This window comes from Dipteris shenzhenensis, chromosome 11, assembly GCF_047967505.1.
Source record: "Dipteris shenzhenensis isolate YYH24624 ecotype China chromosome 11, Dip_SZ_1.0, whole genome shotgun sequence".
Taxonomy (NCBI): Eukaryota; Viridiplantae; Streptophyta; class Polypodiopsida; order Gleicheniales; family Dipteridaceae; genus Dipteris; species Dipteris shenzhenensis.
The window spans coordinates 19127788-19271966 of NC_141606.1; the positions used below are offsets into that span (position 1 = coordinate 19127788).

General features: G+C 42.7%; 4 protein-coding genes and 1 pseudogene across 6 annotated transcripts; 1 reads left to right on the forward strand and 4 right to left on the reverse strand.

The window, feature by feature from the left end:
- Positions 1-10399: 10399 nt before the first annotated feature.
- On the forward strand, positions 10400-14544 carry LOC147896722 (uncharacterized). Its single transcript, XM_087381140.1, has 12 exons — positions 10400-10510; positions 10614-10937; positions 11169-11267; positions 11364-11444; positions 11683-11733; positions 12354-12367; positions 12859-13120; positions 13373-13483; positions 13643-13801; positions 13944-13998; positions 14126-14283; positions 14407-14544. Exons 1-12 carry the CDS (start codon positions 10400-10402, stop codon positions 14542-14544), a joined length of 1563 nt encoding a protein of 520 aa, XP_087237266.1.
- Positions 14545-33481: 18937 nt separating this feature from the next.
- Positions 33482-88660, reverse strand: LOC147896723 (uncharacterized). Its single transcript, XM_087381357.1, has 9 exons — positions 88367-88660; positions 79139-79382; positions 78850-78999; positions 77689-77746; positions 77504-77596; positions 77161-77259; positions 76680-76771; positions 74531-74590; positions 33482-34247 (listed from the first exon to the last, which is right to left on the reverse strand). The coding sequence occupies exons 1-9, from the start codon at positions 88528-88530 to the stop codon at positions 33945-33947; spliced, it is 1263 nt and encodes a 420-aa protein (XP_087237483.1). The 5' UTR covers positions 88531-88660; the 3' UTR covers positions 33482-33944.
- Positions 62308-63577, reverse strand: LOC147896724 (uncharacterized). Its single transcript, XM_087381869.1, has 3 exons — positions 63221-63577; positions 62910-63071; positions 62308-62769 (listed from the first exon to the last, which is right to left on the reverse strand). The coding sequence occupies exons 1-3, from the start codon at positions 63575-63577 to the stop codon at positions 62308-62310; spliced, it is 981 nt and encodes a 326-aa protein (XP_087237995.1).
- LOC147896725 (uncharacterized) lies at positions 63615-65091 on the reverse strand (annotated as a pseudogene).
- Positions 88661-122471: 33811 nt separating the features above from the next.
- Positions 122472-125859, reverse strand: LOC147896726 (thioredoxin reductase NTRB-like). Of its 3 annotated transcripts, none has more exons than XM_087381676.1 (4): positions 125699-125859; positions 125242-125316; positions 124051-125093; positions 122472-122821 (listed from the first exon to the last, which is right to left on the reverse strand). In XM_087381676.1, the coding sequence occupies exons 3-4, from the start codon at positions 125084-125086 to the stop codon at positions 122751-122753; spliced, it is 1107 nt and encodes a 368-aa protein (XP_087237802.1). In that variant the 5' UTR covers positions 125087-125093; positions 125242-125316; positions 125699-125859; the 3' UTR covers positions 122472-122750. The 3 variants fall into 3 exon arrangements, with proteins under 3 accessions (XP_087237802.1, XP_087237801.1, XP_087237800.1); XM_087381675.1 differs by having other exon boundaries at positions 125189-125316; XM_087381674.1 differs by lacking the exon at positions 125242-125316.
- Between the last annotated feature and the right edge of the window lie 18320 nt (positions 125860-144179).

Below are 144179 nucleotides of genomic sequence, written 5' to 3' on the forward strand. Positions count from 1 at the left end.
AAGCTTTGATTAATGAAATCATTAGTATGCACTTGCTCACAATGCTCGAGAAGAATAAAAGTATCACTTTCATCGGTCCAAAGTTTGGTGGAGTCTATTGCAAAGAAACCGCTACTGTCTTTTCTCACTGTCACATGGGGACCGCTGTGAATAGTTCTAAACCATTTTACATCAAGAATGAAAATACTAAATCTTCTGAAACCAATTTCATAGATTTTGCATATGGTCCCACAATAATCCAACTGCGAGGAGAGAAGATTGGTATCCGAAGCACTTGCTCGGCCATCTTGTGTGAAGTTAGCCATGATTCCACAATCAAACGCAACTCTCTTTGAATCGATGTGTTCCACATGAAAATGTCGTCCATATGACCATAATGCACTGTACTTTTTGTACCACAAAAGAGCATCATTAAAACAATGAAGATGCATTTATTTTATAGCGTATATTGCCACAAATAATGACTTAATTACGTCTAGAGGTAAGAAACTTTCATGCATCATACATCCAGATGATAACTCTCGCTCACGCTTGTTTATTTTCTCTCCATCGCATTCGGCTTTACGTAGAGCCAGTTGTAGCCAATCAAGTGACATGTGAGGGAGAAGGGTGAGATCTTGTGGATATGGTTGCAAGCACCTGTAAATTACTCTGAATCTCTTCCTTGCAACTATTATTTTTGCTTTGGCCGCTTCATATCTCTCAATCCACTTCTGCATCTCCTTGCTATTGAGGATACAAAACTTATTGAATTTCTCCATTTTCTCTTTGCTCATCTTTCTTTCAATCCCTTTTCCTTGGGGAACCTCACAATGATGCGATCATCATCCTTGTTATTCCAAGCCTACGGCATATCGAGATCCATGGATGCAAGAAACTCTGTGATATATACTAATGACTCTTACACAAGCCATCCCTCTGCCATGCTTGCTTCTGGTCTTGCTCTTTGCCTTACAAATCCCTTCAAAGTTTTCATAAACCGCTCGAGAAAAAACATCCACCGACTATGAACGGTACCTGCAATGGCCACCTCATCAACTATGTGCACAAGCAAGTGCACTGGAGTGGTCATAATGCTTGGGGGAAAGTGCTTCTCAAGCAAGCATACGGCTTCAATGGAGTCCACCCTAGCCTTCTCGATGCTCGATATGGAGATCTCTTTTTGAGATATCCACCTATTTCACATGCCCATGTGAGATATATTCATAATCAGTCTACATATTATTTAGCTTAAATGGAAGAAAATGCAATCAATGCGATTTGATAGTAAGTATACCTCACAATACCACTGATCTTGAATATAGTATTTCTAACATCTTCTTGTAAGCACCCTTTTACTATAATTGGGAGGATGAACTATCAAAGCAACAAAGAAGTCATGTCAATAATATAACATAATCATAATTACACTAACGCATCACGATTATCAGTACACTAATCCTACAGCTTAGAATACCTGTAATACCTTGTGCCAATCATGGGACTTGAGCCCACTAAGCTTATTGTCCTTTGAAATGCTCCTTTCAAGCAACGCATGTACCTTGTGGGTGTTCGAAAAGAGGCAATGTCCACCTTGACTACTACCTCCTCTCTCTTGGAGAGAATCCATGTTGCTTTCGGGAGGATAACTTTTCGTGAAGCATGCACTTGCGGCCACAAATGAGACATCCTATTCATAGCATGCAAGTCTTCTCGCACTCCTCTCGAGTCTTTGGAACCGACCAAGTGTGCCCAAATAGTAGCCCTCACATTCTTGAAGATATGCTTGGGATCCAAGAGATGATTGATTTGTAGCTAACCCCAATAAGGAAGCTCATGAAAGATGGATAGCCTCTTCATACCACGCGAAGGTTCCTCTCCATTTGCCCTCCAACCCTGAATCTAGTCACTTGCCTTCAAATATGGTGGTGTGGATCAAGCTGACCTCCACGCGCGAGATGGTCCACCGAAAGGTATCGAGCATGACCTTCACAAACATTTTTTCTCATATGTTTGGAGTATCGTGCAAGCGGTTTCAAACCTAGTTCACAAACTGGACAAGCATAGTACCCACTTGTAACAAGTCCTGCACGTGTGCATGAATGTGTTAGTATAAGGCATGCATGCAAAAGAGAGTTATAAAAGCATAACCCTATATTATACATGTAAAGACACAACCACGTACTCGTGTACTCTCCATATCCTGGGTAGTCATGCATGGTCCACATCAAGATACCCCTGACCAAAATATCATTGGTATGTCTAGGAGCTCTGGAAATATCAAAGACCCGCACTCCTCTCAATAAGATCTGTAACTCCTCTATCAAAGATGCCATGTACACGTCCATATTTTCGGTCTTGTACTTCCTTGGCACAAGTAGTGCAAGCATGAGGTGTCCCTTCTTTATTGTTAGCCATGGTGGGATATTGTAATTCACCAAGACTATGGGCCATGTCGACCAAGATGTCGAGCGGAATCCGAAAGGATTCATGCCATCCATGGCAAGCCCAAGAGGTAAGTTGCATGGCTCCCTCGTAAAGTCCGGCCACTGATTGTCTATGTGCTTCCAAGCTACACAATCTACAGGAATCCACAATGTGTCATCAATGGACCGAAGAGATGCATGCCAAGTCATCAACTTTGCTATGGATTTACATCAGAACATGTGTTGTATTCTTGCAAGGATGGGAAAGTGTCTTAAGGCCTTTACCGGTGTCTGCTCACCTTGCAAGTCATCTCTATATCGTTGTTCCCCACACTTTGGACAACTAGCCAAATCTCCATGCTCATGACGAAAGAGAATACAGTCATTACGGCAAGCATGGATGGTATCATAATCCATACCCACCGTTGTTCGCATCTTCTTCACTTCATCTCTTAACGCGAACATGGTATTTGGTGCAGGCAACATCTTTTGGAGCAACCTCATTAAGGCCGAGACACTTGTATCTGACCACCCAGACTTTGCTTGCAGATTCAAGATTGAGAGACAAGCCCGTAGTTTAAACATCCTAGCACCCTTGTACGACTGTGTTGATTGCAACTCTCGCATATTGACCTCAGACTCAAACATCATGTGTACATGTGATGTAGTGCCCCTAAAAATAGAATCCATCATGTCCACCATACCCTTGTCATCATCTGGCACATCCGAGAGACTATAGTCTTGCTCAAAGTGTGAAGGTATATGCACACCCTCGCTATCCTCCTCATCTTGTCTCAAGATTTCGTGTAAATATAAGATCTATCTCAAGGTTTTGTGTCATAATGGTATGCAATATTAATCACGAACTCAAATAGCATTGACTTACTGATGATCCATCACCATGGGCAACACCAACGGTGGGTATTGGTTCGAGCTCCTCCCCATACATCCGCAAGTGGCACATGACAATATGACGTTGATGTCATACTTCTCGCTTGCAATGAGTGCAATGACAATACAACCTCTCTATAAGCCACTCTACACTCCCGAGCATTGGTGCATCATCTGACAAGCTTCCACTCGTCCCTTCCATCTACACACCTCCAAAATCACAACATGAGGTGCAAAGAAATCTATTAAGATCCAAAAAATAGCCACCCATGAGCTCCTTTCCTCTCTTCTAACAATAAGTGCCCTGAACCGTCGCTATATTGCAACACTTTGTCATATTCCGTCGCTATATAGCGATTCTTAGGATATAAATGTTGCTATATCGCGTCGGTTTAGCGTCGCTATATAGCGACATTGGGGGGCTAAATTTTCAAACCCCGCACGATGCCGTCTTTCACATCTCTATTGTGGGAAAAGCAAAAATCTCTGCTCCCACCTTATATTTGATGACCTCATTTTCTTCCTCTCTATTCCCCACACTCCTCACCCCTACCCAGCCCCTCTCCCAACATTGTGCTCCCTCTCCTCCCTTCTCCCTCTTTGCTTGTGTGAAAGGAAGTTTTTCAAGAAGGTGTGTCTCTTTAAGCAATGTAGGTTCATTTTTTGTGAGATTTTGTTTTCTGGCTGTTGAAGCATGTTTCTCCTTGTATTGCTAAGCCTATGTGCTAATCTTCATGCTTGATTTTCAGAGGTTAAGGACAAAAAATGAGATTTGGTAAAAGAAAAAAGACTCACCTCTTCTCTTTTTGCTATTTATCTTCCTCCTCTTTCTCCTTGTTTGTTGGCTTATGCTTTCTCCTTATTTGTAGGCTTATGCTTGTCTCCTCAATCCAATCCCTTTGAAAAGTTGCTTCTCCAAACTCCTCCTTCCTCTAACTAGTTACCTAAAAAAATGGTATGTTTCATCTTTTTTGTAGGGCCAGTCCACGAAACACCGAGTGGGACTTTTTCAGGTAAGAATATGCTTCGTCTTTTTCCCTTTTGTTGTTTCCATTATTTGCATTGGCCTGCAGCTAATGCCTTAAGCGCTAGCTGTAGTGATGGGCGTAGGAACCCTCTCTTTCCCTCTCTTCTCTTATTCCCTCTTCTTCCCCTCTTTTCCTCTTTCCTTCTCTTATGCTTATGCTTATGGTTTCCTTCTCTTATTCTTATGCTCTTTTCCCCTCTTCTTTTTCTTCCCTCTCTTCTCTTTTCCCCTCTTCCTTATCTTCTTTTCATAAGCATATGCCTATGCCTATGCTTATGCTTATGCTTATGCATGAGCATATGCTCATATGGTCATGCATAAGCATAAGCATATGTCTCCTTCTCCTTTCCTTCTCTTCTTTTCCCCTCTCCTTCAATCTCTTTTTCTCCTCTTTTCATAAGCATATGTATTTTCCTATGCTTATGCTTATGCTTATGCATGAGCATATGCTCATATGCTCATGCATAAGCACAAGCATATGCTTTCTCTCTTTTTCTCTTATGCTCATATGCTCATGCATAAGCATAAGCATATGCTTTTTTTCTTTTTCTCTTATGCTCTTTTCCCCTCTTCTTTTTCCCCTCTTTCAATCTCTTTTCCCCTCTTCCTTCTCTTATGCTTATGCTATTTTTCCCTCTTCCTTATCTTCTTTTCATAAGCATATGCCTATGCCTATGCTTATGCTTATGCATGAGCATATGCTCATATGCTCATGCATAACCATAAGCATATGTCTCCTCCTTATCCTTCTCCTTCTCCTTTCCTTCTCTTCTTTTCCCCTCTCCTTCAATCTCTTTTTCTCCTCTTTTTCTCCTCTTATGCTCTTTTTCCCTCTTCTTTTTCTCCTCTAAAGTTCAATCTCCTTTTTCCCTCTTCTGTCCCCTCTACTTTTTCCCCTCTTTTCAATCTCTTTTTCCCCTCTTCCTTCTCTTATGCTTATGCTCTTTTTCCCTCTTCCTTCTCTTTTGCTTATGCTCTTTTCCTCTCATATTGTTCCCCTCTTTCTCCTTCTCCTTCTCCTTCTCCTTCTCCTTTCTTTCTCTTCTTTTCCCCTCTTTTCAATCTCTTTTTTCCCTCTTTCAATCTCTTTTCCCCTCTTCCTTCTCTTATGCTTATGCTCTTTTCCTCTCGTATTGTTCCCCTCTTTCTCCTTCTCCTTCTCCTTCTCCTTTCTTTCTCTTCTTTTTCCCTCTCCTTCAATCTCTTTTTCTCCTCTTTTCATAAGCATATGTATTTGCCTATGCTTACGCTTATGCTTATGCATGATCATATGCTCATGTGCTCATGCATAAGCACAAGCATATGCTTTCTCTCTTTTTCTCTCATGCTCATATGCTCATGCATAAGCATAAGCATATGCTTTCTTTCTTTCTTCTCTTATGCTCTTTTCCCCTCTTCCTTCTCTTATGCTTATGTTTTTCCTTCTCTTATGCTTGTGCTTATGCTTATGCTTCTCTTTTCTCTTATGCTTCTCTTATGCTTATGCTTCTTTTCTTTTCACCTCTTCTTAGTCGTATTCGGTTCTTTTTTCACATGCTCCTTAGCCGTATTTGGTTTTTTTTATAAACAGATTCTAAATGGAACAACCATGCCCTCACCCATGGGTGTCCTCCCTAAACCCCAATCGGGTTCCCCACTTTGCAGGGATTATAGACATAGCTTCTCTGCTAGCTCATGTAAAAGAGAAGATTGTGCAAGAGAATGACTGGGTGAAGTACAACGTGGGGGTGTGTGCTTCTGGGTGGGGTCCAAGCTGAAGGGTAGTGGAGCAAGGGCGACCGAGGAACGCACCACACAACCTACGAGATCTCCGTAGGTTGTGGAGAGACCACCACGACTGGTGGAGCCTCAAATATGATTGTGTAAAGCACATAATGGATTGTGTGGAGGTATTTGTGCATTGCAAGTACATAATCGCTGAAGAGCATGACCGCATATTAGAAGGGGTGGAGGATGAGGTCCCCAGTGACCCGCTAGTAGTGCGGAGGAGGAAAGTACCTCAGACAGTAATGCAAAGCAATAAACCTATATTGGAGATAAATTTTTTTTAAGTATACTTTTGGAGACATATATTTTTTATATACATAATTTTGGAGACATACTTTTGGTCTCTAGTTTTTATATATATATGAAAATCTTATTGGATTCCACTTGTCTTTCATAAATATTTTTCATTTCAAAACTGGATTTTAATAATTTTCTTAAGTAAATAATTATCCTTTCATATTTATCCTTTATGCATTGATGTCATTTCATAATTTTCACAAGTGATTAATTGCCTTTTCATAATTTCTTAAGTTTAAATTTCATAATTGTCTTAAAGTAATTAATTGTCTATCTGCTTCTTACCTGCCCTTGTTTTTTGTTTTTTATTTTTTGTCTTCGTGTTTGTATCTATGTTTGTCCAATCCCCCCAAATTAGACATGGGATCACGTCGCACGTCTGACGAGTATAGAAACCCCTCATAGGAGGGAATGTCTCTACTCTCCAGATGACTTTGAATCCACTCAATCGACACCTCAAGAGTCTACCCCTAGACTCCGACTACTCTCGAACGTAGCACTGTGACTACCCCTCGGGGAACTCCTTTGCTAGCAGCCCATGGTTTGTCGCACAGATGACCGATGCGGAGGCAGTGAGATTCTTCTCTTTGCTATCACAGGAACAAAGCCATGGTTTATTGAGCAGTAGGCGCTGAGAGCGATGGCCGATTGGGCTGAGGTGGCTGCTCGCACGGTATAAGTCTACTCCTAGCTGTAATCTCACTTTTTAAACTGTTTTATTCTTTAAGTTTTAATCTAATTTCCAATTAATATGGTTTCACTCTTAAAATCAAAGCTCGAACGTCCCATCAGCGGAGGTGAGCCGTGATGACAAGGAATTAGGCTTACACGGCTTCAACAGGGATCAGGCGCAGCTCACGAGGGCCAAGGATTAGGTGCAGCTCACGAGGGCCAAGCATGTATATGCTTTTGTCTGTCGGCTCGTTTGAGCGATTTTGTGTCACCCTTTTCAAAAGGGTAATTTTATAACAAACAATGTTGTATATCTTCAACATGTATATGCCTCTGTCGCTCAGCTCGTTTGAGCCATTTTGTATCACCCTTTTCACAAGGGAAATTTTGTAACAAAAAACATTCTTTTGTAATCACTATAAAAAAACATAAGTGGGGCAAAACAGGGCTTGCTATGGCCCTGTTTAGCCCCACTAATGTTTTTTTAAAGCTTCTATTAATCGTTGGTATATAGCGGCGTTTACCAGTGTCGGTATATAGCAACATTAATATAGCGACCGTTCTTTTCTGACGCTAATAGCGATGTAAATACCGACCTTTATGCCCATCAAAAAAAAACCTTTTAGTGTAAAAAAGGTTGGTATTTCCATCGGAAAAGGGCATGTGCCTGTAGTGATTATAGCCCAACGTGTAGGTTTGAGGAAGCTGGAGGGAGTAAGAAAATATGATAGTAAAGAATAATAAAACTTGTTAATTTGTAGGCTAAAAAGAGTTGCTAGGTAGATCAAATGTGAAGCATTGATGGAGATCTAGGGCAATGGTGGCGGGTGGCAAATGAGCAGTATGGACATATGGTATGTTGTAAGGGAAGGAAAAGTGAAAGGATGGGGAAAACCAAGTTTAAGATCCCATCTAACACTTGTAGCAGACCCATTTTTTGGTAAGAAGTATTTACCTTTTTATAAGAAAACAAAAGGGGTTTGGGGGAGGGGGGAAGTAAAAGGAGAGGAGGGTAGAAATGGATGGGGAAACAAGCCATGTTAACATAGGATGAGATATAATGGTATTAATTAGAGAAGATAGAATCAATATGGTATAGAAGTCAATCCATCCTCCTCTTCTTGTGAACATTCATAAAAACATAGAGCAATTGATGAATGCATGAATGGGATAACTTCTCGAATCTCAAGGGTGGAAGGACCAAATAAATTGCATAGTAAAGATTGTGTTAACTAGGGGTGGCTGAAAAGAGGTGACAATTGTGACTTGTTGATGGAGATTGTTAAAGATTTAGCTAGGTGACCAATGAATAGTATGGTCCTCTGGTGTTTTGTAAGGAAGAGTAAGACCTGGTTTAAGCTTTCAAAGTGCGTGTGCAACCCTAATGGTGAGGTAATTGTTTGGGGAAAAAATAATTCTCCATGTGAATTATCATAATGTTTGGTGAAAATCTGGATTTCATGTAGTTTTTAACCTTCAAATGCCTCACAAAGTCTATTTTCCCACAAAACTATTGAACTCGGGAGCTCACTCATTCTGGTTTTGTGGGAAAAAAAGGTGGAGGGCCACATGCAAGTGTTGGCATTTCCCACAAAACTAACCTTGTTTGGTTTAATAAATACTCCCGAAAAAAGGGGAGGGGAAAAGGAGGCCGTGAAGGCGTAATAAATAGTTCCTCAAATAAAAAGAGGTGAAAAAGGAAAAGGGCCGGGGCCGAAATGAATGGGGAGAAAGGCCATGCAAGACGTTAAGGTAGTTATAAGGGAAAGGGGGCGAATGGGAGCCGTTGGATGGAAGATCCAACGGTAGGAATGAGACAATGCTATATAGAATGACAACTGTTGGATGAGATCTAACGGTATATGGGAAGGGCGGAATGGGGGTCGTTGGATGAGATCGAACGGTATGAAAGAGAGAATCTGGTGTGGACGTAAAATCCATGCATCTTCTTCTTCTTCGTCGTCGTCATGCAAACAATCAAACAACGTAACGCCATCAACAACAACATGTTCTCCTTCCTCCTCTTCCTCCTCCCCCTCTGCTCCCTCCTCCCAGGCACGTTTCCTCTCCCTCCCCTCCATTCCCTCCCTCCCTCCCTTTATCTACCACCCCTGCATGCTGCAACTCCGTTTAATTCCTGTCTCACCTGCTTTTCGTCGATTGTTTTGTGTTTTTTTTTGTTGCATGTTCACTGCAGCAGTACTCTGCATTCCTACCTCGCCTTCCAAGCACGCTCGGCAGCCCAGCACTTTGGCGTTTGAGCCTCGTGATTTGCCCACTGCCGCATCCTTCGCCGCAAATGAGGTAGACCATACGCCTGCCTCATTGTGCAGCTCATCTCTCACCGACATTGTCCGTCGCAGCATTAACCATCTCAGGATGACATCAAGGGGAGTACTAGTGGGTTCTTCACAGAACTAATCGTAGTCTCTAATGTAAACCAACTGGCACTCTTCAGGATCTTATAGACGTCAACAGGCACGATAGGCGATTTCTAGCTTCAATGGGTGACAAGAAACATTCGAACGATTTGAACCGACACTATAATCGTCGTGGGCAGAAAGGTTTTCTACAGCCGATGTCTCCCCTGGACATAGAATTTAGTTCACTGCAAGTCGTTGTGTGATTGTATCTATAACAAATAACAATCTCTTGGGTCCCGTCTGTTCTTGCAAATGCAACAGGCACTGGGAGTTTGCGGCCAAGCGCATTTCGTAGTACATTACGTAGTCCTAGGCTTGCGATGCACATGGCTACATTTGTGGACGAAGAAGCCCCTCAGTGTTCCGATGTGTTGTGCCTGGTTCAAGGTCTGCTCAACCGCAGACCCCAAATATATCTAACGGAAGACCTAGACCTTCAAGGTAATCGGTGAAAATCCATACACGCGGAAGCTGTGACGGGGAAGAGATCAGACTATCGCATTCGCGTGCACACGCAATATGGTCTATTTTGAATGAGAGAGAGACAGACAGAAGGTTGAATTTTATGCAATCGTTTTGCAGGCATCGGCGTTCTTCCTACGGTGAATAGTGCGATAACAATAACGGGCGTTTGTGACAAGGGAAAATGTACGTTAGATGGAAAAGGAGAATCGGGAATCTTCGTGGTAGGATTGAGCGGTTATCTAACACTACGAGATCTAGAGATCACCGGCGGATCATGCAATAAGGGGTCTGCGGTCATGGTTGCTGGTCTAGGAGCGACTTCCGGCAACGTTGGTGGCAAACTTGCAGCGTTCAATGTCAAGTTTTCGAACAATGTGGCAAAGGTTATACGCCCAGTTCTATTATCAGCGTTGTGATTTTTGTTTAGCTCAAATTGGCGTGGTATTGTTTCCATGGCTAAAAGCCTAGATGCTCGAAACGAAATTCAGGATGAAGGCGGCGCGGTGTCCATTGAAGGAGGTGGATCAGCATTCATAAGCGACTCCGTGTTCTACAATAACAAGGTATGCAATGAATAGTCGGTGTAATGCAGAATGCAATATGTATGACTTGCGGGGACTAATCGACGCGTTCTAAGTTCCATCCCTTCTGAAACAACATTCACAGGCACCCAAGGGAGGCGCCGTATACATCGGCGGGAGCGTACGTTCGAATTTCGGGGAGCCATCCGATCAGTGCGGTTTCAGAAGCTGCACAAGCTTTCTTAACACCGAATTCTCAAAAAATAATGCCGTTACAGGAGGTGCCGTCTTTGTGGATGATTCAAGCAAAGATTGCCTGAAAATTGGAGGCGCTGAGCTCGACTGCACAACATGCACCTTCGCGAACAACACAGCGGCAGAAGACGGAGCGGCTATCCTGGTGGCGTTTGTGTCGAGTGGAGCCACTGCTAATGCTAAGCAGAGCGCGTTCGTTGGCAACGCTGCAGGGGTACGAAGTTACGCTGAATGCCGTGCATGAAAATCAATACTTGCAAATAGAAATATGCCTAGAAGCTTACTGATCCGCGCGAATACGAGCAGAAACATGCGGGTTATGTCGTCTTGTTGGTCTTGTTACTAAATCAATACATTGTGGGAAGGCTTGTGTGATGGAGGAGGTAGAAAAGCTGATACCTCATTCAAGCATTCATCTAACCTTCAGATTTGTTTCTCCCATCAGGGCAATGGTGGCGATGTTTCTGTTCAGGCAAGTCGGAAAGGCGGAAGGGGGGCTCAATTCAATGCCTACAGCACCATCTTTTCTAGCAGCAATGCGCCGGTAAAACATTGTGATAGCATCCTCATGAGTAGATAGCTGCATTCTTCTCCACATTAATTAACCTGTTGTTGACCCCGAATTATATCGTGCCTACAGCATGGTCTTTCTGTAGCCGTTGGCGAGCTGTCTGCTGCTACTTTCACCAAATGCGATTTTTCTTTCTATGTAAGTGCAGCGGTCTGCAAGACACTTTCTGCTCGCCACTTCGTCAAATAGAATTCATGGGATCAGGCATTCGTACGCAGCCTATGGCTAATCTACGCTCTGTATACAGAGATAGTGACAATCAATATTTAGTTTAATTCGCTACAGTTTGCGCTTGTACATCTAGCCAAGCCTGAGCTTATATCTTTCTAGCTTTTCTTTACTTCTCTGTATATCCTGAAACTTCCGAAACGGTATTTCCAATATGTAGGTAACTCCAGACTCCACGTTGTGCAAAGGTTATTGCAACACCACCTGTGCGGTGAGTTGTCTACATACTGCTTTCTTTTAAAAGGAACTCTGAGGAGAAAGAACCGTTGATGTTTTGATATGGCTGCCTCCCTGAAATACAGAAGAAAAATTGTAAAGGTTTCTGTAATACAAATTTAAATTGTCTAACTGGTGTTGTTGTGCGATCCTCTTTGATATCTTTCTTCGAACATTAACGACGGTCATCTCCACAACTGTAATAGATGAACAAAATGACCCGACATATGCAAGGTAAGTATTTATTTTATAACCATCAAAAGCAACATAACATGGCTTTATAAATCTCGCGTTATTTCCCTAATGTCTTCAAGCACCTAATACACGTAGTTCCCAATACGCAACTTGAAATGATGTGAGAAGTGGCAATAAAGAATGAACGCTGCATGTCTTAGAGTTAATATTTCTGGGAGCGACAAAGCAAAATTTTGTGTCTTTGAACATGCATTACCCTGATAACTCATATACATGTGCGTAGTTGTGAGCTCTTCAACACACATACTGCATTGCACTGGTAACACATATATCAGACATGGTATGGGGTATTTTTATAGTAGTGACCTTGGAGATTGACCCCCTCGTGAGATAAACTGGCATTGATGCTTAACCGTGCAGGTTCTTGTGGTGAGGTATTACAACCGGCTCCTTTGTGCTCATGGATACCCAAGGATTGTCCATCTCCAAGCATGCCTGCAACGCCGCCAACTCCACCACCATTCCCTGCACAGATCATGTCTCCGCCTCCTCGTATGTCCCATCACTCTAGTCCTCCACCTTTGATATCTTCTCCTCCAATTGTGGCCCCATCGCCTCCGGTTCAAAGCCCAACTCCCCAAGTTCTAAACCCATCATCCCCTCCCCTTCTAGCTCCATCCCCCCCTCCCCTCCCAGCTCCATCCCCCCCTCCTTTAATAACTTCAACACCTCCCTTGAGCAACCCACCCGCAACACCATCTATTGCTCCTCTCCCTGTGACCCCATCTCCTCCTCCAAACCACCCCACTCCTCCACAGAATGCACCCCTCCCAGCACCATCTCAGAATACTCCACTCCCAGTATCCTCTCTCCCTCCACCTCCTCCCAGGCATAGAAGGCATAGACATCGACAGGGCCATGCAAGACCTCCACCTCCTCCTCCCAAGAAGAATAGGTCCCCCCCTAGTGATGGTGGCCAAGGCACAATAGAGAGCGCCCCTCCTGCTCCTCCTCCTCCATCCTATCAGAACTCCTCCGGTAGCGTTACAGGGGATCCTCACTTTGTTGGCAAGCATGGTGAGCGTTTCGATTTTCACGGAAAAGATGGCACAGATTACTGTGTGATCGCTGACAGGAATCTTCATGTGAACATGCATGTCTTCCATGGCAAGCAAAAGAAAGCCACAGTAAGCTCTCGCCTCAAACAGTTCCCACTCTTCCTGTTTTCACAGCATCTGATTTACACCCTTTGCTTGATCACAGACATCTTAAAGATCAGTGAGAACTTAAAATGTAAACTTTACACTCTTTGTTTCACAAACATATAAGGATCGGTGAGAACTTAAATTTCAAACTGGGACACAGCAGCCTCTTAAGTCTTGCCTGCTTGTATATGATTGACGGGCGTACCGATCTGACTCTGTCGTTTGCATTCACAGTTCATCTCAAAATTAGGAATACTATACAAAGACGCCAAAATACTCATAGATTCACAAAGCAGCGATGAAGTAGCAAGACCAAAGCACTCGTGGAAGCTACTTCTTAACAATGTAAGAATCCTACAAATTGTCCAAGCTTACAAGCTCTAATAAGCTCGGGGAAAAGTTAGAATTATTTTTGAAAGGTAAGTCGATCTAATGCTAGAAGCTGAAACGTACAGGGCTACCTTTGCAAATGTTCTTACTGACGCTCATAATCTTTTGTTGCAGGTTGAATTAGATGACGACAACGTCACGACTTTGAGGCAGGGTGGTCTTACAGTTACACGTAATCCACACTCTGCACAAATATACATACCAGGGCAATTGAATCTCACTGCAACGATCGTACCCGCCACAGTGGGAAAGAGAGGATCGTTGAAAGACTACGTATGCTGCAACTTTCACGGACCAAAAAAAGAATCGAAGAGTCGTTAGAATAATCTGTGCTGTTATTGTAAATCCTTTTGTGACATAGAAAAGGTGGTAGCTGTGAGTTCCCAACTTTAAGACCTTATTGCTTTGATTCCAGGTCAATCTCAAATTTGAACGGTTGCTGGTGTCCCCATACGTGCACGGACTGTTAGGTGAGTATTAGAGACAACGCTTGATCTCATCATCGATTTTTATATACCCTCTGCCTCTCCGTTAAAGGTAGTTCCCTTTCCGAGTTCCCTTGGGTATTCAATTATTGTTACGTCTTTTTCTTCTCAGGTCAAACGTACAAGGAAACGAAACGAACCTACCAGAAGCTACACGAAGCAAAGGCAAAAAGACGAGGCAGGGCAGCTGAAGCGCTGGTTGATGGTACTGAAGTAGACTATCGCACCAGCGGTATTCTCTCAGCTGATTGCAAATTCGCGACTTTTGAGGTATCTTGATAGTTCTCCAAGCGATCTCGACTAAGTGTACAAGTTACAAAGTGACAAGGGAACAGAAACATTTTTTTTTTTTCCAACATATGGAGATCCTCATCTTTTAATTATACTTTGCAGGCAAGAAAGGATTGGTCCAAGAAAGTTCAGAGGATGTTGCTCGGCGCGATACAGAAGTTGCTGTCTACACACTCACATGATCAACTTGTGGATGCATGCATTGGATTTGGGGACCAATCTCTTTGCCCGAGACAGTAGATCGCGTGATGGTCTCTTACGTTTTCTGCCTTCTGGTCGACGGAGAGTTCTACCATTGCTGATGCTTGCAGTCTGCTGTGTAAATAATTAGCAGCATCAAACAGTAGACCAGCCGTCACGACTGGAATCAAGAATTGTGCTATTGAAAATGATCCCATTACATAGGTTGTGATTACAGGTTGAATATAAAAAGGCTATCGTCGCATTTGAGAGTTTGTCTCAAAAAGGTTTGATAGCCTTCACGAAAATGATTTATTGCTTTCAACTCTTACACTGGCAGTTTGTAATTGTGGTACTTCTAATGTAGCGGCTAGCCCTCTCGTTTCTCCAAATTCCCTTTCCCTTAGTGACATCCAAGTTATCCCCCTTCTTTTGGAAAAATTTGTTTCAAAGATTCCCCCTAACTGCACATCTTTTCCGTTTGCATTCAAAGTTTGTCATGCTTTTGAATAGTATATGCTTTTCAGAGCATGGGGTTTGGTAAAAAGTCTTAAGAAGTGACATCTCTCTCTCTCTCTCTCTCTCTCTCTCACACCCCCCCTACATTATTTTGAAAATTGAGTGTGCAGTTTATCAAATTTTACTCCTCTTTGATGACTCTTTTGTGCCAATTTAAACCCATAGTATGTGTTTTGAAACTAGATATCATTACGTTGAATTTTGCTTCGTCTTAAACATCTCTTTTGTGCCCATTTAACACCACTAATGTAAATTAGATGTGCATTGCATCAAATTATGCTCCTCTTTTACTGCTCTTTTGTGCCACTCTAAACCCATAGAACTCTTTCAAAAGAGTGGTTATGTCATATGACCTAAAAAATTAAAGATAGGGTCATGTGTTCAAATCCCTACCTTGGATTGTTGCAGTGAGATGTAATCTTTATGTTGTAAAATTAAAGATAGGGTAATGGGTTCAAATCCCTACCTTGGATTGTTGCAGTGAGATGTAATCTTTATGTTGTAAAATCATTGGAAATTTGCCTCTTCCATTGTCTCTAGGATTAAATTTAAGGAAGGAAACATTATTTATTAACTAGGCTAAGGTTATGTAACAAACTTTTATTCCCTGTGGCCCATGGGAGACACAGGTAGTGATAACATTTCTAAGCAAGACAATGATAGGTAACATTATTTAGCACTATTTACCAGCAACATAATGTTTTAGAAAAAGAGTTAAGGTCATACATAGGAAAGAATGGCAGTGGTTGGTTAATATAATAGGATTTTTTGTGAGCATGGTGGAAGAAGTAGAGAATGCGGATCCATGGGACTAGCTCTTATACGCTTTTAGGTCCACTTGGGATCACTCTCAACCATTCCATGAATGGATCAAATTAGGAGGGAAGGAAATAATAAAATCTTGCATCGAAAGCTCACCAATAGCTGTTTAAGGCTAGGTTAGACACTTGTGCTTTTGTGGCCTTTGGATGGCCACTATATGCAAACCAGTCTCCAATCACCCTTGCTCTTCTCTTCATCTTGGATCCATCTCAATCTCCTTGGCCTCCCTGTCAGCCCTCTCAACCTCCTGGTATCAAGTGTAGCTGACCTCCAAGGCTTCCAATCCATCAAATTACTTGTTGGCATTTCCACCCTTGTCTCGATTCCCATCTCTGCTAGGTAGCTGTCACGATCGTGTTGATCAATGCTATGGATATTTTGCTTTTTTATGACAATGAGTTGAAACATTTTTATGTATTTTTATTTGTCTTATTGCTTTGTGTTTTTGAGAGCATGAGAAAAGCCAAGGCATGGATATCATGCTCATTCTAAAGCTAGCTCAGGTAAGTAAGCACTGAGGAAGAAGGAGGAGGCTACTTGAGAGACAAAGCAAAGGAGGTTGTCTGAGAGAGGAAGTTGAGCATGGACATATACCATTTTTTCCCCCTCTTTGGTCACACTTACTAAGATCATGGTCGTTTTTAAGCTTTTATGTCACGCTAATGCATTGCCAGCAATAACTAGTCGAGTAAAGTTTTTTTTAGGAGTTTGTTCTTCAAGATGCTAGATCTCACCATTTCTTCACAAGCTTGATTTGTTGCAGCGACTCTTGAAAGGAGTGATACTAGAAGCAATTGGTTCCCAAAATAAGTTGGTTAATGCTAATGTTGCAGTTCTTTTCAAAGGTTTCCTTCACCATATGGTATTTTGATGCACCTATGAGCTCAGGCACCTACAGTTGATGTTATTCTTTGTTGCTAGAGTTTTTTGTGAAGGATGTTGCTAGAGTTTTTGTCTATGGGTCTACTAGATTTTTTGTTGTAGTTCCATTTCATAGCTTTGTATTAATGAGGTATTGATTGCTTATGAGAACACAACTCTCTAAGAGCCAAGCTTCTCAGCTCACCACCCACAACTCATGAGCTACCTAGCCTCCTTGGCTATTTCTGGTTGCTTCTTTTGTAAGCGTGGGAGCCTGCTTAGCTACTAGATTTTCCCTACATCATGGACTCCCTATTCCTAAGCTTGAGTGTCATGGAGAGATATATCCAAGCCGAGTGTTGTGGGCATGGGAAAGTTTGTACAGAGGTGCCCCATGAGCTGAAAAAGTATCTTGCCATGTACCACTTTTTCACCTCTAATTTCCATCTATGGCATTGGGTTTGGATTCAACCTTGGGAGTGCCATCCTATGCAAGCTTGCTACAGATGGGGCCTTGTATTCTAGCCACAATAGAAGGGCTAGCTATTTTTGCACTATGTAGGTGTAAAAATCTAGCAACTTAGGGGCAGATGTTCGTCTAGTGTGTTGCTTTCTACCGAATTAATGCAAACGTTTGAGAGCATCCAGAATGGAAGGGGTAATGCTTGTGTACGAGACTCATGCAGCATGAGACATGCTGCTAGGAATCTCTTAAATGAATGAAGAATGGAAGGGATGCATTCCCTTAAATACAAAGAGAGTTGTCAACAACCAAAAACCTAGTTTCAACACTTATTTTATTAAATTTCTACATTTGGACTAATTCTAAAAATCCTTCCCAAATCGAAAGTTTACTTTTTGAAATGTCATTCGAGAATCAAGGTTTACTATCTAGCACTGGCATTTCCACATAATAAATTTCATAATATCTCTCTACAATGTTGCAAAAACTACTATTAAATCCTAATTTTGTATTTCTTGTTTTTAAAAATCCTATTAATGTTTTAAAAACTCTTTGATTTATTATTTTAAATCCATGAAAAATCATTACAAAATAAAAAATTATTAAATTAATTTAATCCATGTAAATGCACTTTAAAATTCAATGCAAAAAACTATAACACTCTTGAAGATTCAAGAGATTAAAAGGTTTATATAGGCAAGAGACATGGAAGACTCTTTTCTACTCTAAAAAATAGCAATAGCTATGCTTGCAATTTTACATTATCATAATTTTACAAGAAATATTGCTATGGATAAGTCTTTGTACAAAGGATTCTATCCCAGCCTTTTCAATAATTTAATTCTACCTTTAAAATGAGTTAGGTACAAATGGGTGATCCTAACATTTGCTTGTTTGAATGTCTGATTCGTCATCACTTATTGCTTGGGTGCTATCGTCATTCACTCTCATCTGACCACCATCACCTTTAGTCTTTATTGATGCTTGAATGGTGTTATCTTGGGCATTCTTCATTTTCGCTATCTCCTTCTACTTCCTCCTTAGTGACCATCTTTAAGAACTCTGTAATGTGTGAAATGATTGGTTGCGGTATTTTTATTTTTTCTTCTACATCATACCCCATGTGCTTCTTTGTTTTCTTCGAACTCCTTGATACTATGATTTGAAATTGCTTCATGGTTTCAGACCCAGTCCTTTTTTAGATAGCTAGTATACAATGTATTGCTATCCTCATTCTCCTTCCTACCCCCTGGCTCATACCATACCGCTATAAATGTTGTAGCTCTCCCCTAGTCATCCATGCTCATGTCCACTACTTTTGCAAAACGTTTTATATAGGCCCATCATCTTTTTAGATCCCTTTTAATTATGTTTAGGGTTTCATCTTGCCCCCCCTTGCACCCTAACCCATCCAACCCCCCCCCCTCCTTCCATTCCCCCTCCCTCCCCCCAGCCTTGCCCCCCCCACCCCTCCCTTCTCTTCCCCCTCCCTCATCCTACCCCCACCTTCTCCTATCTCCTTTAAACCTCACACAAATACTAAACTCCAAGAGTGAGTACACAAATTTTGGTCAATATAAGCAAGATATTCATTTCATAACTGTATACAACTACACCATAGCTTATATTTCTGGTTGGACCCATCTGCTCCCTTCCCTCGCTTTAGCTTGCAACCAATGTGTGACTCCTTGACTCCCTATGGATGCTTTCCAAACACTATGCCTTCTATTATATGATACAATTTGAATTGCTTTTGCAAGTTCTGATGCCTTTGCCTTTTCAGATTGCAAAGTCCTACCTAGTAAACATCTAAAAAACCAGTCGAACATCTCATGCAATGCATTGCTACGAGTGACACCGCTTTGAGTTCTTGAAGTAGGCTGCCTTGGCTCTATAATGTTACTTCTCCATGCCTTGTGTATTTCAAATGGACAACGGGCCCCAATTCTATACAAACCATGGTCCGTGTGCATAGAGAATATGTTGTAAACATGACGAGCATCATTTCAGCAACAAACAACTTTAATAAAGCGTGCTAAATATTATGATGGTGACAAGATTACACTAAAGTGCGTAAGGTGCCACTCCCCCCATGCTTTCACCATTAATTGCATAAACTCTTTCACAGCCATCCTAAACCTTTCATGATACATCTCATCGATTTGAACCTGGCGAAGCAATTTTATAAATGTATCTACATTTGTCCATACTTTAGCTCTCAAAGTTGCTACTTGAGGATGAGACACCTTCTTGGTCGTGCATTCACACAATGCTTTCCAATATTCCCAGTTCCCAAGCTGCTTTGAGACAATGTGTGTTTATCTTTGTCGAGATTGTGGTTAGATAGGAATCTCCTTACCTTCACTCCACCCATGGACACTTTGGCAAGACGATTCTATGTTGCTCCATACATTTTCTTGTCCTCCTTAAGTTTGACATGTCCTCCATGGAATCCCATCTCTGATAACAACTTCTCAGCTTCTGCAATGCACCATGTGGATACTTCTTGCGGAATTAAATTCCAAGCATAAACAAGATGCAAATACAACAACTTATCAAGTATGCGCAATTTTGCATGTAAAGTACATATGTGTACTCTCTCTAGCAGCATGGGCAAGATGGGATCCCACTTTGGATCCTTCTTGTTCACGATTGGGAGCTTGTGTTTGGTTATAAGAGAGGATGCCATTCTCCCATTGTAATCTAGCCTCTTGCTTATGTTGAGAACACATGCAATAAAGGCATGTAAACATTGCATTTTGGCCCTATATTTTTTAAATCACCAACAAGATGCCATTCAACTCGAAATGTTCCATGCCATCTACTGTTAGTTTTTTCCCTTTCTTTTGTGTTTGAATCATTAATTAGATTCCTGTTCTATCTAGAACCCACTTCAATGTCTTGTGGCACTCTTTCGGAGTCTCAAATGCTACAAGCCACAGCCCACCATATATCTTTCTCTGATTGAACAAGCTTCATCCGTTTTGAGGACAAATTTGAGCTTTCTATTGCATTCTGTACAACAAAAGAGAGAAATAGTTAGGATAAACATGATATAGGAAATGAACTAAATAAAGTGCAATGTTGTAATGGATTTCCTGTTACCATCTCCTGTTATGCCATAGAATTTGCAGTTTCTCAACATCTAAGTAGACATTGTTTAAAGCATTCATCTCAAAGGTTTGCAAACCAGATTTCTTTTTACTCTTTGAAGTCATTGTGCCCCTTACACAATGGTACCCTCCAATTATTTCTCTTGTGTTTTGGTTTGTTTCTTTTCATGCATGCCTCATGGACCAAGGTGTGGGTAGTGGCATCATAGACCTCTTACACTTTCCCAGAATAGAAAACTTGAAAATTTTCAAAATATATGTATAAGCTTCACGACTTACACCGGCAGTATCACAAGTTTTCATTCACAATGTCATTGAAGTCCTTCATCACCTCTTCAACAACTTGCACATGTAGGCGCTTGTGTCATGGGTCCCTTAGTATTGCAATGACATTGCTTGACTTTAATAAACTAGCTAGATCATATGAATAGCCAATATCATCCCCGTCCATTCTTCCCATCACATCTTCCATGAAGTTCCTAAAGAAGAACACAAGAAAAACTTAGTCACAAACATTGTAGCACAAAAGAGTGTAATTTCATTGGAACATTTGATAACCAACCGTGTAGCATGGATTCTCCTCTTTCTAGCACCAATAGTGGTGGGTGCCAATGCATCCATGTTATGTAAGTACCTTATCTTACTATCCTTCAATCCCGAAGGTGTTTCTTTCATCTTTTGCACTCGTTCTTTTACCTTCTATCATTCCTTCTCTATGGCTCATTGAACTTGGTTGTATATAGATCTTTCCAAGCCTTTTCAGCTAGCTTACAAAGTGATTTTTGCAATTTTGGTTGTTCCAAGTCCAATGCTTTGGCTTTATCATGAAGATCCTTGTTTTGCCTTTGAAGCTCCTACATAGCGTTATGCATTGCAACAATGGTGCTATTTCCTAAATGTGCTAGTTGCTCTGGTTGGGCTCTATGCATCTCGCTTGCTTGCATAGCCTGTTTAAGCATTGTTCAACCGATTGCAATAAATAAGCAACCCCATATGACCATTTCCAACAAACCAAACTAGGTCATGCATTGTATGAAAAGAAAGGCTCCTTTGGTTGGCAGAATCTAAAGGATATAAGGATACTTCTACCCAAAGGTTAAGATGCTTCTTTCCTTGTAAATGAGGATGGTGGATGTTGGAAGCTCCCCTTAATCCCAAACTACGTGTGCTTGTATATATATCCTTCGACTCTAAGTGAATCTGGTACTTATTGGAGACGTCCTCAAATGGTGCCATGACTAATGGAGTGTATAGGAGACGTAGAGAAAGAGAAGGTATGAAGAATAAGGCTTAAAGGAGTAGCACATAGGAAGGGGGAGGGCAAGGAGGAGGGATGGAGGAGGGAGGATTGAAGAGGAGGGATGGAGGTGGAGGACCAGCAGGCATGGAGGATGAGGGAAGGGGGAGGGGGAGGGGGAGGGGGAGGAGGACCAGGTGTGGTGGAGGAGGGAGGAGCAAGAAGGCATGGAGAAGGAGGGAGGAGCAAGAGGGCATGGAGGAGGGGGGGGGGGGGAGGGAGTGAGGAGGGGGAGGGGGAGGGAGGGAGGGGGGAGGGGGAGGGAGGGAGGAGAGAGAAGGAGGGAGGGAATACAAAATTTGAATTTTGAATTTGTTGGCTCTCCTACCTAGGATTAAGAGTTGTGTAAGAGGTGTAAGAGGTGGGGTCACTTGTGGGCTTAACCCACCTAGGTGGGGGGGGTTAGGAATTTTCGGGACCTACCATGGCCCTTTCATTAGGACTAATCCATTCCTTATGAGGCCCTTTTGAGACCAATTTCTCCCCTAACGATGTTCTCTTTTATCACGGATGATTCGCAGCTAGCCATATGTTCCTCATCAGATCATTCAAGGTGAGTTTAGGGCATCTCCATTGTAGTTAGATGTGACATTCCAGACTATCACTTATCTATATTGCATGAAAAGTTGTCTCTTGTACTACAGGGCAACGTAGGGTACCTTGGTTGGCATGAGCATCTTCTACAGCATTAGCAGATCAGAGATGCTGATACGTGCACACATGCAGATGGTTTGAGAGACTAGGTTTCCATATTGATGCTTTATTTGTCCCATTTTGGGGCAACAAGTTCAACCCGATCATCCGGGAGGATCTCTTACAATTACACACATTCAAGATCTAGTTGGCATAGACAGAGCTTCCTGTGAAGCTCAGTTTCTATCACAAGACCACCATGTGTAGATCTCTGAGGAGGGTTTCATTATCCCACCAAGGTACACCCAGATCCACTTACCACACTCACTCGGGATTACCATTGGACAACTCCGTGTGTCATCACACTGACTCCGTATCGAGAGCGAGAAAGTAGATGCGACCCCTAGAGAGATTCATATCTACACATTATGTGAGTGGCATGAGGTGTTGACCAGTCGATTATGAGATCCATGCATGATACCACTTCCTTTTTGGAGACAGATTCGAGGGCCTCTCCAGACTCCTTTCATACCCAAATTAGATATCCCTGGCTGCTTTTATCCATGATTAAGCGGTCTGACATAGAGAGTGTCTTATTAAATCATGAAGACGGAGGCAGGGGCCACCTAGTCCATCCTAGAGTATGATCACAAAGTTCTTACAATCAAAGCATCTTGCCTCCCCTGACCATAGATAGCAAATCGAGGTCTAGTACACTCAATAGAGGTCAGATGCACAGATCGCACTGATCAAAATTTCCACTATTTTTAGACTTGGGGTACAGCTAACCGGGGCTATTGTGCTACTCGTCAGGCATCGAGTAGTTGCCAAGAGGGCACAATGGACTACTCATCTAGATAGCGGATAGCAATCTATAATGGTCTTCTTGCCTACACTGCCTTCATCGGGTCTATCTTGACCTTTTTTTAAATGCACTGTATCGTATTGTACTGTATCAGACTGCATCTTCCATGGGGATGATGATGCCAGGGATGTATATGACTATGGTGACATGTATGATGGTATCATTGACTATGTCTATATAGTTTTCTCTAGCATTGCTCCTGTTTGATGACTCTTTTGTGGTAATTTAAACCCATAGTGTGTGTTTTGAAATTAGATATGCATTGCATCAAATTTTCTCCTTCTTGACATCTCTTGTGTGTCCATTTAATAGCCTTTGTGTGTGTGTGTGTGTGTGTGTGTGTGTAAATAATTCAGTATCCCATCATATAAATGAACCATATATTTGTCTCCAAGTAATATTACCAATAATTGAAAAATGAATGTAGTTTAGAACAGATAGATATAATATAAACAATATATTGATCCTTGCTGAATTGCATAATAGAAAATTTTATTTGAAATTTGAGGAAATACAAAGGAGATAACAATGTATACTGGAGGGGTAGTAGTCGTGCATTTGATAACAATTATTAGAGGATGGAAGAACTATACCTGCCAACCAAGCAGACAATAACGAAAGTTAGAACTTTACTAGTTATTGAATGGGTGCCACGTATCCAAACATTCTTCCCTCGCTTGCCATTGCTTTCATGAATAGTATACATCAAATATACAAGAACCACGGCTAGTACATGTCATAGATCATGAGTAATAAATATAGAGGAAAGGGTAGGAACATATTAGGTGCCAAAAAAAACAAAGTTGACTTATATGGAAAAGACATTTCTTAGCCCTCCATAAAGGAGGCATGATAAATGATAGAGGCAAGAAGCCTACCATGTAGGAGCTAGTACATTACATTAGAGGTTAGTGAAACAACTTCCTAGCCTACCATAAAGGAGGCATTACAGATAATGTAATTGTTAAGCCTTCCATCGGAGGAGGCACAATAACTGTTAAGTCAAAAAAATCCTTAATTGATCCTTATTAAATTTCCAAGCCTTCCATAGATGAGACATGATGCAAGATGGAGGAAACAAGCCTACCATGTAGGAGGCACAATACTTTAGAGGGTAAGTGAAATAATATTCAAGCCTACCATAAAGGAGGCATTACACATAAAGTAATTGCTAAGCCTTCCATAGAGGAGGCACAATAAATGTTAGAGATAAATTAGAGAAATTGATCAAAGTTAGAATTTCAATACAGGGGTGCACATTGCATAAGCTATGCCAAATTGCTTGTTATTTATGGAGAACGAGATCATTAGGACAATAAACAAGAAGAAATAAATATACTCAAGTAAAGTTGGCAATACACAAGTACTCTAACAGAGGTGCTTCCCAATCAGAGATCATCAACTTTTTTCTTGGCTTTTCGTGCCAAATATGGCTGAAGTCTATATTTAGCTTCTTCTTCACGAGCTTTTTGCATTTTATGATTGGCAAAAGCTATATAACCAAGCTTTCGATTAGCATTAAATCTAGTAATTTTTTTGTCCCCAAGTGTTTTCATGCTCGATTCTTCCTATAAAATAAGAAATAATTTAGGGAAAAAAAATCTTATGAGAGTGTTAGTTAGCAAATAATTAGCCCTTAATAATATAATAAGTGGTGGGAAGTGTATATAGATGCAAGGCAATCAAGGAATTACTACTAAAATATGCAAGGATATAGCTATTAGGGATTTCTAATCTAGAATTAAATATGTCCATGAAATAAGAAAGAGGGAGACAATCATAAAAAGAAATGCCCATGTACTAAGCAAGACAGGGATAATTGACCAAGGAAGGTAGCAAAATAAGTATCAATACCTAAGAAACACATGGGAGATTCCTCCACACACACCATGCATGTGGGAGGATGCATTTATTGGGAGAGACCCCCTCTCTTGGCTATAAAAGGAGGCGGCTATTCCTTGATGGGGCACGCTCATTCTTGTAAAGCCACCTAGCTAGTACTTTGATTTCCCCCCCTTCCCTTTAAATTAGCATGACTCTTTTCCCTTGATGTCTCCATCTCTACATTCCACCTCCCATCATGTGCATGCTCCTCTTCCCCTTCTCCCTTCCCCCTTGTGCCATAGTCTCCCTCTTCATTCCCACCCCTCTTAATCCCTTTTCCCCACCCATGTTAATGCTTCTCCTCTCACGTTTCCTTTTCCTCTATGGCCCACGAGCATCGCCATGCCTAGCGTCTAGCCTCATGCCTTGATTTCTTTTTCTAGATAATAGAAGTGGTGTGGCTATTGGGATTCGAAGTCTCCATGGCTAGTGGCATACAATCTGTCCGTCGACATCTGTCATTCCAACAACTGTGTGGTTCTGTGGCATCTACTGTGTGTGGTTCTCTGTTTTTGCACTTCCAAATCGGTGACATCTGCTTGCGGTTCTCCGTCTCTACGGTTGCAAAACTTCTCCACTTCTATACCTTCAGTCTACGTGTCTTCTGTTCGTAACTCCTATGCGTCCTTTGGTCGCAAGCACAATCTCGTGTCTTTTGGATTCTGCGACGCGGTCCCTACGTGAACATGCCAGCACGGTATTCCATATGCAATCTCTATGTGAACGAGCACTGCGTGTCTCTTGTGCTGTGCGTTTCGGCACCTTCTAGTCACGGCCTCTATGGGCTTCAAAAAAAATTCTTACAATAGACCTCACGCTCCTCTCCACTCTTCTTCTCTTTCTCTTTCTCTTCTCTTCTTCTCTCCTCTCCTCTTATTAAGGAGTGGGGATTGACCCAAGACCTCCCATTCACAAAAGGAAGACTTACCGATGGGTTAGCAAATAGAAAGTGATTAAAGTGTAATGATATTGCTTATATCTTGAAATCTCATGAACTGTAACTCCCTAACCGTAGGGAGTTTCCTCTTGCTGTAAAAAGAAAAAGTACTTCACTTCATGTGCTCCATCCATATCTCATACTAGATTATAGATTCTGAATTTTTTTCAAGTACGCACTCCACACGAGGAGGATGGATATTTATGTCACTTCTCGATGGGTTCAAGGATTTGGCGCTTGGTCCTCCGCTCATTACGACTATCGATTGGCGAGATCTCTTCCTTGATCTTCATGTCGATCTTCAACAACTGATTGTACAATGCATTGCTCGAGGAGACGACGGATGGGATGATACACCGTGGAAAATTCAAGGTGAAGACCTAGTGATACATTGGGAGGGCTTTGATTCTCATTCTACTCATTGTGCAGTGATCGAGCTACTTCTTGTTGCATCAGAGGTAATTAAAAGGGTGACATTCTTCCAAGGGTAGGATGATCCACAAGCTTGGGAGGAGATTTGGTGCATCTGCTTATTAATTCTTGTGGATAAGCTCGTCTTGAATGATTTCTTCTCGACCTCACTACAACGGTTTCTAGGGCTTGGATATGGTTGGTAATGTTTCGACCAAGAAATCCCTTTGTACCTAATCAATCCTTTGTGCCACATTTTGAGCTTCAAGTTGTAATTCTTCTTGGTCGAAAGACAAACTATCAACAAAGGATTGTAAGTTTATTTGACACTGAACGTCTTGCTCAAGTATTGAATTCTCCCCATCCTCTCCTTCTACCTATCTTGGACTACAGAGAAACTTGGCATGTCTGAATTTTAGTCTTGGTGTAAAGACATCTTGGATCCTTTAATTTAACGGAGTATACAAACCTTCTCCCAAGGCTGCTGGTGTGTGTGAAGCTCACTTCACCGGAGGGTGAGGTGTATTGTTATAGCAAGTCTGCACCTGCAAGTACTTGCAACCAAGCTGAGTACTCGGCACTCATTTTTGGGCTAGAAAAGGTGCAAGAACATCACATCAAGAAACTTGAGGTGCAAGGAGATTCTCAACTCATGTGTGAACAAGTTAGCGGAAAATGGAAGGTGCGGAGTGAAGGCTTGGTTCCACGACATCAAAAAGCATTGGAACTTTGCAAACAATTTGAAGAGGTAAAAGTTCAGCATATCCCTTGAGCTCAAAATTTAGTTGCTGATTTCTTGGCACGTGAAGCTTGTACTTCAATCACACATGAAACGAGTGGAAGCACCGCCCCAACAAAGCCGCAAGCCACGAATGAGGGTGATCATTTGTAAAGAATGCAAAGGTTGTAGTCATCATGAATCTCAGTGTTGTGCATATCTGATACGAGTCTACTGACTTCAAAACACCATCAGAAAGGTCCTTAAAGACATTGCTCAAAAGAAGGATGCCAAACTGCACACCCCTTGAAGAAATAGCATGGCGACTACAAGAACTGGAAGAAGCTGAAGGTGATGTGCAAGCTCTCCAACTATTGACATTTGTCATGGCATTCTTGTTTGCCTTGGTGAATAACCTCATGCAGCATCGTGTCTCTAATCCTCACCTGTAAAAATGGATGCAATATCATGCCTCAACCATGGTTCTTTTAAGGTTGTCTATGAGCTATTCTATGCTGAAGATTCTTTCCGTATAGCATTTCACAATACACTAGTCACACCCTACCCTGCCTATGTGTGCTTTGTGGATGTATCTTCACCTGATTTTCAGTTCAAGCTACCTCTTTCCATTGTTTGCCAATAGTAGATAAGCCTCATTTCGCCTTTCTTTTCCATTTTCCAAGCAGGGCTGGCATTCCCATGTTTTGTGGTCAAGTTGAAGAAAATCCAAATGAGTATCTTGTGGCCTTCAAGCGTCGTTGTGTTTCTCTCAACTTTCTTACTGAAGATAGATGGTTGTTGGTTCTTCCCACATTTCTAGAGGGTTTGGCTCAAGTGTGGTACGAGAAGTAAGCCAAAGATGTTCGCCAAAGTTGGCCAAGGTTGACAGCCGCTATGATCGAGTATTTCAGCAAAGAAGAGGAGCTGGAGAATGTGTACCTGTAGGTGGCAAACCTGAAGCAATCAAAAGGTGAGACAGCACGTCGATATGTAGATTAAGCGGCTGTGCTCCTAGACCGTTTGATTGCCATGTAGGAGGACGCCGGATTTCGAGCTGGAATGACTCAACATGTGCTAGGCTACCTTGTAGTAGGAGCAAGTGATGAATTCCGCCTCAAGCTTAAATGGAAGAATCCAAAACCATGGTGCTAGCACATGAGATTGCTCAAAAGTTTGATAAAGTTCAATCTGACCCCGCTTCAAAGAAGACGGTTGTCCCTCCGCAATCCCCTCAATTCTTGCAACAACTTGGGGGGTCCAACTCAGGGGCATACTCCCACCCCCCATCAGGGATGTACCCACCGCCTCCACCTGAAATGTATGGTCCTCCCTTAGATGCCTACCCTCAACAAGGTGTATATCCTCACCCTTTGCCTGGAAGATTTTCCCAGCCTCGCCCACGAGCCCCCCTTCTTTCTACTCCCTCGGCCCCTCTTGCTAAAGAACCAGGAGTCAATGACCTCGCCAAGGCCCTGAATTGATCTTTGGCTTGAGGTGGTAGGCATCAGAAATCAAGCCAATTGCCCTCCAAGAGAACGTGCCAATGTTGTGTGCTACAAGTGCCACCAAAAGGGTCATTATCACACTAAATGTCCCAATATTCCAAGGATGAATCCTCTAAGTGGATCAAGCACCGAGGATTATGATGTAGAGGTCCTTGACCTCGGGAAGAGAAGTCGTACCACTTGGACCCCTCTCCAAACAGTGGACCGGGCCGCCCCAGGAAGGTGTCCTTCTCAGAGCCCTCAAATGTTGAGATGGCAGACCCCCCAACAAAGAAGACTAAAAGATCTTGTAGGAGTAAGTGGTCACCCTCGGATTTTCCTATCGGCTCAAGGCTATTCGGTCATTCACTACCTTGCTCATCGGTCTTTGAGCATCATGCTTCCTCAACTAATAGCATTAAGCCCTAAGGTGAGACGTGAGCTACACCAAGGGCTCTCAACAAGGAGGAGCAAGAAAAAGGAAAAGGTAGGAGAGATTTCTTCTATCTCTGAAGAAGTTGATCGGCACCCGCATATAGTAGATGTCATCATAGATAATTGCCGTGTCAAAAGTGTGTGTGTCGCGATGGGGGAGTTGCATGTAATATCATGGTGCCCCGTATCATGAAGAAGTTGAATTTGAAATGCACAAGGTGTTCCTCCACTCGAATAAGGGTTGTAGATGATCGACGACTCACCACCCTGGGAGTCATTGAGGATTTGCCCATCACTGTCAATGGGTTGACCGCCACCGTCAATTTCTATGTAGTGGACATTGAAGATACAAGTAGGAGTTACCCAGCCATACTCGAGAGACCGTGGTTGAGAAAGAGTGATGCAGTCAGCTATTAGAAGACAGGACACATGTCTTTTGGTGCTTCAAAAGAGAAGATCCCAATGCAACCAGGTGCCACTGAACCAAAAGAAGAAGAGGAGCAGGACAGTGATACTCTCTCATCCTCGGTGTCTGAATCAATGGAAGATTCAGACGGGGGAGAGGAGTTCTCAGAGGAAGAAGTTTACATGATGGGGGTGTCTCCGACCCCGCCACCCGCGAAAAAGGTAATAGCTAGTCCTCAACAGCTTGAATCTATGCTCTCCCCAAACCTCACTCCGAGCGAGAAAAATGAGTTCTTAGAAATGTTCAAAGGTTTCCCTGACTTCTTCACAACTAGCTACCACCACTTTCACCATGTGACTGCCATAGAACACAAGATAGAGTTGACGATTTGCTTCTCAACAATTGCTCGAAACTGAACAATGCTACTCTGAGGCTGACAAGTATGCCTTGTCTTTGGTGTTTTGCATTGAGAAATTTAAGCATTATGTGGCTGGAAAGTCCTCCATTATAATCTCTAGCAATGGTTTTGCAAAGGAGGTTCTTCAATCACCAAATCCCATGGGCCGGTTGGCCAAATGGTTGGCAGTTTTACAAGAATACAATTTTTCTTTCAAATTTGTAAAAGGGGGTTTTTTCAACTTGAAGAATGCTTTGATTGATTAAGAGGAGTGCCTCGATATAACCCTTGTAGTAGCCATAGAAGTTGGGGATCCATGGTATGGTGGTATCTACAGATTTCTGACCGCTTTCTCCCTTCCTCCAAAAAGTACTAGCTATGAGCGAAAGAAGATTCGTAGAGATAGTAGGTGCTACACTCTCTTTGATGGGGTGTTGTACCGTCAAGGCATGGATGGGATACTAAGACGAGCCATTGATGCAGATGAAGTACCTAAGGTATTGAAGCATTATCATGATGGATTTTATGGAGGCCATTATGCCGGTGATTATACAGCTAAGAAGATTTTACATGCCAGGTACTATTGGCCAACCTTGTTCAAGGATGTCACTATGTATTGCAAAACTTGTGAACCATGTCAATTCTTTGGTAGAAAGGATTTGCGTCCTGGGCAACATCATCCAGTGATGTCCATCCATCCATTTTAGAAGTGGGGAATAGATTTTGTTGGGCCCCTACCCATGACTGCCCGCAAAAAGAAGTATCTTTTGGTAGCCACTCAGTATGTCACTAAATGGGCTGAAGCTCTCGCCCTCCCCGCTGTAAATGGTAAGGCAGTTTCAAATTTCATATTTGAACGTATTTGCACAAGGTTTGGTACATCCATGGAAATAATATCTGACCATGGGAGTCCATTCTTAAATGAAGAAGTGGAGTTGCTCATGGATCGCATGGGTATTGATCACCGCACTTCTAGCATCTATTATTCAGCATCCATGGGACAAACGGAGCAAACCAATGGCCTTCTTTGTAAATCCATGGGAAAAATGGCCACAAGGAACAGGAGCCAGTGGGATCAGAAGGTCACTGAAGCCGTGTGGGCTTACAACATCACCCATAAAACGTCTACAAGTCACACTTCTTTTGAGTTGGTGTATGGTACTGAGGCAGTTTTACCACTAGAGATAGAGATTCCGGCCTTGAGATTGGCACAAGAACAGAGAATGACAAAAGATGAATATGTAGAGACCAGGTTGGTATAACTTGAGAAGTTAGATGAAACCCGACGCCTTGCACTACATCAAACAGAGATCCAAAAGAATCGACAAAAGGCCCGCTTGGATGCTAAGATTCATAAGGGATGGAGAAGCCACTTTGCTGAGGGCATTGTTATGCTATGCTTTGATAACAGATTGGACCACCAAATGGCTAAAAAATACCTTCCACTGTGGACCGGTCTATACAAAGTCATCAAGGAACGTAGCAATGGGTCTGTACAAGTTCAGGAGCTGCATGAGACATATGGAAAGAAGGTGATCAACAAGTGTTATCTCAAGCCCTTCTTTGTGCGTGATGGTCCCAGGCATGGAAATGCTATGCATTCCCTGCCTGGGAGGGATTTGTTATGGATAAATTTGACAAGGTAAAAGGCATAAATATGTGTGTGTGCTTGTACGTGTGGCAAGAGTATAATACAATATGATGTGCATAGGGCCCAAGGTTGAGGTGCCAGGCAATGACCATGTGCCACCCTTCCATGTAAGAGGACCCATAAGGTGTGTTGTACATAATCCATGGTAGTAATATTATAAAATGTTAAGGTAGCATGGTTCTTCCATGTGCCACCCCTCCACCAAGGCGGTCCCATGCCTGCATTTAGTGAGACATGGCCCAAGTACCATAGGAGAAGGAAGTAATATAAAATAGGTGGAGATGAATATCATATGGAATTATTCCCTCCATGTACGTTAAGCCCATGTGGGCAGGTCTAGATACTCTAAGAATGCAAGTTAAATAATGGGAAAGTAGAACAAGGTGGCAAGACTCCTTGTGCCAACCCTCCACTTGTCCTCCTAGAGGTTTGAACGTATTATAAAATTGGGGAGAGACCAAGAAAATATCTTAGACTTAGGATATGGGGTTTGATTTATGTGAAAAAATGAGACAAAGGCTTGTCGCATACAATTAAGAGTGTGTACCCACCTAGCCCACATGGGAAATTCCTCCACACACACCATACATGTAGGAGAATGCATTTATTGGGAGAGACCCCCTCTCTTGGCTATAAAAGGAGAGGGCTATTCCTTGATGAGACACGCTCATTCTTGTAAAGCCACCCAGCTAGTACTTTGATTTTTCCCCCCCTTTCTTTCAAATGAAGCATGACTCTCTTCCCTTGATGTCTCCATCTCTACATTCCACCTCCCATCATGTACATGCTCCTCTTTTCCTTCTCCCATCCCCCTTGTGCCATAGTTCCTCTCTTAATCCCTTTTTCCTACCCATGTTAACACTTCTCCCCTCACATTTCATTTTTCTCTATGACCCACGGGCGTCGCCATGCCTAGCGTCTAGCCTCATGCCTTGATTTCTTTTTCTAGATAATTGTGTGTGTGTGTGTGTGTGTATGTGTGTGTACGCGTGTGTATCATACACACACAGATAAATATAGATATATATATATATATATATAAAGAGAGAGAGAGAGAGAGAGAGAGAGAGAGTTAGTATCGTTCCCATTAGATCTTATTTACATTGGTCACACAAGCATTTTTCCTTGTTTTCTCACATCACACATGAGGATCAAAAAACACACATCAAAGTATCTCGTTTGGATGTGCGAGTCTTTCATGGACATATATATACATATACATACAGACATGATATATATATATATGTATACATATATATATATAGAGACTCATAAGATTGAAAACCATAAACTCCATCACGCATAGCAGGGACTAGCTACTATGACATCCCCACTGACATCATCAGCGCCCAACAGTGGGTGTAGACCATAGTATAACAGTATGCTCTCACACATACAAACCCACACACCCACACATACTTGAGCATCCATTTATACAAAGTCTTCATACTGAGTTTCTGTCGGCACTCCAGAGGTGAAGGGCAAACTCAGCCATGACGATACTTTAACCCAAATAGGCACCTCTTGAGCAACAAGAGCAAAAGCATCACTCATCCACAGCAATGACAGCCCCCTAAAAAACTCAGAATTGAATCATAACTTTACCACAAATGCACATCGTACTGTAAATCATTGTTTAAATGTCACTACCAATGAAGGAAAGCTATTCTTTTAATATGACATTTAACTCCTCTAGGGCACCAATTTGACTGGCTTTCATATCACTAGGTGCGGGCTTTCATATGCTACCTTGATTATCAAGATCATTCAAGTCCAATTTCACCCAATGCGCATGTCAGTTCTTGAAACTTAACGAATGATATATCTATACTGGTTTTCCGTGCATTATATGAACCAACAGCGGTAGACATCTCTCTCCCTCTCTGACCCTCGTATATATGTACTCATGAATATGAATAGACCACAGTTCACACTCAGAAGGGCATGCATCACCAAACCATTTTCTGCATGGAATAGATCACACTTCCGTGCCCTCAGCAATAAGGCAACCAACTTCACGAACACAGATTTAAAACAAGAAGCAGATGTAAATGTAGACGAATGTGCTCATATAGGCAACGCACAAAAGGAAGGAAATATTTGAAGAACCAATTGTCACCGATACAGTTCAAGACACATTGTGTCAAAGAAATAGACACCGTGCATCAAGTTTGAACAAAAGAAAAAATGACTGCATATTTGAAATCTCTCTTGACTGCTTCCCAATAAATCTTCTTGACAATTCAACATGGAATTTGCTCATTGCATCAGGGATAGCCGCTATCCAAAGCTGTACAACTTTCTGCAAGAGTTGCTCTTGCAGTACAATGACTCATACGGATTAAACCAGATACAGTTAAAGAAACTACATTCATGGACAGATACTGGCCTCAAATAGAACCCTCTGTGGTAAATGACTAGAATTGTGATGCCACGTGGGCACCAACATTCTGCCGAGCAAAATTTTCTCTATGCTACCTAGAAATTTGTCCGACCGTTGTACCCTTCACCAGGAAAAGGCCTCTGCTTCTTCTGAAACCTGACTGAAAGTTATTTGAATCTCCTCAAGGTTCCTTCTTTTTCTGAAGGGTAAAAGCCTCCCCCACTGTATCCGGAGTGGATGAAAAGGGACCATCGCTCAAAAGCAACTCATCCCTCTGGCTATTAGAATATACAGATTGCTCATCTGCCTCCTGTTGACCAACTCCACTGCCCGCATTCCCCGCTTTAGCATCATCAATTAATTGCTTTGCATCTTGTGGGGCTTTCGCTTTGGCCTCATTCATGACACCCTTGTAAATTGACAAAGCTTGTGCCATCATACTAGCAGGTTCCGATGCATTGCTTGGTAAAAGCATTGTTGTACCCTGCACCAAAGGACATTCATCTCTCTCTCTCTCTCTCTCTCTCTCTCTCTCTCTCTCTCTCTCTCTCTATATATATATATATATATATATATACACAGACACTTTTTTTTTGTTGGTGAAAACACACACACACACGCATGCTTGCTAAAAGCATCGCTTATCCTGCACCACAAAAAGAGTTTCCCCCCTTCTCTCTCTCTCTCTCTCTCTCTCAAACAACACACGTGCAGGCACACATAATTGCAAAATTTCCATCAACATAACCCGGATTCAGAAAAGAGTTCACCTAATACTTGAAAAACATATACTCAGTCAGCACCTAGTCAAGTAAGATTCATAGTTTGGCATTCACATGAGAGTTGGACTGTGTGCTTTCATCTTTGTGTGGATTATCTATGACAAGTGCAGATGCATGGATGTGTACGCGACTGCATAAGTGGCTGCATTGTCCGCCTCCATATCAAACACCCAGCATATGCTGGATAAATTTTAAGATGGAGATTGCAGAATTAAACATCATAATAAGTGAGACACAGTGGTAGCCAATGGTACTTACACTTTGGGTGCTGAGCCTGAAGTATAACATGCTTTGGCTGTATATTCTAGAATTTGGTGAGAACTTATGTCCACAACCATCAAAATCTTGAGGGGTCACCAATATGGCTGCACTATTATGTTTCTAAAAGGATGGATCAGTTTGAGCCATAGAAGATTCCAGCTTGTGCATGTAGACCTTAAGAATACTCTCACCTATCGAGGAGCCAGATACCTTCATTTTCACCAACGGCTTTCTCCTTTCATCATGGTATTCACTATAACAAAACAATCTGAAGTCTTGTATTTCCTTGAGTTTAAAACCTTGGCTCAAAACCAAGCAGACTTCAGATTTGAAATAGTATTTCTAATATTTTCAAGGCATACTTGGAAGAGCATGGGACGAGCATCTGTCATTGGGCGCTGACACAACAAAATGTGTTAGAAGGAAAACCATGACTCTCATGCAATGAAACATATTTCCTAAAGCACAAGTAATTTTGTCAAATGCTTCGTGAAAAGGCTGTAATTACAGCCACCTACATCACCAATAGATATACCTTTGTAAGACTAGGATATGTCCAATTATACAAATTTAGATTTTTGTTGTTCTAAAGTCCGAAAGTCTCGGCAGACACGTCTTGGGAGATTCTGGCTAGCATTGCAGCATGGCGTATTTGGAGGGCTAGATGTATGGAGGCGATGGAGGGTTCACAGGTCCACCCGTCCTAGTCTATGGCCAGTATATGGACTGATACTATACACACACCGATGGCCATTTGGGCGAGCATGCAAAGATCCTCCAGAGCAGCTACAGCCACAAGAGATACCTTTTTCAGAGTTCGGAGAGGATCTCCTTTCTTCTCTGAGACTATTTCAGGGTTGAGGTGGCATTTTCAGCCTCCACATTGGATTTTTGTTAGCTCTTTTTGAGCTGTTTTTTCTTTCATGCATGTCATTATGTACTCCCACATTTGAGCTTCTCTTGCGGTTTTCATTCATAATTAATGAATTCATAATTAATGAGCTTCTCTTGCGGATTTCTTTTTGCCCCAAAAAAAAAAGTCTGAAAGTCTACACAGAAAATAAAAGAGAGAAAATCTACATCACCAATAGATGCCCAACAAAGACATTGGTAAATATTATGCTGCTTCAAACACGTATTGGGTATAAGCCCAATGTCACTCACCTCAAATTGTTTGAACTTTGGACCAGAGGCATATGCTTTGGTTCCAGAAACACAGAGGTCAAAGCTTGATAACAACAAAATGACATGCATGTTTATGGATGCAGTAGTTACAAGAAAAGGTTTAGACACTCACTACGTATCATCGCATTGCCTTTCTAGAGAGCGAGAGCATGCAGTCTACTATCATGCCACATAACCATACTTTTGGATGTTGCAATTGATTGAATCTGAGGCTATAAATCGGGAACATCTTAGGGAGACAATCTACTCCAAAATGTGGTTACTCATTATGCTCAAATTCTAGATAGCAGCCTCTGCATGCTTCATTACGTAGTCATGCTATGCAGCCCATTGATGGAATAACAAGGAAAGAAAGACAAATACCAAGGTGGTACATGGAGAACAGTAAAGAGTCATGCACAGCTTTTTCTGGATAGGACCAAGCCAGCCACCATGCATCCCAATGATGAGCTCAATTATGCTTTGATGAGAAGCGTCATACACATCATGATGCACACAGTCATTTATCATGAGCCATGACAAAATTCTATGGCATCTAAGTTTAGATCTACAGGAAAGGGCACTAAAAATATAGATCTACAGGAAAGGGCGCTAAATACGTCTACAAGACGGTGGGAGAATACTAAGCCCATCTAAGTTGTACATAGCAATTATGACATTTGCATTATGAGAAGACATTTGCATCATTGGCAAAGATCCATTCCATTGTAGCTGCACTTCATGGATAGTCAAATTATCATATGGATTCTTGAATGGATCTCCAAGAGAAGGTTTATGTACAGCAGCCCCAAGATTTTGTTGTTTTGGGATGAGAGCACAATGCCATGGGCTGAGGCACCTTGCAGCAGTCTGTAGACGATAAGACAAGCTCTTGGTGACAGTTTATAGGAAAGAAATTTCGAAGTTTAAATTTAGCCATCGTCTAGCATATATGATGCCACAGATGGACTTTAGCAAAATCTCCTTGATTGGTTTGAAGAAGAGGAGAAGGAAATTTCAGTAAAATTCGGTGCTAGGGATGATATAAAAAATGTAACCATCCCGCTGGAGCATAAAGCCTTTGGTTAAGAAAGGTACATGCAAAGGTACGGTTGTATAGAGATATAGTATGGGCATGTACGAGCAAATGTATGGGAAAAGGTACGGATAAAAACAGACTGTACGTATGATGTATGGATGGGACAAATAAAAGAAAACGTACGGACAGAAAACCAGCAGCTGAACAGACGTACAACGTACGGAACAGAGATGTACGGAAACACACGTCAGTTGTACAGGGCTTGAATGAAGACTGTACGAAAAGCCCACGGGGGCTGTACCACACACGCGCACATGTGCGCGCGCACACACACACACACATATACACATATACATACATACATACATACATATAGGCACGCACACTTCTTTTTTGGTGAGATCCAGTTGTCATTATATTACAAGAGATAGTCCCGAAGAAAGGGACAGCTAGTTACAAGCATGAGCAGTATATGACAAAAAGGTGGGATCATCTAGATCTTTGCACATGCAGACAATTGTAAAATGATTGCTGTGAAGATGCCCGGTTTAGCAAGAGATGGATCACCAAAGACCCGATGGTTATGGTTTTTCGATAGGGTCCATAGTGCCCAGTAACAAACCCAATAAAAAAGATCAAATCCCTGCTTGGCCGTATGAAAACCAAACAACCAAAATTTCTTGTCAAGGCAAGCATTGGGGAAACGAGCCTGGAGCTGTTGTTGTAACAAAAATAAGAAATTGTTGAATTTTGAGCAATGCCAAAAAATATGGCAACGACAGACATCATCTACAAGTGGCAGGAGCAATATGACAACGAGCTAGAATCTGTGTAAAAGGAAGAACCCCAAGCAAAACTCGCCACAAGAACACTTTTACTGAAGAGGGAGTTTTGAAGCCCAAATATGCTGTAATCTTTTCTGCCACCACCGAGAGGTGCATGTGATAGACCAGATACGATTGGCATGAGGAGCAACCCAAGAAGGAGGCAGCAAGACTTTATATAATGATGTAATTGTGATGCCATTGAGTGATAGGGCATGGCAAGCTTGATCATCCAATTGGAGAACCCAGTCTTTGAGGCAGTCAACAATCTGAAGATGAGGGACTGGCTGAAAATCATGGAAGCATCCATGATAATGAATGCCATAAGGGTCTGTAGTGCTGTCCCAAAGCGTAGCATATGCTGTTATTTGAAAGGGAGTCCTAGTCGATGACCAAATGATACTCTGTCTATATACAACTCTCTAATTGAATTCTTAGTATGGTTTTAGTTTGTGCTCCGAAAGCTCTAGGCTTATGTTGACCCTTTTAGGTTTGTGTTGTCTCATATCGAATGAGGAGGCAACTGCTAGGAGAGATCAATAATTACTGTGTCAAGCTATGATTGCAACAGGACTAACAATTCTTACAATTCTTCTAATTTGTAGGGCAGTCTCTTATTGGACTATCTAGGTAGTCCCACTGGGCGTTTATACATAGGAGATGGATGTGGGACAAGGGGGCAGGAGACTATAGGGGGATGGGGGCTGAGAGTACCTGGATTTATGGAGGCAGCACCCTGCGTGGAATTGCGCGAGCAGACGGGGGACGGGCTGGAGCAGCATATGGAACACTTGGGTCCTGGCATCAGCAGCCCAAAAGGCCCACAGAGGGGTCCTATTTATAGGCCAGACCAGCCTTGTCTGGTCGGCCATATTCATCCCCAAAAGGAACCCTGACGTGGTCGGTTTTCCTGCTAGGGAGCCAACTCTCTAGTCGGCCAGTTTGAGGGCTTCAGGTCCTCCTATAAAAAGCCCCCCACTCCCCCCTCATTTATCATCACCTGCAGTGACAAGCCTTGCACCGGCAAGCGCACAGGGAGAGGAGTAGACTCAGAGTTTGGTACAGCATCTCTTTGCTGTTTGTATGCTCACCTCTTGAGCTTTTGTCAGCCCACTTAGAGGTGTTTGTTGTGGGATTGTGCTTGGGATTCTATTGTTGGGTCATTGTCCAATGTTGGTAAGACTAGAGGTGTCACGATCTGTGACGTATTCCTTTCTCTTTCTAGACTTATGGATGGTTTGATGAATGGACACTTGTGGAAGGGTATGCCTTTTCGACGGGACACTTGCCCTTTCGACGGGACACTTCCTAATGAGGCATAACCCTTCACAAGAGACATTCTAATGAAGAGACATTCCTATTGTAATGTACCCTCTCATCAAGGGTCACACCCTTCACAAGGGGTACACACCTCTTCATGCACATACCCTTTGGAGTACACACCTTTTCATGTGTAACTCTTCACTCTTTATATAAGAGAGGCCCAATTGTATGGATGACAACACATCCACCCTACAGATATTCAAGCAATACAATTATTCCTTGTTCTCTGCTATCTCAGTCTCTTTTCTGTTCCTTAGCATATTTCTAAATATAGTAAATCTAGGATTTCTTACAGTGGTATCAGAGCAAAATTCGCTCCTGCCTGTAGGAAATGTCATCCTGGCCTCTCCATCTCCCTCACATCACAAGTTGATGTGAATGGACACGACCAAAATCGTGTCTTTTCAGGTGCTTGGGCTGTCCCAAAACCAAGGGACGCACCTTTTCCACCATGGGACACACCTTTTGGTGACGAGTCTCGACTCCTCACTCATGGGACATACCCCATCGTGGGCAAAAGGACATACCTATTCATACAGGGTCACACCCCTTTTAACAATAGGGACATATCCCCTCATGAACAGGTGCACCTATTCCAAGGGTCACACCCCTTCGAATAGGCACACCTCCTAGGCCCCAAGTACCTACAAAAGGGTACCTAGAGGGGTAAAAAAGGGAAAAAAAATAAACCCATCCCCTACCCCTGGGTTTACCCTAGCTACCTAGGGTTAACTAAACCCCCCATTTAATTTTTGGGGCAACTAACCCATTAGGCAGCCCAACGAATCGTCGCAGCCTTTTCCCCAAAAAACTGCTACGTACGGAATTTTCTGCCAGCCCTGCGCAGCACCTGCGTCAGCTGTACGGATTTCCGTACCAGCCTGCGTCAGCCGTACGGCCAGCCACCAGCCTGCGCTACCCTCGCCATTTCTTACTGCGCAATCTACCGTACAGTCCGTACGGTACCTCCCGCCAGTCTGCCGTACAGGCCGTACGGTCCGCCAGCCTGTACCGTACAGCCTGCGCAGCTCTGCATCAGCCCTGCGCTATCTGCACGACCAGCCCCCCCCTGCGATATCATTGGCCTCGCCAGCCCCCCCTTTTCCTGCGCAGTCCTTGCCAGCCAAGCCTCGCTCCTGCCTTTTTCCTGCGCAGTCCAGCCCTGGGCAATGCTCTAAGCCTCGCCAGTGACAGCCCGCAGCCCTTGTTTCGCCATTTATTGGGCCCTGCCAAATCAGCACCAGTTGCAGCTCTTCGCGCAATGAAGACAGCCTATTGACAGCCCGGACCAGACAAGTATCGAGCACTCCTCGCAAACCATTGCACCATGGATCTCCGGACATCGACTTGCAGCCTTCTTCTACGCAATAACTTGGCAGATTAAAGTATTGCCAGGTGGAGTCTTTCCAATCTGCTTTTTAAGGATTCTCTTTAACAAATTACAGCAAATGAAAGAATCCACATTAAAGCATGGAAACCCCTGGTAATTCACCCGGCCTTTCAAGGACACCTCAGGCATCTGCTACTACACAATATCGTGTTCAAATTGCACAGCCAGCCCATTTTGGAGCCTTTGCATCTTGGGTCTTCTGTGTCACGTGCCCTCCGAGTGACTTGGACCACATCCTCTACCTTCTGCGTGAGGCACCTCAGTTACATTATTTCCTCAGCACAGTACAGGTTGTGTTCCACGAGACACGAAGATATCCGGAACACGATATTCCTCAGGAGTTTGCTGTTCATTTTTGGAGAGAATTTTACCCTTCACCTTTGGCATCTCCAAGGTACTCTCCACCTCCTTCAACTCCCAGATATCCTCCTCTACAGGTTGTACCTTCTCCAAGTCAGTATTTACCCTTTGAAGGCACTCCCTCTCCTGGATATCCTCCACTTCCGACAGTGGCTCCTTATCCCTTTTCAAATCCGTAGACTCTGCTACCTACCCCTGTCCTATCACGAGCAGTAACACCATTTTCAGAATCTCCAATGTTACCTCAGATAGGACCTCCCTTACCAGATTTCCACGGGTGGTTCCATCCTGCCTCGCCTGCCCCCTCCAACATGAGCAACCTCAGGGAGAAGCCCGAACCCTCTTCCAGGCATGGTACAAACTAGAGCGCAAGTTCGTGCTTTTCTCACAGAGATCTCCGACATGTCGCACCGCTCGCATGAAGCCTCTCCAGAGATTAAAGAATCAAGTCCCAAAAAGACCCCTGAAGGCAACGTCCAAGGTGAATCACTATTGCAACTTCAAATATCTCAGCTTCAGGACAGCATCTCCGACTTGGTTCAAAAAGTTCAACAACTTCAAGATTCTCGAAGTCCCGCACATACAGAGGATGACGTGACGCAACCAGACGACGATGCGGACTCTTTCCCACCAGAGGTAGAAAACACTGAACTACGTGCCCTCTACCGATTACTTCAAGCTTCCAAAACTAAAAGACTTGACGTCAAACTTCCGGAAGCCTACACTGGTCAACGCAATCGCCGAACAGTTGACCAATAGCTCGCTAAAATGCGCATGTATTTTGACACTGTTGACCTCCCTGAAGGCAAAAAGATCGCCTTGGCAGCCTCCCTCCTGAAGGATACAGCATTTCTATGCTGGCAAAGACGCTTAAAGGACGGAAAAAGTGTGTTAACATGGGAACGTTTTGAACACGTGCTCTGTAAGCAGTTTGTACCTGCCAATGCCGACTTCCAAGCACGTTCAAAACTCCGACAGTTGGAGCAAACGGGTTCCCTGTCTTCCTATATCTCTCAGTTCACCACATTGGTGCTGGAGATTGATGGTTTAACTGAGGATGATCGCCTTCATGCTTTCATCTCAGGCCTAAATCCCTCGTTACGCATTGATGTTCTTAAAGCAAACATCACCACCACAGATGGCGCTATTGCTTACGCAGAGCGCATTACAGATTTCCTAAACACAGGGAAGCAGAGTGCTAATCGCACACAGAACTCTCCTATGGCCAAAGGTGCTCGCCCTCAAGATAACACCAGGTTTTGAAAAAACTTCGGTAATCAAGGTCAGCGACAGTCTCAAGATCCCCAAAAGCCTCAGAAATCATTTGCTGGATTCCAACAGAAGCACTCCCCCAACAAAAGTGGGTTCGTAAACGCCAAGTAAAGACTTCACTTCTATTGGTTACGGCAGTAGAGGAGACACCAGCTAAGGATCCTCCTGAATACCTCAACCAACCTTTTTTCCAGCCTTACCTGGATCTTTTTCCACAAGAATTGCCAAAGCAGTTACCACCTCAACGACCAGTGGATCACCCAATCGAACTTATTCCCGGCAGTACTCCACCGTCGAAACCTCCTTATCGGGTTTCTCATACTCAAAATGAAGAAATCCAAAGACAGGTCACCGAGCTACTCCACAAAGGTCACATTCGGCCCAATCGCAGCCCTTTCGGATCTCCTGTACTACTTGTGGAAAAAAAGAATAAGTCAATGCGCCTCTGCATCGACTATCGAGCCCTCAACAAGCTCACTATCAAAAACAAGTATCCATTGCCTCGCATTGATGACCTCGATCAACTTCTACATGCAACACACTTCTCCAAGATTGATCTTCGTTCAGGTTATCATCAAATTCGTATACGAGAAGGTGATGAATACAAGACAGCTTTTCGAACAAAGTATGGACACTATGAATGTTTGGTCATGCCTTTTGGGTTAAACAATGCCTCGGCCACATTCATGACATTAATGAACGACATCTTCAGGCCTTTCCTCGATAAGTTCATCATCGTTTACCTCGATGACATCCTTGTTTTCAACAGATCCCTACATGAGCACAAACAACATCTTCACCAAGTTTTTGAAGTTCTCCGCGCAAATTCTCTCTACATCAACATTGAGAAGAGTGAGTTCTTCAAGACCCAACTTGAATATTTGGGACATGTTATTTCAGCTCAAGGTATCTCTGTGGATCCCAAGAAGGTCGAGGTAATCCGAAACTGGCCTACTCCTAAGAATGTTCATGATGTCCGCTCTTTTCTCGGATTGGCAAACTTATACCATACAAAGGTCTATCAGTTTTCCGAAATCGCAGCTCCTATGCCCGAATTATTGAAAAGCACAGCAATTTTTCAGTGGCTTCCCGAAACGGAGTATAGTTTCCAACAACTCAAGCAAGCACTCACTACCACACCAGTTATGGCTATTGCTGACCCCAACCTTCCATTTGAGGTCATGACCGACGCTTCCGACATCGCTACAGGAGCAGTCTTGATGCAAGAAGGCAGAGTTATTGCTTTTGACAGCCATAAACATTCTGATATCCAAACCCGATATCCGATCTATGATAAGGAGTTTCTTGCTGTTGTACATGCTTACTGCTCTTGGAAACATTATCTCATGGGAGCCGACTCTATGGTCAAAACAGACCATCACTCTTTAAAGTACATCTTTACTCAGCCAGTCATGAACGCTCGACAAGCACGCTGGGTTGAGTTTCTAGCCAACTTTCACATGACCATTGAGTACATACCAGGACTACGTAATGTAGTTGCAGATGCTCTCAGCAGGTTACCTCTAGCATCAGCCATGGTAATCTCTACATTATCTGTGGATGTTCCGAATTCATTCAAAGGAAAGTATTTCAATGATAAAGACTTCCGCACCGCAGTACAAGTTCTTTCAAAAGATCAACCTTCGACTTCCGAACAGAAGATTTTCTCATCCTATTCTTATACGGACGACCTTCTGTATTATCAAGATCGCGTCTGTGTACCACATGACAAGGATGTTCGATGTCTTTTGTTAAAATAGCATCATGCAGTTCCTTATGCTGCCCATCCAGGCATCAATAAGACTTATCGGTTACTCAATGCAACATACTAGTGGCCTCAGATGAAAAGCGATGTCATCAAAATGGTTACATCTTGCTTATCTTGTCAACAAATGAAAGCAAGTCGACGACTTCCAACAGAACTTCTTCAGCCTCTTCCAGTTTCAACTGAAAGGTGGGAAAGTATTTCCATGGATTTCATTACAACACTACCACGATCTTCCCGAGGTAACACTCAGATTATGGTAATTGTTGATCACTTGTCCAAAATGGCACACTTTGTTGCTTGCAAAAGCAGCGCACAGGCCCCGGACATAGCCAAACTCTTTATACAACACATTTTCCGACACCATGGATTACCCAAGAATATCATATCCAACAGAGATCCTAAGTTTACCAGTCACTTTTGGATTTCCCTGTTCGAATCTTTAGGTACTACTCTACTGTTCAGTTCAGCTTACCACCCAGAATCAGATGGCCAGACTGAAAGAGTCAACCAAGTTCTGGAAGAAATGCTTCGACATTATGTTCAGTCACGCCTCGCAGCCTGGGAAGAGTATCTACCACTCCTTGAGTTTGCTTATAATAACTCTTTCCATAGTGCCATCAGCATGACTCCATTCCAAGCAACTTATGGACACACTCCGATTGTACCAACAAATTTTGTACTTCAACATCGAGTGGCCCTAGCTGATCAACTAGTTCAAGAAATGCAAGACATTCTACTGCAAGTCAGGGATCATATGCGAAAAGCGCAAGAGCGGTATCAACGGTCTGCCAACAAACATAGACGTCACCTGGAATTCAACACTGGTGACATGGTGCTATTATTTGTAGCTCCACATCGCTATAAGACGGTTAAGTCTGTGTTTCCTAAGTTGCGACCAAGATACTATGGACCTTTCCGGATCGTCAAGAAAAATTCACCTTTAAGTTATAAATTGGAATTACCACCATCATGGGGTAAAAACCAATCAACATTTCATATTTCTTGGCTAAAGACGTACATTCCAGGCGATGAAGCAGTTCCTCCTACAGGTGATTATGTCCCAGAAATCGAAGACGATTATGTTCTCCTTATTCCTGAGCATATTCTGGACCATCGATAGCGAGAGACTCGACATTGACTTATCACGGAATTCCTTGTTCTTTGGCGAGATCTGGACGACTCTGACGCTACTTGGCAGTCTGATGAAGACTTACAGCAGTACCCTGATCTTTTACAGTAGTATTTTCAGAATTTACAGTGATATTTTCTACATCAGTTCATTGTCTCCACCAGGGTCTTCTTTTGAGTGGGAGGGGATGTCACGATCTGTGACGCATTCCTTTCTCTTTCTAGACTTATGGATGGTTTGATGAATGGACACTTGTGGAAGGGTATGCCTTTTCGACAGGACACTTTCCCTTTCGACGGGACACTTCCTAATGAGGCATAACCCTTCACAAGAGACATTCTAATGAAGAGACATTCCTATTGTAATGTACCCTCTCATCAAGGGTCACACCCTTCACAAGGGGTACACACCTCTTCATGCACATACCCTTTGGAGTACACACCTTTTCATGTGTAACTCTTCACTCTTTATATAAGAGAGGCCCAATTGTATGGATGACAACACATCCACCCTACAGATATTCAAGCAATACAATTATTCCTTGTTCTCTGCTATCTCAGTCTCTTTTCTGTTCCTTAGCATATTTCTAAATATAGTAAATCTAGGATTTCTTACAAGAGGCATCTCTATCCACACATGTACCTAGGTGAGCTTTGGAATTTTATATAAAGATCCAGATTTCCTGAACATGATAATAACAATTTTGTAATAAGAACCTAATCTAGACATGCGTGGCTTGCTTGCCAAGTTTGCAGATGCACTATCCATATTGTGTATTGCAATATAAATTCTATTAAGGAAGAAGCTACTTGTCAACAAAGAGTCGGATTAGTCAACAAGCCTGGTTTGTATGTGGTGCCTTTGGGGAGTAATTGGATGATCCCAATCTTTGAGGCGGTCAACAATCTCAAGATGAGGGACTGGCTGAAAATCATGGAGCATCCATGATAATAAATGCCATAAGGGTTTGTAGTGCTGTCCCAAAGCATAGCATATGCTGTTATTTGAAAGGGAGTCCTAGTGGATGACCAAATGATACTTTGTTTGTATACAACTCTCTAATTGAATTCTTCGCATGGTTTTAGTTTGTGCTCAGAAAGCTCTAGGCTTATGTTGACCCTTTTACGTTTGTGTTGTCTCATATCCAATGAGGAGGCAACTAATAGGAGAGATCAATGTTTATTGTGAAGCTAGGATTGCAACAGGACCAACAATTCTTCTAATTTGTAGGGCAGTCTCTTATTGGACTACTAGGTAGTCCCACTGAGCGTTTATACATAGGAGATGGAGTAGATCTTGATTCTTATGATTGTTTGTGGGAAGCTATTAGAGGTGTTTGTTGTGGGATTGTGCTTGGGATTCTATTGTTGGGACATTGTCCTTGTTGGTAAGACTAGAGGCCCCTCCATGTCTATCCACACGTGGCTAGGTGAGCTTTGGATTGTTATATAAAGATCCATATTTCCTGAATATCATAATAACAATTTTATAATAAGAACCTAATCTAGACATGGGTGGCTTGCTTGCCAAGTTTGCAGATGCTCTATCCATATTGTGTATTGCAGCACAAATTCTTCGAAGGAAGAAGCTACTTGTCAATGACTGGGATTAGTCAACAAGCCTGGTTTGTATGTGGTGCCTTTGGGGAGCACACTCCTCATCTCATCTCCTTTCTATGTAGCGCATAGGTAATTGATTAGCTGCTTGAAATCGAGAGGCAAGAGAGTATTTGTGGATGTTTTTTCAAAGTAGCTCAATCCACGAGTGCAATCCTAAAGTTGTCTTACCAATGATCATGATATACTATTTGTATGACTCCCAAATGGAGATGGTGGTTTGCAGTTCCCATTTCCCATTCATGGGTTGGGATTTTGGAGTTCCAGCAAAAGAGAGATATTTGTAGATTGTCTTGATGAGTCCGATTATGCACTGACGCCCATGTTTTGAGGCATCTCAGGTTCTATTTCTCCCTCTCCTACAATGGCAGATTGTCCTTATGAGAAGACCTTTCACAAAGAAAGATCATATCAAAGTAAAAAGAAAAAGCAGGTAATGGGTGTGAATGCCCCCCTACATGCCTCTGCAGAGGCTCAGCTAGTATATGAAGTAATGCATGAGGGCTTTGAGGATACAAGGAAAAGTTGGAATGATCCGATTCCTACCACAGGTATCATGATTGAGGTAGATGATATCCTCAACCCCGTGAAGGATTATGCCAAACATGCCATCAATATTTTCTTTCCGGGACGAATGCCTGCTGCTGTAGATGTTGGCAATAAGTTGACTAGAACCCTAGGTGGTTGCTATGTCAAGAAAGTGCATTATGCAACCAAGGGTTTTTTTGAAGTGATAATGGCTAATGAAGAGCACAGACAGATTTTGCTGGAGCACTCTCCACTCTTCTATGGTCAGTAGATGATCCATGTATTGCCCTGGTCTCCTACCAGGGATTATCAGGCATTGATTCGGCATTGTTGCCTTGTATGGATAGAAGTCGTGGATTTTCCTCAGTGCATGGCTTCTCTATTGCCAAAAATTGCAGCGTCTCTTGGTAAGGTGGTTTGTCCACCAAGACCAAATGGCAATTCGAATCGCTTTTGCATTTTGTGGGACACAGATAATCCCACACCGGCTTCTTATTCAGTTACTATCAATAATGTTTCCATGGGCAGTGCTTTCTACAAGCTGAAATGGGAGCTGTTTGCAGGTGCTTTCTTTGAATGCAAGCAATTTGGGCATATGGCTTCGCAATGCCCTTCCCAACCTCCGAGGATGCCAGTACAAGCTCAAATGATTCTGCCTCAGAGTAAGAATGCCAATGCCTCTTCTGTAGTCAAAAACAAAGAGGTAAAACAGTTTTTTGATGTTCAAGACAAAGGTAAAGCCCCGGCTGTCTCGAATGCTACTACTCCTCTTCCTATGCCTTTGGCCTCTCCATCTCAGGTGAAGGGTAAAAATTTGGATGAAGGATGGCAAACTCCTCGCAAAGTTCTCTCTCCTAGGAGACCTCTACCATCCAGGACTTGGAATAGTGCATCTTCACAAGCCGACACACCAGCTGAAAACTTTGGCCTTGGTTTGACTTGGGCTGCAGTCACTGTCAATCGTATCCTCTTCCCAGAAGAGGAAGTTACTGCTATATTGTCCTCCCCTCATGTTGACTCCTCTTCTTAGGGCAGAGGTCCAGATATTGAGGTAGAGATGCAGACATAGTCAGTTTGTTTATTGCTGTACATAATTGTCCCATAGCTGTAAATATGCTTGACCACATCAAATGCGTTACACTCAATGTACAGGGTTTGTGTGATCATAGAAAGTGGAAACTTGTGTGGATGTATATCAGACAATTGCAGCCAGACATAGTGGCTTTGCAGGAACATAACCAGCACATGTTTACTGGTCACACATGACATTTTGCTGGTTATGATATTTTCTATGCTGGGGAGCACTCTTTCTCTGGAGTGGCTTTTTTTATGAGGCATGACCTTCAGCCCGTTGTGGCTCTCAATGATCGCCATGGTAGATGGATTATAATGCAATGCATGTTTCAAGGAGAAATATTTGAATTTGCATCGGTTTACACCCCTCAATCTTCCAATGGTCGAGCATTGATTTGGGATGCAATGCACAATTATCCGTGGAGACACTATGCATTCATCTGTGGTGATTTCAACAATGCTCCTCAACCGGGAGATAATACTTCGGGCCACACTCATATGTTGGCTTCTGAACAATAGGCACGGTCTGATTTTTTGGTTCAACTGCGTTTGGTGGATCTATGGAAGGAATTAATGCAATGCCTATTTCAAGGAGAAATATTTAAATTTGCATCGGTTTATACCCCTCAATCTTCCAATGGTCGAGCATTGATTTGGGATGCAATGCACAATTATCCATGGAGACACTATGCATTCATCTGTGGTGATTTCAACAATGCTCCTCAACCGGGAGAGAATACTTTGGGCCACACTCATTGTTGGCTTCTGAACAACAGGCACGGTCTGATTTTTTGGTTCAGCTGCGTTTGGTGGATCTATGGAAGGAATTACAGCCCACACTCTCGAGCTATACCTTTCAACACAATGCTCAATCTTCCTATCAGGCACGCCTGGAAAAATGGTTTCAGGTTGATCCATAGCATTGTGATGCCTTTACTTGCTAACTTTGGGTTGATCATGCCTTCACGTATTCTGATCATGCGCCTCTTTGGTTGAGGCTCTCCATGCATGATTTTCTTGATGACAGATTGCCTTGTAGAAGGCTTTTGGTGGTGAGTAACAGTTATCTGCAACATGCTGATTTTAAAGCTATGGTCTCTAATGCCATTCAACCTCTCTCTTCTCAGATGCTTTTTTATCTAAATTATGCATGGCACGCTTTTGTTGCTCGAATGCAAGCTATGATTCAAGATTAAGGTAAATCATTTATGCGAGCCACATGGGAGACTGTTGTGTATGCTAGATTCACTGGCCAGAATCTAGCTAAGCTTAGTCACCTTCGGCCTTTGTCTTCATATGAAAACGTGCACTTATGTCAAGCCAAATTCTGTCTCCAATCAAATGATCGAAGAAAACTTGCTAAATGGGAAACCCGATGTTATGCTCTAGCCGAGATAGCATGACCTCGGAAAGATCGGTGGGCATTTTCTCTTAGATGACCAACTTTTGTAATAATTAATGTGCGTAAATGAAATGGTCAAGAGAAGTAACTGCCAAGGTCCTAGGTGAGGGTGAAATGGCATTGACTAGGTGGTTCTGAGTGCTAAGGCCTAGGTGCACCTAAATGTGCAATAATGCCAAGGGGCAAAAGGTTTAAATGTGCCCCAAGAGAGGGGAAAAAGGTGTACCAAGTGAAAAGGCTAAAATGATGACATGTGGCAAGGGGAACCATCTAGGGAGTTGAGAGTCTCGTGGATATGCATGAGGAAAACTAAAGAGACGTATCTGTTGAAAAATGCGATCCACGAGAGTATGGCTGGGAGGAACAATTGAGATGCCACCACCCGTGATCTAAAAGAGAGTCAGAATAGAGAATGTGTCAATTGGTATCAAAGCTCAAGCCAAGGAAAGAGATCAAGGGAAGAGCGACGAGCTAGGTGAGGGGAGGATCGTTGGCTGTGACGAAGGTTGTACGTGACGGGGAACCTTTGGTGGCGGAAGATTTTGATGAGGTGTAGGGAATAGCAGAGCAGGTCCACGTTCTGCTGCGACGACGTGGCGTAGTGTTGACGGGCATTTACGCTCATTTACGCAGGCCTTCCTCCATTAGAGCGTTGTCCATCTATAAGCCTACAGGGATTCCGTCGGTTAATGAATTGTAGGCCTAGACATCCTGGTGGATTGACGACGTGCAGAGGAGCGGGCGATGGCCTGGGCGTTACAGCAGTCGTGACGAATTTTCGCACCTAGCAGCTGGTCATAAAGAATTGGAACAGGCTGCGTGCCGTTGATGAAACCAGGCCATACAGTTGGCAATAGATGATTTTGGAGCGGGATGATAGTTTACGTAGCGAAAAGGCGTCACGTCAATTAATAACCCGCATATCCAATCGCATCTCGCTTGCTGATCTGCAGAAGCACCGCCTCCGAGGCATTCGAACGCCCCTGCACAGCCTATTTGGACTGGACTTCTAAGGGAGACAGTACGTCTGAGAAAGAGGAGCGTATGAACTTGGATTGCGTGGAGATCCAGGGAGCGTTTTTTCCTCTGTTATAAAAAAATTATGAGTTGCAGTTGATTCGCTCTGTACAGCAGGGACTGTCATTTATCTTTTCTGTATAAAAAAAGGAAAATCCAAAAAAAAAAAAACTATTTTCCCTTTTGAAACTACGGAGGCAGAAGGACAAGATTCCAGGGTGAATCCTAGTGAGTCTAGAGCACGGTCTACACAACAAATGTCACATCACACAACACCTACTTTGATCGGTAGGATTTCGATATTAGAAGATGCTTTACAGCAGATTATGAACCAGCAGCTTCAAGAAAACGCTGGTCAGAATGAGATCAGGGAGATGGTACAAGCCTTGTCGGCTAGACCATCTAGAATTGATAAGGGCAAAGCTCTAGCAGAGCCAGAGCCCAATATACATTCATCAGAGCGTGCGAGGGTCACGGTGCCTAATATTGCTAACTATAGACCAGAGAAGTACGTTGCTCGGATGACCGAGCGCAGTTCTGATGTGATCGAGGTTTGGTTACACAAGTGGGAAGAAGCCCTCGCCATTTGTGAAATCAGATCTGATCTAAAGAAAACCCGTGAGGCCACTCACCTGTTTATTGAGGCAGCGGATAGATGGTGGATAAAGCAACAGAAGGATCAAGTTGCTCCTACCACCTGGGAAGGGTTTAAAGCTGAATTTAAGAAACACTTTCTTCCACCTGATGAAGAGTCCCAAGCTTGGGATGCTTACAGAAATCTTCGTCAAAGGAGTCTGTCGGTGGCAAAGTACACTGACAAATTCAGGGAATGTGTCATGAAAATAACAGACCCTCTCCCTATGTCGGTTCAGTTAAAAGACTATATCTATGGACTGAACCACAAGATTAAAATGGAAGTTCGGGCTAAATATGTGACTATATTAGATGAATCTATTGCAGTAGCCCTGAACTATGAGGATGCCAGAGGCAGATCTAGTGGGTTTGTGCAGGCAGGGACTCAATATGAGTACCCGAAAAAAGGGGGATTTCAGAGGAAATGGACTTCAAAGACAAGTGTCTCGCAGCCAAGTGGCCAAACCAAGCAGGTGAAGCCAGTTGAGGGACCAACAAAAACAAGTACCACCGTTGGGGTGAAAAGGAAAATAAATCCAATGGCAGCCCGGGCTTGGTCAAAGTCCTCGTTGACCCCTGAACAAAAAGAGAAAGCTAGAAAAGAAGGATTGTGCTTCGGCTCCCTTCAGCGACATCAGTGGAAAGATTGTCCACTGAATAAAGACCGTCGCACGGCTAATATGATAATATCTGAATGCGACGTGGAAATGCAAGAGAGTCCCAATGTGGAACATATGCAGATGCAATTGGCGGGACCTTCTCAGAGGTTAGTACCTGTGTTATTAAGTGTGTCTGTTACTAAGTTAGTAAGCGGTGCGCCTGATAACATCCTTTCCAAGCCCGCAGCAACGAGGTATACGGTTTTCGACGAGCCCGAGTTGATTAAAATGAAAGGACAAGTAGCCAGTCATGATGTGATTGTGTTGTTTGACTCAGCGTCAACACACAATGTAATCAACTCAAAGCTTATTAAGAGACCCAAGTTGAAAACTAGTCCGTCTGACTATGCTTATACAGTCAGGATGGCGGACGGAAGTTCAACTGAAGTATGGGACCAAAGGGTTACCCAGTTGGAACTTCGAATTCAGGACTATGTTGAGAAGCTGGACTTTGAATTGATCAGACTTGCTCACGCAAATATAGCCCTAGGCATGGCTTGGCATTTTTGGAAAAATCCAGCCATTGATTGGAAGAAGCATATTTACCAGTTCAAGATGAACGGGGTAGAATATGTTTTGCGAGGTGAAAAGGATTTACCTCGAGGACCACTGATTTCAGCCATGGAAATTCGGAGGACTCCGAAAGAGTTTCTGTGTCTGTGTATAGCATCGGTAGAGTCGATTGATGATGCATCGACTAGTACTGAGGCTACCCAAGATGGGGAAATGGCCGAGTTGGCTAAAGAAATATCAGAGAATTGCCACCGGGGTGTAAGGTGCACCCAGTGTTTCATGTTTCTCGTTTAAAGAAATTTTTGCATATTGGTGACTCACTAATCGAAGGTGTGGTTTTGTTTCAGGAGATAGAGGATAATGCAAGACGCAAATGGACCGAGAAACAATGCAAATACGAAATCGGAAGATACCCACGGTGTTGGTTGCATGGCATGGTCAGCCTCTATCGGAAGCTACCTGGGAATCCGTATACCAGTTACGGAGAGTGTTCCCAGATTTCATCATCGAGGATGCTGATGCTTGAAGAGGGAAGGAAAGTTATGCTCTAGCCGAGATAGCATGACCTCAGAAAGATCGGTGGGCATTTTCTCTTAGATGACCAACTTTTGTAATAATTAATGTGCGTAAATGAAATGGTCAAGAGAAGTAACTGCCAAGGTCCTAGGTGAGGGTGAAATGGCATTGACTAGGTGGTTCTGAGTGCTAAGGCCTAGGTGCACCTAAATGTGCAATAATGCCAAGGGGCAAAAGGTTTAAATGTGCCCCAAGAGAGGGGAAAAAGATGTACCAAGTGAAAAGGCTAAAATGATGACATGTGGCAAGGAGAACCATCTAGGGAGTTGAGGGTCTCGTGGATATGCATGAGGAAAACTAAAGAGACGTATTTGTTGAAAAATGCGATCCACGAGAGTATGGCTGGGAGGAACAATTGAGATGCCACCGCCCGTGATCTAAAGACAATTAGAATAGAGAATGTGTCACCCGATCTCGACAAAAGGCTTTTTTGGATAAACGCTGCTCTTCGAAGCAATTTTTTAAAAGTTTGCATTACAAACGACAGGCTGCAAATATTTGTCGGGTCCGGATGTGGCTCTTGGTCTTCATCTCGCTCTGAACTTGCTGATTTTTGTGTGCAGCACTTCTCCTCCCATTTTGGGCATGTGGACCTTCCTTCTCCTGAGATTTCGTCTGTAGGTCAGCTTCTTTTACAACATGTCCATCCAATTCTTTCTGAAGCTCAGGCTTTGGAACTGGAACTTCCCTTCACTGAGACGGAATTGTCAAATGCATTTAAATCCTATGGTAGATGGAAATCTCCAGGATGAGATGGCCTCATTGTTGAATTCTTTCTTGCTTTTTGGGATAGCCTCAAATCCCCTTTGTTACAAATGGCTAATTCAGCTTGGGAAAATCAGCAAATGCCCCTATCATGGAACAAGGGACTGGTAAAGCTCCTTCCTAAGAAGCAGATTTCTGATTTTATTACTGATTGGAGACCAATCACGCTCATGCCAGTCATTTACAAGATCATAGCTTAAATGCTTGTTGACCGTATCAAAGGCTATCTACATGATGGGCTGCATCCTTCTCAATATGGCTTTGTTCCTCGTAGGCATATCATGGTCAATATTGCTAATGCTTATGTTAGAATTGAATATGCCAAGTACACGCAACAAGATGTTTTGTGTAGGCCATCTTCTCCAAGTTCTAGTGATGCCCTATAGGCCTTGGTATATGCCTTGTAGGCATTGGCATAGGCACTTAGTTTATTGTGTGCCTTTTATGCCACATAGGACACTTAGTCCTATGTGACACCTAGGACACTTAGTCCTAGGTCTAGGTACAAGTACTATGTACTTTGTTTTTACACACTACTCAAGATTGACGTGACGGCTGTGACTCTTCGACTATTTGTACCTTGCACTCTCTTTTCATTCAACGATCCTACAGTGGTATCAGAGCCACGTTTTGACTCGTTTCCTGCTCCTGGACTCGTACCAGCTCCCTTCAGTCTACCTGCTCCTCCATCCATATAGTCCGTACGACTATACAGACGCCCGTACGCACAGCCTGCTTCGGGTCACCCAATGTACATGCGCCGTCGTACATTGTACCGGCGTTTCATACTCTTCAGTACACTTTGCCCAACCGTACGTGGTACCTATTCCCATGCGTACTTGTGTTGTACATTGTACCTACGTTCCGTACAGTGCTCAATATCTACGCCGTACATCGTACTTGCTTCTTACCCGCATTCGTACAGTCACGTATCTGCATCCGTACAACAAACATGCAGTGCTCCGTACAACAGACATGCAATGCTTCTTACATGCTCCGTACAACCTCCGTATAGTGTACCTGCTCTGTACAGAGTACCTGCTCCGTACAGCTTGTACCTCTCCCGAGAGTTACGTACAAACTTTGCACGTGTGAAGTCTTTTGCAAGGCATTCTCAAATTTTGGGGCTTTTTGAGGGCTTTTGCTGTCCTTATCTTCCTCTTACTGTTTGAAATCTTCTCAAGTCATTTCAACAGTTTGAAAAGCCTACATCTTGAGGTCTATATTTTGGGACATGTGCACTTTTGCAGTCAATTTGTGGACAGCAAGTCCTAATTTTGCAGTTGCAAGCCTTGTGGCTATTTTTTGGGATTTGATCTGCAATTTCTAATTTGATTGCAATACATTGGGTCAGATTGGAGCACATTGAACCACTTTTGCAACACATTGAGTCAGATTTTGAGAAATTGAGTCTTTTCTACAAGACATTGAGTCAGATTCTCATACATTGGGTCACATTTGCAAAAATCTCAACAAAATTTAGGGCTTTTCTGCATTTGCCCTCTTTTTTGCCTATTTGCCCTCATTAAATTTGGGGCTTTTGCCAGATTTGCTGTTTTTTGCAGTGAGCATTGCCTGACACAGTCACATTTGGGTCAAATCTGCATTTGCCCTTTGATTTGGGTTGGAAATTTGTAGAATATTTATTTGCAGATATTTGCTATCATTTTTGGACTGCCAGCTCTTTGCAGTGATAGCCTTGAGGCTTTTGGGTTTTCAGGTCTTTTTCAGGGTATCCCATTTGCAATGGTTGGCAACAATCAAGATCTATTTGGCATTCTTCGTGAAGATGATAAGTTGGATGGCACCAACTATCCGATGTGGTCTTATCTCATGAAACATATTCTTGTTGCAAAGCATTTGTGGAATATTGTTTCTCGGGTTGATCTGAGGCCAACCAATGCTACAGTGGTTGCCTCTACTACCGGTCCCTCTACAAGGGGTACTCCTCCTGATGCCTTATCTTCTAGCACTGCTGGTCCCTCTGCAAGGGGTACTCCTCCTGATGCCTTATCTTCTAGCACTCCTGCTACTGCTCCCCCAACTCAGGAACAATCAAGATGGGATGCAAGAGATGCAAATGCACATTCCTATATTGCTTTATCATGCAAGATAATCATTATTCCTCACATCCGGTCTTGCAGGACAGCAAAGGATGCTTGGGACAAATTAGCTTCTCTTTATCAGATTCGCAATGAAGCACGTGTTGCATTTTTAAGAAGACAATTGCAGGAAGTCAATATGAATGAAGGTGATTCTATGGATGCATATCTGACAAAGGTAAATGACCTCATGGAACAACTTGCCAATATTGATGAGGTGGTGCCATATTCTCAGCTTGTCAGCACCACATTGAATGGATTGCCAGATACATATCAAGGGTTTGTGTTATGCTCTAGCCGAGATAACATGACCTCAGAAAGATCGGTGGGCATTTTCTCTTAGATGACCGACTTCTATAATATTTAATGTGCGTAAATAAAATGGTCAAGAGAAGTAACTGCCAAGGTCCTAGGTGAGGCTGTAATGGCATTGACTAGGTGGTTCTAAGTGCTAAGGCCTAGGTGCACCTAAATGTGTAATAATGCCAAGGGGCAAATGGTTTAATTGTGCCCCAAGAGAGGGGTAAATGGTGTACCAAGAAAAAGGGCTAAAATGATGACATGTGGCAGAGGGAACCATCTAGGGAGTTGTGGGTTTTGTGGATGGGCATGAGAGAGAGAAAATTACGTATCAGATGAAACATGCGATCCACGAAGTTGGCTGGGTGGAAATACGAGATGCCATCGCCTGTGATAGACGAAATCGAAGAAGAGAATTAGCTAAGGTTCGTTTCAATTGGTATCAGATCCTATGGTAGAGATCAAAGGCTGGACGAACGGGATGATGAAGTGCAGCGTGGCAATTGGCTGCTCGTGACATGCGACGAATTGGAAGGGTTGTTGCCCGTGACGACGACCTTCGTGGTGGCTGAGTCGGGTTGCGGGGGATTTCGATGAACGGACAGCAGGCGTGGAGCGTAGGTGTGGCGACTCGACCATTTGTGACCTGCGATGGATCGACGTGGTCTACGGAGGAACTAGTGATTGGCTGACGGTATTCTCCAAGGAAACGAGTTGTAGGCATGGACCTCCCTGGTGGGCTGATGACGTAAGGCTTTGTTGAGCACCGACGTGCGCCCGCATGGAGTGAAGCGATAGGTGGAGCGGAGAGATAAACCTGCGTAACAACAGAAAAGAGATTTGGATATTCCCGTTTTACACAGGCCCTCGAAGCTTCGAGACTTGTCCCTGAGGTCCAAAACCAGCGTAACAGAGGTCAACAAGAGGAGTGACGAGGGAATTCTGGGTCTCAGCGCCGTCTTTGACGAATTATTCCAGGGAGCAATTCTTTTCCCTTTTATACAAATTTTGAGTTTGCAGTCGATTCATTCTGTACAGCAAAGGCTGCCATTTATTATTCCTGCATAACAAAAGGGGAATCTTTATTTTTATTTTTATTTTTTTAACCTATTTTCCCTTTTGAGACTATGGAGGCAGAAGGACAAGATTCCAAGGTGAATCCTAGTGAATCTAGAGCATGGTCTACACAACAAATGTCCCATCACACAACACCTACTCTGGTGGGTAGGATTTCGGTATTAGAAGATGCTTTACATCAAATTATGAACCAGCAGCTTCAAGTGAACGCTGGTCAGAATGAGATTAGGGAGATGGTGCAAGCCTTGTCGGCTAGGCCATCTAGAATTGATAAGGGCAAAGCTCCAGCAGAGCCAAAGCCCAGTATACACTCATCAGAGCATGCGAAGGTCAAGGTGCCTGTTATTGCCAACTATAGACCGGAGAAGTATGCTGGTCGGATGATCGAGCGCAATTTTGTTGTGATCGAGGTTTGGTTACAAGTGGGAAGAAGCCTTCGCCATTTGTGAAATCAGATCTGATCTTAAAAAAACCCGTGAGGCCACTCACCTGTTTATTTTGGCAACGGATAGATGGTGGATAAAGCAACAGAAAGATTAAGTTGCCCCTACCACCAGGGAAGGGTTTAAAGCTGAATTTAAGAAACACTTTCTTCCACCTGACGAAGAGTCCCGAGCTTGGGATGCTTATAGAAACCTTTGTCAGAGGAATCTGTCGGTGGCAGAGTACACTGACAAGTTCAGGGAATGTGTTATGAAGATAACAGACCCTCTCCCTATGTCGGTTCAGTTGAAAGACTATATCTATGGACTGAACGACAAAATTAAAATGGAAGTTCGGGCTAAATATGTGACTACATTAGATGAATCTATTGCAGTAGCCTTGAACTATGAGGATGCCAGAGGCAAATCTGGTGGATTTGTGCACGCAGGGACTTAGTATGAGTACACAGGAAAGAGGGATTTCAGAGGAAATGGATTTCAAAGACAAGTGTCTTCCAGCCAAGTGGCCAAACCAAGCAGGTGAAGCTGGTTGAGGGACCAACAAAAACAAGTACCACCGTTGGGGTGAAAAGGAAAATAACTCCAATGGCAACCCGGGCTTGGTCAAAGTCCTCGTTGACCCCTGAACAAAAAGAGAAAGCTAGAAAAGAAGGATTGTGCTTCGGCTACCTTCAGCGACATCAGTGGAAAGATTGTCCACTAAATAAAGACCGTCGCACGGCCAATATGATAATATCTGAATACGACAGGGAAATGCAGGAGAGTCCCAATGCGGAACATATGCAGATGCAATTGGTGGGACCTTCTCAGAGGTTAGTACCTGTGTTGTTAAGTGTGTCTGTTACTAAGTTAGTAAGCGGTGCACCTGATAACATCCTATCTAAGCCCGCAACAACGGGATATACAGCCTTTAATGATACGGAGTTAATTAAAATGAAAGGGCAAGTGGCCAATCATGATGTCATTGTGTTGTTTGACTCGGCGTCAACTCACAATGTGATTAACTCCAAGCTTGTGAAGAGGCTGAAATTAAAGACAAGTCCATCTAACTATGCGAATACAGTCAGGATGGCAGATGGAAGTTCAACTGAAGTATGGGACCAAAGGGTTACTTAGTTGGAGCTTCAGATTCAGGACTATGCTGAGAAGCTTGATTTTGAAATGACCAGACTTGCTCACGTAGATATAGCCCTAGGCATGGCTTGGCATTTTTGGAAAAATCCAGCCATTGATTGGAAAAAGCATATTTACCAGTTCAAGATGAACGGGGTAGAATATGTTTTGCGAGGTAAAAGGATTTACCTCGAGGACCATTGATTTCAGCCATGGAAATTCGGAAGACTCCGAAAGAGTTTGTGTGTCTGTGTATAGCATCGGTAGAGTCGATTGATGATGCATCGACTAGCACTGAGGCTACCCAAGATGGAAAAATGGCCGAGTTGGCTAAAGAAATATCAGAGAAGTTCTCCGAATGTTTTAGGGATGAACTACCTTATGGGTTACCTCCAGAGCGGAAAGTTTAGAATAAGATTGAACTGATCCCGGGGGCAGAATCTGTAAATAGACCTCCCTATAGAATGAGTTTTACTGAAGAGGCGGAGGTGCGTAGACAACTAGAAGAATAGCTCAAGTTGGAGCAGATTCAACCAAGTTTCTCACCTTTTGCTTCGCCAGTGATATTAAAGAAGAAAAAGGATGATACGTTTCGCCTCTGTATAGATTACAGAGCATTGAATAATATCACTGTTAAGCACAGGCATCCGATGGCTCGGATTGATGATTTGCTAGATGCATTACATGGAGCCGTGATTTTCAGCAAGATAGATCTTAAGTGTGGCTACCATCAAATCCGGATTAGAGCCGAGGATGTGCATAAAACCACTTTCAGAAGCAGGTTTGGTTCATTATGAGTTTTTGGTAATGCCCTTCGGACTTACCAATGCTCCAGCGACATTCGTCATGCTTATGAACGATTTACTACGTCCGTATATCAGAAAGTTCGTAGTACATTTTATTGACGATATTCTGATATTCAGTAAAAGTATTACTGAGCATCGTGAACACTTCAGAGTAGTGTTCAGTACTTTGAGGAAAGCCAGTCTTTATGTAAATAAAAAAGAAAACTATACTGTGTATGGTTAGGCTTGAATATTTAGGATTCATAATTACTTCACAGGGGGTAGAAATGGATCCAAAGAAAGTGGCTGCGATACTAACTTGGCCAATCCCTCAGAGTCTGACCGTGTTGCGATCATTCTTGGGATTTGTCCAGTTTTATAGAAGGCATATCAAAGGATATTCCGAAATAGTATCGCCATTGACTGATCTGACCTCAGATAAAGTACCTTTTATTTGGGGACAGAATCAACAAGAAAGTTTTAACACCATAAAACAAGCTGTGGTCACAGGACCGGTGTTAAAAATAGTTGATCCCCAGAAACCGTTGTTCCTGGAAACCGATGCAAGTGGCATTGCGGTAGGAGCGGTTCTCCTTCAAGAGGGAAGGCCAGTAACCTTTGAAAGCAAGAAGCTTTCTCCCTCTCAAAGGAATTGGCCAACTCATGAATTGGAGATATATGTTGTTATCCATGCTTTGAAAACATGGAGGCATTATTTGTGTGGTTCAGAGTTTTATGTGGATGTGGATCATGATACTTTGAAACATTTTTGTAAACAGCCTAACTTGAGGGGCCGCCAAGCTAGGTGGGCAGAGCTCATGCAGGAGTTTAATTTAACGATTCGGTACCGAAGAGGAAAAGATAATAAGGTTGCTGATGCGTTGTCTCGCATTATGCACAACCTGAGTTTCACGGTATTAGAGAGTGCTCCAATGACCGAGATTAGAAAAACTCAAAAAGTGGACGAGTTTGTCCAGAGCTTATGGCCTAAGGCTCATGTGTTTAAACCCGAGGAAAATGAAAAGGATGACCTGGCATCCAGAAAAGGCCAAACTTATGCAAGATATACCATAAGAGATGGTATGCTAGTTAGAAATAGCAAGGTTGTAGTACCTAGTCAGAATGATCTCAGGCAGAGAGTCATTCGACAGTGCCATGATAGCCCGTGTGCGGGACCTCCACGAGTCGAGAAGACATGATCTCGTGAAGCGAGATTTCTTTTGGCCAAAGATGAAAAAGCATATTCATGAATATGTGACACGGTGTTTTTCGTGTCAGGTAAGTAAGGCCGAGCGGGTGAAGCCACCCGGACTTTACAGCCCTTGGAAGTACCACTAAGTGGGAGAGCATTTCCATGGACTTTATTGTAGGACTCCCTACAACACAAGGAGGGTATGATTCTATCCTTATGATGGTTGATCGTCTAACCAAGATGACTCACTTTATTCCGACTAGGGAGTCTGTTAGTGCCCCGCAAGTGGCAGATTTGTTTATTAGACATATATTTCATCTGCATGGATTGCCTAGATCCATAGTATCAGACAGGGATGTCAGATTTACCGCTCATTTTTAGACCGCGATTTTTGAGACACTAAGGACTGAGTTGGGAATGAGTAGTGGGGATCATCCTGAGACGGATGGTCAAACGGAGAGAGTCAACCAAACTTTAGAGGATATGCTCAGGGCATATGTGTCATTGAGGCAACATACATGGGACAAGTGGTTGCCATTGTTGGAGTTTGCCTACAATGATAGGGAACATTCCTCTACCAGATTCAGTCTGTTTGAGCTGAACTATGGTTATAGACCAGCAAATCCAACTATAGTTGGAGTACCTCAGAAAGTGCCTAGTGCCGCGAACTTTGTGGTTCAGATGCGGGAGATTCTAGCACTTGCAAGAGCTAATATCCGCCAAGCTATGGATAGAGAAAAGGTGTATGCGGATGAAAACCGGTCTATAAGAGTAGGTGGCCAACTATCAGGTCGGCCCACCTCAGCCTGAGAAAAAAGCTCCACATGGGCATAGTTGTAAGACACGTTAAGACACGACACGTTAGACACGCTTTAGACACGAGTGTCTAAAGTGTCTTAAAGATAAGACACGTAAGACACGTTTTCCAGTTATAATAATATTAAATAAATATTAAATTTAAAAATATAAGTATGTATAAGTACAACTTGGCAGCATGACTAGCTGCTAGTTTTAAGTTTTAACATTTTAGAAGTACAATGTAGTTAAGAGTGAAGACTTCTCAGTGCTCACTTGTCAATTAAGACTTAAAAGTTAAATGCCAAGACTCGAGACTTAAAAGTTAAAAGTTAAGACTCAAGACTCATGGGCTTGCAAGTCATGACTCACAACTTTAAGGTTTAAAGTGCAAACCAACAATTTGACATTCAAAATTCCAAATTACAACTTAAAAAGAGCCTAGAGGCCCGAGGGCTACATAGATGATAGACTGATAGTCAATCATCATAGATCAATAAAGTTTAAACATATGTCATAAATAACTCAGCCAATGCCAACAATCTAGTAGTCACATGTGACATGAATGAAATCTGAATCCTCATACATATAACTAAATGGAAAACTTTTTAATCTCAAGAGTCAAGTCTCTCAAGACTCATCCTAGTCTGAATCTGCTAGGTCACTACCACTGCTGGATCCAAAGTCACCATCAATGATAGTGTTACCCTCAATATCATACTGTGGCTCCTCAGGCACCTCATCCTCCTCCTCCTCCTCCTCCTCCTCATCCTCCCCCTCCTCCTCGTCCAAGGCACACCGCATAGGTGTATCTGACGAGGTACTGGCCATAGCCACGGCTCTCCCATGGCCACGTCGGATGGCACAACCACGACCTCGTGCTCCTCTTCCACCACTCCTGCCTCTGCCTCTGCCCCTGCCCTCTGATGTGTCCCTCTGTGCTGGAATAGCAATGGCTGATGATGCTGATCTACGACGTGAACGAGTGACTCGTCTATCTATGGTCTCTAGCTCTCTATGTAGCTGTGCATATATCTCCTCCTCATCAGCTTCAACTCTAGCATAAGTAGGCAACTTGGTTATGTCAATGCTTGTAGGATCCACCTGCAACAACATTTAGAAGCATATGTTATTATGTTCAATGTTCATTGTTATGATTTCAATTTCCTAGATATATTTAGAATCGAAATCATAGATGATAGAACTGTGAACATGTTACAATAGACTCAAGCTACCAATGTTACCTGCATTGGACCTGCCAAGTTTTTAAGCTTTCTTATAAGCCTCAAGTTTGCACGGCAGTATACTAAGCGCTCGAGTTCCCTTGTGCTTAACTTGTTCCTTATTTTCGTATGGATCAAAGAGTAGGAGCTCCAGTTCCTCTCGCATGCTCCTGCTGCACATTCCTTTTGCCATTTGGTTCCAAATCTCGATTGGCATTTACAAATCGAGATTAAAGGAGTGAGAATCAAGATCAATCATCATCTACATTTACAATTTACCTAACCAGGAATAGCAAATGCCAAACTTCAAAGATATATGTCTCAGCTCTCACCTGAGATAAAATCCGGAGAGCCAACTTCCGCACTCGAGGAGTGGAGTAGCCATATGTCTCCCACCACTCAATTGGCTTCACACAAATCTCTTTCCTTCTAGACGTGGGTCTAGAGAAGGAAACACCCACACTATTCTGATACTGAGAAAGCTCCAAGTCTAGCTCCAATTGCTCATCCTCTAAAAAAACCCTCCCTATGTAGGCATCTCTATTCGCCAATAACTCTGGTTTATTGAATAAATCAGCTGACTTAAACAGTGGATGCAAAAGTGTTGCAAGCCCATGGATGGGCCTACACATGAACTGCCATCTCGTATCCACTAGAGACCTTATTTCTTCCAATCTACATATCAACATAATTTGTAAATTATAATAAACACTGATAATGGATTTATGATAAGTGATGATTCATTACTTATTAATATAATGGACATAGACCAACCTTACCTCTCAGGTGCGAGGGAGTTACATGTACTCAGCGAAACACGCAACTGCTCCATGAAATGATGGACCAAGCCAAGAGTACTTCCCTCCATATCAGTCACCCGCAAGACAGCGAATAAAGGATGGAGAGCTTTCACTATGGACTCCATGTCAGTCCAAAGTGAGTGATCCAAGCACATCCTCTGTACTGTCATGCTCTCTGCCCTGGTAGAGTCAATCCACTCTAACCACATCCGAGACACCACTGTCTGTCGAAGAGCTGCATGCACTGCAAGAAGGCGCTCCAAAACAATGTGCATGTATGCAAAGCGTGTCTTCGATGGCCGGACAATTTCCAAGTTGCTATGCTTCCTGAATATGGCCAAGGCCTTGGGCTTCTTCTTAAAGAAGGCTGCAATGGTACTAGCAGTCTACATCACACTAGCAATCCAAGGGAGCCGATCGATGTCCTGGCAATGTGAAGCACAAGGAGTCCATACAATGGAAGGAAACTCTGCCTCCACAAGCTCTCCCATCCTCACACAATTACTTGCATTGTCTGTAACAACTTGGACCACATTCTCAGGCCCTATCTCGATGATAGCTGCTCGGATATGCTGAAAAATGACTTCCCCTGTAGTGCTAGCACCTCCTCGACCTGTATCAACAGCTTTCAAAAAATAGGTACCAAGGCATGAGGATACCAATATATTAATGATGCCCCTCCTCCTAACATCACTCCAACCATCAGACAGAATGCTGCAACCAAATTTCTTCCATCCCTCCTTGATAGGATCAAGAGCTTTGTTAATTCTGCCTATCTCCTCCTCCAACACAGATGTCCTCATCGCACCATATGTCACACCTGTCCACGTATCTGTAGCTCCCACAGCTGCCACTGCCTTGATCATCCTCTTCCACTGTGGTGTTTGTAGGACATTGAAAGCAAAATTGCATTCAATCACAGTCCTTCCAATTTCAATATCTGCCAAACGCTGCCGCTCTTTTTGCCAAGACTGTGTGGACAATGCACCTGATAAAGTCCCCTACTGCTTTATCGAAGTAGCCATAGTGGTGGATGGTGGTGAGGATGTAGCAAAAGCAATGCCCTCTTTCCTAGCCCTCTTCTCTGCATGAGAGGAACCAATAGCACTAGAGTCACTATCCATAGCATCATCAAGGTTGATAGTGTGAGACTCAGGCCCCAACAAATCCTCATCTTGCAAGGCAGCAGGCATGGTACTAGGTCCACCACAAAGTTTTGGATGATCTCTGATAACTTTCTGCGCAATCTCAAAAGGAACAGAAGTACATCCACCAATTCCCCTACCACCAAGTCCAAACACATGGAGAATAAGACGTGTCGCTGCGCTCACAAAAGGCTCGCCACAATAATTGCACTTCCACTCTTTGTTTCCTAACCCCGTTGCCACAGCGGGGTTAATCATAGTGGTATGGATCCCCCAAAGTGGATTTGGAGGTTTAGGCATGGTAAATCTCTGCTGCTATGCTGTAATTCTCCGTTGCCTGTCATGTTGCACACGAGCATAATTCAATATAACTTTTGGGAGAAGTAGAACAAGCAAGTAAATTGCAATCTATAGACTAATTGTGTTGAGAAATGCACATGCCAAGCAAGCTGCAATAGAAGCTTCAAGGCTCAAGCATTAAGCAGTAACAAGTCTCATGCATAAGGTGCTATGCAGCCCTAAGGAGGCCAAATTAATTAGGGCTTTCAGCCCATACTTTGCCCCCTTTAAATTTACTGTTATACTAGCAGGCTCTTATATGAAACAAGCCCAGAAGAGGGCCAACTTTCTTAGGGCTTTCAGGAATCAGCCCATAATTGTCCCAATTTTTTGGGAAAGGAGAAAGCAAGATGTAGAGTGGAGCCTTCAAAAACAGCACTATATAACGAGATAAAAGAAGGCCGAAGCAAACGATGCAGTGTGCACAACGTGAACCTGAAGGCAGGCTGAGCTCCAACGTTGATGCTCGTCACCCAAACCAGCAGGCTGCAGAAGGTGCCAAAAATCGAACGTACGGTAAATCCGTACAGTGTACGGCAGGTCCGTACAGTGTACGGCGAATCTGTACGGTGGGTACGTCGAGTCTGTACGGCGGGTACGTCGAGTCTATACGGGATACGTCAAGTGTGTACGGTGAATCGTCAGCAGATGTGCGGGAGAGGCAAAAGAGCATATGGATACGGACGGCATGTACGGCGAAACGAAAATGCTACTTTACATTTGCAAAGTCTAAGGTTCCAAAACGTAGGGTTTTTTAAATTTTATAAAAAAATTTAGAGCGTGTCTAAACGTGTCTTAAGGTAAGACACGTGTCTTAAGTGTCTTAAGTGTCTTACCATAAGACACGAGTGTCTTAACAACCATGCACATGGGCAGCTCTCTGAGTCTGGGAGCAGCCACACGTGCCTCCAACCCTGGGCAGACAAGTGGCAACCAACCTACCTTACACTACGCTCACAGGGGGTGGGCACACCCACAGCAAGGGCCCTCACCTAACCTCTCACACGGCATGCACACCCACAAGCAAGGCCCTCTCTCTCTCTACAGTGACATAATGACCTCCAACAAAAGCTAATCATAGAGAGGACAGCTATCTTATGCATCTGGCTCAGTTAATTCAGAGTGACTAACTAGCCTATATAAACAGCCTACTGCTAGCTGCCTGGGGGGACAATCGAAGATAGATAGCATTCACCGTTTATAGGCCCTTTTGGATTTGCTGCATACAGGTCGATCAATGATCATCTTCTGCTGCTGCAGGCCCAGCTGATCGTTCATATGGTAGCCCTGGTCTAGTGAAGCTGATCGCTGATAGAAGGGCTGTCTTTGGGCTGATTTGCTGCAGCCCCTAGTTGGTCTAGCGGAGCATATACTTGCTTTGTTCATCATGTTAGGGACCCCTATGCTTGATTACTCTTTCATTGAACTAGAAGATGAAGCGGACTCAGCCTCGAGAATCTGAAGTTATTGCAAAAGGGAGCCATCGAATTTAAGAGGAATTCAAGGCTTCTCGAATGCATAAAGCACCAAACCATCCAACAGCTAGATGGGTAAGCAGTAGTAGCGATGATGAAACGGAAGATGAATTCACTCACCAGATGAATTGTGATAGATATTTTGAGGGATGGTCGACCTCATCACATGATGGGTGGGCTGTATTGGAGGCCCGTAATAGAATTAATGATAATTGCCTAGTTAAGAGTGAAAGCCCCAAACCAAAAAATCGGTAAATTTTTGGGTGGGCTGTATTGGAGGCCCGTAATAGAATTAATGATAATTGCCCAGTTAAGAGTGAAAGCCCCAAACCAAAAAATCGGTAAATTTTTAAGCATATCATTATACATTTAAAAGACCACAATTTTGTTATTAGGTGCTTTGTATTTAAGTGCACCAGACATGGCGGGGGTCCTAGTAGATGCTTTGTGTGGTTTAGTTGGGGATGCCTGACTAACTATGTTTTGCCATGCTAGATGGTTCGGCATTGTGGGTGATTCCATGTTAATACTGATGTCACTAATGTTATTGGTGTCATGTTTGATTATTGTACTTTGAGCGCAATTATATTGGGATTGATTAATTCGATGATTCGTTTAATTGATTGTTAAAAACTAATATAAATGGCAGCTTGAGTACGGGTGATGGCACTAATGACAAGGATTGGAATTAGTGCCAGGGTATCGCACTGTGTATAGCATACGGCCATGGGCCAATTTTGTATTTCATTGATATTGTAAAACCTTGGGCAATATTGTGATAGAAGACATAAACCATTTTTAGATGACAACAGACCCATATTGTGATTGGATAATTCACTATTCGAGAAACCCTTAGCGATAAACACTTGATGGAAAACTTTTTAGGGGTCACTAACGTGGCGTGGTTGTGTCACTACGACGACAATCTCAAGTAGAGGGGTTGTTCTGGTGTGTGGATTCACTCGAACCCCAACTGTGTTGAGAGAAACTTCTTATTTCTCGATTCATCTCGTGCTTTGGACTAAGCACGTGATTAGGGAATCTTGAGTACCATTCATAAGCGAGCTATGGAGTTATTGCTATATGCTTTGCTTGGAGTTGGCAGATGTGGTATTAGATAAAAGCAACCTTGGATTCATGTGTCTTGTCAAACATTGATAAGAGTATACTTCCCTATAGTATGCATAAGCAAGGAAGGATGGTGAGAGGCTGAATCCAAGATAAGGATCGCTTTCGTTCTTTGAAAATATAGGTAAGGTTTCTCTATACTCATTGAGTAGATCTCTTGCCAGGATTGGCATTGAGGAGTCAAGTTGTGTATTGCTCTAAGTTTCAACCCATAGCTCTCTCCAAAGCCGAGGTGTTTTTCTTTTGTTACATGTCATGGCAGCCCTATAATTATTTTAAAGAGGGGATAGAAGATAAAGTCTAGAATGATTTTCTAGAATCTAGAAATATATTCACAAATCACAAGTTTCTCCCTTGGCTTGGAATGTTTTTGTTGTGGCATCGTAGGTGTCAATGGCCTCAAATGCCACTACATGGTCGCATGCAAGGCTCCATGGAAGCTCTTGAAATCCGTGGTCTCGTAAGATGAAGCCAATTGAGTGCCACCAATGCCTAGCTTTGTATGATTGTATGTCCATTCCCTTTGGATTTTTTACATCGCCTTCTTTGACATCAATGCTTCGTTCTTCTTCTTTTTTAACAAAGAAAAGGAACCTTTTTAACAAAGAAAAGGACATCAAGAGCTTCTAGGGCTCTGAGCCTAGAGTAATACCTCGCACTATTAGCTTGCCTAGGAGGGCTCTACTCTGCATCTCAGGATCAATGATGCCGGCGCCCCCTGGGCTAGTGGCAAAATCACAATCTACCACGCAACTCTGGCTCTAGTATTCCGAGTGCCATCCAAACCTGACCAAAGGAAATTACAAACCAAATCACCTTAGCTGCCCCATGCAGCCTCTGTGAAAGCACCAGTAAGAGGCTATGTACCAAGCTATTGTGAGGAGTACATGGTTTACCACTAGAGCCCTTCCTGCTAGAGAGAGTTTGGCCGAGCTCCAGTAGCCGCATACTCTCCAAGACCGGAAGAATCTATTGCTCTAGTAAGAATCTATCTGCCCCGACAGGATCCATCTGAAACCAAGGGCTGCCCCCAAATCTTGAATCTTCTAAACCTCCTCAATGGTTGTAAGGAAGCCCACTAATTTGGCCCAATTGATCCTGGCATCAAAAGCCATACAATACATGGTCAAAGCCCTCCTAACCACCTCTAGGCTCTCTGCAAACTTTAAGTCCAACAACTCCCCCTCCAGCCGAAGTGGAAGTCTCATCCATTAAGGCCTCTCGACTGTGAGCGCAAAAAATAACCCAAGGCCTCCGCCACAAAAAGAAACAAGAAGGGAGCAAGGGGGCAGCCTTGCCGAAGAGAGAGAGAGAGAGAGAGAGAGAGAGAGAGAGAGAGAGAGATTAACGTCTGCAAGAGGCCTCGCAAGCCTATGAGACAAAGTGCGAACCCAAGAAGTACCTCATACAAGCCACTGAGGGCTGAAGCAAAGAATGGCCCTAAAACGTTTCCAAAACCCTTCAAAACTCCTTGACTACTATGCCAAGAAGGGCCACTCCACTCTATCATGCACCTTCTCAAAATCCAAGAGTAGGATAGCAAGAGGCTGAGACTCCTCCTGAACCCAGTCAAGTGCCTCCCAAAAAGTGAAAATGTTGTCCAACTACGTTCTTGGGCAAACCCTATCTAAATGTCATGGATGATGTCCACCAAATGCGGCCGCAAACGCAGACTCAAGACCTTAGCTAGGATCTTGCAGGTTGTGTCGGTCTCCATTTACGCAAGTCTGCTCTATCCCCCCCTTTTGGGATCAAACAAATCCACCCTCTACTGAAGGACGGAGGAAGCAAGCCTAATTCAAAAATCTCCTAGAAAGCACGCCGCAGAGGCCTACAAATGTGCTCCCAGAAAGACCTAAAGAAGGTCAGTGTCAAGCCATCACACTTCTACAATGGAAGTGCCTACAAAGCCTCCAAGAGCTCATGATCTATAAATGGCATCTCTAATTGCCTGCTCATGCTTTGTGACACCACTGACGAAATGTCATTCCAAACAATCTCCCTAGCAACGATCACCCGGGGGGGGTGACTCCTTTGCCTCGAATAGTCTCCAATAAAACTCAATAGTCATCTCGAGAATCTCCTTGGGATCCAAGTGCATAATGTCGTCTGAGCCTCTCAATCCCTACAACTACGTCCTCGCGGATCTAGGGCCTGCATTCTAAAAGAAACGCATGGTCATCTTGTCCCCCTGCTGCACCCAACAGAATCTGCAGGAGTGATAGGAGAACTCTGCTCATCATATCTTTGTATCATGGAGGTCCAAACGTGCACATTCATATCCCTCTGCCAACCACTGCGATCCCAAGTCTTCCTCTTTGAGACGCTCGATGGAGACCAAGGCCCGTCTCAATGCCCTCTCCTGTGCCTGTAGAAGTCGGTGCCAACGCAAGGCCTGGAATTGCAACTCCTCACTGCTTCTTTGAATCACCTTTACTTCAAACGCAACAGCCAACAGCCTCCAAATCTCTGTTACTGCCTCCTGCACTTCCTTTTGGAGAGCCTTAAATCTAAGATGAGCCTCTTGAAGAGGCCTTCTGCGGGGGGGGGCTATCAAGGCCATCTTCCGTCCATCTAGAGGACACGACCTCATCCCAGAAGGCCTCTTCAGGAGGCTCATCTCAAGTTTCTGCGAGGGGAGCTAGAGTGGGAGCTGTCAATGCTGTCTAAGGAGTGGGGGAAGAAATCCCTAAATCGGCTGAAGCTGGCACTACTAAAGCCCTCTTATCCTGCTGCCAAGTCGGCTGCTGAGAGCCCTGACCTGCTGAGGCCGATGAAACTGCCTAAGCGTCAGCAGGAGTTCCAATCTCATGTACACAGGGGCAGCCCGCTATTGCCTCCTCTGCCTCCTTCCCCTTTGGTTGGGATGGGGAGGTGCTTGCTTCACCTACGGCTGAGGAGCTTCGCGGTCCTCCACTCTCGCTGCTTGGCTGATCGTCATCACAGCTTTCAAGCGTTCTTACTGGGTTTCTTCCACTTCATTCTAGTCCAAGCCCCTCCAAGAGGCTCTACCTAGAGTGTCCGAGACTCCATCCGCTGACCAATCCCATGCTGCACTCCCTCTGGGCGAGCAGTCCATTGCTCGGGGCGCGGCCAAGGAAAAGCCATGCTCTGACCTCTACTACAATCCCTAACTAGGTGTCCCATCTGCCTGCACGGTAAAAATTGCCTTGGCAAACTTGAAATCTCGATCCATTGTCTGAACTCGCCATCGTCCAACATCTCTAAAAGGATCTCCTCCGGGAGTGTCACAATCAATCTGACCTTGGGGAACCCATCATCTGCAACCATTGACACAACCGTTTGAGGAGGCAGCTCCATCACCATGCCAAAGGCTTCCCCAATGGAGTGAAGAATTAACCTATACTCCTTGCGGAGCCTCGAAAATCAGAGTGTCACTGAGAAGCGAGGTACATGATGGGTCGACTCCATATCATCAACCGTGAAACCATGGTACCAATGGATAAGATAAAATAGATGCGGACCCAGAAGGAGCGGACTTCGCTCCACCAGTGAGATCGTGTAGTGTCGTGGGAACTCACATGGAGAAGGAAAACCCCTCTGCCATAGATGGTAACCTCCTAAATGTGGTTCTCATCCAATGCTAAGCTCGCTTGGATCCAATCACGAATCAACCTCCTGGTTGGCATGAGGCTAACTATCCTGCCTACAATGCCCTATCCCGAAGTGACTCTACAGCTTTCTTCACCTAGTGTTTCTCCTCTAGAGAAAGAAGAACCTTAAGGGCTTGGGTAGACGAGGGTCATGTGAGCACCTCTGGCCAGACCAACGGTCACCACAAAGATTTCAGAAGAAAACACAATCCTGCGCTGCAAGAGAAAGGAAAGGAAAAGGAGGAGGCTGGGAGAGAAAAACCCTCTAAAAGGCTCCAAGCAGGGGTTACGAAGGCTCACCTCTCTAAGAACCACTACCAAGAGGCTCTAAAAAGGCACCCAGCCGCAAGGTCAGTTGTGGGCTGCTCCAAGAGGAACAGCATCAGAAAACCTTAAAGAACCACAAGACTCCTCCATGAAGTACACCAAAAATACTAGGAGCTCAACCGCCTTCCAAAATGTCAAGAGGAAGCTCAAAGCTGTTCTGAAAGGGAGAACTGCGAAGCTGAAGAAAACACCCTCAAAAGGCAGCCTAGGAAGGAACTGGGAGTGATGGAAGAGCGCTCCACTCCAAGAGGCCCGTCCTACAAAACTCGCTGCCCACGAGCAGCGCGAATCAAAGGGGGGCTACTGGCCAACTTCCCAAAGTACCAAACGGGGCGGCCCGGGCTTAGGCTCTCCTAGGCGCCGATGCCAACAGCTAGGCCAGCGTGAGGCTGCGGACCACACAAGAGCCATGGGCGAGGGACTTAGGCGCCCGCCTAATTGCAAGCTGCGTCACCAAAGGCACCGGAGGGGCAAGGGGGGGGGGAGAAGCAGTGAGAAGTGCAGCGAAAAAGAGAGAGAGAGAGAGAGAGAGAGAGCAAACCTCACGGCGAAACAGCAAGTGATGTCATGAAAAACCCCCGTCCAGGAGGGAAAACCCTGCTTTATAAATAGACAACTGAGCTCCACAAGAGATGAAACGAGAGGAAAGGAAGGGGGCCTATATATGCCCCGGCGCCTCCGCCAGTCAACTACAGAAATAGAGCTGACCCCCTACTCTAGAGGCCGACCAGCAAGTAGGGTGGGCCAACCCACCTATGGCCTCCATGGGCTGCTGCATAGCTCTATAAAGGGGCTGCTCCCCTGCTGTGCCTAGCCCGACTAGGGGCCCTACAGGCCAACCTACTCAGCCCTACAAAAGGGCTGGCTCTGCGGGTCCAGGAGTAGCCACACATGCCTCCAACCCTAGGCAGACAAATGGCAACCATCCTACCCTAGACTACTCTCACGGGGGACGAGAACACCCACAAGCAAAGGCCATCTCTCTGTACCCTATCCTCTCTCTCGGCAGGCACACCACAGGCAAGGCCCTCTCTCTCTCGAGTAACATCACGAGATATTGACCTCCAACACCCCCTCTAAGCTCTTGGATGGAACACAGGCGCCAGGGAGCTGGGTGCACCGCTGGAACAACTAGAGGAATCCGTCGTGTGATGCTCCATCACTGGAGACTCCCACAAGTACTTTCGCAGAAGCCCCCTCATGGCATGAGCTACCTCAGCACGATCACTAGAAACCTGATACTGTTGCTCCCAGGCCACAGGTGCTAGATCTCCGATACTGGTACAATAAGTCATCTGGTACAGCAATCCATCACTCCAACAGAAGATACTCATACAATAATCCAACTGATACTACCCCCAGTGCAAGGTCTGCTTCCCTGCATGGGCACCTGTATCTCAGAGCTATGCAGCCCCCTCTAAAGTTTCCCCCCGGTCCAAACTGGTACACTATCTCCAAAGCAATGAACCTCTGCTCCAGTATAATGAGCATCTAACAGCTCGCAAGGATCAATCAACTGTGTCTAGATTCCGTACTGGCAATCAGCTCACCAATCCGGATCTCCAGCAACTCATCAGACAATAGCTGCAGCAAAACACTAGGAAACCCCCTCTGGATCTGCCAGGTCATAATGTCTAAACAAAATGCACACTGGTAACATACCGCCACTTGAGTCAACGGGAATGACTCTTCGTGGTGTGATGATATCTAACAACTAAGCAATTCATCCACTTCTGCTATGGATGAACACCCCCACTCAAGAATTAATGGTTGAGTAAGGAGTGTGTGTGTTCTCAACTATAGTTAATGGTTGAGTTAGGGTTTTGTGACATTAACACCCTTTTGGAACTACTCTCTCTCATTCTCATTCATTCTGAAACCGGCAAGTTTCTTCTTCGGTTGCTCACCTCCTTGCATACATGCCACCATTTTTCTTTCCAAGACTGCATTTACTTCCTAAAGTATCAAAGAGGGCTAAAAAGGATACTTAAACATCAATCCTGCATGAAATTCAACATGGCAAAATTCAAATCAAGAGTGGAAATGCTAACTTCAGAAAATATGTGTCATCGAATTCTTTAGTAAATTACCTAAAGTCCAATAAGCCATGTTCCAAGGATGTGTTAGAAGGGGTTATATCTCACCGAACTGAGATGGTTCTAGGCTCAAAGACCTGCAGCTAACTACATGTATGTGAAGGAAGGAGTGGTCGCTGTGATTTCTCAAAATCGAAAGCACTATTTCATGGATGCTGACTTGTCCTAAATGCACCAAAGCGTACGCTACTTTCTCACACAATTGTTGGTAAAAAAGCATCAATCGGTTAGGTCGGCAATTTAGGCGAGGTGCGTCCTGCTTGGTTAGGCAAATATATGCCGCTGGTTGGCCATTTGCATCCCTCCCCAGCCTGTTAAACGAGGGCTTGGACTACTACTCCCCCATCCCACTGATTCCTGAAGCCTTTTAACTGCCCACACAGAAGAGTGAGCAGCAGCCCCTTGAGCTCAGCGTAATGTTCACATTATTGGCCATGCCTAGATCTGGACGGAACACACACACAGGCACAAGCACACACTTTCCAGAATTTGTCTTGCAAGGGCATGCGCATATGTGCCATTTTCACATCCATACTTATATAAGCTAGTGAACCGTTGTAGCAAATCAGTACAGAATGATTATTGCAACAGAATTTGCACTACCGAATTCTTTCTGCATAATACATCCAATGCCAAATATGTGCTTGAGCTAACAGCAGAGGTCAATGTGAGAAGAAACTTGACTATGTTTCTTAAAGATGTGATAACAACTGTTTACCTCCTTAGCAATGTTACCAAAAGCTTGCAAATACTGCTCTGCAATCCTGAAAGAGACAGCCTGTTCGAAGCAAACACAAAATATTATATTGCTTGTACAATTTAGCAGCCATAGTTTGCTATGGTGCATATCAAGAACAAAACAATTGAATTTCAGTCACACACTAGAAGTTAAAGGCCTGCCTTTCCTATACAAGCTCCCATATGAGAAAGGGTAAGAGATAATAAGCCATATGACTAGTACAAGCACATGTGCATGTTTACACACGCACATAACCCTACGTCCCACAACCCAGAGTGCTCACAAATAATTAATAAACGTATACCTTCATAAGTCTAGAACATTTCCAAAAAGAAAAGAAAAACAAAATTATGAGTAAATGAGAAAAATGACAATAAAAATAGCTTAGCAGGGAAAGCTACGCTTCTGTTCTCATCTACCCTAGCATAAGCTGCCATTTGGGTTTTGAGAGATTATAGAATGTTGTTATATATGTGACACCTAGAAGAATGACCGATTCCAAGCTTCATACTATGTTTTGCTTTCTATACCACAAGAACACTCAAATCTTCTACGATTCTTCTCCACCAAAAAATAGTTACACTCAAAATCTCAGATGTTCAAGGCTGCGTTGATACCATGATAACTAAGGAATGTTAGGGAGAGGCAACACACATTCGTGCACACACACATTCATGCGTGCATGCAAATGCATACTAAACACACATACTTGCATGCATGTGGGAGGAGATCTCACAAGGGATTCCTACAATGTGCACCTATTACCAAAATACAAAGAAACCCTTACTCTTGTACGTGGCCCTATTTTTTTTTTCAAGAAAAAAGGCTTCTTATTAAGTATGAACAAAACCTGCAAGAGCAAAAGCTCAAGCCCGAAATACATCATGCAGTGCACGAGAAAATACTTGTCGAGGGAGGAATTAGCCGTATTAGGGTTGTTAGGGTAGGACACTTTTGTCTACCGGATAGTCTTGCACCCTAGTTGTGACATGTGGCTTTATTCTTACAGTGCGAGTACGTGTGCTTTGCATGTTACATGTTGCAATCTTGAGATTCATCTCCAATAACCCCCTTGGTTTGTTTTATTTTGTTTCTTTACCTTGTTTTCAGAAAATCCTATACGTAGTGATTCTTGTAATTTGCAGTGTGAGACAAAAAGAAGTTATGAGCTAGCAGCAAGCCAGTGGCAATCCAAGAGGCAGTGTAATCTAAAGAGCAATAGCAGCATGTAGTTGTGCAATAGAAGACCTATATACCTTTGTAAGGCTAGAATATATCTAATCGTACAAATTCAGATTTTTGTTGTTCTAAAATCTAGAATACTAATTAAAATAAAAGAGAAAACGAAAGAGAATAAAAATGTGCAATAGAAGACCAACTAAGGAGTACCAAAGATGCACACAGATGTGCAGAGAAGTGCACACATAGCCCAAAATGGAGTAAAAATTTTCACGATCAGTATTTCAGAATCTGTGAAATTCAAAAACGAACATGCTAATAAACAAGAGGTTCAAGATACATGAAGATGGCATAATTGTGGTCAAACTGGATATGCCATCAAAATACAATATGACACAACTGACAGTTATGTCCATGCTTTTGCAAGTGTAGGAACAAACACACAATGGCAAGGAAAGGCAGATAATTGCTCCAAACCAATCAAATCTGCAAACATGTAGAAGGTGTACGACAATCTTGACATAGCTATATGAGCATTGACCAAAGGCATAATGCCATATGGCACAGCTAGGAGAAAACCCTACCTCATACACAAGGATGTCCTGCATTGGAAGCCTGATAGGGTATAAGGGGAACGCGCGGGACTTGGGGGGGGGGGGGGGGGGGACGAGACGCTTTTTTACCTTTCTTCACGCTCCTTCGTTTATTGAGGAATACATCTCAATTTACAGACAGCAGTTCATATATATTTCCTCGATATGCTAGCAATGCCTCAATACCCAATGAAGAGCATACCACGTGAGACTATCAAACACATATCAATCAGACAAACTAAAAAGACAAACGATATGATCAAAGCCATGGTTCCCAAATTGGATAAATCCAGAAAAGAAGAGATCAATCTATAAAGAGACAACAACCTCTAATGAATGTTTCCATATCCACACACCTGATGTCCTCCATTATCCTTAATAGCATCAGCTATTTCCCTCAAACCTTGGGCAGTAGATTGAGCCCTTATGATGATAGCTTCACCCTCTCCTGTAAGAAAAAAGAACAGAAGGCACTCCTTATCCACAAAAAATCACCCCACACAAAGATGTAAGGAAAAATGAAATGAACTCAACGTTGATTATCAATGTCAATGGCAATGGATCAATCTTCCAATTCAAAAAACTATCTGCCTAACATAACAACTTATATGAAACTTTCAAATGACATAGACAAACAAGAAGTTATAAACCAAGTTATAAACAGAACAATCAATTAAAGTCATTGAACTATTTGACTATAGTTGTCACAAGAAGACAATTTTGAATTTGCCATACCAAGAGCTGGAGCAGACTACATTCTCCCACTTGAGTTACGGCTAGAGGTTAGAAAATACTACAGATAAACATCATTACCTATGACAGCATAGAAATGCTTACCATGGGCCCTGTTAATTTGATCCATCTTTGCTGCTTCTGACTGTAGTATCACAGAATTCTTGTTTCCATCGGCAATGTTGATATTTGATTGCCTTACTCCTGAATTTAAAACGTGTTCTTTAGACCAAATTCTCTAGCTGTGACTAAGCTAATTTGGGCAATTCGAATGATAACTTGTTACATATTCAGGAAACAAAATGGTCAATCTCAAAGGGGAAGACTCAAGCTCAAAACCTAAATCGACAGTAAGATGACATGATGTAATGTCAGATGCTAAAAAGAGTAATGTCCCCAGTTCATAGTGGCAGATGGAAATAACACTTTTTGAAGGTAAAGAGATTGCCTTCAGACTCAAGGATCTGAGCTCGCTTCCTCCTCTCCGCCTCTGCTTGCATCTCCATGGCTTGTCTGACACCAGGAGGTGGAGATATATCCTCTGGATAAATACAATTGATCAGTGTTCATAGAGAAAAAAGGGTCAACATTTTAGTGCAATGGTTCATCAGGAAAGATGATAAGCTTACTTACTTATCTCATAGCGAAGGCACTGAAGGCCCCAAGCAGTGGCAGCAGAGTTGATTGATTCCTGCATACACATTGACAAGATGACTCGTCTACCTTCTAGACTAGTCTTGACTGTTCTGGTCACTCTTTGTTTTAAAAGAACTACATACAAACCTTAAAAACAAGATAGAAATCAATCATGTCGTTTGTCAGAAGAATTTACATTAGAACGCAAAGGTGGGGCAAGCTAAATCAATGTTCAGCATGCCCCTCCATAACAAGTATGAAAATTGCCACAACATTGAAAGCACCAATATTTCCATTCAAATACCTAAATTCAAAGCTGAAAGAAATGCACAGAATCTCACACAATAAGCATGCATTGATGGCGATTCACACTCAAAAGATCCTTATCTGATGTATTAGCTTTTATTTTTCCTGACTTGAATCTGCTAGCTTGACATTAAGACATCACCATGACAAAGAACACAAGTGAACCGTCGTCATTCAGACACTCCTCTTTACTGTAAAGATGAATATTCCCAAACTGGTCAGCCTCTGAATCGTACTGTCAGAAGTCCTCAAAAGAATGTGCTAATTTCCGCACAGCAATCTTGCAATGCACCCACTATGACAACTATCCTTTTTCTCTGGCTGTAGTGTATTTGTAACAGCACTTTATATATATCTCAAGGGAACTTGCATCACTTGAGAAGTAAGGTGGGTGATTGTTGCAAAAGATATATACAGCATTCAAATTATCTTTTGTCTTTAATGCTACTGTGCATGTGTTTGCATTGAAGCACAAAGAGATATTTCAGGAACACAGCAATTGAAGGGTGATGAAAATCATGCCACTAGTAAAGCCGATTTACATGGCAAAGAGGGGATAAGCCTAAATTCAAAAATTATAGATGCTACTAATTTATTTATTTATTTATTTACTACCATCAACTTATTCTATGTTCCCAAATAAAACATCTTTTCTATCCAAGGATTCCATCATTTTCAGATAAGATTTGCAGAGCCACATTACAATTAACTCTGCAGGAAAAGTCTGTAGTGATCCAAACTCAACAATACACAGCATACAGGTTCAAAGCACTCAAAGAGCATGAGCAACAAGGAAAGTAAATTTTAAGAAGACATCATAAGCAAGATGGAAAACACAACCATCCACCTTACCACAATTTTCTCATTCAAAGTGTCCCTTTCTTCAAAAGTCTTGTCCAACGTAATTTTACCAAGCTCACTCCGCATTGTAGTCTGAGCAAGTTGAATCACAGCATAGAGTGGATTCTCAACACCATAAGATGCCTTGAATGGGTCAACTATCTGCAGCAGTCATAAAATAATAACAATGTTAAAAACAGATTAGCCCTTGAAGAAAAGTATATGCAGAAGTCCATCCAAACTTTCCTACCTTCATAATAAACCCTGTGCACGAAACTTGATAAAAAGGCAGTCATATTACCTTCACATAGAGCACCCCATCTATTGAGATGCTGACATTATCTCGTGTGATAGCACTCTGATCAGGAATCGTGATTGCTTCCTCCTTCAAAGAATGCATATAAGCAATGCGATCTACAAATGGAATTAAAATGTGAATGCCTGGATCCAATGTTTTCGCGTACTTCCCGAAACGCTCTATGACGAGAGCAGTTTTCTCTGGGACAATACGAAGGCCCCAATTTGCCGGTGGTGGCATGACATAGCTTCACAATGATAGAGGAATCAAAGTCAGAGTATTTTCAGACCATTTGATCTATGAAATGTAACAGAGACATCTTTATGTAATATTAGAACTGATCAAGCATGCCAACAAACGGCGTTAAGAATCATTCAGCGTTGAGAAAGGGAGCCAAAAGCAAAGGCAAGGACACCCATTACTAGCAATGCCACATTGCTACTAGCTATCCCACTTTCAACACTTTTACAGCATCTCATCCCTCCACAGACCAAACTATGCACAAAATAGACCACATCAAGGGACTGGGAAGTGTGCATGTATGCAAATGCATGTCTACCTGGCATAGAAATATGAAGAATTCAAAGCATAGCATGAGACTCTGACGTGTCTTATTTGTATTGTGAGACTCCCATATCGCCTCAAACCAATGCAAATGGATGCATTGTAACACCGTTCTAGCATATGACTACAATAAAACCAATTTCTTTCAGAAAAACCATGAACTTCCATGCAATCAACGCATGGCACACATTAGTAGTCCTTGGATTATTTCAGCCTTATGCTCGGCTTTTATCTCAACCAAAGGCCGCCCTTGACTTGTTTTCTACGTCTGAGCTTCAGTGTTATTGCCCTCTAAAGAGAGCAGCATCGACCAATAGAACTGCAATTGTTTTAAGTCTGAATTCCTCATTTTTGCAATCTCTAGGCTGGAGGTCTAAGGATGTACATAGATACTTTCTACTAAACTCCTTTCATCCCACCATCAAAAGTCTGTTGAATTGTCAGATTACAACATTCCTCTATGAGCATCAACCCTTGCATTCAATTCCTTAAGAATCCCTTTATTTGCAAGAACCTCACCTCCCAGTGAACCTGAAACCAAGAGTGGCTCGCTCTTGTTATAACAGCATCATATGATGCTGACCCAACATTTCGCCATAAGGGATGCTGGCCATGTCATCATCTAGTGTCAATCAAGCTATAAATAGAAGTAATAACAGATTCCTCCTTTTTATTTGCGGAAAAAAGGCTACAGAAGAGAGCATTAAAAATGATGTTTTAAAAAGGACACATTGTAAATGCTCAACAAACCATGGTGAGCTTGTAAACTTCTTTCTCAATCCTTGTAACATCTTCAGAAACTCTCCCTCTAAAGGAACCACTCCTTCTGTCTTATAACGGAGTTTTTATAAAGGATGAATCTCCTTCTACTCATTAGACATGGACCACAACTCAAAAGCATAATGCAAAGAATGCCTTGGTCACATCTAGGAAATCTCAAAACAAGCTCTTGCAGTCCAGTGCAATATACATCAAAAGGCTCATGCCTTCATAAAGAGGGCTTGCTTAGAATAACTGGGCGAATCCTAAACCATGAGGACTCTCATGCAATGCTGTGAAAAGCTTTTTACAATCACCCTAAGGACTGCTTGATTTCTAACCAGTCCCAACTTATTGTAGCAACATGAAGTGGCATGGAGAGCACAAATTGATGTGGGAAACCTTCGCTAGATTCCAGAGTTATGACCACCCTAGCTATTGGAGCATGGTCGCATTATCCCTATAAAATGAGAATGAGGGGGCGATGATAGTAATGGAGGCCTACCTTGAAAGAGGTGGTTATCCAGGGAAAAGTTAAAACAAGTACACCTGACGTTCAAGCTAGGCCATGGATAGCTTGGTAATCTATGAGCCCTGTGACACTCTACAAAGGTAGGCAAGTTTTGTTCGTGACCTTTCTCTCTTTTCCAAAAGAGTATTATGTTGGAAATGTCACCTCCCCACCTGTAAGCCCATATTCCAGGGCCAGCATGCAGGCGGAATACCAGAGCCATGTGGTCGCCTGTTTGGAATGAAGAAAAAGGCAAGACAAAGGCCAAGAAAAGGCCCTGGAACAGGTCGACATATTGCAGGCCACTGGCAACAAGCCACGTGGCATGAATTGGCAGGAGCAGCGTCAAAACACAGGCGAAATACTGAGGGCAGAGGATCTACTGCAGGTCGGCATGTTTGAAGAGGTAGGGAGCCTGGAAAAAACCCTGACAGGGGCTGGTCAGGGCCTGGGTCACTGGCAGAATGCCACGTGGCCAGGGGGGACATACAGAGAAGCCTATAGGCTGCATGTCAGAGTGTACCCACAGACCAGCAGGTCAGGCCCACAGACTGAGGGGCCGCCCTGCCTGGTCAGTCCACTTTGGGGGCCCTTGGGCCCTATAAAAGGGAGCCCTTGGGCTCACTCACTTCATCCAGTGTATGAGCAGCTTGGAGCTGCACCTCAACCAGATTTGGACCCACATCCAGGAGGATATTGGTGCAGCAAAGGAAGAGGCCATGTGCCGCAGACAAAGAGTTCAAAGGTGACGCTTCATCCATAGGCTGTCTTCCAGGGCAGCAAGGAAGACGGGATCCAGGTGCAGGCACTGCCTTGTGTTTGGCTGTCCCAGAGTGGCAGTGTGAAGGTGTGTTTGCGGGCATGATTACAAAGCCAACTCAAGTTCCATGTGTTTGCGGGCATGATTACAAAGCCAACTCAAGTTCCATCGGAGGATGCAGGTTAAGTGTTCTAGAAGTGCCACGGAGGTAGGACAACAGTGTATCTTGTAAGTACAAGTGTCCACACTTTGGTGGGACATTGGACTTGTTTTGTATTGTGTGGATGGAAATATATCCAATGCTCGTTCTCCATCCGTCTCATGAGCACTCTATATTTACTTGCTCACATGTATGTAACAGTGAGTCGAGTGAGTATTCTTTCCTGCAGCAGTCAATAGATCCAACTAATGCATGCTGAACTGCAGCAACAATGATGGTGGAGCAGTAGGTAGAATAGATGAAATCTTAGGAGCTCCACACAGCTAGATGATGATCATATCTGTCCAAAGCATCAGCTGAGCAGATAAGGATATTGGTCCACTATGACAGATGGCTGCCAAATGACTCATCATCCGCCACTTGATGTAGTACTCGATGCAGGACTTATTTCTGAGAACATGGTCAATAATCCTCTCGGGCATATGCCATATACTGTACGTGGCCCTCTTCATCCATGGGAGGAAGCGCTTCCATAACCTGATCTGAAGGCCCCAAGTATTTCTTCAAAAGGGAGATATGGAAATCGTTATGAATCCTTGACAAAGGGGGCAGCTCCAACCTATACGCCATGGCACCTCCCCAATTTTCTAAGGGTACAATTCCCCAAGATGTCTCTTGAACACATCTGATTCCATATTGGACATTCCACGAAGAACCTCAACAAGATAGTAAAAAAATGGAAACTTGGGCGTCAGTTTTGAGAGCATCACCAATTCCAGGCTGCAAATAAGATGCCTCCCTCCAAAAATCCCCCAGAATGAAACAATCCGTTGCTCTGCAGCTTTTCTATCCTCCTGCTCCTTCCCATTGCACACACTTCCAGCATCATTAGAACCCTTCTTAGCAAGAGAATGAGGCAAATTGCTTGATAGGACTGAGTTTTGGTAGAGTTTTATTGACTGCCACGTAGATCCTAGTTCCTTTAGTCTCCTCTCTCAACATTTCCAGCACCCTCTTTGAAGGCTGTCAAGCACCCCGAGCAACAACAGCTGAGCTGCGTAAGACATATGCTCCTTACTGTTAGAAATGACCCAACAGAGGGTACGCACAGCAGAAGACTGATAGAATTGCCCAGGAGCTCACACAGTGTGGTGTGGGGTGTGGAATCACAAACTTCTTAACTTAATGTGAATTTGGTGTGCAAGCCAGTAAATAGACAATGCTCAGAGACAAATATAGAAGCAACACTTTGTATTTCCGTCCATCCACAAAGTAGGATAGGATACAATACCAAAAGGTTCTCCTACTAGATGTCAAGCACTTCTAGATCTCTGAGCCCGCGTGCTCCACCTCGAGCGTATGTAGACTCTCTGTCCAGAGTGTTCTTCTCCACCTTACTGCCTGTGAACCAACCTAGGTGGGCAGCACCTTGCTGAGCTAGGTCTGCAGCCTTCCAACTCCCTTGGTCCTTCAGGATAGGCTCCAAGAGTGCTGGTGTCTGCTGCTCCTGCTTTTGCTACTCCAAAAGATGTTTGTATGAGGCACAATGGCCTCCTTTTATAGGCCCAATGCCTGCCCCAAAAAACCGCCTCAATCTGGCCAACCCAAACAGGCCGACCAGGCTGCTGCAAAACCACCCTAAAAGGGCTCTCATAGCAAGGGGCCCCTGGCCCACAAAACTAGGGCTTTGGCCCTCACTTCAAGGGCAGATGCCCTCCTATATATACAGGGACCAGCCCCCCCTCTGCCCTGCCATTTTCTAGGAATGGTAGGCTGGCTGGAACCAGCCCTATACCTGGCTGACCAGGCTGCTGGTAACCCCCGCCATGTTGCACCCCTGCCAGGCCCTTCTCCGGCGCCATACAGATCCGTACACCCTGCAGATGTCAGCACCATGTTATCACATCAAAGGATCTGCACAGTCCCGTACAGCCACACGTCATCACCCATACTAGACATGCTGCCGTTCCATACTGTTCCTTCAGGGATCCTCCTCTCTTGGCTGTGAGGTGCTGCCCATGTGGCAGCCCCCTCCCTCTCTCTTCTCTGGGCATCTTCTGCCCTAGGTCTCCCTCCCCCACGCTCTCCTCAAATGGGGGCTTACAGGTGGATTAACTATTTCTTGTCAAACTGGAGGATCGAGGAGCAACACTGTTTCTAGTGCCATCAACAACTAAGAGACTCTCAAGGCCAAAGAATTGATTGATTTCATGGTGATCCGATGCATCACTTAGTTGTGACCGATGCTTCACTTAGTTGTTAGCTCTGATACCAATGTACCTAAGCCAGCTCACAGCCTAGCTAATTAAGCCCTAATCCTTAGCTCAACTAGCCCTAGTGGTAGCAGCTAGTAGTAAAGAATAGAACAGCATGTAATTATGAGAATCCATTAGCAAATCATTAGGAAAGTATCTAGAAACCCTGAGGGAATCCACAGCTTGTGAGGGGCTGCACAAGCAATAGGCTAGGATATAGATCCAGTTCAGCTTAGAGCAAACAAGATCAGCTGTAATGAATGTTCATTAAATGGTATTCCAAGAATGAGTACAAGGTACAGCAGGGCCTCCTTTTATAGGTATAGGCCTAGGCAAAATATACCACAATGCTTATGGATGGCCACCCTGGGATACCACATGGCAACATTAGGCCACCCTACTAAAAGTACTACTTATTTACAAAGCCATTTAAAGGCTCACTAGACTAGAAATTTAACCAAGTAAATTTGACCTTGTTATAGCGACAAGGCATTGCTAGCGAAAGACAAAGTCGGTTCCGACAAGCCTTGCAATGGCAAGCCCAAGAAGGGCAACTCTGAGGATGAAGAGGACCCTTCAGAAAACAAGAAAAAGAGGAAGCTGAAGAAGTACTTCTACTGTGATACGCTAGGCCATTTTGCGAAGGATTGCAAAAAGAAGGTGGATCAAAAGAACAAGAAGGGGTCCAGCTCAGACTCAAAGGAGTCAGATAACACAACGAATGTGGTAGTCAATGGAGAACTATTTTTTTGTGACATCTCCGAGTATTACTGAGGTAAGATATGTAGACCCACGTGTTACAGTGAGGATGTCTGATGTTGAGATGTGGGCAAAAGAGGAGTCAGAAACCTTTGTGAAGGTGAAGGAAAGCCCTGACTGCTTGGACTTGTCCAGGTGCTTGGCTGATACTATTGACACGAGGGAGGATTCCATGGAGTGGCCTAGGGTTTCAGGGTCAAATGGATGATGTGGTTCAGAAGGGTGGCATTACAGGACAACATAGGACATTTGAATGTGCCTCCGTGAGATGCATGGTTTGCTTTCAAAGCAAGCACACAAGCAGAAGGTCGTTCTAGTTTGTACTTTATATAATTGATTTGCACCTTTATAGCATGCTGTGGGAAGAACCTGCCCTTCATGTTTCTCAGGTAATGTGAGATTGGAAGGTGTATGCCTTCCTGGAAGGCAAAAAGGGAATTGTAGGTGCTTCTTCAAATCTCAGAAGCAGATTGCTGAAGGTGACCATGGCGAAACTGTACTGAAGCCAGCTTGAGAGCTCATTGGGAGCTTATGTTCCAAGTGATTTGAAGATATTCTTGGGTTTCATTTCTCAAGACAGTTATTTGGTTGCCATGTGGGCGGATACAAGCAGTGAAAAGAGAAGGCATGGGGCTGCCACGTGGGCAATACATAGGCTGCCATGTGGGCAGCACAATCAACAAGTACCTAGCTTCCTAGAAGAGTGCCACAGAATCGGAGCAGCCCTATAAAAGGGAGCCCTTGGGCTCACTCATTTTCTAGTGTTTCAGCAGATTTGAGCTGCACCTCAACCAGATTTGGGCCCACATCCAGGAGGAGTTGGTGCACTAAAGGGAGAGGCTAAGTGCAATTCGAAGGTCTTCATCATTAGGCTGTCTTCTGGGGCAGCTAAGGAAGATGGGATCCAAGGGCAAGCACTGCAAATATATCTACTGCTGTTTCTATATCTCTCTCATGAGCGCTGTCTATTTACTTGCTTGCATATGTATGTTGAGTTACTTACTTGCACATGTATGTTGAGCACACTAAGAAGTTTTGGATTCCATCTAAGCACCACTGTGTGAGTTCCTCATATACCCTCTGTTGTGGTTATTTCTATATATACCTTTGTAAGACTAGAATATATCCAATCATACAAATTTAGATTTTTTGTTTTTTTGTTGTAACATATAATACCTTATACTGTTTAAAAACAGATTTCATAAAACTGACATTAAAAAACTAGATCTGTTCTCTTTTTAGTTCAAGTGCCTTATAAGACTCTTCCCAAGATAAAGAAAAACGTTTTTAGCTTTCCTTTTGGCACAACATTCTAAAGAAATAATAGTGCTATCAACACATAATACCTTATACTGTTTAAAATCAGATTCTCATAAAACTGACATCAGAAAACTAAATCTGTTCTCTTTTTAGTTCAAGTGCTTAGAAGACTCTTCCCAAGATAAAGAAAAAACGTTTTTAGCTTTCCTTTTGGCACAACATTCTAAAGAAATAATAGTGCTATCAAAACAGGCGGTTGCATATCCCACCCAAAATTTTGGCGATACATACATAGGCATTTAAACAAAAGTAAAGACGCGTTGATTTGTAGTAAGACTTCGTGTGTATGATTTGTTTTACTTCAAAAGCACATACCTACGCTCACTAAACTCTCTCTAGAACTAAGCACTCACTCATTGTCAAAGCTCAAATCCAGTCCCATAAAATAATTTAAGCACAGCTGTCCTTTCATAGAAACCACCACAGAGTCCCACAAGTATCAATACAATAGACAATAAGAAAATGAAAATGAGAAAATTCCACAAAAATTGACCAGGTATGAACAAACTGAAAATGAATGTCAAATCCCATGATATGTGAACAAAGAACACCCCAAAGATGTCCTAATGGGTTGGTTTACTATATGCCATGACCGTTGATTTGAAGTTCAGGATCCTTGGATAGTTGTTTCTTTCTAATAGCCAGCTAGAATCTCACAAATGATGTTCTGTCACATGCATTACCAATAGGATGCAGTCCAAGCACTTTCAAGCTGGCTTGACTAACATGATGATAGTACTGTGCCAAAGGTTACGCAGGTGCCCTAGCAACTATTTTGGTTTGAACGAGTATTAGCTATGTTTGTTGTTCATGATGGCTACTAGCTTGTTTCCAAATTTTGGAGAAAACCTTTTTATGGAGGCTCTCACACACCTGATATTCTGGAGTCCTGTATGTAAATTTGCGATAAAGTCTTAGAATCATACTGTCTTACAGAGGATCATGATTTTGTAATAGAGGAACACGGATGTGGCAGAATTACTAGCACGTGTTTTTTAAACTCATTAAATCTTAGAACTCAGCATACTGTGTTTCTCTTACGCATTTTAACTATCTGACTTCTGTATGGCACATTTGTAATGCTCTGGAAAGGTATTGTATCGGTTTTTGCCTCTTTGAGTACAATATACTCTGCCTGCAACCTGTAATGTCTTCTCATGCTTGATATATATACCTTTGTAAGACTAGAATATATCCAATCGTACAAATGTCTTCTCATGATTGATGTTAGTTATAGGTACTCTTTATTCTAACCTCTAACAAAAAAAACCAAATATCTTTGCAGGGCACCAGTGTGACCTTTGGCAATTCCAACGCAGTACTATGATATTTCAACAATCAACTAGTCTTTGACCTTGTACCAACAAATTTCATATCATTATTGCAACTTCCCTGCTTTGCAGGATCTCTATACATAGGATCTGAACCTTGAGACGCTTACTCCAACATTATCTCCAATCATGCGATATGTATTCGTAAGCTTATGAGTCTTCAACTGCCAGTCCGTCAATGCCATTTCATATGCCTGCTAAGAGTAAGATTGTAAGGGAGACTCCACGAGTCTCTCATGTCTTCAACTCCCAGTTCGTCAATGCCATTTCAAGGCATGCCTGTTAGGAGTAAGATTATAAGGGAGACTCGACGAGTCTCTTAATAAAGCCACGTGGACGTGGCTGCGCTAGTGTTTTCCTATATTGAGGGTCTCCGATCTGTAGTACCATTTGATTCTAGCATTCCCTATCCTATTAAAAGAGTAATATACTGCGCTTAAACCATTGGAAGGCCCCTGATGCTGTAAGTGGACATTAACATAAATATTTAAATCGGAAGGCGGAGCTAGTGTGTTAAAGCCTCGTAGATTATTTCGAGACCGGTTACTAAGAGAGGCTTCAAGGTTGTAATGGAGTGATAAAACGAGAAGAACGATTGAATTTGCTATCAAGTTCTGGTTTATCTAATGATCTGCGGTGCTATATGGACTTTGCTCTCCGTCGTATGATTATCGTTGTGCAAGCGGATGAGGTGCTGAAATAATAAGGTTTTTCCAAATACGTTAGCCAAGATATTCGCGATGAAAGAGGGGAAGGAGAATAATGGCGTAAGTCTCACGAAATGCATTGAAGCAGGAATGCGAGCTTCGTACCGGCGGCTGGGATCTTCGAAGCGGCCAGTGCGGAAGTCTCGGAAGGAGCCGTGGGAGGGAGAAAAGGGAGGTGGACGATCAAAGGATGAGAAAAGCGATGATCGACGAGCAAGGAGGAGGGAGGAGGAAGATGGTGAAGAAGCCAAACGACGAAGACCTGCCATGGGAGAATGCAGCTAGCTATGGCGAAACAGAGCTATGGCGCCCTGCTAGTGCTCATGGGGAGGGAGCTTCTTCTTCTTAGGTAAATGGAAGAACTGCAGTTTGAATTCATCACAGTATGTCTAAGAAACAGCTTTACTATATTTACTATAAGTACTTCACGAGTCTTTGGTCCTAAGCCTCGTTGGGGTCTCATCATATTACACTCTGGCAGGTGTAGTGGTTCATACCAGCATCCGGTCTCATCAGACTCGGGCGGATGGCCGCCAGGTGTAGTGGTTCATACCAGCATCCGGTCTCTAGACTGTTAATTTATTTCACCAACCTGTTATTTGTATAGCACATGGAATGGGCCACCACCACGTAGCATTTAGAGGCGTTGGCCATAGAGTCAGTGACCTTCATGGGTCGAACACACATCTTTTGTGTCTATGCTCGAGCCCGTCCTTCCTAATACCTATTGGGCCAACTAGGACCATAACCCTGCACACCACCTTTCGGGTGGTATGAAACTTGACCATGGAGGATGGCCATAGGATGTTGTGGTTCACACGACCAGCAGCAGCCGTTATTTCCAGTATCACTTGACACCAAATGTCAACAACTATCGATTGGCCATTATAATGGTTGAAGGAGGAAGTTTGGCGGGTCAATCTACCAGTCAGCCATGGAGTGTCCAACCTTCATGTGTCGGGCGCAAATCTTTGTGTTGGGCCCATCTCTTCGATTAGGCCAACTAGGACGACAACCCTTCACACCACCTTTTCGAGGATGGTCGACAAGTGGTGTGAACCGAGGTAACGTTTATAACACAATTTCATTGTAGAGTAGCAGCAGTTTGGGCATTCAGCCACCTGAGTTGGTCCTATGTCATCCCTAGGGAAGCTTCTTTGTTGCCTGTCAGTGTAGGCCACAGGTTATTGACCCCTCATAGTTGGCCATGGGCGTGTGACGTGCTTTTCTTTTTCATTGCATAATGTCATCAGCTCTTGGCATCTTGTCACACGCTCTGATCATCATTATCACTTGCGAGGGTACCACACACAAGGCACCTACTGGCCAACTTTTGACATGTAAGCCTAATGCTCGCACTGCCTCATTAGAGAAAAGCATCATTAGGGAATTCGAAATGGCTCATCGTGATTTTTCTAGTGCTTTTTCCAGCCTGTTAACATCTCTCTACCTTCATCAAATGGTGCATTTGATGTGGGGGAGTCAAGGGGCTTCTAGTTTTTGAATCTTTGTCCACATGTTAGATGCTTATTGAATGTTCTTTTGTCAATTTTTGCTTTTAAGACTTTTTGTTGTCTCCTTTGAAAGTTGAAGTAGTGCTAGCAAGCACTTATGCAGTGGATTACCCTTTTCCCTCCAACTTCATCAAGATTATAGATGGTTTAGTCTATACTATTTTTTGCCCCTTTTAACAGAAGATGCCCACTCCCATCCTCTGAGCAAGTTTTTCTGAGCAAAGTAGAATCCGACCAAAACCCACCAATACATGCATTACCACCACCATATAATCGTCCATTTGTTGTGATTATATCTTCAAAGGCATCCTTATGTTTTCAAAACACCATCATGGACATTACAAACTCTTAGCATATATTCAAGACATCATAGTATTTTCAAAACACTCTTTTATGACGTTTACGATCTCTTAACAGATTTTCAGGATACCATCATATTTTGAAAACACCGACATGGACACTACAACTGTCAACATATTTGACACCACCATATTTTCTAAACACCATCATGGACACTATGCCAAATTTGGTTTATTTGAAGTGACTATTTATCAAGAGACTATCGTCGACTATCGTCGATAGCAAAAAGAAAGGTCATTCCAAGTGAAATGCCGACTAGGAAGGAGGCCATTACATAAAATTCTGAGCATTAAAAGTACAACATCTTAACATATATTCAAGATACCATTATGTTTTCAAAACACTATCTTATGGTGTTTATGAGATCTTAACATATTTTCAAGATACCATCATATTTGAAAACACCAACATGGACACTACGAATTGTTAGCTTATTTCCAAGACACCATCATATTTTTGGAACACCATCATGGACACTATGCCAAATTTGGTATATTTGAAGTGACTAATTATCAAAACACTATTAGCAACACCAAAAAATCATAAAGCGACGCCAAGTGAAATGCCAATCAGGAAGGAGGCCATCATATAAAATCCAAGCATTAAAAATGCATCTTGTTGAGATGATTGTTGTAATACAACTTTTGGAAGGGCATATGCAACACCTAATGTCTTTGTATATGCATGCCTTGGACGAGACATTTCGCACCGTGGGTCATTAACCACAGCCCTTGCTCTCGCTTTTGCGTAAACTAGTAAGACACTTTTCAATAAAACCAAACCAAAAGAGACACCTACATTTAGACTACAAAGCAACCCGACATAGTGCATATGAAAGCAACAAAGCATTTAGTTACACCTAATTTGTAAAAAAACATAGATGAACAGATTCACTGACTATATATCACCATATCACACAAGCCAAAATGCAAAACAAATGTAAATATCTAAACATGACCTTCCTACGTGATATAATGTGCTCACTAGTCATCAAATGGATTATCCCACGTTCATGTCCACCTCATTGTCATGCGTAGCTACCCTACCTCGCTTCCTACTGGTAACCAAGGGTAAAACATATATCCTGATAAGCCTCTCGTCTAGATCAATGGAGGCACACATAAGTCATGTGTGCCCACATATATCATCATGAGAGTGCATGTATCATAACCTCACATTCTCGATCTTCCATGCTTCTTAATCTCCTAATAGTATTTGTTAGCAAGACACTGCATAATCTTCATAAAGTCCAAAATCCCTAGAGATACATAATAGAAAAAACCATTTATGAGTCCAATTATAAAGAATTTGCTCATGTCCAAAATTGAAAGAAATACATAAAGAATTTATGGAAAATCTTAATGAGAAAGAATGTATGAGATCACAAAGTTTTTTGCCTGGAATAGGCAGTGCCAACATGGCCTGTTTTAGGCAAAAGAATTAGCCTAGAAAGATGATCTTGCTGGCTTTTAGCCTTCATCCCATGGACCTAATTAAATGCCTAGAAAAGGCACATTTTTTTCTTAGAATAGGTCATGCCAACGCGGCCTATTCTAAGCGAAAAAAATGGTGTTTTCAATGGCATGGGATCCATGACATAGTGACATTATGGTTCGAGATATAGCGCTTCCTTTACATTTAAACATCATATGGGAAGGTCACTAACTGAAGACAAAGGCTCATATTAAATTCCCTCCAAATGCAAGCTTTATGTTTTTAAGACCTTTGGTGTAAAACGGTATCTATCTAGTCTTTTTGGGGGAGATCTTTGGAACTAGCATCTTTTTATTTGTAAGATGAAAATGCATTGACATCAAGTTGCCCAAACGTAAAGACATTTGGAGTTTTAGCAATCAAGACAGCTATACCTAAACTTGTCACCTTATAGCAATCAAGAGAGCTATATTTACACCTCTATAGGCATCAAAACTATTTCTGTAGAGAGGCCAAGTTTCAAGACAACTCCTAGTTTCTCTTTTTATGTCATAGAATTGAAATTGCACAAGATCAATCGGGAATTTGAAACACGTCACACATAGACAATGGTCACAAAAGGCTTTTTTTTTGCTTAGAACAGGCCGTGTCCACATAGCCTATTCTAGGCGAAAAAAATTGCCTAAAAAGAAGGTCTTAGTGACCTTGAAGCTTAGAATAGGCTATGTCAGCGGCTAGGCCTATTCTAAGCAAAAAAAGTTGCCTAAAAAGGAGGTGTTAGTGACCTTGAAGCTCCAGCCTGCAACGCATGGCAGTGGTTTTATTGTCTAGAATAGGCTGTGTCAGGCAAAAGCATTTGCTTTAAACTTGCCTTTTTTCTCCTTTCCTTCACCCCATGAAAATTGCCATAGAAGAAACTAACTTGAAAGTGTATGGCTAGAAAAGGAAACTTGAAAGTATATGGCTATAAATTTTCATAAAACCAATATACATGAGAGTGGCAATGAATAAAGAAGAGTGGGACAAAGAATATCAGGAAGCTTTAGGCAACATGCATCTGCTATCGCAATTCATCTCCTCTTACCACATTCCTAGCCTTAGCATGTGAACTTGTAAGCAACAAAGAGCATGCACTAAACAAGCAAAATAGATAGCTAAGCAACTAAACATACTAGCTACAAAGGCGCACTACTAACTACTCTCACAAGCTGCACAATGCCAATGATAGCAGCAAGCAGGGCCGACTCAACAAGTGACTTATAAACACAGCCTCTATACAAGGTGCATATGACCGGCTAGTAGGCACACAAAGGCAACAACACAAGCGATCACAAAGACGGAAAACACAAGCAAATACTACAACAAATAGATGTAGGCCTACATTGAGATCTACAATGCTACAAACAATCACACACAAGACATCGACCACTGACACAACGAGCAAGGTGAATCACCTTCAATAGCAACGATGGCTACTATGACAAGCAACACAAGCTGCAACAGCAAGCCAATCGTGACTCAAACTCCAAAATACGGACACACAGTTGGACTACAGCACCTACCCACCAATTCCAAGCGACACTCAATAGCAACAAAAGAGCAATAGTAGGTAGAACTGGCTATGGCTAGAATGCAAGCACTCGACCATGGGCAAGAGAAGAGCAATGCAAGCCAATCGCGACTCCAAAATGTGGACACAACACAATTGGACAATAGTGCCTACGCAATCAATGGCCAAGCCACACTCAATAATAGCAGAAGAGCAACGATAGGCAGAATTGGCCGTGGCTAACACGTAAGCACCAGGCTACAAGCACTGACAAGTCTCTAAGCAAAGGTACCTACAACTGACCTCAACAATAGAGACAAAGAAATGTTTTTTTTTTTGCAAAGACTAAGGGCTACAACAGGGAAAGACTAAGGGGTAGAACTTGCTATGAAATGGCAAGTTTTTAAAGCTAAAATAGCCTAGCGGCCCGCTCTACCTTTTAAAAAATTCATGTCAACATGAAATCTTCACTAGAAATCTAAAGCGTCTTGCATCAAATGCTTTCTTATCTCAAGTGTCTTGCATCAAGGAAATTGATATGCATGCCGATTCTTTGGAAATACTTAACACAAAAAGAGTGAGTACACTTATAGATCATGTAAGGTATTCGATGACGATGTGGTTATCCAAAGAGTCTAGGATTCAAGAAAGATCACAAATCCTCCTCCTTTTACCATGAGAGGCCATGCTCATAATGAGATTTTAAAAAGTGGACATCTTCAAGACAAAGAGCTAAGGCTACTCTAAAATTCTTCCATTGATCACCAAGAAGTTATATAGTTTTTTAGAATAGCTGCTGAAAAAATTCTATGTATGATTGTAGTAGGAACAATAACTACCTAATGCCATACAATAGAAGAAAAGAGAAATATATGTAGGTTTGAGACAAGAAATCCTTCTCATGAAAAAGATGAAGTGAGGAATAAACTATGTCACAAAAGCAAAGATGCATCAGGCAAATGAGAGGCTCATTATAACCACTAATCACCTTAACAATTTAGTAGCTTCTGAATGGTAAAGATGGCCAGCATAGTTCAAGAATAACAGTGTTCGAAATGCTTCCATTGAATACTTAGACGTAATGAATGAGTGAAAAAGTTCTGAAAGTGCATTTGAAACAATTCAATGTACAATTGTAAAAAAATGCAATTTTTAAACTAGACCACATCATTATGAAGATCCATACATATTGCTTTTGCAAGAGTGCCTAGAAAGGGGGTGTTAATGCCTCAAAGCTTTAGCCTTACAATCCATGGCAATGGTAGTAGAAGGCAAATTTCTATACCTAGAACAAGCCGCACTGGCATTGTTTTGCCATGTGGTGAAGGAAGGCATTGTTTAGTTAAAAAACCGCCTTTTATTGCCATTTGACATGGGTGCATGAAGGTCTCAATGCTTTCTACTAGTAGCCCAGAAATTGGGATTACAAGAAATGACATTGAGAGGTTGCTTGCTAAAGGAAATGCACACATGGAAATGCCTATTGAAGGCAATTTTTTTGCCTAAATAAAGGCTTTGCTTGCCTTCATGCTCCTGCCTATTCTCCCTCTGGAATAGCCATTCAAGGCAAATTTTTTTGCCTAGAAGGCTGAGCCAACGTGCGGTGTTCTAGGAAAAAAATTTACATGGAATGAAGGCCTAGCTAGCCTTCATGCTCCAATCCCTTGACTAAGGGAAATGGCCACAAAAAGTAAATTTTTTTGCTAGGTCTAATTTGACAATGGAGCTGCAATACGAAGTCCATGATGATGGATACAAAATGTTTCACCTTGATGCGCAGTTTGGTGATATTTTCACCGTGAAGGGAGAAAGATTCAAGCTTGATGACAATGAACTTCAAAAGACTCTAGTGCATGAAAACAAAAAATATTTCTACTCTGTTTGCAACAAAAATGATGAGGCAAGGAAACATGATTCAACTAGCAACATTGAGAATGACAAACAACATAGTGTCATTGAGATTATTATGCAACTACCTATAAAGAACAGATTGCGTGAGGCCTATGAGAAGGTTGAAATGCATGTCACTGTGGATGAGTTGCCTTCTACTTATGATGGTGATGTTTTCTTTGAGTTACTAGCTACTTCAGTGAAACATCGCACAAAAGGTATGGAGTCAAAATTTGATGGTCATGTTTGGAGTGATCCTATTACAACAAATATAGTATTTCCTGGTGTGGTTCATAGAAAGGAATTTGGAGGTCACCTCCGTTGTATAAATGCAACTTGTGGTTATAAAAAAGGAATTGGGATAGAGAATGAGACACAATGGGATGGGAGATTGATTAGAGTGGCCCCAGCAAATGTGTTAATTGAATCATATGGCTCCTTATCATGTATACATTGTGGTCATCCACCAATTTGCTTGGAGAAATGTTACTGTGAAATGTTACTCTGCATGCTAGAATGTAGAGATGGTGTGAATCTTACTCGTGCAGTCATACACCATGGCCATCATAATCATCCTGTTGGAGATGGTTTGACTAGGAGAACAAAGGATGCTATTAAAACCAAAGTTTCTGAAATGGTGAGGGTTGGTGGTGCTGTATGCCCTAAAGGGATACAAAATATAATTGTCCAAGACATTATTATGGAAACTTTATTGTCTAAGAAAGTGCAAGATGGGATGAAGATGTCGGATGTTGAGCTACAAGTTTGCTAAAACAATGTGAACCTTTGCTCGACAAAAGAAGGTAATTACCATAATATTTGTTATTGCATTGGTTTATTAAATTATGTTATTACAATGAATATTGACCAACTTTATGTCTGTGTATAGATTATCAAGATGGATTGAGGAGGGTCGACGTCACTCTCGACCTATGTCAGATGGGCTAGATGGAATTTTATACTTGAAAAGACATTGTAGATATAATTATTTCCAAAGTATAGTGTTTCCTGGACAATTGCAACATAGTTCATTCAGCAGGTGTCATGTATTTAAAATGTCTACCCAAGGTTCTGGTTCAGGGGTTGATTTGGTAAATAAAATGAGACCTGGAGGAGAACTGGGTCATTGTTGGGTGTTGTTTGACTTTGTGAAGCGAATTAAAGATTGGACTACCATGGCTTGCCATGTGTATAATCCTTTTATCCAAGAGTTGCAAATAATTGCAACTTGTGACTTCAAGTGGTGCAGTGTCGTGGATGTCTTGCGCACAGAAGTGCGTTGCTTTGTCTACCACAGAGGCTGAGTATGAAAATACTGACGCACAAATTCTATTTTGGGATACTCTCAACAAAGTAATGGTTTCAAAAGGGTTTGACAATGCAGAATTCAAAGGGTTCATGGCAGATGAGGCCCAAGCCAACTGGAGAGCTGTACGTGCCACTTTCAATGGTGGCCCTGACAATATAATGGAAGGGAAAGAGCGTTCTTGCCTTTTCCATTGGGAGCAAAGTCTTCATTCCCATGCAAAGGCATGTATAAAAGTTGGCAGCCAAGAGGAATTTAAAATCCAATGTAGACGCTGGAAGGATGCCTCTACAGAGCAAGCTGCAGAAGTCGAAATGAGAAGCCTAAGGGCATGGTGGAATGCAGGCCATGCAAGTGATTCAGACTTGCCACGGCTTGAAACTTGGTTTGCATGGTGGCATGCTAGGATTTCCCATTGGGGCCACTACATTATAGAGGTTGGTTTTGTATTTCTCTTGAATTTTTTTTATCATGTTAATAATGTAATTTTGCCATTACAATATCTCTATAATGCTTGGTTTGCAGAGTATGTTAGATAACGAGAAGTACTTGATACCTTGAACAAATCTAGCAGAGTCTATTCATGGTAGTTGGAGGGCTGGATTGAACCATGTCAAATATGTTGGTCTCTACAATGCCTCTATTAGTGACCTATCAAATGTAATTTTACAAAGCTCTAGATACACATCTTTTTTGAAGGGCCAGTTCATCGGAAGTGGACCGAGTCTAGAGACCTTACAAAAAAGATCTTCAAAATCTCGGATTGACATTAGTGCCAAAACAATTGTTGATCTAACAAGATGTTGCAAAGGAAATGGGTGTTGCATCTAAAGTATGTTTTAATGATGGAGATGACAAGACTGTGCAAAGGAAAAGGCCAAAGTCAATGCCTTCAAATATATGTGAGGATGATAGTCACCGCCCTGAGTACAGTTATGCAAATAAGAAAAGATACTCCATGTCTTCAAAATCTAGTACTAAATTTGCAACAGAGAGTTTTGAGGATGATGATTCCAAGAGTGTACAAGAATATGAAGTGCATGATGCAAATTGGGCATTATAAAGAGTTCCTATAACAAGCCAAGTCCGTTGCCAGGCTTGGCTTGGACAAGGAGGAAAATATAACAAGCTTGTCAATATAAAGGATCGTGAAAATTGATGTGGAGTTGTTGCACCATCATTCTTTGGGAGGATTCAAACACCAATTGGAGTGCGCTCCCAAATGATTTGGTTTTGTGGAAATGATGTAACCCACATGTGGAAGCCATCAACTAGCATTATAGGTATTCCAGGACCATCACCAGGAAGGTGGAAGGTTCAATCAGGAACATCCTTGAAAAGTGTAGAGATTGCCAGGTTGACAAGCTCGGGGTTTGTCATATTAGGAGTGTCAACTCCGATGGTGGGTGCAAGTTGTGCTTCACCAATTCAAGCCCATGATGAAACAATAGTATTGCATGAAGATCGACCTCGGCGTCGAGATGGCAAAGCAATCAGATGGCGAAACAAAATCTCCAAAGAAATGGAAGATAGAATTCAGAGGTCATTGGTCATGAAATGCATTGTTTAGGATGCAACAGTCGTGAAGGCCATGGAGCATGCTGAGTTCATTATTTCTACAGAAGGATCAATGTATCGAATACAAGGTTGACATTTCTCCATTTCCTTCTTGCAATTGTGAAAACTTCATTGGACGATCATGCAAATTGGATGCCTATATTCCATGCAAACATATTTATTACATCTTCCTTTCATACCTTGGATTGGATAGCAGAAATAATATGTTTGTTCACCAAGCCACCCTAAGTAAAAAAGAGATATTCCAGGCATTGTCCCGCATGCCTTAAGGTTTAGTTTTTGGAGACTGTACTTTCATGATGGTCAATAGAAAATGGAAGGGCTATTATAATAATCCTTTTTCCATGAGGATTTTGAACCACAAAAATAGTATTTTTTTGAAGACTAAACCTTCATGATGTTGAATACAAAATGAAAAGATATCTATAATAATCATTTTTTCCATGAAGATTTTGAACCACAAGAACAATGTTTTTGGAGCCTTTTGCATTTCTCTTTGTGTAAATTTTTGGTTTGTTTCTCCACTTCTTGATAATTGTGGCACGACGCTTTGTAGGAAACTTATTTGAAATAACATGAACTCAACACAACTAGTAGCAAAATACCAAACTATGAGTAAAATATTGACTTAAAATTTGGCTATATTTGTTACATTTCCTTTTGTACCTTGGATTGGATATAAGAGATCCTTTTTTCCATAAGTAATTTGAACCACAAGGATAGTGTGCTAATTATTCTCCACTTGATAATTGTGGTAGGACATTTTGAAGGATGATTTTACATCACAAAAGTTTGAACATGTCTTCTATGTGATAAATCATGTCTTCATTTTCATTTGCATAGGTTGAAAACTTATTTGAAGATTTGTTTTTTGGTTATTGGTTGTTGTGTTTTATTAGTTTACAAGGATAACCACTTCTTTTATTGAGCAATATGGACCCTTCATTTACAAAACGGTTTCATAATCATGGCCTCATTTCATGAGCTTCAAGAGTTAGAAAACTTGTTTAGTCAGAAATGAGGATATCCATTTCTTTTCTTAAGCAATATGACCCCTTTCTTTACAAAAGGGGTCCATACACTTGGATTGTTTTCATAAACTTTGACACAAAAAAACTACATTATGATCCAATTTGCTCAAATGCTCAGATGGTTTTGCTCAAAAATTAGAAATCCCCGAGTGTTATAAAGAGAATAGGGTTGGCTCTCCTGTTAACAGGTGGCCTGTATAAAGGCCAAATGGTTGACTTTGGTCTTCACTTGTTGATTACACACATTGGAATACAAGCTGTCTTTCTCCTATATGGATTTGCCTCTTGTTCCCTTATAGTGCCTTTCATGAATGCCATGTTCTCTTCTCCTCTTCCCTTCTTCTCCCCCTCTCCATTCATCACTCCCTTCCTTCCCCCTATTCTTCTCCCTATGGATTGATCACAATAAGCCGAGAGTTGCTAGAGTAACACTAGATGGTATTTGCATGCATTGATCTCAACCCAAAGTAGCTTGGAGGAGAACTCCATCGGTATTCCAACAAGATCCCACAACACGTGAGTCTCCGCCAGACTACACAGTATCTTGGTCTAGCAAGAAGCACGTTTGAAGTAATTGGCTTCAGAGGCCTTTGGCAAAACTTGGAACAATGCAAAATAGCACTATTTTTTACAATCATGATCTAATCGTCTTATAATTTCCTTTCTTTTATTAAAAAAAGTAAAAATTCAGTGAGCTCTAATCGGTTTATGTTTTTTTTTGACAAATTATCTCAAGGATTCCTTGTACTCTACCTAGCCATTTATTGCAGGCTATGCAAATTTAAGTGAAGTCAATAAGTTAGGTATAAACTTGAGGAATTTCAAAAATCATCAAGTCCATGTGATAACTTTATTCATTTAAAGAGTTAGACTTGCTTGCCTTCTAGATTGTTGGCAATATGATGAATTCCATAAATTGTTGAATTAGTGTAGTTATATAGACTTGCTTACCTTCTTGATGGTTGGCAAGATGATGACCACTAATATTTTCTCTCATATGCTTTATAGTAGACCTTTTCCATGTAAGCTCAAATCAATTTTGAAGGGCATCTTGTTGATCCATAATTGAAAAATTAGTATGAGTGTTGATCACTTTAAAGTAATGGTCATGATGCAAGGTCATTTAACTAAAAAGGAGTTTCCCTTTTCAATTTACCACCTTAATATGAATAGGTCCCCCCAATTAAAAAAGAAAAAAAAAATATTAATAAGTTGAAGGAAATTGGCATGAGGTTCATGGATGTAAAGTAGGGAATTGTGTCTGCATCTTGCTTTGGGTTATTGAAGTCTTTTAAATAGGTTTTCTCGTTTTCCAACTACAATTCCCTTCTCATTTAAAGGCATAGATGTGAGGGTAGAATTTGAGGCTAGAGAAGTAGGAGGGGGCATGGAGGAAGTGATCTTTTACATAACCTAGACTGTTGCCTATTACCTATGTTGGATTGCAAATGAATCAAGATTTAGATGACTTTACAAACATACCAAGATGGAATAGGTTCTAGATGTACACACAATGAGAAGAAGGAAGGAAAGTTTTATTCCTCCATAAACTCCTCTTGAGCATCATGCACTAGTGACACATCAACTGCAAATTAAAGGTTTACATATCTGAGAGACATATGAGAATCCATTAGCAAATATCTCGCTAATATCCATTGCTTGTGTTGATTCTTGAGTGCCATGCACAAGTGAGATGCCTATTGAAAATTCAACGATTGTAGATTTGAGAGACACAAAGATCAGAATTCATCAACAATCTCTTGTTGATGCATTTAAATAGCCACACTTGTGTTGATTCTTTAGCAACAATGTTCTATTGAAAGGTGACATCCAACACAAGAAGCAAGAAGCACTACTCATATCCATTCCCATCTAATACAAATATTTTTGAAATTTTGCTCCTATTATTGTGTTTTCCTGTGGCATCGAGCAATGTTTTTATTAGGCATGAATTTTATTTGGAATTTTCTCTCTTTATCATCACATAAATTGCTCTCCATTATAACTTCTCAATATTGAGTTATGAATCATGATCTAGGAGCCATTATGATGACTAATTTACAAGAATTTTTCTCTAGCTTTGTTGTAGGCTTACAAGGAATTCAACAAATCAACTAGCAACACATGGAATTAAGAAACTACCAAATAAGTGTGAGTTCCTCATGTGATTATGGCTACTCAAGGTCATAGCCTTGTATGCTACTTGCTATCTAGTTTATTGGCCTTTGAAGACTATGTCACTTGCCAATGTGACCATTTCTTTGTCTACCTTGTATGCATGCTCTAAAAAATTCTAATAAAAATAGCTTACTAGTCCATAATTCACCAAATTAATGTGGATGAAAATCAATCTTAAGCAATGACCTTGATGCAATTATAGTCAATTAAAGAGGTAGTTTTGCATGCAACTCAATTTATAGATTGTTAGCTTATTTTCTCTCTCTTTCTCTCTCTCTCTCTCTCTCTCTCTCTCTCTCTCTCTCTCAATGGAGCACTTGAATTCTTTACAACTTAGACCCGCCTAATGGATCTCAATCCCTTAGTATAAAATTTTGGACACTAGCCATGTTGTCACTTATAAGCAATCTAACAAAGTTTTTTCTACTACTATGATAGCAAGTGGAGGCATTCTCTTGATTGATGGTTTAAAAATATGGATAAGTTTATTTGATAGCATGAGATGAAAAATGAAAAAAAAAGAATCAATGAATCACTAGAAGTTGATGGGGAGGTCAAGTTACCAAGAGGTCCATGTATGGTGGTCATAATGAGAAAAAATAGATATATCAAAAGAAGTATTGTTAGAAAGAAAACCCCAATAAGTTAAATGTTTTGATTAGTAAGAATTTCCACTTTAGAAGGTTTGCAATGGTTTACTATTGCATGATTAGTAGAATAATTCCACATAAGTATACTTTGTGTGGGGGTTAAAGGCCACTATACCTTAACCCCAGTTATGTACAATACTCAAACACACATATATATGGATGAAATAGAAGATTAGGGTGTTTTGCACCCACCAAAATCTTGTGTCTCTCAAGCTTCCTCTCACCCTCTTAGCTTCTGTTGTGTCCTGATAACTGGTATCAGAGCTTGGCAGTAGAGCCTGGTGGTAGCGTGAGTAGCCCGGTGCAGCCTCTAGCTTAGAGAGAGAGTGGTGCATCCCAAAGATCCTTGTTTAGCAGGAGGAGCTGCAGATTTTGGAGCTGCTATAGCAGTTGGAGAGAAAGGGGCAAAATCCTCTTGGGCATTTGTTTTGCTGGGTTGCAAAGTTAAGGGCGCAGGATATAAGCAAATCTTCTCAGATACATATATGTAGTGGTGCAAAGATCTAGGGTTAGAAATAGAATATTTTTTCCTCCTCCCTCCCTCCTCCTCCTCCTCCTCCTCCCTTTTCCTCCTCCTCCCTCCCTCCTCCTCTCCTCCTTCCTTCTCCTCTTCCCTCCTCCCTCCTCCTCCCTCCCTCCTCCTCCTCCTTCCTTCTTCCTCCCTTCCTCCTCCTAAACCCTGGTACCTCCTTCTAAACCCTTAACCCAATGAATCAGTGAAGGAGACTAGCTCTCCACTGCTCAACCTTGCAACCCTCTCTCAACCCTGGACTCCTAAACCTTGGTACCCTTAGTGAGTTTCCTCAACCCTATCCTTCTTTCGTTTTTTTTAAAAGAAAGGTAAATTCTATTAATGGTTGAAAAAACCCAAACAACTAGCTTCCACAAGGAGTTGTTGATGAAAACAAGAAAGGAACAGGTCGCCGAGCTACAAGGATGACACTCATTTTTGGATCTCATGGCAACTCGCCTATAGAGATTCCAAAATAGGAGCTAGCAGCCATGGTGGTGGCCTATAAACACACAGAATACCCCTCATAGACAAGGTGTAGAAGATGCCCGATGGCCAAATTTGGCGCAAGCGCTCCCGTCTCTCGATTGTCGCTCTTGAGTCTGGAAACACATTCCCAAATGGCATGCCAAATGGCTACTAGGGTAGCCATCAGAGAAATCACTTGACCTCCCATCACCCGCCTGCAATGGGTCACCTAGACATTCTAGGCAGTAATGCTAGAAACAGTCTCCCAAACACCATCCTCGGGGAGAGGTGGTGGGCACCCTATCCATCTTCTAAACTATACAAACCCTTTTCTAAACCCTTGAACTCCCATGGACGTGAAAACCTCCACCAATCCATGTGATCAACTCTTCTTCCTCACCTAGCGCACACTAGAACCACTTTCCACACTTTAGCCTACACCTCTCACCAGAATATGACCTGAGGACCTATGCTACACTTGTGAACACCTATGCTACAATGAGCGATGACATGATTGTACGTGACAAACACCCCTCAAGAAAAAGAAGAGATGAAGATCATCCCAAGCTCATGGAATGCTTCAAAGTCTTTTGGTGTATCACTCTTCTTGTTGGTAGCTTCACTTTGTGCATTCCACTCTCCTCTCCAGGATTGACAGCTTGCTTGTGGGAGAACTCCGGGGTTATTTTCCTACATGGCTGGGACAAGTTTCTTGGCAATATTTCCTCTCGCAGGTGCCTTCTTTTTGCTTCCTTCTTCTTCTCCTTCTAGTTCCCACCTTTTGCAAGAGGTGCAATTTATTGCTCATTGCAAGTGATGGAGACTTTTGGTGGCGGATCTTCAGTTTAGCCTGAGGGGCTTTATGGTAGCTATCAAAGTCATCCTTTCACTAGTGGATAAGCAACAAGTATAGCATGAAGTGAACCTCTTATAGGACAGGGTAGTCAGAGGCAGGATAGTCGGCCTCACTCCCTCGAGGAGACAGCTGGATCCAGGCAAGCTTGGCACTAGATGGTGAAAGTGACGTTTTCTTCCTCCAGTTGGGCTCCCTGGATACTGCTTTCACTCTCATGGAGAGAAGCCCCATTCTACTGGGCCCTCATGTGGTGTATCTTATCCATTGATATCATGGATTTATGATGGTGGTGGACATGGACTCGACTCACCATGTTCCCTGCTTTCTCATGACACTTCGGTTCTTGGGGCTCCCGAAGGAAAATAGGTCCATCCTTCCTTCCATTGGGCAATCTTTTGGAATAGTCTTAGAGTACCCTTCAAAGTTGGAGGCAACAGTTTGACAGATGATGGGGTTCCTTGACTTAGGCTGGTGGTAGGGAGCCCGAATGCTCTCCCAAAGGTGATTCTCTCGAAGACATTGGAGGGAGGCACCCTTCACCAGCGATTGGAGGTCTCTAGATTACCAGGTCAGTGCTTCAGGTGCAGGCAGAAGGGGGCACCTAGCTAGAGATTGTATGAGAGGTTGAATAGAGCACACCCTTCTCCACAGGAGACACAGGGATGACATAGTGACATGAGAGAGGATGGGACTCAGGGGCCACCCAGGCAAACACAACAACAATTTCAGTGATAGCAAGCAGAGTCCTAAACCCCGTAAGTTGAACCTGAGGAGGGAATGTGGACCAAGGTTGGGAAAAAGAAGTGAAGTAAATGGGATAGAAAGAACATACAACAGCATGCCAATCATAAGAGGCGAGCATAGGCAGCTGTGCAGTCATAGACAACAGATCAACTTGGTGGCACACAAGTAGACGTATCACAAGATCAAGAGAGAGGGCTCTCAACCTTGGGACATTCTTCAGGTCCCTTTGGAGGAGATACTTCTTGCCCGCTGCCACCACAGTATCCCCAACAACAATAGGAGCAAGCACTAGAGACTCCCAGAGCACACACCCCTAACCCACCATCCTTAGAGTTCGGAGGAGGAGCCTTAGAGGTTGCACCACAAGTGCCTCCATCGTAGCGATTTTTTGCTATGACAGCGACGACAGTAGATCCCATACAGCCACCTTCACCATCCCCCCTAGACCTGCCCGCCCCCCCTCCCTAGCCCCCTTCTACCCGCCTCCCCTACCCTTGCCTCTGCCACCTACTCCTCCCATGGCGATTACCCTCACCACCAACCCCCCCTCTAGTCCCCTCTCATTCCCCTCAGATAGCAATAGCATCATCGCCCAAGGCCTCTTCCTCATGCACCGTGATAGTTTTGGTAGTAGGCCCCTCATCTACGAGTAAGGGCAAGGGAAAGGCTTCTGCACCGACCTCTCCCCAGCAACAAGGTAATGCCTTGGGGGCATGTAGGATTCATCTTCTTCCTCTCACACTTCCAAGGAGAGGATTTTGATGCTGAGTCCTCAGGCCTCCGCATGTAGGTTGGGAGGCTTGCGCTCAGATTGTTCTGGCGGTTGGGACCTTGGAATTATTTGGAGATCTTAGATACATACCCCATGCCCATGGAACTAACCATTTTGATCTTGTAGCCCCAAAAGGGGGGCATTAGTGTGGTAGGATCCTGCACCCACCCGATTCAGATCCTCCATTTTGCCTCCATAGGGGTAAAGAAGTGGATTGCAGAGCTTTTCAAAGCGATGATGGAGCATCAAGTTTACCAAATGATGGACGAGGGACCTCAGGGAATGGAATTTTGCTCGCTCATAGTGGTTCTGCATATTTTCATCTTGGCTTTTCCAAGCAAAGCTAGGGTTAGGATTGGTAGCATTAGTGATCCACTTGCCACCAAAGATGGGGTTCTCAAACAGCTTCACTACTGGATGCTCCAACATTGTGCCATCCTTTTTGGCATCAATGTTTCTTTCATGCAGTATTGGGCATGGAGGGTAGGGATTGAACTAGTGGCGACATTGGTTTGTTGGCACACGGAATAGATTACTCTCCCTCCAAACCCTCAATGAAGTTGCTAAAGTCGGGTTTCCTAGAGTAGGCTCCCATGCACCATCGAGCCTTGTTCCTTGCCATCCCATCTCCATGAGTTTGATAGTGGTGAGTCGGAATGTGATGGGCTTCATGACTGTGTGGCCAGCTAGCTGCAATACCTAATTTTCTATCAAGAATTGAAGCGGGCTTTGGTAGATAGACCAATGGACTTTTTGTTGATTTTGGAGCACATGTTCTCAGCAATAGACATCACATGCCGACACTACCTTCTCCCTTGGAGGGCCCTAGAGGTTTGGTCCCAAGCAGTTGTTGGTAGCGGAGGGGTATGCATTTTGGTATCCTAGGCGATGGCCCTAGAGGTCTTTGCATAGAGCAAGCTCATTCTAGGACGCCTAATGTGGGTGGGACTGAAGTCAAGAGAGGCCTTGATCGGTATCTTGAGTGTGTACGCACCCACTTGCAGACAACACTGCTCGGCTTTCTGGTGGCAACTCACAAACTGCCTCCCAGAGGTGGAATCATGGATTGTTGGAGGAGACTTCAACAACCTAGAGTTCATGGAGGATAAGCAAGGAGGAGACTCTCTTGCAGAGTTTCCAGTCAGGGAGAGGAGTACCTAGGAGCAGCTCATTTTTGCGATCGATAGTAGAGATACATGGCAGGAGCTTGGGTTTACCAGGATTTCGGGTAGCCATTAGTTCTCCTTTGGCCAGCAACGGCACGATGGGCTATTGGAGCACTTGGATAGATTTTATATCGATGATTGGGCTCTATTCTATGGTGGTTCCACTGGCATTTTAATAGGTACTATGATTTTGGACCACCCTCCAATGATTCCGCTTGGAGCAGCCTCGTCATGGGCTCCCTCAAAAGGGAGTCCATATACCAGATGATCTCTTATAGGAGGTGGACGTCCAATAGTTGATAGTAGAGCTTTGGAGATGACAGAACCGACACAAGGAATGGGCGACCTGGGTGATGGAGAGGATTCACCAGTGTCAGGAGCTCCATTGCCAGGCCCTTAAATGGAGAGCTCTCTTCAAAAGCGGGAGAGAGCTCTTTGCCAAGACCTAGCATCTATCGAGAGACTCAGGGAGTAGAGTTTTCATACCACTCTTCTTGGGCCAGATGGGTCCAACAGGGTGACAAGATGACTAGGCAATTTTTGCAAACCATAGGCCCGTGGTCTAGAGGGATCTAGCTTCAGTGTGGCTCAGGGACTCACAGAGGCATGTGCACACAAACCCTCAAGAGATCCTTGAGATGACTATGGCCTTCTACTGCCAGCTCTTTCAATCAGAGGAGGCCTCGCTCATCACTCTTCTGGCTAGAGAGGTAGTTGGGAGAAGATCCCCCAAGTTGTTTCCCAGGGTTTCAACAGACATTTGGAGGTGCCCTTCACTAATGAGGAGTATTGGGAGGACTTACAGGCTCTTCCAGGCCAAAAGTGCCCCGAAGTGCCCAGGAGAGGATGCGAGTATATCTTCATCTCACTTAGGTTATCTTGTTAAGAGATCTTTGAGTCCAAATCCCTTCCACATTCCTTGAGCAGAGGTTGGATATGCATGATTTTGAAGGGTGGAGATAAATCGGATATTCATCCATGGAGGCCGATCACCCTTATAGACACAGCTTACAAGATCTTGGCTAAGGTCCTGACTCTGCGTTTGAGATCCCACCTTCTACATATCACTCACGAGATGCAGATCCAATTTGTCCAAGAGCGTAGCATCTTGTATGATATTTTCACTTTCTAGGAGGCAATGGATTGGGCTAGGGAGGAGGTGTAGCCTCTTGCCATTCTTCTTCTTGATTTTGAGAAGGCTTATGACAAAGTGGAGTGGTCCCTCTTGGAAGGGGGGACCGTGCAGAGACTCAGCTTCTTGGAGAGTTAGATTAGAGGGGTTTCAGCTCCTTACATGTGAGAGTGCTCTCAACGGAAGCAAGAATGGAAGAGGGAGAGAGAGCGAGAGAGAGAGACAGAGAGCCACACAAGTTTTGGTGGGTGCAGAACCACCCTAATCTTCTTTTTCATTCATTTATATATGTGTTTGAGTATTGTACATAACTGGGGTTAAGGCACAGTGACCTTTAACCCCCACAACCTCCCACTTAAAGGACAATGTGCCTTTAAGGGAGAACAACCAGTGAGCATACTATCCAATGCCCATCAATACACGACAATACTCAAACCGCTGACTAGGTAGACTCTTCGTCAGCATATCTGCAGGGTTATCATCTGTATGAACCTTGACAAGCTCTATGCGCTTGTCCTCAAGTACCTCCCTGATGAAATGATACTTGACCTCAATGTGTTTGGTCTTTGCATGAAAGACCGGATTCCGTGCTAGCTGAATAGCACTCATGGAATCACTATGCAATGTCGGTACACCTGTATGAATCCCCAAATCTCCCACTAGCCGATCAAGCCATATAGCCTCCTTGCAACCCTCTGTGGCTGCAACATACTCAGCCTCTGTGGTAGACAAAGCAATGCACTTCTGTGCACGAGACATCCACGACACTGCACCACCTGCAAAGGTGAACACATAACCGGAAGTGGATCTCCTACTATCCACATGCCCTGCATAGTCTGAATCTGTGTACCCAAGTACACGCATGTCTCCTTTACCAAAGCAAATGCACATCTCCTTGGTACCCTTCATGTACCTCATGATGCACTTAACTGCCTCCCAATGCCTCTTTCCTGGATTAGCCATATACCGGCTAACAACTCCCACTGCAAATGCAATGTCTGGTCTAGTAGCTATCATAGCATACATAAGACTCCCAACTGCTGATGCATAAGGAACCTTGGCCATCATGGCCCTCTCCTCATCTGATTTGGGACTATCTGTATGACTCAGTTTCACATATGGAGGCAATGGAGTACTCACTGCCTTCCCCCCCTCCATATTGAAACGCTGCAATACTTTTGTAACATACTCTTTTTGTGAAAGCCAAAGGAGTTTCCTACTCCGATCACGCGTGATGCGCATACCAAGAATATGACCTGCAAGTCCCAAATCCTTCATATCAAAGGCCTCATGCAACTTGGCCTTTAAAGCATCTAGCTCATAAGTATTCTTGCTAGCCAATAGCATATCATCCACATATAGTGCCAAGATTATCAGGCTATTATCCTTAGCCCTTTTAGTGTAGAGGCAGTGATCAATTTCACTCCTTCTAAAACCCTGGGACCGAATGAAAGCATCAAACTTCTGATACCATTCTCTAGGTGCTTGCTTAAGACCATAGAGACTCTTCTTCAGCTTGCAAACTAAATGCTCTTTGCCCTTTTCTTCAAAGCCTTCCGGCTGCACCATGTAAATTTCCTCATGCAAATCCCCATGCAAGAAAGCTGTCTTGACATCCATTTGCATAAGCTCCATATCCTCTGATGCCACTAGTCCAAGCATGCATCTAAGTGTGGTCATCTTCACAACCGGAGAGAATATCTCATCAAAGTCCACACCCTTCTCTTGCTTGAACCCTTTAGCAACCAAACGGGCCTTGTACTTAGGCACATCATCACCTGTGACCTTCATTTTGTAGACCCATTTACATGGCAATGCTTTCTTTCCATGTGGCAAAGAAACCAAGTCCCAAGTCTTATTCTTCATAAGTGAACTCATCTCTGATTGCATAGCATACTCCCACTTGCGTTGATCCTCACGCATCATAGCCTCTTTGTAGCAAGAAGGCTCCCCGCAATCAGTAAGCATCACATAGTCTACCCCTGGAACAAACCTATCAGGCGGTCTAGACACTCTAGATGATCTTCTCAAGGGCATTTCAGCTTGCTGTCCCACTTGCATATCAGCCACATTTGGCTCATCATTTCCACCAATAGATGATCCATCATCTACCCTTGATTGTATACCTGTGGGAGTACTTGGTGGTACCATTTTTTGCACATTTGGTGCATGGACAGCTTGCTGTCTATCAACATATGTAGGTGGATTCACATCCTACAAAGTGATTCTCCTCATTTCCACATCCCTCATGGGTGCCTTATGCATCTTCTTCTCATTGAAGACCACATCATGGCTGCGTATGATCTTCTTTGCTTCTGGATCCCAGAGACGATAGCCCATCTCTCCACTTTCACCATAACCTAGAAAGATGCATTTCCTAGACTTAGGATCTAGCTTCTTTCGAAGCTCTTTTGGCACATGTGCATATGCCTCACACCCAAATATACGCAAATGAGAGTAAGAGGGCTTCTTGCCACTCCATGCCTCTTCAGGAATACCACCATCCAAACTCTTACTAGGTGATCTATTGATCACATGCACTGTAGTCTTCATTGCCTCAGCCCAAAAACCACCAGAAAGACTTGCATTGGAAAGCATGCATTGCAACCTTTCTTGAATGGTACAGTTCATCTTTTCTGCAACTGGATTTTGCTCTGGAGTACGAGGGGATGTGAGCTCCCTCTTAATCCCACGTGTATCACAGAAATGCTGAAACTCATGAGAGAGATACTCTCCACCATTGTCAGTCCGTAGGCATTTAAGCGTTCTACCTGACTGATTCTCAACCAAGGCCAGCCATTTCTGAAATACCTGGAACACATCACTCTTCCGAGCTATAGCATAAGCCCACACTTTCCTAGTTGCATCATCAATGAATGTCACATAGTATTCAGCCCCGCCTAATGACCGTGTAGGCATGGGACCACATACGTCTGAATGCACCAAATCAAGCATTTCAAACTCTTTCTTTCCCCTTCTTTTATGGGCTGATTTAGTCTGCTTCCCATAGAGACAGTGCTCACAAAATTCAAAATCAGAGAAACTCAAATGCGGTACATAACCCAAATGGCATAAGAGTTTCATTCCATTCTGGCTCATGTGCCCCAACCTGCAATGCCATAGAGAAGTGCTTGGCTGCTCGGTTATTGCAACAACATGATCAAATACCCCTGATACATGTAAGGGATACAAAGTCCCACACTTGGCACCCCTGGCCAAAAGCATAGAGCCCTTTTGAATTTTACAACTTTGAAAGCCAAAAGTGGTGTGAAAACCAGCATCATCTAGCTGACCCACTGAAATAAGACTCTTGGTCAGCTTAGGCACATGTCTCACATGTTTCAAAACAAATGCAGACCCATTTGCAAAAGAAAACTTTATGTCACCTGTTCCCACTATGTCACATGCATAGTCATTTCCAAGATGCACACAACCTGTCTTTCCACTGTCATAAGTGGAGAACCATTCCCTATGGGGAGTAACATGGAATGAAGCACCAGAATCCAAAATCCAATCCTGGGAATATGCATCATCTGAAGTGGTAAGCAACTCTGCAGATAAACTAGACATGGAGAACATCATTGTCACTATCACGTGTGACTGCATTGATCTCCTCGATCTTCACTTTTCCTTTGTCCTCCCTTGGACTCTCTTCCTTTTGATTTGCACCCCAATTTGCATTCTTTTTCTTATCCTTTTGCTCTCTTTTCAACTTGTAGCAATCCTTTTTCATATGGCCCTTCTTACCACAGTGGTAACACTCAATGTTCCATGCCCTGGATTTGCTACGAGACTTCCCTCTTTCTTGGGACTTCCCCCTGAACTGTGATCTGCCCCTTTGCACATTTAAGGCTGCATCCTGCTTGTTGCCATCCATAGACTTTTGTCTAATCTCCTCGGCCAACAAGCTACCCACAACATCATCAAATTTCAGTACTCCACCAGGTGCAGAGTTACTGACAGCTGTACGGAAGGTATCCCATGAGGATGGCAATGAACATAAGAGAAATATTGCCTTAGTCTCCGCATCAAAATTCATTTTCTGAGCCTGAAGCTGGCTGAAAATAATATTGAATTCATTCAAGTGAGAAGCAATGGAGATCCCTTCCTTCATTTGCAGCTCAAACAAGGTAAACTTTATTAGAGGCAGTTTCCTTCTCATAAGTGGCACACAGTTTCTTCCACAAATCTTCAGTAGTCTGCTCATTTACTACTGTGAAATAAACTGACTCTGCAAGATGAAGTCTAATAGTAGACTTTGCTAATGCATCCAACTCATTCCAATCATCCTCAGACATATTTGCAGGCTTAGCTTCAATTCCTGCCAAGGGTTTAATCTGCTTCTTTTGAATAAGCACATCCCTTATCTGTTCTTTCCACAAAGAAAAGTTTGTCCCATCAAACTTTTTAATGCTGAAAAACTTCTTTTCAGGCATGGAAGAGGATGCCATGATGCAAATGAAACAAAATCCCAAATGCTAGTCCCTGCAAGAGAGAATCACACCAAATACCAGGTGCACCCAAATGTGTATGCCACAATAGACTGAAATATCACAAAAAACTCAAAACTCAAAGCATCTGACTCATGTGCATATACTATGCATCCATATGAGCAAATCTGGCCCAAAAGAAAATGCCAATAAGTGCCAAATGACTCAAGCATAAACACTGTCCACTGGCATATACATCAATAATGTCTCATTTAAGAGAGCATAGCACTATCAGTGCATCACCTGCAATGTTTCAAAGCTGTCCCTCAGCATAAAATAGCATCCATGTGCAAAGCGTCCATAAAAAATAGCATCCCACAAGGCAATTCGGGCCTATCAGCGCATCCAATAAGGACCACAATGCATCCAAATGGCCTATAAATCATCCACTGCAACCCAATGCATACCACGAATGAGCGCACACTGCTCAAACTGCAACCAGAGTGATCTGCATAAGGTATGCTCAAGAAATCATAGTCCCACGGTAATGAGCGCTACTGAAAATAGAACCTGAGATGCTTCAAAACATGGGCGCCATTGCATAATCGGAACCAGCAAGAAAATCTGCAAATATCTCTCTTCTGCCAGAACTCCAAAATCCCAACCGATGAGTGAGAAATGGGAGTCAACACTTATCCACTGCCATGTGGCATAAATCTAAGGTTTCAAAACCTTAGCATGAAAAATGCATAACAGAGAGACGAAATTGAATACACAGAGATTTATAACTCTGAAAATCCTCCACCAAATCACGCAAGAACTGATAGGTAGGGGTTTTTGGGGCGTTCGGAATGCAATGGGACAGACGGTTTTGGAAACCGTGGTCTCAATCACTGGGTCCAACACACGGATTGAAAAACGTTTTTGGAAACAGAGCTATCTGTAAACTCCACTGGAGTGCGAATGATGAGCAACATAGAAGTTTTAGGACCTCCTGAGTCCATCGGAACTGACAGATCTACAAATGGTTACTCCAAACTTGAGTTCCAACACCCGGGCAAAAACGCAGGAGCTGACACAGTGAGTCAGAAATCCACTGAAATGATCCCAGATTCAAGAATGAAGGTGTTTCCAAGCTCCTGAAGTAATGTGGACACCAAAAGCAAGCAATAGTTGCCTCTACAAGTTAATACGGAGTCTCTGTCATCGAACAGAACAGGGAAAAGCTCAAAAAACGACTTTTTTCTTTGAAAGCTCTTAACAGGCTCTCAAAACCACTTCGCAAAGCCAAAGTGACTTTTCCAAATGTTCCTCCAAGGTCTCTGCACACTCGAATGCAAGTAAAGTCACCCACAAAGCTTCCCACAGAGCTTCTCCTTCCTCCCACACAGCTGCTGAGCTTCAAGCATTCACGCACGCTCAGCTAGATCACCCGGGCTCTGATACCAGTTGAGAGTGCTCTCAACGGAAGCAAGAACGGAAGAGGGAGAGAGAGCGAGAGAGAGAGACAGAGAGCCACACAAGTTTTGGTGGGTGCAGAACCACCCTAATCTTCTTTTTCATTCATTTATATATGTGTTTGAGTATTGTACATAACTGGGGTTAAGGCACAGTGACCTTTAACCCCCACAACATGGGCAACTCTAGCCAGGTGATTATTGGGGGCCACATAGATGGGACCTTTCCTCTTTGTTGTTCAGTGAGGCAGGGCTACCCCTTGGCTCCTTATCTATTCCTTTTTGTGGCAGAGGCCTTGGGCTATTTTCTCAAGCACTTGGCCTTATAGGGCTGAGGAGGATGTTTCTTAAAGGAATTATTTTTCAACACTTTTTTAAGGTAATAATAGGGGTATAAAGGGATGTCTATAAATAAGAAAATTTATGTTGTGTAAAAATGAATGAGTGACTAGTCTGTATATTTTTATGATAAAGGGGTCTAGTTCTAGTGAAAATAAAAGTGTAAAAACCACGTTTCCTAAAAAAATACAAAATTTGAAATCTCTTGAAAAACACGCGTGGATAACCTTGCTCATACGTTTTTACTTGTAAAATTGACGCATCTGTCCATCCAGGGGACAATAAATATGGCTGGTGTCCTTTAGAATTGTGGCTAGAACACAGAGGATGAGCAGGGGGATGGTGGCCTGGCTCATGGAGGGAGGACATGCCTTCACGATTGACACAGTCTCTCCGTCTTACCGGGTACATGGATAGCGGGTCTCCCAGATTGAGATTCATGACGTGGTTCAGCCCTCCTGCTCATGCCCACCACCTTTACCAGAGGATGGTGTGTGGGAGACAGTTTCCAACATCACTGCCTGGAACCTTTGGGTTGCTCGATGCAATCGGGTGATGGGAGGTCAATCGAATTCTTTGATGGTTGCCTTAGTAGCCATTTGCCAGGATATCATCTTCACTTTGCACACCATTTGGGATCGTGGTACTCTAGGCTCGATAGCGATTACTTAAAGGCGCGCGTGTTTTTACCAGGCATGGCCAGCAAGAATCTTCTACACCCTCTCTGCAAAGGCTATTCACTAGATGTATGGACCACCACCTTGGTTGCTAGCTCCTGTTTTGGAATCTCTCTAGGTGGTGAGCCACCAGATAAAAAAATAGGTGGCTTTCTTATAGCTAGCAACCTGTTTCTCTTTTGTATTTGCATCGATAGCTTCTTTTGGAAGCTATTTGTATGGCTTTTTTCAAGCATTAATAGAATATACCTTTCTCTCGATAAATAAATAGTAGATCCTGTCATACTACTAGAGATTTTCATGAGGTTTATGGCTTGAGTATGACTAGCAATAGCTCATAAAAATGGAACTCTTAGAATGGGGGTGGCTCATTGTAGGAACATAAAGTCAAGGAGAGAGTTGGACAGCAGCATGAGCATACATAGCAAGCATGAGAGAGAGAGAGAGAACCAATGTGAACTCTGGATAGGGAATGAACACAATGAGTCACCATATATCTAGTGACCACTGGGTATATATATGACCCTCAGTGTCACATAATAGTAATAAGTTTAGACTAGCCTACATCTCCATACCACAATGACATAAAGTGTCCTACATACCCCCCCTTAATGGTACGGATGTGATACTTTGGAAATGTCTCAGAAGTACCTAGGGTACCATCATCCATGAGATGGGTAGTGTAGACATATACACAATGTCATTTGACTACACCCCTTGACATTGTGGAAACGTCCCTCGTCTCGAGCTTCTCTCGAATTCATATGAATGGATCCAACACGAGAGATTTGGTGAAGAGATCTGCCACATTCAAACCATATCATGCTTTCTGCAATTTGTACAATTTATGTTCCTATCCTGAAACACTAAAGCCTAGGGGTTGCTTCATGTATACCTTCTCTTTGAGGTCTCCATTCAAGAAGTCTATTTTGACATCAAATTGTTACATAAGCTAGCCATGGCCACAACACACCTGATAGTGGTCATCTTGGCTACAGGAGTAAATGGTCTCCTCGTAGTCAATGCCTTCTGCTTGTGATATCCCTAGGCAACCACATGAGCCTTATATTTTTCCACTTCACCATATTTAACTTTGTATACCCATTTTGTGCTAATGATAGACCTGCCCACTAGTAGATCTACTAGTTCCCATAGGAATTCTTCTGAATTGAAGACATCTTTGATTCATTGCATCCAACCATAGGGGATTAGTTTGTGCTTCCTGAAAATTAGCAAGCTCTGTTGGTGCTTCCATCATTGTGGTCATCAATGCAAAGTTGACTTCATGAAGTCTCTTTGTGGCCCAAGAGTGGGTTGATTGCTAGCATCATGGAGAGTGGGTTTTGCCCATCTAGGAAGTGAAATTACTAGTTTTTCTACTACTAGAGCAGGTTGAGACTTGGGTCTCCTTTGATAAGTAATCATTCAACAAGATTTTCCTTCGACTGCTGCGTGGGCTCCATTTTCTATTTGGGGCTACAACAAATCATATGTAGCCTCACTAAAATCAATGACCGTTAAAGGTGTTGGATCCAAATCTAAAATATCTTTCATGTTGGTGTAGCCCTTGGCTTCATTGAAGACAACATCTCTACTAACAATGAGCTTTTGTGTGGCTGGATTCCACAACCTGTGGCCTTTGCCTGCATGGATGGATCCAGCAAAGATACATTTAGCCCCTTTGTTATCCAACTTAGACTTATTTTTGTTGAAATCAAAGCATATTCCAGTGAGCCAAAGATAAAAATGTGCCCAAATTTGGGAGGTTTACCATAAAGTGCCTAAAAAGGTGTGATGCTTCCCAAAGCATTGGTTGGTTGTAACCACAGATTTAGATAGATTCCTCTGAGAGAGCATGCAATGGGTCATCTCCAAGAGGGACCTATTTTTCCTCTCCACCCATAGGATTTTGTTGAGGAGTGTATGGAGTTGTAAACTGATGCTTGACGCCATGATGTCTCAAATAGCAATTGAAGTCATCTGACACATACTCTCCTCCATTACCGGAAAGCAATGTTTTGATCTTGGCATCCAATTTGTTTTTGATCAATTGCTTGTATTCTTGAAAGAATAAAACAATCCAGACTTTTGCTGCATTAGGAATACACATGCAAAGCGTGAGAAGTCATTAATGAATGTCACAAAATATCTCTTGCCTACATGTGTGGCCACATTGAATGGTCCACAAACATTGGAATGTACAAGTGCAAATTTATTTGTAGCCTAGATTGCTCCATCCAAAGAGAAAGTCTGTCTATGCATTTTGCCCAGAAGACATTGCTCACAAAATTTAGATTTTGTGCTATTGAGCTTGGGCATACCTTGCACCATGTTGTGCTTCTGCAAGTACTGCAAGCTACGATTGGGTGCCCAAACCATGCATGCCAAAGAGATATCAGATCTGTAACACTAGCTGCCATAGCTTGAGCTGAAATGGGTTCAGTATCAAGTGTATGCACACCATCATTATATGTACTTTTGGCAACCACTACCATACCTTTGGTAGGATCCTTGATCCTGCATTGTAATTCGTGAAACTCAACTAGCATGTGTTGTTGAATAGCTAGTGTAGGTATGGAAATAAGATTCCTCTTAAGTCTTGGAACATGCCACACATTGTGAATGAATTGTGCTTTTCCATTGGGAATATCACTAGTGCCGCATACCTCTTGCCTTGTATCATTGGGACATGTCACAAATCTACCCACAATGGAGAAAAATCTTTGAACCACTCCCTACAGGGAGTCATGTGTTTGGTAGATCTATTGTCAATACACCAAGCATCTTCCATCGCAACCATGGCCACCGGTTGCATGTGTGTCATCAGCATCCTGCACTACAACTATGACTTGACCACTTGTTCCATGTGCATCATGAGAATCCTTTGGCATCTCAAGTGAGTGTTTTTCTATTAGAGGGATTCCCCCCCTACATAGCAGCTCTTCCTTAACCAAAAACACATAATCATTGTCATCCTTGACAATATGTGCCTGCTCATAAGATGGTTGAACATCATTTGATACCGTGGCAACATTTGCCTTGCCTTTCTTGAGTGAATCAACATACTTTTTCTAACATTGAGAAGAAATGTGACTAGGCAACCCACAATAATGACAATTACCTTTAAAAGGTTTTGTATCAAAAGAAGTCATGGCTAGCTTTGAGGCATTCCCCCCTTTGGCTGCCATTTACCAAACATGTTTTGTGGATACTATTGTGAAGCCACTGGATTGTGATGCATTTTCTTCCCTTTTCCTTTGTCTTGGAAAACATAAGCCTGTTCAGAATCATCTGGCCCTCTTGCAAAGTTGCACATTCATTGCTCTTCTTGTAATAACATCCCTACTACATCATCCAAAGACACATGTGCAACATGCAGTGCAATATTCAATGAGGTAACAAATGTGTGATAGAAGGGGGCAAGACTATTTAGTGTAATAGAAATCATCTTCTTATCTTGAATGCTCTCATCTCAATAGCTGCAAATTGATCATGTAGATTAGTCAATTTGGTGATATGTTCAAGAATGGTCTGATTGTCCTACTTTTTGAATTCCTTGAGTTGAGTTTCCAAGGCCAACAATCTAGCTTGATTCTTAACATTGTAAATACTGGCAAGTTTATCCCAAGAATCATTTGCCAATATACATGATTTTAGATTGTGCATCACCACTTTCTTGACTGAATTCACTATGACTACATAGCTTGTTCATTGTGCTTGTCAAAATCTTTTTGTTCTTTTGATGAAGTGATAGCTGTAGTAGTAGATGTAGCTGTAGGAGTTGCAAGTATGTTAAGAGGATGATTCTCTTCCCCTGTCACTATTTCCCAAAGGCCTTTTCCAATAAGATGTGCTTGACTATAAATGCCCACATGGCATAATTTGTGCCATCCAATTTGTCTAACTTTAAAAAATGAAAGGAACTCTTCGGCGACATGATTGTTAAGATTTGCAAACAATCCTAAATCCCACCTCCTATCAAATTTGTGTCACAAGATTTGATGCAGGACTATGTTGAGCCTCCGCAACAATTGATGGTAGCTATTCTTCACTCAAATAAAATGGGATGGATTCTTGTTGTTGTTGCATTCCCCTAGAAGGAAGTTGGGTGAATTGCTATATTGGAGGGATCCGATTCAAGTAAAAGGGAACATCTCGTTTTGTCTATTCATGGTAGCAAGGCACCTTGCTATGTAAATGTGCTCTAGCCACTCTATTTTGCAATCTAGGATAAGTGTAAGCTAAGGATAAATGAGCCATGCATAAAGAGGAGAAATTGTGATCACGCTTCTCATGTTTACATTGATTTTTTTGCTCACGTTCATATTGATTTCACAGTTCTTGTCTCAAGCTCTAATCAGAAGCTCTGATCAGTCTACATTTGTTCTGGCTCGACTTGGGTGTCATCACCCTTCTATTACTCTCACATTTACTACTTTCCTAGCACTCATAGAATGAGTGAGAACTTCAACGCCTTAAGCAGGCCAAGGCTATCGTTCTGTCATTTGTGTAGTCAGACTTTGCAGCGCGCTTCAGAGTAAGCAGGCCAAGGTTATCGTTCACGTTGTTCTTGTGGTATGTTGTGCCCCAAATCTATTTGCACATTCCACCATCATCGATGTCTTTTGGGTGAGTGAAAACACTATGGTGTAGACAAAATGTCATATTGCCCACGTGAGATGAATTTGATTCGAAAAGGTGATGGTGAAGGTCTTTGAGAATATGGAATCAAGCACAATGGTGTAGGGGAAAAAGAAGCAAAAGAAAGACTTGTAGGCAAGGAGATGCATTGCAACAATCTTATATGGCTAATGAAAACTCACACACAAAATTTATCAAGCATATTGACACTTGTAGGTGGCAACCTAAATAGTTCAAAGATTACATGCTAAATTTTCTTAAAGATGTGGTAGTTCTGGTAGTGGAATTCATTAAAAACTCATTCCATGCATTGGTACTCCAAATAGGTTACAATTTTTGTGCACATAACATTTGTCCATATTTCACTTCTTTATTTCATTTGTCAAGGTATAAGACACCCTCCTTGTCCAACAATGTTTGTGCTGCATCATAAGTGGTTGGTAGATTAAGGTTTTGAGCTTACCAGGCATTGGGTTTGGTCAAATGAAGTAGCCTCCCAATTTAAGGCTAGGAGACATTCCTACTTCTTTTATAGATGAACAACTTGTAGGTCTGCAAATGACACGGAATTTGTTTAGATTTGGGCATAGCAAGGGCGAGCTCGAGATATTGTGAAGAGGGCATTGACAATGAACAACTAAAACAATCTTAAAATATGCATCAAATGCTGTGAATTTCTTGAGGACTAACTTTCTCATAAGGCTCAAGCCAGCTATGTATTTAAGGAATGGCCCAATTCTTCCTTTGTCATGGTATTTCTTGTAGTCTTGCAATGCTCAAGGGGAAAATTCCTCACAAATGGAACCCCAAATTGATTATTGGGGGAGCCTCCTAGTAGACCCGATAATGCAAATCTAAAGCTCCTTGTAGAAGGTTAGAGTCATTGGACTTCACCCTGTACTCCTTGCACTTTGTAGCCGCAATGCACAAGTGAGGGTAGGACATTTTATGTCAATGGTATGGACATGTATGCTAGTCTAGAATTATTCTTGTTATGTGACACTTTGGGTCATATATATACCTAGTGGTCACTAGATGTATGGTGACTCATTGTGTTCATTCTGCATCCAAAATTCACCTTGGTTTTCTCTCTCTCTCTCTCTCTCTCTCTCTCTCTCTCTCTCACTTGCATCACCTACAAACATCAACTCTATAGAGCTATCTACACCAACAAGATCCACCAAACTCTGTAAACTCGCAAAATGGGCTGAATGCCTCTACAAAGGCATTTCCTCCTATGTCGACTTGGAAGGTTTCCACCCTCCACCTTGGCAATATCAGTAACTACTAAGCATGCTACTGTATTCAACATATAAACATAGGTATTGTATGTATCCTTAGTTTTTCACATTAGCATACCTTCGAGTCTTGGAGAAAATGCTCCAATCAATGCTGGCCACCATCTCATATTCCACCTCAGAGTGGCCATTTTCACCCTCATCCCCAATATTGAACATAGCCTCATTCTCAGCCTTCTTTGAGCAATGTGTGTTAACTAAGGAGCCTTCATCTTTAGACAATAGATGAATATCTGACATGAGCCCTATCATGTTACTTTGGGTAACCCCTATGAATAGCTCCTCTTTAATTACTACATTAGCATGACTCATAAACATGTTCATCCTTCTTGGACTGATCCTCCGTTTTATTTCAATCAACACTTTCCTTCCTGCAAATCTCTCACCAAATGTCTAGGACCCATCCGCTAAAATCTTTATCCTTGGGCCTAGGCCATGCTCATAAACATCATAGAAAATGCACCAATGAACACGGCTTCATGCCCTCAAGAGTAGCCATATTAGGAGAAATGCTATTCAAGGAGAACTAGCGAGTTCCACAGTGATAGCTACTTGCTCATGCTAAGCAGGCTCTACCTCCCATCGTTGATATATATGGACCACTGCCTTTAGACCCATTGGTAAGGTGGGAACGTAACCCCCTTTGAAGGGCATCACTAGTAGTCAAAGGTACATGAGTTATAAGATAAGCCCCCAATTGATAGACACAGTTTTTCTACTTTTTTAAAATTTCTCACACACAATTGCGCGTGTATAATTTCACTTTTCATGGGAATAAGGCACTTTTGTTTCTAATCAAAATTGAATAGCAATTGAAACAATTGATCTCCATTATAAGGGCTGCAATATGAAATGTCTTGTATGCTCTATCACAAGACTTGGTCTTCAATCCTTTAGTATCCTCATAAAGTATTCATCTTTGGAGAGATTCTTCTTCATGAGGCTCTCTATTGCTTTCTTCACAGCATCTGCAAATTCATCCTATATACAGCCAATGTAAGTGAATGAATTTAGCAAATACTTTTATCCCAAAACACGGAAATGGTTTTAGTTAAGATGTTTGTGTATATGAAAAAGAACAGCCATGATACACCTTCCACACAAGTTGAAACTACATGGTGGCTAGTGCAGTACACCGAGTCCATGTGCCTTTTGTGTTCTCCAAGGCCATCCCCATCTCTTATCCACCTCAAGCAAGAGGTACATAAGAGAATACTTGTGTGCCATCCCAAGTTTTGAAAGAAAAGACCGCATGTGACAAGGTTGGTGGTGTCATATGTGCCCAAGCAACTCTCTCTGCATCAATATTAATGAGTACACATCTATAAATTTGTAAACACACAATGGAGTAATTATTAAGGCAATGAGAACTTACCAATTCATGGACTTCAAAGAATGTAAATTAACATTACATGTTGTAGTGTTGAGATGGGTAATGCTCATATGTTATGAGAGATCCCTACAAACCAAGAGCAAGTGAAATTACAAAAGAATGTGCATCGTGTTGGTAGAGCAAAACAAAAAAATGAATGCATCCCAACTAACCTTACTGAATGCATCAATCTTTAGCCTATTATTGCCATCCCACAAAGGAACTTCTTGCCTTTCAATTTCTCCCACTCTCTCGCTAACTATTCTCAAATGACTCACTGATAATCACCCATGTGGGCCCCCATTCTCCCTCTTTATGCATCTGCCCATAGTACTTTTTGCAAATTTTTAAGGATACTTTGGAGGCTTCTGCTCTCCTTTTCTCCGATCATAGTGTAGCAAGTCATTAGTAACTGACATCATAAAAATACAGCACAAAGACTAATTGCAATCTACCCATAGTACTCTTTGCAATTTTTAAAGGATACTTTGGAGGCTTCTACTCTCTTTTTCATAGTGTAGCAAGTCATTACTAAGTGACATCATTTGTGCCATTTCCTACTAAACCTCTTCCAAGAGTCATTTCCTACTATAAGAGATGGCTTCCATTTCTTCCTAAGAAACAAACACTTGTGAAAATATGAGAACCTACAATTTCGTGAAGCTTTCGCTGCAACTAAAACATGATGACAACTCCTTCAAATTAGACTCTTGCATAAGAGTTTATTATTTAGAAGTTCTGGGACAGATAAAGAATGGCCTAGCTGGACTAAGTTTAGCTAAGAACGATTCCAAAAAGTCCTGGAACTAATGTGAAAATTGACATGATAATCACTTCGACATTGTAAGCACCCAATGGAAGCTCAAAATTTAACATTTCAAATTGAAGAGGCTAACCAAGAGTAATCTTTCTTTGGATATTATCAACCTTGGCCTCGTAAGGTTCAACATGAAACCTAGTTACCTATCAGGCTTCCAATACAAGTTCAGTGTGGCTTCAATAAGCCAGCAAGCATATATTAGTAAGCATAAACCTTTTTAAGGTACAAGATCAATGTCCTTGTATGCACATCATAATCGGCATACACGGGCTTCTTCCTGAGCATGTAGGGTAGGCACCCCTCTCCCTAGATATAGTCAATCTGACTTTCCCACTTGTATGTCATGCTCTTGTAAAAAGTGTTCTGCCTCCAATGCAGCCATACACCCTGGAAAGCCCATGTAACACAAACAATAACCATCAATTTCAAACTCTAAATCAAACACATATGTAAGCAAAAGACTTTTAATGCATACAACTATAATAAGCACACAGCTCATTTCCTATGCTTTGGTTTCAAGCACACCAGTAAGGATCGAGACAAATAAAGAAAGGTGTTATTAATGTCTTCACAAGATAGTGATGGTACCAGTGAAACTACAAAATGGAGCCAACCTAGAAGGGGGAGAGCTTAAATGCTGTTGTTTCAAAATTCAGCCATACACTGTTCCCTGCATTTCTTGCAACAAAGCTTGAACACATGTCCATTGATGCATGCTCTACCATGGATCACTGACCGTCAGCTCTAACTCTGTGATACAACTCCCCTTCCTTCTACACTCCTCAGCTACCATTCACTCTGCCTAGCCGAAGCAAGGAGCAAGTTGCAACGTTGTCTCTCCTCCATGTCTTCCTTACACTCCTCTAGCCCCTCCATCAAACCTGCAAAGGACTCTACTTCAAGCAGTAACACAATTCACAATGAAATCAAGCAAACTAGGTAAGCCAGGCTGTACTTAATAAAGGAAACATGAGCCAGCACATTGCATTGTTCAACGACGTGGACCGCAGTGGAGCTGGGCCATGGACAAGGACAAAGCCAATTAGGTTGAATCCCAGGACCTACCAACTCAACCCCAAGAATACCAAAATCAATCATGCTGTACTTTTGGTCCACTACTATATTGGAGCACCAGCAAACTCTCTTTTATAGGCACAGCTTCGGTAGCAAGCCTTTAATTTGTCAGCTTTCCATCTCTATGCCTGCATGCAAATGACGCAATTCAATAGATACCTCAAGCAAAGAGGCATGTTTTAGCATGCTTATCTCTAACCTAAAATAAAAGCCCCTGAACCTTAAGTAGCTCCTTTCCTATGACTCAACTTGGCAGTCCTCTCCTAGAAGCAACATTCCTAGAACTTGACTAGGAAATGCAAGCCCATGCTTATTCAATGCAGCATCTACAAGGAGTCCAGCCTAGAATATATACTATTTGGTCTAGCTTGACTAAAAGTTCCCGTCAGGCTCATTAAAATAGGCATTTCACATCAACGTCGTTTCTTTCCTCATAACTTTTGACCTCTCTTTGTCCGGCTCTTCTTCACATGATCTCAAAGCACTCCACTTAACGATTCCATGGAATAACCCACGCTAGCTGTAGATGGGAGTATTCGTACCTGTTCCAGCAGCTGTTATAGCCTGTCTCCACTTCTTGTCTTGCACATCCCCTGCAGCAAACACTCCAGGAACGCTAGTCTGTGTGGTGCCAGGCTTGGTCACCACGTATCCATCTGCATCCGTATCTACCTGTCCCTCAAGGAATTTCGTAGCTGGCTCATGACCGATGGCAAAGAACAGTCCCGATACATCCAGCTGGGAGACCTCTCCTGAAATTACGTTTTTTACTTTCAAACCCCCAAGTAGACCACGTGCATTCCCAACTGCTTCTAAAGCTACTGTGTTCCAAAGGACCTCGATTTTGGGATTATCCAAAACTCGTTTCTGCATAATTTTGCTTGCTCGAAACACATCCCTCCTGTGAAGTATGTACACTTTTGATCCGTATTTAGTCAGGAAAGTAGCTTCTTCCATTGCAGAATCTCCGCCGCCGATTACAACTAAAGGCCGATTTCTGAAGATAGGTGCGGCGCCATCACACACCGCACAGGCAGAGATGCCTCTGTTCCAATACCCATCTTCCTCTCCCGCACCCTTGAAGTCCAATCTCTTGGCAACAGCCCCTGTGGCTATAATAACAGTTTCAGCCTCGACTACCTTTTCATCTGTGTAGACCTTGAAAGGCCTTATAGAGAAATCAACCTTTTCCACGGTCTCCGAAAATATCCTTGTACCGAATCTAATGCTTTGCTCTTTGAATTTCTCGGTTATCTCAAGCCCGGAGATACCTCGCGGGAAACCAGGAAAGTTCTCCACGTCGGTCGTGGTGGTGAGCTGGCCACCGGCAGCGATTCCATTGGCCATCCATCCTTCAAACATGATAGGATGAAGCTCGGCTCGAGAAGTATAAATGGCAGCGGTATGTGCTGCGGGGCCCGAGCCAATGATGCAAACGGGAGTTTTGAGATTCCCATCATTCACCATGGCGTTGGAGTCTGAGACGGCAGCAGAGGACGCACCGGCGGTCGATGAGAAACGGAGACGCCAAGCTGTACGGAAGCGTTGGAAACGTGAACAGGCGCTCCGGAGAAACATACAAAGCCTGCAGAGAGGCAAAGAATCTCTGTAAGCTTCTCTACATTTGCTAACTCTTTGGAGACAAAAGCTTCAACCTGGAAAGGCGAAAAGGCTCTGGACTTTCTGTTAGCATCCGGAAGTCTCGCAGCCAATTCTTAGTGCAGGCACTGAACCTTTCTAAGAAATACCACTGGACGAAAAAACCTTCAACCGTCTACGAAATCACGCAATCAGGCGCTCCAGAGAGCCTGCAGAGGCACAGCCTTTCTCAAGTAGTTGCAGAAAATGCTGAGTCAAAAGGCGCTTACGAGCTTCGAGAAATCTAGTTTGCTTCCAGATTTCTCAAAGATTACACAAGTCTAGTTTGCTTCACAGCCTTGATGCAGGACAGAGACACACATACATGCACAGAGGGGCACCGAATTTATGAAATCGTGACGAAATCCTTCGTTTTCGAGAGGGAGAAGGCAGCAAATTGACGAGATCGTGACGAATCCTTCGGTTTCGAGGGAGAGAGAAGGCAGCAAAGTTATGGAATCGTCACGAATCCTGCGATTTGGAGAGAGGGAAAGTGGAAGGAAATGCAAGACAAGAGATGAAAGAAGGAGGAGGGGAAGGAGAAGAGCGTACCGGGGGATTGTGTGCTGCTGCTGCTGCTGCTGGAGAGCAAAATGGACTCCCTCCGATGAGGAAGGCTATGGCGAAATGGGGAACCCTAAAAAAAATGATCGGCAACCATTTGCATATGAAAGCGTGCAGAGCGCCAACAAATGTTCGTCCTCTAGCTTTTCAAACAATCCCAACTCCAAGTACCATTCACACATATCCCTTCAACTCCTCTCTTTTCAGTTTTCATCACTTGGCCATTGGATCATGGACCCTACATCTCCCGCCCGCTAAGGGGAACTCGGGAGCTTCGGCATGAGCACTTTCACAAATGGGCGCATCGTGGGCCCTACATGTCCGGCGGCTAAGAGGGAGCTTGGGCATAAGCACTTTCACAAACGCACGCCGGACAAACATATAAATTTAACTATTCAGCAAATGAGAAGTGGCCTAGTGGTTATCATGGCAAATTCTCTACTCTTATCCGCCTCCACTTTTTCTCGGGCGGCCTTGGACTGCCGCCCGGGAAAAATCCTTTGCACCAAACTTTATTGGGATTGACAATAGGAAGCAGAAAGAAATAACCATAACTTTCTTACCTTTGAAATTGGAATATAGTGATCTAGCTAGTCAAAATAATTGGAGATCATTTTTGCTCGGATGTCCGTGCCCGTTTGTGAATACTATTGAGATATCAACAACACATCGGCACATTTTGTCCACATACGGTTCTTCACATTTGGGCAAATATTCTTTGACTTTGCTGAAAGGTTTGCAATTGTTGGTTGCCCTATGCTTACTTTGCTTGAATATGTGACATTCAACCCATTAGACTCCAAGTACTCCAAGTATATGCTAGACATCGTCAATGGTAGCTCTCCCATTTACGTAAAGGTTCATCCTTACCTCTACATGCACACAATTCCCTTGCTTTGCGTGGTCATGCTCACGAGGATAATTTCATGCACTTATGTCACTGAATGCACCACGAGCCTTGGGATTGTGGCCAAGCTTGATGAGTACAAAGCTTACAACTAAAAAATGAATAGGGACAAACAAAAAATAGAGAACATGCCTAGTAAAGAGCACCAATGCTAACAGGTTTCCATAAGCATTGTCGATTTATACTACAGACCTATTGCATATGTCGGATAGTTGATGGACATGATTGTTGTCGTAAGCTATTTTGTGGGCTCATAATTCAAAGGACCGTCGAGAAGAAAATATGCAACTTAAGAGGGTAGTTTTTTATATTTTTCTTGAGCTCTATAGAAAGTAAGATCACATAATCAAAGGTTGTATTTCATTACAAAATGCCAAGCCATAAAAGGCTTTCTTTCTTTTTACCCTTTGGATAAAGCTCTAGAAACAAGACTCTACAAAGGTCAAGCTTTTGAATATGGGACCACACATCAAGTGCAATCGGAGTTAAGGAGCAGAGCATCAAGGTGAAGAGTATTGAAGTGGTTATATTTCAAAGTTCCACATTCAAATTTTGGAGCATTGTATAAATAAGGGGTAGTCATCTTCATTTTTGCATTTTCTTTTTCCCAAAACAAATTAGTTTCTCTTGCACTCGGGCAACAAATGATCACTCTTTATTTTTCATTTTGAAGAGCACAGATGCACACAAGAGAGATAAGAGAGTATTGAGTTAGAAAGAAAGGGAAAGAAAAAGGTGGGAGACGCATTGATAGAGCTGAAACATGAATAGAGAAAGAACTCAACCAAAGTGGACTTTGGGAATTATAATGGATCAAAATCCCCTACACTGGCCAATTACAAAGGCAAGTTGTGCTCAAATAGGCCGACACAAAGCATCGTAGTTTTTACAATAATATTGAAATGAAACCAATGGACAAGAGCGTAATGGTGGGAGGTTTACAATGCAATGTGTAATATGGGACTCCCCCATTCTTTCGCCATTAACTATGTGAACTATCTTAATGACACCCTAAATCTTCCATGATATTTCTTGTCATTTTGACACTGTTAGAGCAACTTTATTAATACATCGAGCTTTCTACACACTTTTACTCTCATATTAGATGTTTGGGGATGTGAAATTGATTGGTAGTGCAATCAACATATATAGCTTTCTTGAGATGTTGTCTGATAATGCATATTCTTCTTTCTTAGCGTTGTGGTTGGACAAGAATTGGCTTCCCTTACCTCCACCCAAGGACATTTTGAAACGAAGATTTTGTATTGCCCTTGACTTTTTGTTACCGCTTCACATAACCTCCATCAAATCCCATTTGTAAAAGCAAGTCTTCAACTTTTGCAACACAATGTATGGACACTTCTTGTGACCTCACACATAAACTAAGCACAAATGTGGTAGCTTGTTGAGTATGTGCAATTCAATGTGCCAACGATTTCATTATTTACAGGTTTGCCTTAATGTGTCATTCATGAATGCCATTTTCGGTCCCAAATAACATGAGAATAATGTCATGACATTGATAACCGAAGAGAATAACTAGTAAACCAGATAATAACTGTTGGCGGTAAATTCCACATTTTTCATAAGAGAATAATTGGTAGCAGTAAGGTTCTTATTGAGAGGTTGTTAGACTATTGCTAATGGTGATCGTATTAGGATTGCCAACATATCAATAATACCAATGTTAGGATGGCGTTTACCAACAATAATATTTCCTGGTTTCCCACCAGTTTCCTGCTTATAAAATGCTTGCTAGACCTACAAGCGCTCTTCATTAAGCATTTCTAATCCATAGCTCTTGCACCCAGCATGTTGGAGTAAGGTGGACTACAATTGGAGGATGAGGGTGAGGAGAATATTCTTCATTTGTGGTTGTAAAAGCGGTCAATGTAATGATCTACCACAACTGCAAGCCAATGAATGCAATGGGGATTATGGGACAAGAGTGAGATAATGCAATTTCCAAGAAGTTCTTTTTGTCATTTTTATTGGATTTGAGACTTGGTGCAACTTGAACACACCACACTTTACATTCGTACAAAGTGCCAGTAGTATCTGGAGAGATTGGATTGATGTGTGTCTATGCTTCTAGGCTTTTTTTTTTTTTGAAAAGCTATAAGTATGGAGACAAGAAACATATTCATAGGTACTAGAAGTGAGCTAGAAGTCAAATAAGAGAACCATCAGTAGCTAAAAGAAGTATTGCACACCTAATGTAATGAGCTTCAAGTAAGAGGCAAGTTACAAATCAGCTTAAGGAATAGAGGGCTCACTCATTCATACTATGTAGGCCATCATGATCTTCTCGCTATGAGACTTGTTGAATAGCATTTGACAAATGTTGTGTAAAGGCAACCCATCGCATGCGCTCATAGCATGCACAAATTACACGATTATGCTCCTCTTCTTCTTGAGCCTCCTTTAGTCTCTTGCCTTCTCCTCTACCTCTGTCATCACAATGGACCTGGGCTCTGAAATGGGCTATGTAAAGGTAGGCATTGGTTGGCATGTTATTTGTGGTCATGTGTGAAGTATAGATAGTAGGCAAAGTATTCTACATTCATAAATTCAAGCACATGGATAGATTTAATCCCAATGCATGGAGCATGTAACATTTCACATTTCACAATTCAAGCATTGAAACATTTGATCTCAATGCATGCTATATTTTACAAGATAGGATACAACATAAGGATGGTACGTGTTTAAATGCAACATGATATGATGCATGGCAAAGACACATGCTGCAACCTGATGAAAAATGATTTGAAGCACGATAATGCTACATGATAAGATGCAACATGATGTAGCATGACAATGTAGCATGATGCCACATGTTGTAACATGATATGATGCATGACAATACCACATGATAGGATGCAACATGAGTATGCAAAAAGATACAACATGATACGATACATGGTGATGCTGCATGATAGGATGCGACATGATGATGCGACATGATATGCTACATGACAATGTGCAATAAAAATCATAGATGTACAATCAATTTAAAGCAAATTTTACGAGATTAGACTCAAGCGGCTCAAAAATAAGACTCAATTTGGCTTAATTACACCATTGTTACAAATGTATGTATAAATAATTTGTCTTGTATTCCTAAGAGTTTTTTTTGACACAAATTCTATAGCTAGAAAACCTTATACTAGTTTGCAAGCTTTAGTGCAAGGTTAATCTTGTCCATAGGTTATGTAGTCAACTCCCCATCCTCTCCCCATCATAGCCAAGCACCTTGAGTTCTTCTTTAGGTGTAAGCCTATCTAGTTGTGCCCACTGAATATTGACAAACTTCAAGCACAAGGACATACAATGTTGGGGAAGTAGCTTTGCTTCAAAAATTGATTTGAGCTCAAGTTGGTCAAAGCTACTTCCTACATACAGTCCTTCCTCTCTCAAATAGGTGCTCCTTTCATGATCAAAATCCCTATTCTTTCTTTGCTTACAAAGATAGTCCCATCTGCTTGGAATACATCCTCTTTCAGTCAAGCCCCAGCACCATGGACTTTGGCATTGACCTTCACTACTTCCACATCTTTGATGCACAAATGGACATTATCTACTCTATGATCAATGCTTTGGGCTTCAATAATTTGATTGTCCTCATCTCAAAAACCAAGATGCCGTCGGTAGGTGATGCTGATGACCTCGGGGCCACCATTGAGAATGATCACTTATACTATTCCAACTTGTTCTAGTATTTGGCGTCCAACCAAGGGACACCACTAAACCCATCCCAAAATTGGAGAGGAATTATGGTTGTTCAAGCTAGATGGACACATGCATTGACAACTATCTCTTGAGCACCATCGCAAAGTTTGGGGAAAAAATTTTGCCCCTTCTGACATAGCTTGCCGGTAAGCTATGTTGGATGGGTCCCTTTTTGTTTTTTGGAATAGGGGAGCATGGGCCCCCCCCCTTCCTACATAGCTCACCGGTGCTGGGGGGGGAGGAACTCCCCCTCCAACATATCTTGCCAATGAGCTATGCCAAGACGTGGGGCCAATTATGCCCCCTCCCGCCATCTCTCTCTCTCTCTCTCTCTCTCTATGTATCTATCTATCTATATATAGCATGGTTTTTCCAAATTCATTTTTGGTGGTAGAGAAAAAATGCCTCCCTTAAGAAAAAGAATGTTCCCATGTTTTTTGAAATCGGAGGGAAATAAACCCCCCTCCAATATAGCTTGTTGATGAGCTATGCTAGAGGGGGGGATTTTGTCCCTCCTATGTAAAAAATATGGGAATGGATTTTTGCTTAAGGCGATTTTTTTCCCCTCCCACCATTTTTTTTTCCATGCGTGAGAGAGAGAGAGAGAGAGAGAGAGAGAGAGAGAGTTTTAAACAAACTCATTTTCCAAAGAATCCCTTCCAAGAAAAACTCCTATGAAAATCACAAATCGGAATTCTTTTGAAACTCATGCACCAGATTCATTTTCTTGAAGTGTCTCATTTCTTGAGATCCTATCCACTACAATTAAAACAAGAATATAATTTATGTTAGTTATACTTATTCTTACTTTGAAGTTACCTCCACTAGTTGTGGCATGAATTGAATGATGATAATTAATGGACCAGTGGAAGAACTATCCAATTGAAGATCATGAATTTATGTTTATAATTGCATCTTTGTTGAAGCAAATACGATTCATGAGCTTATTCAATAATCGACTCTATGAGCTTATAATTTATGTGATTCATGAGATTATTTAATAATTGACTCTATGAGTATACTGCTGCATAGATTGTTTAAAGTGAATCAGAATTAGGAATGTCAGGCTAAATCTTCTCTTTCATTTAATGAGTTGGAGCTTGGATCTTTTGCATTGAATGTATTTCATTTTAATGAAGCATGTATTTTATTTTGATATCACTATTCTTTCACATGATTCTAGCATAATTGCAATCAATTTTTAAGGCGTGGTTATATAATTATTGAAAACTTTAATAGAATGGTGGTGAAACCAAGTCTATACATAGGCGTGTGATAGAGACTACAAAAGCTAGTCATGGAATGGAGATCCAAGGAGATAAGGAGTTAGAGCATGTTGATTACAAAGAAGGAGTTAAGAAGTTGGAGCATATTAAGAGCAAAGAAGGAGTTAAGGAGTTGGAGCATATTGAGAGTAAAGAAGGAGAGAAAGAAATGGGGTTGGAGAAAGATATACTTGCATGCTTGGAGCCTTGAATAGATTGAATAGGTGATGAGGCTCTCTCTATTACTATTGTGTTCCAATTTTTTTGATAGAACATTCTTGAATAGTTATTGGTGTTTTGACGTTTCTTGATGAAAGATTAAATGAAGATGCCTTTGTTAATATGGAGTTAAAAGGTGTCCTATACTCTATTAGGAAATTAGTAGAGGATAATGACTTTTTTTGCATCCAAGTTTAATCTAGAGAGATGGAGCAAGTACTTTTGACGGATAAGGAGTATGTTATTTGACCATGTATAAATAATTTGTGTTGTGATCTTTTGTAGCATTTTTATTAGAGTAGTTGGTTTGGTCCTAAGTGGTCTTTGGATAATTGCTTCCTATGCGAGAGAAGAAGAGTTGAGGAGGCACAAGAAATTGCCATAGTACTTTCTTACCAGATACATGTTGGCCTGAATTCTATTCCTGATAGGTACTTTCGATCACACAAATGTCTTATTCCATCTTTCAAATGTTGGCTCAGATTCTATTCCCGATGGGTACTTTTGATCACTCAAATGTCTTGTTCCATATTTTTTTAAATTTTTATTTAAGCACTTGTAATCTACTTTCTTTGCATTGAGTATGTATCATGGTATGATCCACATTAAATGGTTAGGTAGATGTTTCTTTTGTTATGGCAAGAGATAGAAAAAGATCTCTTAGCAAAGAAAGAAAAATCCATTAGAAAGGGAGATATGAGAGAGAATTCACAATAGTGTCTTGAGATGATTGTCAAATTCCACCACATTAATAATATGAGCATGCTACTAGGAATTGTAGAACTAAAAAATGGTGACAAGTGGTTTCAGCTGGTGACCACTAAGACTTTTCAAGATTTTGTTTTTAGATTGAATTTAGAGAGGCTGAGGAATATCTTTTGGTGAGCTTTTAGGGTTTAGCCAAAAATTTGGTGAGCTTTTAGGGTTCATCCAAAATTTGGATGAGACTTTAGCCCTAAAAGCTCACCAAAGTTTTTAGGAAGAGCCCTAAAACCTCACCAAAATAGATTTCCTTCTTCATTTATTAGAACACACTTTTTAATTCTAACCCATGCATAGAGCACGATCTCCTGAGCATTTTGCTTTTTACAACATTGCAAAATTCTTTAAGGAAAAAAAGCTATAGGCATTTCATTTTTAAAGAGCCCATGTTTGAGCCACGTTTCAAAGCCCATTTTAGATGTGAGCTAGTGACCATCTAAAATGGGTTTTGAAAAGCGGCTTAAACATGGGCTCTTCAAAATTGAAATCGCCATAACCTTTGAGCCTCAGAGATATTTATAGTGGTGTAAAAAGCAAAAATCCTCATGCTCTATGCATTGGTTAGGTAAAAAAAGGTGTGAATTTGGTCTCTCCAAAGCCCATTTTAGATGTTAGGCTTAAAAAACAAGCTTTCTTGAGCATTTTTTCTTTTCATAGCACTGGAAAATTGCTTTGGGATCAAAAATTGTGCCATTTGAATTTCGGAGAGACATTTATCCAGCCCCTTTTCAAAGCCCATTTTAGATGTGTACTAGCAGGAGATTGTGCTCTACGCATTGGTCATATCCATGAGGTGTGTTTGGATAAATGAAGGGAAAGATATTTTGGTGAGCTTTTAGGGCTCTTTCTAAAAATCTTGGTAAGCTTTCAGGGCTAAGATCTCACCCAAATTTTGGTTTAACCCTAAAAGCTCACAAAAAATTCACTCCTAGAGAGGTTGCATCATTTGAGAAGAGCGAAGTTGTCATATGAGTAGAAATGCCATTTGCTATCCTTGTTGCATGGTGGTGTAGCAAGAATAGCATAGCATATAATACCAGGAGGTTTTTGTGTGTTGCAAAAGATTTTATGTTTTACATCGGCTCATCCTCTCTAACTTTGAATTTGCATTCCTCTTAATCTACATTTATACATTTTGTGTCGTAACATGAGTGTGCCAAAAATGTATGAAGAAAGAGCTAAAAAAGTGGAAGAGAGCAGGAGGTTTTTGTGTGTTGCAAAAGATTTTACGTTTTACATCGGCTCATCCTCTCTAACTTTGTTTTTGCATTCCTCTTAATGTGCATTTATACGTTTTGTGTCGTAACATGAGTGTGCCAAAAATGTATGAAGAAAGAGCTACAAAAGTGGAAGAGAGGACATTTTCTCTAAAAAGCAATGCTTGGACCCATTTGCTGAGAGCTCTCAAGAACAGAAGCAGAACGGAGAGGGTGAGAGAGAGAGGGAGAGCTACACAAGTTTTAGTGGGTGCAAAACACCCTAATCTTCTATGTCATTCATTTATATATGTATTTGAGTATTGTACATAAGTGGGGTTAAGGTAAAATGGCCTTTAACCCCCACAACCTCCCAGTTAAAGGCCAATGTACCTTTAAGGAAGAACAACCAACTATCCAATGCCCATCAGTACTTGACAATACTCAAACTGTTGACTAGGTAGACTCTTTGTCAGCATATCTATAGGGTTATCATTTGTATGAACCTTGACAAGCTCTATGTGCTTGTCCTCAAGTACCTCCCTGATGAAATGGTACCTAACCTCAATGTGTTTGGTCTTTGCATGAAAGACCGGATTTTGTGCTAGCTGAATAGCACTCATGGAATCACTATGCAATGTTGGTACACTTGTGTGAATCCCCAAGTCTACCACTAGCTGATCGAGCCATATAGCCTCCTTACAATCCTCTGTGGATGCAACATACTCGGTCTTAATGAGAAGTGGATCTCCTGCTATCCCCATTCCCTCCATAGTCTGAATCTATGTACCCAAGTACATGCATCTCTCCTCTGCCAAAGCAGATGCACATCTCCTTGGTACCCTTCATGTACCTCATGATGCACTTAACTGCCTCCCAATGCCTCTTTCCTAGATTAGCCATATATCGGCTAACAACTCCCACTGCAAATGCAATGTCCAGTCTAGTGGCTATCATAGCAGACATAAGACTCCCAACCATTGATGCATAAGGAACCTTGGCCATCATGGCGCTCTACTCATTTGATTTGGGGCTATTTTCCTATCACATATGGAGGCAATGGAGTACTTACTGCCTCCCCCCTCTCCATATTGAAATGTTGCAACACTTTTGTAACATAGTCCTTCTATGAAAGCCAAAGGAGTTTCCTACTCCGGTCATGTGTGATACACATACCAAGAATATGACCTGCAAGTCCCAAATCCTTCATGTGAAAGGCCTCATGCAACTTAGCTTTCAATGCATCCAGCTCATAAGTATTCTTGCTAGCCAATAGCATTTCATCCACATAAAGTGCCATGAGTATCACGCTATTGTCCTCAGCCCTTTTAGTGTAGAGGCAATGATCAATCTCACTCCTTCTGAAACCATGGGACTAAATGAAAGCATCAAAATTCTGATACCATTCTAGAGGAACTTGCTTAAGGCCATAGAGACTCTTTTTTAGCTTGTAAACCAAATGTTCTTTGACCTTTTCTTCAAATTCTTCTGGCTGTACCATGTAGATTTCCTCATGCAGATCCCCATGCAAGAAAGCTGTCTTGACATCCATCTGCATAAGCTTCATATCCTCTATTTCCACAAGTCCAAGTATGCATCTAAGTGTGGTAATCTTCACAACCAGAGAGAAGATCTCATCAAATTCCACACCCTTCTCTTGCTTGAACCCTTTAGCAACCAAACGGGCCTTGTACTTAGGCACATCATCACCTCTGACCTTCATCTTGTAGACCCATTTACATGGCAATGCTTTCTTTCCATGTGGCAAAGAAACCAAGTCCCAACTCTTATTTTTCATGTGAGTGGATTCATCTCTGATTGCATAGTATACTTTCACTTGTGTTGGTCTTCGCGCATCATAGCCTCCCTATAGCAAGAAGACTCATCGCAATCAGTAAGCATCACATAGTCTGTCCTTGGAACAAATCTCTCAAGCGGTCTAGACACTCTAGATGATCTTCTCAAGGGCATTTCAGCTTGGTGTCCTACCTATATATCAGCCACATTTGGCTCATCATTTCCACCAATAAATGATCCATCATTTGCCCTTGATTGTGTATCTATGGTAGTACCGGTTGGTACCATTTCTTGCACATTTGGTGCATGGATAGCTTGCTGTCTATCAACATATGTGGGTGGATTCACATCATGGAAAGTGATTCTCCTCATTTCCACATCCCTCATGGGTGTTTCATGCATATTCTTCTCATTAAAGACCACATCATGGCTTCATATGAGCTTCTTTGCTTTTGGATCCCAAAGACGATAGCCCATCTCTCCACTTTCACCATAACCCAAAAAGGTGCATTTCCTAGACTTAGGATCTAGCTTCTTTCGAAGCTCTTTTGGCACATGTGCATCAGAGATGTTTTTATCGAAGGTATAGAAATATAGTATTATAATATATTGGCGAAATTTTTCATAAATTATTTTTAAAAGTTTCAAAGAATTGGCGAATTATATCTTTTGTTATAATTTTTGTTTCAAAACTTGAGAGATACCAGGTGCTTGCTACAAAACCAGGGGTGCCTTTTGGCAAATCCGGGTGCGTTAGTGGATTGGAAAAAGTGAAGGTCTTATCTGGCAAGCCAGACAGTGTCTATTCACTGTACACTTTAGTGGTTGCACTATTGTCATAGTGGCGCACAATACTGAGTGGGATGTTGGGCCCAGTAGGGCGCACCTTCTCGAGAGAGCATATCTGGGAGATAATTCAGGGCACCCTTTTTCCACTCAACGGTGAAGTCATACATTGAGAAAAACTCTTGCCAGCGGGCAAGGCGGCCACGGCCAATCTGTTTATCAATTTTACGGGTACAGAAAGTCCGGAAATTCTGGCTGTCGGTGCGGACAAGGAAAGGCTTATTAAGAATAAACAATTCCAGTTTCTGGATAGCCTTTTTGACAGCTAATATTTCTTTCTCGATTGAGTGGTAATTGCGTTGCGCCTTAGAAGATGCCTGAGCGGAAAGCACAGATACGTTCTTCTTTAGGTACCACCTGTTCTAACAAGATTGCTCCCCAGAAATCATCCGAAGCATCTGTTTCAATAATTAAGGTAGCATTGACAGATGGGATGGCTAAAGGTGGTAAGGTGAGCAACTGTTTTTGAATATTGGCAAGAGCAGTGGTTTGCTCTGGACCCCACAGAGGACCATCCTTGCGAAGGCAGAGTTGGAGAAGATAGCGGTCACGAGCAAGATGCTGGTAGAAGGGGGAGATATAATTGAGACATCCGAGGAACCGCTGCAGTTGTTGTCGATCACGAATTTCTACCGGGAATGCTGCAAGGGCTTTAAGAACATGGTCCTGTAACTGTATAGCACCATTATGAATAATGACTCCAAGGAAATCAATAGATGTACGGCCAATCTGGATCTTCGTGGGAGAGAGAACCAACCCATGTTGTTGGAGAAGATCATGGACACGTTGGAGGTGTTTGAGATGCTGATGCGGATCTTTGCTATAGATGAGAATATCATCTATATAAACTAAACAAAACTCATGAATAGATGCAAAGATGGAATCCATGAATTTTTGAAATTCAACAGGGGCAGTTTTTAACCCAAATGGTAAGACTGTCCATTCATAAAACCCCTGTGGGACCACAAATCCGGTCTTATGCTGATCTTCAGGGAGAAGACCGATTTGCCAGAAGCCAGCTTTGAGGTCAAGCTTGGAGAAGATTGTTGCGCCACTAATCTTCTGCATCAAGTACTCCTTATTAGGTAAAGGATATGCAATAGAAAGGAGACACTTGTTAAGAGGCTTGTAATTAATTACGAGCCGCTTCTTGCCGCGTTTTTGCTCGGAATGCTTATTGACGTAGAATGCTGCGGCGGCCCAAGCAGACTTAGATTCTCTGATGAGACCTTGCTGGAGGAGATCCGTGATTTCAGCTGTACATAAAAGTCGATCTTCATTGGTGAATCCGTAAGGACTCTCTTTATAGGGTTTGTACCCTTCTTTGATGGGCAGGCCGATCTGATAATGAAACACATCTTTGAAAGCCTGTGGAGACGTACTACTACAATTAGTTAGGAGTTGCTGTTCCATTTCAGCCAAAGTTTGGCAAACCAAAAGAGTGTGCGTGCGTTTACGCAAAGCTTTAGCTTGATCCTGTGCTACCAAGTCAGCAACCAGATCTTTTAATTCTTGCTCCCCGTAAGCAGAGGCTGGGCATCCTGATGAGAAGATGATGCCAAAGGAGAGATATGTGGACTGAATTCAGCAATCTGCGGAGGAGAAGGTGTTGGCGTAGCACGGTAATGCTCAGGGACAGCACAATATGGAGAAGCCTGGTTGACGATTTGCAGATCTTCATCATATGGCTTTAAGACCTGCGAAACCCTTTCCCGAGCTGGAATCTGGATTAGTTGGTTATTAATTGTGAGTGCCATAGTGTTAGTGGAAAAACCGAAAGGGAGGTGGCGATTCAGAAAATCATTGCCAATAACAAGGTCAATTCCCTGAGATTCTAATTGATAGAAACTGATCTCAGTAGGCTGATCACCTAAGGAGATAGAGATATTGGCCGCGTATCTTTTGCATGCAATAGTGCCACCACCCATAGTGGATCTGTGCATTAAATTAGCTTCACTAAGAGGTTCCCAATAGTACTGTGGTAAGGCATTATACTTACAAATATTAAAGCCTGAACCTGTATCTACAAGGGCAATGAGGGAATAAGGGGGAACTCCAGGGGGTCGCAGAAGAACAGACACCATCCAGGTCTTCATAGGATTATGAACAGGGAGTGCAGGACTCTGGAAGAATTCCTGACAAGAGAGCAAGACAGGTGGAGTCGATGAAGTACACTGCTGAAGATGGTGCACCACTTTCTGGTCTAGAGAATTCAGAGTGGAAGTTAAGTTAGTGCACTGAGAAAGTATTGTGGCAGTGTGTGTTTTTAGCAAAGTAATATTCTCCTGGAGAGACTGGAATTGCACTGTACAGGCATGAGGACTTGATGGGGACTGAGAGGTTAAGGTTTGTACATGAACTTGAGTAAAAGGAGGTGGAAGACAACGGGGAACAGGGTTTTGTACTGTCTGGAGAGGTTGGAAAACAGAAGGACCTCTATGAGACAAAGGAGTAGTAGGAGGAGGAACAAAAGGAGGTGGAAAAGGAAATATAGGCTGAGGCCTGGAGGGCCTAGGAGGAGGTTAAGGAGGAGGCTGTGGACGATCAGAAATATCCCAGAGACCCTCAGAAGTGTCAGAGTCAGTATCTGAAGGTAGCTCCAAATCAATGAAATTAGTATTGTTCATAAAAGCACCGACTGTAAAATCAAGGGGAAGAGCAAGTTGACAAGACAAACAATCAGGAGTGTCGGATTCGGAACATTCATACAAAGATTCGTCGGTCACTCCTTGCGAGACGACTTCCCATTGGTCGGGATCATTGATTAAGGAGAAGAAGCCCTTCAATTGCTTTTGCTGGCCAGATTTAGGTTGCTGAGGACAATCCTTTGCAAAATGGCCCCGTTTGCCACAAATGAAACAGCCTGAAGTTTTACTGGCATTGAAACGACGTTTGCGTAAAAAGCGTTGAGGACGACGTTGGTAGCGGCTACGCCAATGAATTTTACGGAGGCGTGGGAACCGAGAAGAGCCGCACGAACATTGAGACTTTTGCTGGCGCCATCGTCGAGAAGTAGATATAGAAGCAAACTGTCGCTGATGAGACTGGGGGCAGAAATCCTGGTTGCCCACAAACTGTTGACAAATGGCCGGTGATACCAGACTAATCTCTTTGATCTTATTTTTCATAGTGTACTCCGTACATTGTTTGCGGATATACACTTGCACTAGTTGGAAGAGATTGGCAAACGTGAAATCATCCACTGTCTTATGGACTTCCGTGGGATGATTATCTAAGTTGACAATCTTAGTCTGGGCGTCAATAAGGGCATTACATGCTTCACCGATCTTATGCGGAAGACTGAAAAGATAGTGTCGTTTGGCAGACACATCCGCAAAAAGCCCACCTCGGTAAACCAATTGTTGTGCATGGGCATTGTATTGAGCCAGTTGGAATAAGTCACACAGCTTGAGAGCAAAGAACTCATTGGCGGCCTGTGTGCGATCATCAGTAAATGTGGGAAGAAACTGATTAGAGATCGCAGCAATAAGTGCATCAGGGGCATTCGGCTGTTCATGAGCATCATGACTATCAAAAATATGTTCCTTTGATTCCTCTGACAGGACTTCCCACCAGTTAGCCAAAATGCCTGTGAAACCTTTGGTGGTTTCAACAGCAGCGTCGCGAGAATTCCATTTGTAGACAGACACTAAGGACATCATATGTCCATAGAAAATCTTGAGTGTATCTTTTAAAGCCTGGGGCGAAGCACCATCAATGTTGAGAACATACCCAGGGAATGATTTATGTTGAAGACGCACTCGTAATTCGCCTGCTTCGTTGAGGGTGCCGTCTGTATATTCTGGAACCAATAATTCTCCGCGGAGACCTTGTGCTGCTGGTGCCGAAGGAAAAACTGTATTTCGGGGACGCACATCTTGGAGCATGGGCTCAGCTTCCTGTTTGATACCACCTTGGTTCATGAGAGAAGGAAGAAAAACACTGGACTGTACAGCAGGAGAAGGCATATGAACAGGAGCGGATGAGAGAGGAAGAGAATCGGGATCATCACTATTAGAGTCTGAAGGATTATGATTTGTAGGATCCTGTCCGAGTGGTCCGGGGGCAGAATAAGGAAGCACACGAAAGAAAAGATCAGGCTGCAGAGGAATAACTCCTCCAAGGGGAGGCTGTACAGTGGCCCGATCGGAATTGTCAGCTTCGGTCCAACGGAAAGCCCGGATGATCGGGTGTGACGGATCGAGCCATTCCGCAGCACGTTCAGCATCATAAGGGAGTTGATCAATAACTGTACAATCTGAGAGAAAGGAATGAGCAGGGAACATGAGAGTCAGAGGAAAGGTATATTGCAAGGAAGGAGCAGCAGAGGAAGGAGGAAGGATATAGTGGAAAGCAGGAAAAGAGGTAGAAGAAGAAACACTCGGGGGAGCAGCCAAGGCGTTTGTGAGCTTCTTGTCGAGGGCTGCGATGGCAAGTTGGAGATTATAAAGGGCCAGACGAACGTCATCCAAGTTGGCCTGCACTTCAATGTTATGTGCATTGCACCAATTCATCTGTTGCTGTTCAACAAGGACATGAGCACACGGAGTTGTGGAATCAACAACAGCGAAAGGAGAATATACCACCTTACTGTCCTCTGTGGTGCAGTCTTCGTAGCCACTGGCAGTGGGCCAGGTAGTTGGAGTGAACATCATCATGGGCACCTTTGATGTGATCGCCTCAAAATTGGAATGGGATTGAGGCCGATTGTTGACAGCAGTCTCCTGTCGATAAGGCAGACTGGCATCACCAGGAAACTGGGATGCAGCAGTGCTAGTCACCCAGTCACGTACAGCGTCTTGTCGAGCAGAACTTTCAGGGAGACTGGCTGTATCTGACTGTGCTGGAGGCGTACTAGCAATAGAAAGATGCGAAGAAGCAGGAAAAGCCAGGCGCAGAACTTTTTTAGAGGAATTACCAGAGCGCCGCCGGACGATCGCCTTTGTGGGCATATCTTCAATTTCATATGCTGCTTCTTGATCAGCACTTCCTTGGATTATCTGTTGATAATCCATATCCCAGGCCGTGGGCATAGGAATCGTGTCGAACTTGAACCGCATCACCTCGGCGTTGGTGGAGCCGTAGAGCACACATTCATCAGGGGCATGGATGTTGCGAGGGATGGGGTTGATTGTGGAAACCAAATAATTTATACTCCGAACATGTATGGCACAGTGTTCAGACTTTGGCTTCATATGGAGGCCCTTGACATGCACGTACAGTCGGAGAGCTGTAGACAGATGAGGATCGGCAAGGGACATCTTAAAATTCGGATATGCCTTCTCCTGCTGTACAGTCCAGTGCAGCAACTGGTTTATCGAGGCGGGCTTTTTGCGGATGTGTCTGCTAAACGACACTATCTTTTCAGTCTTCCGCACAAAATTGGTGAAGCATGCAATGCTCTTATTGATGCCCAGACTAAGATTGTCAACTTGGACAATCAACCCACTGAAGTCCATAAGACTGTGGATGACTTCACGTTTGCAAATCTCTTTCAGCTAGTGCAAGTGTATATCCGTAAACAATGTACGGAGTACACGATGAAAAATAAGATTAAAGAGATTAGTCTGGTATCACCAACTATTTGCCAGCAGTTTGTGGGAAACCAGGATTTCTGCCCCCAATCTTCATATCAGCGACAGTTTGCTTCTACTTCGACTTCTCGCCGACGACGCCAGCAAAAGTCTCAATGTTCGTGCGGCTCTTCCCGATTTCCACGCCTCCGCAAAATTCACTGGCGAAGCCGTTACCAACGTCGTCCTCAACGTTTCTTACGCAAACGTCGTTTCAATGCCAGCAAATCCTCAGGCTGTTTCATTTGCGGTAAACGGGGCCACTATGCAAAAGACTGTCCGCAGCAGCCAAAATCCGGACAGCAAAAGCAATTGAAGGGCTTCTTCTCTCTCATCAATGATCCCGACCAATGGGAAGTCGTGTCGCAAGGTGTGACTGACGAATCCTTGTATGAATGTTCCGAATCAGACACTCCTGATTGTTTGTCTTGTCAACTTGCTCTTCCCCTTGATTTTTTAGTCGGTGCTTTTATGAACAATACTAATTTCATTGATTTGGAGCTACCTTCGGATACTGACTCAGAAAACTCTGATGGTCTATGGGATATCTCTGATCTGCCGTAGCCTCCTCCTTCGCCTCCTCTGCGGCCTTCCAGACCTCAGCCTGTTTTTCCTTTTTCGCCTCCTTTTGTTCCTCCTCCTACCACTCCTTTGTCTCATAGAGGTCCTTCTGTTTTCCAACCTCCACAGACAGTACATAACCCTGTTCCCCGTTTTCTGCCTCGTCCTTTTACCCATATTCCTGTACAAACCCTAACCTCTCAGTCCCCATCATCTCATCAATCTTGTACAGTACAATTCCAATCGCTCCAGGAGCATCTTACTTTGCTTAAAACACATACTGCCACTATTCTTTCTCAGTGCACAAACTTAACGTCTACTTTGAATTCTCTTGATCAGAAAGTAGTGCACCATCTTCAGCAGTGTGCGTCCCAGACTCCACCAGTCCTGCTCTCCTGTCAAGACTTCTTCAAAACTCCTGCACTTCCGGTGCATAATCCTATGAAGACCTGGATGGTATCTGTTCTCCTGCGACCTCCTGGAGTTCCCCCTTATTCCCTCATTGCCCTTGTAGATACAGGTTCAGGCTTTAACATTTGTAAGTATAATGCCTTACCAACATATTGTTGGGAACCTCTAGGTGATGCTAATTTAATGCACGGATCCACTATGGGTGGTGGCACTATTGCATGTAAACGATACGCGGCCAATATCTCTATCTCCTTAGGCGATCAACCTATTGAGATCAGTTTCTATCAATTAGAATCTCAGGGAATTGACCTCGTTATTGGCAATGATTTTCTGAACCGCCACCTTCCTTTTGGCTTTTCCACTAACACTATGGCACTCACAATTAATAACCAGCTAATTCAGATTCCAGCTCGGGAAAGAGTTTCGCAGGTATTGAAGCCGTATGATGAAGACCTTCAAATTGTCAACCAGGCTTCTCCATATTGTTCTGTTCCTGAGCAGTATCGTGCTACACCAACACCTTCTCCTCCGCAGATAGCTGAATTCAGTCCACATATTTCTCCGATGGCCTCACCGTCTCATCAAGATGCCCAGCCTCTGCTCACAGAGCAAGAATTGAAGGATCTGGTTTCTGACCTTGTAGCACAAGATTCAGCTAAAGCTTTGCGCAAACGCACGCACACTCTTTTGGTTTGCCAAACTCTGGCTGAAATGGAACAACAACTACTAACTAATTGTAGTAGTACATCTCCACAGGCATTCAAGCATGTGTTCCATCATAAAATCGGCCTGCCCATCAAAGAAGGGTCAAAACCCTATAAAGAGAGTCCTTATGGATTCACTACGGAGGATCGACGCCTATGTACTGCTGAAATTACAGATCTTCTCCAGCAAGGTTTAATCAGAGAATCGAAGTCTGCTTGGGCTGCCGCAGCATTTTATGTTAATAAGCATTCCGAACAGAAACGCGGCAAGAAGCGGCTAGTCATTAATTACAAACCGCTTAACAAGTGTCTCCTTTCTATTGCATATCCTTTACCCAATAAGGAGTACTTGATGCAGAAGATCAGTGGTGCCACGATCTTCTCCAAGCTTGACCTCAAGGCTGGCTTTTGGCAAATCGGTCTTATTCCCGAAGATCAGCATAAGACTGGATTTGTTGTTCCCCAGGGGTTTTATGAATGGACAGTCTTACCATTT

What these genes read in the sequence shown, in the direction of transcription:
- LOC147896722 (XM_087381140.1), top strand. Translation starts at nt 10,400, where the DNA reads ATGGCTAAAAGCCTAGATGCTCGAAACGAAATTCAGGATGAAGGCGGC. An exon ending in GGAAGCTACTTCTTAACAAT is followed by an intron (nt 13,484 to 13,642) that starts GTAAGAATCCTA and finishes CTTTTGTTGCAG; the next exon opens with GTTGAATTAGATGACGACAA. An exon ending in ATACGTGCACGGACTGTTAG is followed by an intron (nt 13,999 to 14,125) that starts GTGAGTATTAGA and finishes TTTTCTTCTCAG; the next exon opens with GTCAAACGTACAAGGAAACG.
- LOC147896724 (XM_087381869.1), bottom strand. Translation starts at nt 63,577, where the DNA reads ATGTTGATATGTAGATTGGAAGAAATAAGGTCTCTAGTGGATACGAGA. An exon ending in CTCTCCGGATTTTATCTCAG is followed by an intron (nt 63,072 to 63,220) that starts GTGAGAGCTGAG and finishes AAATGGCAAAAG; the next exon opens with GAATGTGCAGCAGGAGCATG. An exon ending in ACTTGGCAGGTCCAATGCAG is followed by an intron (nt 62,770 to 62,909) that starts GTAACATTGGTA and finishes ATGTTGTTGCAG; the next exon opens with GTGGATCCTACAAGCATTGA.
- LOC147896723 (XM_087381357.1), bottom strand. Translation starts at nt 88,530, where the DNA reads ATGGCAGGTCTTCGTCGTTTGGCTTCTTCACCATCTTCCTCCTCCCTC. An exon ending in TCAGATCCTTGAGTCTGAAG is followed by an intron (nt 77,260 to 77,503) that starts GCAATCTCTTTA and finishes TTTTAAATTCAG; the next exon opens with GAGTAAGGCAATCAAATATC. An exon ending in AGGATAATGGAGGACATCAG is followed by an intron (nt 74,591 to 76,679) that starts GTGTGTGGATAT and finishes TGCTTCGAACAG; the next exon opens with GCTGTCTCTTTCAGGATTGC.
- LOC147896726 (XM_087381674.1), bottom strand. Translation starts at nt 125,086, where the DNA reads ATGTTTCTCCGGAGCGCCTGTTCACGTTTCCAACGCTTCCGTACAGCT. An exon ending in TATAACAGCTGCTGGAACAG is followed by an intron (nt 122,822 to 124,050) that starts GTACGAATACTC and finishes TGGGCTTTCCAG; the next exon opens with GGTGTATGGCTGCATTGGAG.